The 132,682-nt window shown below is 41.7% G+C and overlaps 2 protein-coding genes across 3 annotated transcripts in view; one reads left to right on the top strand and one right to left on the bottom strand.

Annotated features, from left to right (window-relative positions):
- Positions 1–21,934: 21,934 nt before the first annotated feature.
- LOC311051780 (protein NLRC3-like) lies at positions 21,935–94,861 on the top strand. 2 transcript variants are annotated; one of them, XM_084066419.1, is made up of 10 exons: positions 21,935–22,052; positions 40,072–40,153; positions 70,266–70,359; positions 70,830–70,875; positions 83,502–83,747; positions 84,675–86,517; positions 87,252–87,419; positions 90,135–90,296; positions 92,229–92,278; positions 93,780–94,861. In XM_084066419.1, exons 3-10 carry the CDS (start codon positions 70,312–70,314, stop codon positions 94,331–94,333), a joined length of 3,117 nt encoding a protein of 1,038 aa, XP_083922545.1. In that variant the 5' UTR covers positions 21,935–22,052; positions 40,072–40,153; positions 70,266–70,311; the 3' UTR covers positions 94,334–94,861. The 2 variants fall into 2 exon arrangements, with proteins under 2 accessions (XP_083922545.1, XP_083922546.1); XM_084066420.1 differs by lacking the exons at positions 21,935–22,052; positions 40,072–40,153 and having other exon boundaries at positions 70,207–70,359.
- A 30,858-nt stretch (positions 94,862–125,719) lies between these two features.
- The window catches only part of dhcr24 (24-dehydrocholesterol reductase), an 18,396-nt gene continuing 11,433 nt past the window's right edge, over positions 125,720–132,682 (bottom strand). Inside the window, exons 6-9 of the mRNA XM_084067670.1 lie at positions 132,546–132,682; positions 130,784–130,981; positions 129,575–129,753; positions 125,720–128,091 (exon numbers count right to left, since the gene is read on the bottom strand). The exon at positions 132,546–132,682 is cut by the window's right edge and continues 7 nt beyond it. Of these exons, the coding sequence (XP_083923796.1) occupies positions 127,938–128,091; positions 129,575–129,753; positions 130,784–130,981; positions 132,546–132,682 (668 nt within the window). The 3' untranslated portion in view covers positions 125,720–127,937. The remainder of the gene's footprint in view (positions 128,092–129,574; positions 129,754–130,783; positions 130,982–132,545) is intronic.

The raw sequence follows: 132,682 nt of genomic DNA, 5'->3' as shown, positions 1-132,682 counted from the left end.
CACCGCTAATTGCAAAATGCAGCCAGTCCAGCAGAGGGCATTCATGCTCTCAGGGCCTAAAGGAGGGGAGCAATTCATGAGGGCACTCATGTCTTATCTGGGATCAAATTATGTTCCAGATCCCCAGATGTAATGCATTCTTATAAAAGCGGTTGTCAATTGATGTCATGTTGTGTGACAAACTTCAGGAGTAAAGTTATTGCTACCAGATAAATGGTGGGGCTCTTCAGTAGAGTCAAGATCAGTAATTTGTCCAGTTGTCGAGTGTCATTTCCTCAGAGAAGGTGTGGGGAAAGGGATTTAAAAAAAGGAGGCGTCATTGTGGCGATAGACTGTAATAGTAGTCAGATTGCATCAATTTATCAGCTGTCATCTCCGGCCAGGTAATGTGGCCGCTGGCCAATGTTTTAAAAAATATTAATAATAATTATTATTATTATAATTTAGTCAGTTAACCGAGTATCATGGTGATGGGCATTTCAAAGGTTCTTGGAATCCAAACTTAGTACCAGTATTATTGTTATGAAGTATTGGATAATGGATGTTTTGGTCGTTAATGAAATCTGCTCAGGAGGCAAACATTTAATGTTATGTTCTTTAAAGGGTGGCTTATCATTCTTAGTATTATGTCGGCTGTGGTTCTCCTTCAATCTCGTAAGCAAAGTTGCAATTTTACAAGCATGTTATTTAAAGGTAGTACTGCATTCAGATTAAATCATGTTGGTACTACTAACTACTATAAGTCAATAACCATTGCTTTCATCTATGTGGAGTCTAATCTAAGCGTATATCAAGAGTTAGTCATGCATCCATCATTTCTGATGTTGCATTTCTATGGAGGGTCATTTTATGAATATATCTTTAGTCTCTCATTGGAAGCTGCTTCAGTATTCTGTTAATTAGAAGTCAATCTATGGTTAGATGGGGCAGTCTTAGATCTTAGCTGTTAACACACAGATCTTAGTCTGTTCTCACACAAAGCAGCATTATGTTTATCTGTGGCTCATTTGTTCAACAGGTCATGTCCCATCTTCAGTTTAAGCTTTAATTCAACAGAACAAATCTCAACTGTCTGCATATTTTCAGTTGGCGCTCAGATCAACCGTTCTGATTAAAATGCTCCTTAGTGCCATGTTCGTCATGTGCGCTAAAATGAGGAGTTGGATCAGGATGTAATGAATACAAGTGTTGTAATTGCTAAATGTAAATGGTAGTTCTGTTATTACCATGCATATCTGGTGGTCGCTGGGTGAAGTTAAGGTGTAGCGTGACCTCAAAGTCATGAAGTTTAAAATGCTTCTTTAGTTGGCACTAGAGAGTTCAGCTGGTTGCTCAAACTCAAGGCATCATGGTTGATGCGGTTAATTGGCATCGTGGTTGAAAAAAAAAAAAAAAAAAAAAAAATCCTACTTGCGGTGCGGCACTGTCAGCGGTGGACATCGCTTTAGGACACCATTTAGGACTCCTGAAGTTCAGGAATCAACAGGTGCTCTGTTGAACTCACGGTTAGAAATAAATTAATAATAATAATAATTATATAAAAAAATAAAATAAAAAAAAAGCGTAGCATCATATGGCTGATGCGGTTGGGTAGCATCATACGGCTGATGCGGTTGGGTAGCCGTAGCATCATATGGCTGATGCGGTTGGGTAGCATCATACGGCTGATGCGGTTGGGTAGCATAAGAGTTGATGCGGTTGGGGGCATCCAATGTGATGTGATGCGGTTGGGGGCATCAACTCTGAGCTTGCATCACGGTGCATGAACACTTAGTCATGTTAAGTTTAAGTAGTATATTCCTCTATGTGGCATTAGAGGAATGGTTAAGGCTGCCATGCCATGGCAGCTAAGGCCTTTTAGTTCACATAAAGTTAGTATGTCCTAGCCGATCCCAGGCGCTTGTCTCGGTGTGTTGGGGGAAAAGATGGGATATCGGCTTGGTCAATTGGTTTGAGGTAATCACCACTCCATAATAATGGAGGTAATCACCACACACATAGTTTCTACCATCAGATAGGATATTCCTCTATGTGTTATTAGGGGAATGGTTAAGTGCTGCCATGCCATATGGCAGCTAAGGCCTTTAGTTCACATAAAGTTAGTATGTCCTCGCTGATCCCAGACGCTGGTCTGTGGTGGATGGGATATCAGCTTGGTCAATTGGTATGGGTTTGAGGTAATCACCACTCCATAATAATGGAGGTCACCCCACACATAGTTTTCCTCATCAGATAGAATAATTCCTCTGGACGGTTCCAGAGGGATTGCCAAACGGCGGTCTGTAGCCATGGCTCACATAGAAGTTCACATAATGTTAAAATATCCTAGCATGATCCAGAATTGCAAGCGGCAATTTCGTCACTGTCTCCATAAGGAGTCAAGTGGGATATCTGCTTGGATGAATCGGTGAGCGTTCACCGTAGGGCGTTCTTGGTTCCGCAGTGTTGGGGGTTGTTATGTATATCTATCTCCCTGCTCTTAATGGTTAATGATGGCTGTATGATTGTGCTGAGCAGGGAGAAAAAATATAGCAGAGCCTGAACGCCAAAATAAAATATTACATCCACACTTGTATTCTCATTCTATTATATTGCTTAAATATATTCGGTCTATAATATTGGTTCAATCTTTCGTGAGTTATCTGACAGAAATGATACGTAGCCTGCGAGTTAGTTCTGGCAGCATACACTCGAGATAGGTTACATGCATTGCTCATTCTATGAGGCTGGTTACAGCGTCATGCAGACCCATACAGTACGTCATACTCTGACGTGGCAGTCACGTCAGTCAGTTGTCCAATCGGGCGGGTTATTTAAGCTCACCTTCATCTGTGTTCTGTCTGCTTTGTGTTTCATAGGTGTTGTTGGCAGCGTTTGCTCCCACCACCACCCCAGCACCACCAGTGGGCTCTGCTATTGTTCTGTTCCCCATGGGGGGTTGTTATGTATATCTATCTCCCTGCTCTTAATGGTTAATGATGGCTGTATGATTGTGCTGAGCAGGGAGAAAAAATATAGCAGAGCCTGAACGCCAAAATAAAATATTACATCCACACTTGTATTCTCATTCTATTATATTGCTTAAATATATTCGGTCTATAATATTGGTTCAATCTTTCGTGAGTTATCTGACAGAACAGCAAGAGAGGCAGCTGAATGGGAACTATGTGAGTGAACCTCAAATCACTTAAACCTTCCGTTCTTAGTAATACAGACCTGAGTTGCAACTGTGCTTGGTGCACTACTTTTACCAAATGTCTTCCCCCAAAATAGTCGATCTACAAGCTCACAACGTGTCGCAACGCGACACGTTGTGCACTTGTAGATCTGCTATTTTTGGCGAACGTCCCCCCTCAGAATAGGGATGCTGGTGTTCCAGTGGTTAAAACCTGATGGATCGCTCACCTTTCAACCTTGATTGGCTTTTATTAAATAACATTTATATCTGCATTACAAGCAACAGAGCATCCGAGATGTAAAATACACATTTAGGTAAACATAAAAACGAATGGATCGTTGAGCCTTGCTACATTTACTGTCCACTTGAACTAAACAGGAGATCTTTCAGGATATATTTTTACAGTAGATGAGGAGAATGCCATTATCATACTGTAAGCTGTGTTATTTTAATAGCTAGCTTATCCTTCCCCCAGAACGTCATCGGCCCTGGTCGCTATAACATGGACGTGAAGGACGAGGAGAGGAGTCTCGGCGGTCCCACGGCCCCCTTCAAATCCCAAACACGCAGATGCCTGTCGCTCCCGCACCAAGACAGACACATGCAGTAAGAGAGTAGTTAATTAAGGGCATAGTATATAATATAACTTTGCCCTGTGTTTGCATAACAAAAAATATATACATTTTCATTTCTCTCGATACCAGCAGTCATCAGCCACTGCAGTAGTGTGACGGTGTTTACCTGCAGAAAATCACTGCCCTCTCGCTGTATTTTTGTGTTTTCACTGTTTGTTTTGATAGCCCAAAAAACGTCCCCGTCTACCAAAACAAAAACATATAGCAAGAGGGCAATGTGTTCCTGCAGGTAAACACCACCACACTACTCCAGTTGACTGCTGTGTGTGTGTGTGTGTGTGTGTGTGTGTGTGTGTGTGTGTGTGTGTGTGTGTGTGTGTGTGCGTGTGCGTGCGTGCGTGCGTGCGTGCGTGTGTTTCAGGGAGAGGCTGAGGGCGGTAAATGTTCCAGTGGACAGACGGAGTTTCCTGGTGTCTCGCTGAGGGGATTTCCTGGTTAAATCAGCTCATACCCAGTTGACACAGCAGCCACGATGCATGTGGGCATGATGTTATGTCAACACAATTAAAATATCCACATTCAAAACTAAATGCAAAGAGGATATTTATTGCATACGCATTTACATCTGTGTCAACAAAGACACTTCTGAAGGCGGTTTGTGTTTGCTGTCCACTCTTGTGACAAACGTGCAAACAGAAATTCTCTACAAAGTTGTAGATGCTGGAATATTTGTACGGTATCAAATAGAAAATGCTGTCAAAGACAAATGGCTCTTGGGAACCGATGGTTAAGTACAATTTGATACCGCCCATCAAAAGCTGGGAGGGTTTAAGGAGGGAGGAGAAAGTGTGAACTCCTTAAAATTAAAACCATTGAGAACCACTGCTAAGACCTGAAGCCCATTCTAAAAAATAAAAAAAAGCGTTACACAATGTTTGCTAAAATGATTCACTAATGATTTCTCAGCATCTGTAGCAGATACATTTCAAAAAACATGTTCGAGCTTAAACCTTTGCCTTTTCATCTTGTGTTTAATGTTTAATGTTCATTAAAATAGAAAGAAAAAAGAAAGCAAGAAAGAAAGAAAGAAAGGACATATTTGAGGTATTTATATTGATTTGTTTTCTTTGGTTATTGATTTTTTTATGTTTATTTTTTTCAATAAACATTAGGCCACATTAAATAATTGTTTGTGTAATAGCCAAAGGTTTAAGTTCTCATTTGTTTTGTATGTACATTTGTACACACTCAGAGTTATCAACTATGGACCCCTGGAACCCCCTCAAGTACCCCTGGGGGTCCCTGGCTGCACCCCACTTTGAGAACCACTGGTTTTAGATAGCTCACAGTTGTATAGCTGCCAGCTGCAAATGATATCAATGATGTCAATGACATCACCACCCTGCTGTGTAGATCAGTGGTTCCCAAACTTTTTAGCTCAGGATTATAGACATTTGCCCGGGATAGCAGTTCAAGCTCACAACACGGCGCTAAGCGACTATTTAAATAGTATACAAAAAAGCCTCAGATTTAAAATGTGTTTAAAGGTAGCACTAAAATGTGCAGTATATGTGCAGTAGGTCTAGAGGTCAACTCTGTACAGTTAGTGTGTGTGTGTGTGTGTGTGTGTGTGTGTGTGTGTGTGTGTGTGTGTGTGTGTGTGTGTGTGTGTGTGTGTGTGTGTGTGTGTGTGTGTGTGTGTGTGTGTGTGTGTGTGTGTGTGTGTGTGTGTGTGTGTGTGTGTGTGTGTGTGTGTGTGTGTGTGTGTGTGTGTGTGTGTGTGTGTGTGTGTGTTTGTGTGTGTGTGTGTGTCAAGCTGCCTCTTACCCATTCAGTCATTACGTCTCCTAAATGTCTCTGTGTCAACTTTTTGTGACCTGTTCACATTGTTACATCTGCAACACAACTTCCTCTCTTCCTCTTTGTCAACGAGGTGAGCTGTGTGGTCAGCATCATTCTGATACCTCTCATACAGGAAGTTATACAGTACGTCTACATTTGGTACAGGGGGGCTTAGTTGTTGTGGTTTCCTCAATTCAAAGGAAACTAAGACATTTTCCTCTGAACAGAAAGTAATTGACATCAAACGTCTTTTAAAGAGGAAGACGGTTAATCCACTATCATACCTCAACTGTATTTAGAGAGTTGCACAGTTGAGACGGTGCAGGAGAGACAGACAGTAGGACAACTGAGAGGAAGACAGTGTAGGAGAGACAGACAGTAGGAAAGATAGACAGTAGGACAGCTGAGAGGGAGACAGTGTAGGACAGACAGTAGGAGAGCTGAGAGGGAGAGTGTAGGAGAGACAGACAGTAGGAAAGATAGACAGTAGGACAGCTGAGAGGGAGACAGTGTAGGACAGACAGTAGGAGAGCTGAGAGGGAGACAGTGTAGGAGAGACAGACAGTAGGACAGCTGAGAGGGAGACAGTGTAGGAGAGAGACAGACGTAAGACAGACAGACAGACAGACAGAGAGACAGTAGGAGGGCTGAGAGGGAGACAGTGTGGGAGAGACAGACAGTAGGACAGGTGAGAGGGAGACAGTGTAGGAGAGAGACAGACGGTAAGACAGACAGACAGACAGACAGACAGACAGACAGACAGTAGGACAGCTGAGAGGGAGACAGTGTAGGAGAGCAACAACAATATGGTGAAACTCGTACAGATGCTGTTGTTTTTCGGTGGTGTTTTTCTGTCCCCTGTCCACACTCTGGGATGGACCGATGTCCAAGTGCAACTGGGACAAGATGCCATCCTCAACTGTTCCCTGGGCCAATAAGCTGTCGTCTGGCACATGCAGCAACTGGGAGCATGCCCCGTTCCCATCCTGAGGACGTTCAGTAAAAGTCAGTTTATCTTAAGTTTTTGCATTCTGCGATGTCTGCCAGAATGCAAAAACTGTGAATATTTCTGGTTTGGAAGTGACAGTAGTGTCGACCATAATATATCTGCCTATAGGTTACCTGCAGGTTATGTGAGGTAAAACAAATCCATTTCACGTTAATGACAGGAGCGCTCAGTCAAAGCAAAGCGGTCAGGAAACATCACGTTTCATCAGTACAAGCTTCTAAAACTCAGTTCAAACCATAAACTTCATCCTTAGTAAAAATGTAATGAAGAATCTAAAAGTAATTTTAGTTTAGTTTATTAGCACATTGTTATTAAAAAATATATAGAAATAATACATTAAATGACAAGTTGCTTTACAAGGAAAGGAAGAAGCCGGCTGGCTTATTTGGAATCCCTTCCTTCATGGGAGAAGTCATTAAACAACGGGATTAAAAGTTCAATAAGAACAATACAAAACTAGAAATCATTGTTCCTATAAAGAAACAAATGTGGGCTCACTTCAGATCAGATCAGATCGGGAGCACCTGTTATCATTCTCCTAATTGTCATCAGTTACACACCTGCTTGCATAGCTGATGGTAGTAAGAGGGGATGGAGGGGTATAGGGGGCAGGTTTGTTGGGTGTGGGGTGCTTCCCCCTGGCTCCAGTGAGCTTGTAGATGAGCTATTTCCTATGGTTTACAGCGTGTGTGTGTGTGTGTGTGTGTGTGTGTGTGTGTGTGTGGGGGTGAGGGTGTTATGTTGGCCAATACACACCATTAGTGTTAAATTGGAGCTTGAAATTTACAAAATTATTGCCATTAAGATTTCACCCATTTACACACACATTCATACACTGATGGCGGAGGAAACCATGCAAGGCATCTGCTCATCGGGAGCAATTAGGGGTTCAGCGTCTTGCTCAAGGACACTTTGACACTAACTCTGGGGGAGCCCGGGATCGAACTGGGAACCTCGCAGTTGCCATCCGGCCGCTGCCACCCCCTGTACTCACACTTTCCAAAAACTGTCAAGGTTTTCCCAAAATTGCAGATCTACAAGCTCACAACGCATCACATTGTAGATCGTTTTTTTTTTAATAGTTGAAGTATGACGGGGGGGGGGGGGGGGGGGGTCGGAGCTTGCAGTGTACAAATGTTTTAGCATCAAAATATACATTGAGTACCAAAGTAAAAGTACTCAGCAAAACCCATTTGAAATGCATTGGGTGCTTAAAGTTAATTATTTCAAAAACAACAAATTATTTCAAAAAGAAAAGTACAATCATCTATGTACACAGTAAGCTGAATTGTTTACAGTTTGAATGGGTATAAGTGGATATAAATAATGGATAATAAGTGAAAGTATGTGGAAGTAGTTAGGTGCCATACTTTGGGAGAAATATTGTAGAACATCAATAGTGCTGCTGCAGCGAGCCGAGCCCACAATAATACAAGTCTCCAAGGGGAGCAGTGGTGCAAATAAAGAAATAAAAACACAAAAACTGCTCAAAAGAAGAAAAATACTTTTTTTTTTTGGTAAAGATTACTAAATCAATGGACTACAGTAAGGAAGAAATTAGATATTGTTTTAAATGTTTCTTAAACATTGGGAAGGATAGTGAAGACTTCTGTGACATCATCAATTAACAAGCAATCATATATATGGCTCAAATGGCTCTTACAACGACCAAAAGGTAAATTAAAATCTCTTTGCCTTGTGGGGTAAGAGTGAAAAGAATAATAAACATGCAAAGAATTATGAAAAGAATAATTAACATTATTGATTGCAAAGCTTCTGAAAAGTGTTCCACAAATAAGTGTGGAGATGATTGTTATTTTTCAGTGCAACATTTATTAAATCTTTCTTTCTTTCTTTCTTTTAGCTGGCAAGCTGCACAAAAACGAGGCCAAAGACTCCCAGAGAGATCTGACTTTTTTGTGGTTGGTGTCTCTGGCTCTCAACCTCATTCTGATCACAGCGCTAGCAGGTCTGTACAACTTCTAGAAGGTCACATTGCTTTACCTGTACCTATACCTGTGTATGTATGTATGTATGTGTGTGTGTGTGTGTGTGTGTGTGTGTGTGTGTGTGTGTGTGTGTGTGTGTGTGTGTGTGTGTATGTGTGTGTGTGTGTGTGTGTGTGTGTGTGTGTGTGTGTGTGTACCGCTCAATACCTTTAGGTATTGAGCGGATCCTGCTCTATACCTGACTTTGTCCGTGTTCACCGTCAACGCTCTGATTGGTCAGACCCGTCAACGCTCTGATTGGTCAGACCCGTCAACGCTCTGATTGGTCAGACCCGTCAACGCTCTGATTGGTCAGACCCGGCGTCAACAAAGTGATTGGTCAAGCTTCACGTGACACGTGGCTATAAACACATTATAAACACATATCGATGACAAAATGTATCAAAGGCGCCGCTACCTTCACACAGGGTGTGATTTTTCCTTTACTGGAGGATTTCCAAATGTCAATAATTTTCACTCTACTCCACTACATCTCAGAAACAAATATTGTACTTTTTACTCCACTGCAATGAATTGAAAACTTTAGTTACTAGTAACTTTGTTTTGATTATTATTACCAAACATACATTAACCACTTAAGCGCCCTATTGGCTATTTGAAAATAGCTGATCTACAAGCACAACGCGTCGCAATGCATATGAGTACTTTTACTTTTGATAATTTAAGTATATTTCATGCGGATACTTTTGTACTTTTACTCAAGTAGGTTTTGAATACCGGACTTTTTACTTTACTGTATTTCTACATTTAGGTATTAATACATTTACTAAAACTTTAGTACTTTTTCCTTAATTACTGTACATAGAAATAACTAATGTGAATACCAGTGACATTCATATGATGATTGATGATGATTTCTAATAAATAATTATATTAATTATAGATAACTGTGCAGAATGTTCTTTTTGATCTAATTATCAACATCTGTCTGTTATGTGTTTAAAAGTTTTTATGCAGCAGTCCGATATCACAACAGACCCTGTCAACCTGCCAGTGACCTTTCACCTGTCACCCCTGTGTCACCTGGAAACCCCACCCCCGCTCAGGTCAGTACACACCAGGCCTGGAATTTCACCATTTTAGGGTCAAGGTCACTTGGCCTTTCTGTTCACTTTTCTTTGAGGGCTCAAAGGCCAAAAAAGACAGGGGCACGGTGGCGCTCGTCTGGTCCTATTTGGGCCAATCGCGGCGCTCCCCCGCGTCCACATGTCGCCAATAAAAATCCACCCGATCCACTTGTTGCCAGTGAAATCTCTCCCCCCCACGTCGATTTGTCTCCAATCAAAACCCTCCCGTCAGCTGTCCACTTGCTGCCAATAAAATCGGCTCGCTCCTGTCCATTCCCCCCCCCCCCATAACAAACCGTCGCGGTACCAGTGTTGCCATGTCGGTTTATTATAAGCGACTTTGGGCTTGCTTCTAAAGTGCAGCTGCTTATTTGGGCTTGTTTCCTAATGTTGTTGAAACCAGAGGTTCAAAAATATTTTCAAGTCAAAGACCCCCAAATTAATGTATTTGTCTGCGGACCCCCATCTGAAAACATTGTGTATGCCAGGGACCCCCATACAAGATTTATGTTGTTAAAATGTTTTTTAAATAATCCACATTTAAAAAAAAAAAAATGTTGTTGAGAATAGCAGACCTACAAGCTCACAACGCGTAGTGAGCTTGTAGATCGGCTATTTTAGTTAACTTTAAAGGGCAAAGGGCTCGCTTCTTTTGGCCTTTTCGTAGACCTGGTTGCTTGTTTCTCTCGCGAAACCTGGCAACGCTGACCGGCACTTTCTGATCCGGTCTGGGTCTAAAGCAGATACGGAAACGGTACTTGCATTAATGTGTGGGTACAAAAGACAGGATACGGTAGGCGGGCTTTAGACAGGATCAGAGCACAGAGCAGCAAATAGAAACCACGCAGTGTAAAACACCGCGGTGACCTGAGAATGAACCACCTTTATCTGGATGCGGCTTTCCGACGTGAAAAACAAACAATTGCCACTTATTTGAGATCTTTGATGAATGGATAGCCTACTTGCTGACACGGACATCATCCTCTGATGATGTTTTGTTGCACAAAAGTAGTGAAATAGCAGATCTACAAGCCACAACCGTGACATGCTGTCAGCTTGTAGATCTGCTATTTTCACTATTGTAGCAGATCTACAAGCCCACAACATTTTCACTGTTTTTAAATGGGCTTAGTAATAAAAAAGAAACGGTTTTGGACATCCACTCAACTTCCACCCAACAGTATGAATATATTTGTTGTCACAATGTTGTGTACATTTATAGATTAAAAGTATATTTACTTTTCATGCCGTTGAATACCTTTTTTTATATAGTGAATTTTATATTTTTACCTCAAGGATCCAGATTACTTCAATGCGTAACATAACATGCATTCTTCCCTGCTCCACTATTACTGTTCAATTAGTTATTTGCTGTAAATTATCCTCTGGAACAGTGTTCTGAGACTTCAGATAAATCTTGTTTGATCCCCATTGGAGGGGAGATAAGTTCAGGTGTCATAATATTCAAGATGTTTATTTATTACATCTCATACAGAGTAAGATAAAATATAAATAAGTAGTAAAAAGTGTGTAGATTTATCATAAATGGCAGCAGCATTAGTTAGAATGAAATACAAGGTAGGCCTACATTTAAAATTTGTTCCAAACCAAGATGAAATAATAGATTAGATATATCGAGATATCTAGATATTAGTAGGGCGGAATTTTGCCGTTTTCAATACACGATAGTGCACTTGGTGATACAAGCACGAAATTTGGCACAGATGTCCTTCATATGACTCTAATTGATAATCAACCTCTGGCCACGCAAAAATCCTAAGATTTCAAGATGGCCACCACCAGTTTTCAAAATGGCTGCAACTGGGCCAACATTTTGGACTATATCACTTTGCTGGGGCTGTAAATCTTTGATTTCCCTCTTATTTTAATATAGGAGAATATGTTCTGAAGGTATTTCTACCAAGTAAGATAAAAATATATAAGGTTCCAATATGGCGGCATATTTTCCAATATGGCTGCCGATAAATTGCATAAATGTACATTCACATGAGCTTGAAGCACATGTATTTGTATTAATTACCATACACAGAATCAATTTATAGCTAATTTTAAAGTGATTTGGTAGCTTTTTAATGACCTAGGGCAACTAAATACAAAAACCTATATATATATAGGGATATTTTCTCAAACAGGTGCTGACCTTTTTCTATTTCCGTGGAAGGACAAAACTGTATGGCATCTGCTGAACGCATGAAAGAAGCAAAGACCTGATGACTTTGATCCAATAGCTGATGCATTTTCATGAAGGGGGATCCATCTGAGGTCCTTCGACAGCTTTTTCAAGCCAAGTCTTTGTGTCTGGGCTGCTCAGTCGGTAGAGCTTTCACCTTCGGATCACATGGTCATGGGTTCGATCAGGATCAGTGTATGAGTAGGTACGGTGAGTGTGGCGCTCCACCTCAGCAATAGGGGGTCTATAAGACCCCTGCGTTCTCAGCTGATACTGACAATAAGTCTCAGACTTATTTAATTTGAACAAGTGCAACTGCTATGACAACAACGTCAGTATCTGAGCTGCGAATCATGATGTGTCAAATGCTATCCTCTGCAGCTCTGCCTCAGATACTGACATTGTTGACATAACAGTTTCACTTGTTCAAAGACTTGGCTTGAATTAGCTGTGGATTGCCTTTGGAAGGAGGGAAGGATCTCAGATGGATCCCGTTCATGAAATTGCATCAGCTATTCAATCAAAGTCATCAGGTCTTTGCTTCTTTCATGCATTCAGGGGATGCCACACAGTTTCGTCCTTCCATGGAAAGGGAAAAAGGTCAGCATGGCAGACACCTTCTCCAAATTAGGTTCAACACCTGTTGCAATAAATGATAAACATATGCAAGTCATTGAGGAGTTCATAGTACTCATGTACGATAGAACTTCATAGAAGTAGTTCCTACAAGGAAGTGAATGCAAGTGAAGTGCATTCCAAGTAGGACATATATGGGGCCAGTGACTCTTGTGCAGTCCTGTTTGCCAAATTATGCCAGAAGCTGACACGATGTGGATGTAAAAAAGCATGTTCTGGACACTGCAAATGCTTTAAGTTTGGACTTATCTGCACACCCCTCTGTGGTTGCAGTTGCTAGTACACTGGCCTGTCACCATTGTAAATGAAAATGTGTTTATAATGACTTGATAACAAAACAAAAAGTAAGCAATAAGCTTTACCAAGCTAATAAATCACTTTCAAATGTTCCATAAATGGATTCTGTGTATTAATACAAATACATGTACTACAAGCTCATGTGGATAAACCATAAGCAGATGCACATTTCTGCAATTTATCGGCAGCCATATTGGAATACATGCCGCCATATTGGAGCCTAATGTTATTTTTTATCTTACTTGGTAGGAATACCTCCAGAACATATTCTCTTATATTAAAATAAGCCCCAGCAAAGCGATATAGTCCAACACATTGGCCCAGTTGCAGATATTTTGAAAACTGGTGGTGGCCATCTTGAAATCTTAGGAATTCTGCGTGGCCAGAGGTTGATTATCAATTAGGGTCATACAGTATGAAGGTCATCTGTGCCAAATTTCGCGCTTGTATCACCAAGTGCACTATGGTATCAAAATTCCGCCTTACTATATATCTAGATATAGCTAATATATAATAAGAGGTGGATCTCTGAATAAGTGAAAATAATTATGTACAGTCTAACAATAAATATAAAATGTACAGGGAATATATACATGTATATATACTGTAGTGAGTACGTCACCAGTGCAGTGAATATATGAATAGATCTACAATATAATAAGTCATGAATGAAGTACATACTAGTCTCTGAAGGGTTATGCTTAACAGGCATCTGTCAAAGTTTGCCAATGTAGGCCTACATATTGTAATAATACAATTGTACAAATAGGTGATGGTGAGAAAGGCGATTTCTTGGTCTATTTAGATGGTTAAAACAATTAGGATTTTCTTTTTTTAAATCATTGCAGGTTTTTTTTTCACGGCGTTGGTGGGGATCGAACCCACGACCAGCCCCGACCTTTGGATCCTCACCAAGCATACCTAAAATTGACAAAGTCCCAATTTTCATTAATCTATCATGTATACTCATAAAGAACTTGGATGAATCACTGGGAAGAAGCACAAAAAGATGGGCCTGTTGCATTTTTCATCTTTTCCATGTTTGTTTTCTTTTTCTTTCTCTCTTTCTTCTCTTTTTTCTCCTTCCCCCTTCTCCCCTTCTCCCCTTCCATTTTTTCCCCTCTTCCCCCCCTTGGTAGGCGTATGTTCCCCAGCCCCAGCCTGGTAGAAAGTTGCTGCATGCACCTGAGAGCCGACACCGACAAAAAAATGCCTCTGGCTTGATGTCTTTTTCAACAACAAGCCCACTGCTTCCCTACAACTCGCGATCTGACGTGACAGCGCACCCGCCACCCATTCAACAGCAGATTTTTGGCAACAGACGCTTTCAAACACTTCAGCTACCTTAAGGCCTAGCAGGAAGACCATCTGTCTGTCTGTCTGTCTGTCTGTCTGTCTGTCTGTCTGTCTGTCTGTCTGTCTGTGACAGGGCGGATATTTGCACTAGGCATACCAAGCACTTGCTTGGAGCCCCAAGGCATGGGAGCCCCCACCTCCCCCCCCTTTTTTTTTTTTCTTAATTAAAAAAAAAATTCTTCGCATTTTCGCGCGCGCAAAATAGGCCCCGAACCAGAGCTTTGCTTGGAGCCCCTAACTTCTTAAATCCGCCCCTGTCTGTCTGTCTGTCTGTCTGTCTGTCTGTCTGTCTGTCTGTCTGTCTGTCTGCCAGCCTGCCTGCCTGCCTGCCTGTCTATCTATCTAAACAACATGTTGCTTTCTTCTCAGGTGGACTATGAAAACTGTCCTCCAGACTCCACCTACCAGACTCTCAATCCAGATACCATCGAGGACAACGCAACCTACTCTACTGTTACACCATAAACGCGCCACGCACACACACACACACACGTGCGCGCACACACACACACACACACACACACACACACACACACACACACACACACACACACACACACACACACACACACATGCGCGCACGCACGCACACACACACACACACACACACACACACACACACACACACACACACACACACACACACACAGTGTGTGTGTGTGTGTGTGTGTGTGTGTGTGTGTGTGTAGGTATCCAACTAGAATGAAGATGATATTTGTATTTACCATACAAAGCCAAAGTGCAGTAACTATGCAAAGAATTAACATGAAAATGGTTTTAAAGTGTATACTCAAAACCCTCAGTATACAAAAGTAATATACACTACTTGTATATCTGTTCACGAGGTACATATTTAACCCCCAGAATCATGTTGATTTGACCTTTGAGAATAATCTAGAATGTGTCCAAAAACATATAGGCTACTGCACTTTGGCCTTGAAGATGGGCTTGCTTCCTAATGTTGTTTAAACATCTGTGCTTCTCAAACATTTTCATGTCAAGGACCCCTTAAATTAATATGTATTTGTCCACAAACCCCTATCTGAAAATATTTTGTAGCAGGGACCCCATACATGGTTTGTGTTGTTGAAATGTTTAAACAATGAATCACAAATCTTGTAGAGCTTGTAAATCTGCTGTTATATTAACACATTTTGCTGTGGACCCCCTGGAAACCCCTGAAGGAAACCTGGGGTCACCGTTGAGAACCAATGCTTTAGCTCCCTGTAGCGATGTCTATATACAGTACATCAGAGCTTTCTTTCCAACATACAGCCTCCATTGTTAATTATTCCTTACATACTCAATACTTAGTTTTGAAAACATCATTTAAAACATTGTGAGATCAATGTGTCTGTCTTGTTTTGGTAAGTGTCTGTAAACTGTTAGCCTCGGAAACCCATGCCTTTTTAAGGTTTTTTTTTTGTTTCAAAGTAGAAACAAAAAAAACTGTAGACAGGCAGATGTGTCTAAAGTGTAGAACTCTACCCAGTGGACAAAGTTAGTACTGTCCATTTGTGATTGATCCGATAGCAGCTTCAGTATCAGGTCACCAGACACCCATCTAGTGCATTTACTGTTGCTTGTATCAATAAAACAAGTGAGGCAATAATAATATATGCCAAGTGCACAAATGTATTATTATCCTTTTTTTGTATAGGGTGCATTTTTTTTTGTGAAGTTCTTCCTTTGACTCCAAGTGATGTGATGCCCCTAGGGTTGCCAAATACTTGATATTCACTTCCAAGAAAAATAAGGGACGCCCAGGAAAAGAAAAGATCAAATATCACTGTAATGTACAGCTTGTTTTTTTATTATATTAACCACTTGAACCCCAGCATTCATATTCAGGGGTGATATTAGCAAAGAAAGTGGTCCAAGTACAGAGACAAGATGTGTGTCATTGTATTGATTGATTCCCCCAGAAAGTGTGTCCCATATCAGTTCAATGGACACGTATTTTAGTTTCCAAATAAGGAACAAAGTGTCCCTTCATTTGAAACCTTGGTTTCCCTCCCTGTTACTTGTCACGGCCAAGAGCTAGTCATGACAGTGATGGTATCCTTGCTGTACAGTACCCACTGAGCATTTTTCGGTCTATAGACGTCTAAATGACGTCTAAACGGTAAACGCCACCTAGCCGTCTAGTCTAAATCCGGTTTATGAGTGGTCTAGAATTGAAAGTTTTTTTCGACGTCTAAACCTAGCCTAGACGTTGTTTCAACGTCGTTTGAACGGCTAGATATAAATAACCGTTCAAATGGCGTTGAAACAACGTCTAAGCTTAGCCTAGATGTCAAAAAAACTTTCATTTTTAGACCCGTCATAAACCAATTTTAGCCTAGACGTTATTTAGACGTCTACTGCCCGAAAAATGCTCAGTGGGTTTAACCCAATTATAGAGATACTATAGACGTTGTTTAGACGTCATGTAAACGTCTATATAATGATATTAATATACTTAAATCATATGTTTAAATAACATCTAAACAATTTGTAGGCATTATATAGACCAATTATTTGTTTACTAACATTGAGACTGGACGCACAGGTGATTGTTTCACGCAATCAATTCCCAACCTGTTGTTTCGGGGTGCGCTGGTTTCAGCACACCCCCAACCCCCTCTTGTGTGTTGGCTAGTGAGGCGCGTCCTAGAGACCTGATAGAATGGGTTTCATTGCGCGCATACTGGTTGCACGCATACTGGTTCTTATCAGTGTGACGTCGTCTGTTAAGGGGTCTACTCTATACCTTTATTAAAGAGCTATCAGATTATTCACACGAAACCTATATTAATGCATTTAAATCCCTCAATTTTAATGCAGATCCTGGTTCTCTACCAAAAATACCTAATGGACCAAATTTAACCCGTTTTGCTTGTAGTACAGTAGTCCCATGATGTTCTGATAATTTGTTTACATTATGTGGTCATCCGATCGCCGGCCATTTTCTCCAAATCTTCTCCGATACTTTCAACCATGCGACACGAATGGTTGGGAGGTGTATTGCACTCTGATACATTACCAAAAAAAAAAAAGAAAGAAAATGGCCGGCGATGGGATTAAAATGCTTTTTATTGAACAATACGGAAGATACGGGTACTTATCGCGGTCCGGATCACCTTGTAACATCCGTGGCTCGGGGGTAAGCACTTTATATTTGGAATCTGAACGTTTATGTACATGTGAGAGTTGGCAATGTAAAAAAAAATCGAACACCGCTATAAACCAGGGGGACTCGGCACCATGACTGATATGACAATCATGTTTCAGCCAGGACTAGCTACTTTTCATACTCTGTATCTGTACTTTACTGTGCCGCCTCATGGTGACTGAAGTTCCACCGCGGGATCAATCTGTCTGTCTGTCTGTCATTTTACCTCACACATTCATGTAATTATTGGCGAAAGCTTACGTTTTACAAAAGTTAAATGACTGTCTAAAATACCGTATAAAAGTAGGCTGGCTACTACGAGAGGTACAGCTACAGCTCAATGGGTTTCTTTCATTTCTGTGAAATAATTTCTACTGGCCCTATGTTCATACACACCCGATGTCATACAGGAGTAGCCCTAGGCTGTGATATTACATTTCATGTATTACATACAAATACACAGCCATAGATTGCTCCTATGCCTGCCCGGGTAGCAGCCTGATCTTTGCAGCGTTTAAAGTTGTTGCACTCTGTGTGTAGTACTATTGTACCCAATAATTAATTCCTGAGACTTGGAGTCAGATATATTGTCCTCTAGTTTCATATCCATTTGAAAGTCATGACAGAAAACGTCCACGCCCTTCTGCAAATTCCTGTGCCGTTTAGTCTAGTTCTGGTTTTAGTCAGAACAATGAGTCACATGTGGCGCCCGATATGCGAGTCATTCTTCCTGTAATCTGAGTTCCCAGAAATTTTCGCCAGCTCTCGCGTACAAAGACACGGGAGTGGCGAGGAACACTCTTCCTCTAGCACAGAACAGCACCACCCCCACGAAAAGAAGTGAAATGTGACGGACCTTTGTCCTAACCTACTGGTGACGGACCTTTGTCCTAACCTACTGGTGACGCGAGGTTAGTCCTAACCTCTCCAATAGCACCCAGCTCACCGGCTTTCCCTGAATCTGTGTGTGTGGCTGTGGGCGCTCAGGTTACTATCAGCGTGATCAGCCTGTGTACTGTAGACAGACTCAGAGCAACCCGGAAAACATGCGGAGAAGAACGCACGTAAGTAAAGGAATATATTTTGACCAAAGGACTGTTTATGACAAAAATAAAAAAAATAAACTGCTGTAGCCTATTTTACTCTACCACACTTTGAATGTTAAACATTCGATTGCAGCTACTCATTATTGGAATTATGATTATTGTGTTTGTTTATTGCAGTTTAAATTTGTCACGGCAGTTTTACAGTTAGAAGACATTTACGGGAAATCATGAGAGAACATTTCAGATGCCTTGTTTTCAGGCATTTAAGGCCTAGTTGATTCCAGGAACACAATTAAAGGGGGGCGGGCGACATAAATTAGTACATATTTTACCAATCATACAAACTGCATTTGCCTAGTTCTTGGTATATTTTATTGTACTGCTTGGCTGTAAACAATTAATCGTCTGGGTGCCTTATTAGTGCGTGTACAAAGTTACAAAAATGGCCGGCCTGTGTGGATGGATGGCCATGGCGTTTGTTCTGTTAACGTCTCTTAACGCCCGTAGCCTTAGCCTACTGCTGCACTCTCGTACATGCACGGTGCACGGTATGACGGTATTCTGTTTTCGCTGCAGTCAACCCCTGCCATGGACTGACTCCACTGGCTGAATCACGCCTGCTTGAAATGTACATAGGTGGGCCTTTCTGTATGTTATGCCACGCAGTTAGTGACAGGACACTGTTACTAAAAAAAACACAATATAAAAGACAGCTTTTGTGCATTTGTGCAGGAGGAGAATCCGTGATTGAGGAGGAGCATAGAGTTGAAAGTAGGAGAGGCGTGTAAAACATTTCGGAACGGCGTATTTTCCTGTGCGGTGTCGGTACCCGATGTACTCGCAGGGGCTCTAGGGGGGTGCTTGGAGGTGCTAACTGCTAAAGCTCAGAGGTGCTAACTCGCAATGCTCTTGCATGGTAAAACTCGTGCATGGTACACCTCGCAATGCTCGCCTCTCACTAAATGATATTGTACTGTAGAGCAATATCTTGTGGAGTTTCAGCTACTTTGCATCCCAGAAATATATAGCTTATAAGGATTTGTAATGTAAGGACATGTAAATATGGCAACTCATTTAGATGTAGGCCTACGTAGGTTTATGGTTTCCCACGGACTATAGCCGTTTCAGTCATTCAGTCCGACTCCACTGTAGCCTTTTCATAAACGACATTTGTAGTTAGGCTGTCGTGAAAATGTATAATATTAAGAGAAATTTAAAGTTTCAAATACAAAAGTAGTAGTTGTGAATCAGCAAACTGGACATTTAGACCGAATGTTGCCTTTATCCTCATCTTGCGCTAATGCACGCAACTGTTTCGCCAGGTTTTATTTGTGTTGTTTCTCATAAGCGTGCATCCGTCAAACATTTTCGAACTAGAGATCCAGTTGCGAAAAGCGTGGACAGAAGAGAAAAGGGGCAGGCTGTATTTTTCTGTACAGCCATCTATTTAAAAAAGAAGTGTACAATGAACTCTGGGAGAAGGGATGACATTGTTATAACCAGGCTGAGACTGGGTCACTGTGGTCTAGCCAGTTGCATAAATATCATAGGCAAACATCCAGACGTACTCTGTCAGTGTGGACTGCTGCAGACAGTGCAACATGTCTTGTGAGAAGTACAGAAATGAGAGGCAGCAGATGTTTGAGGAATGGCAGACCAGGGTCTCAAAGTCTTCTCTTTTAAGGCTATTTTTCATACCAGAGGTGAATTGTCAGCATATGAAGAACAGTCTTGAGCTTTCTCCACGCCACTGATCTATATTCGAAAGTGTAGGGTAAAGCAGTATTACCCCTCGCCAATGGAGGGCAGCATTAGAGCATTACACTTGACAGTGTACAGCCCGCCGGAAACAAGAAGAAGAAGACCGTGGTAAAAATCAAGGAATTTAGAAATGAAGGAAGGGACAGCCTAGGGGGCGGGCCGACGCCATTGCTTGCATGGCAGACGCCATTGATGCTCATGGGAGGCAAAACTGGAACAGGAAGTTTGGTGAAATACTATGAAGTCTATGGCAGACAGCTGGACCAGCTTGTGAACAAACACTATTTCTGAACCATTATGTCCTTTGTCAGATAATCGGCTCAGGAATATAAAAGAAGACATATCACAGGTTTTTATCCAATCAATTCGGATTTTTTTAGCACGCTGTATAATTTTATTGAGGCATCTAAACAGTGGAATGTATCGTCCATAGACTGTACAAAAATCCTCTCTGGCAGTGTTGCCAGATTGTTAAGCAACTAGGTCTAGGAAAACAAGCCCAAAAGAAGCACCGGGGGCCAGGGGATGGGGAGATGGAGCAGGGACCCCCTACCCTACCTCGGGGGGGGGGGGGGGGGGGGGGGGATATATTGTATAATTATGTATACAATTGTGTTTCATAAACATACATGTTATTGTGCATCAATACCATTAAAAATAATAGACAGATTAATATATTCATGCTATATTCATACAGGCTACAGTGAGTAGGGTGGCCGCACTGCCATTTATAAACATACCTTATTAACCGAGAACAACAATCTGTCAATTGCACAATAATCATTTATAGACTACAAGCTATTCAAAATGGACAGAATCATTTATAGATATCATCATTTATTTAATACATAAATGTGGAAAATGTTTTAAAAAGATATATGAAGACAAATGGACATTTAAAAACATATATATATATATCAAATATTTGTATATATATATATATGTATATATAATTTATTTTTATTTTTATTGTCTAATCAAGAAACAATTTCGCGGACCCCCTGCAGTACCTCGTGGACCCCCTAGGCGTTGCGGACCCCTGTTGAAGACTTGCACTAGGCCATTATGAGCACTTTAAACCTTTACTGTATACATTGAAAATAGCAGATCTACAAGCTCACAACGCGTTGTGAGCTTGTAGATCTGCTATTTTTTTTTAAATCTTGAAGTAAAATGTGAAATATTGAGGATTTTTGAAACACTAACAACACAAATCTGGTACTTTCAGATGGGGGTTAGGGACAAATACATATTAATTTGAGGGTCCATGACCATGACATAAACATAACTGGTTAAAATAATTTTAAAATTGTGAAGCCCAAGTCCAAATAATCAACTACACTTTAGAAAAAAGCCCATAAAACCGCAACCCGCAACTACCAATATTTACAAGCAACTTCACAGACAAATAAGCCCAAAGTCGCTTATAATAAGTGGACATGGCAACACTGGTTTCTGTCTCGGCAGTATCACTTTGTGCTCTTTAAACAGCTCAATAAACTTATACAGTGGACACATCGAAAAGCAACACAGCAGAAAACAATGTGTGATATGTCTTCTTTTATTTGCCAGAAGCGATTACTTAACAAAGGTCTCAGTCATTCATAGATATTTTTTGTTCATAAGCTGGTCCACCGTCTCTCGTCCATTTCAATGCATTCCACTGAAGTCACGGCTGCAGTCTGCCTCCCATGGTGCGACGAATCTGCCGACTGGAATTGCGTGGTAGCGGAAATGACGTAGATGACCCTACCTTCTTTAAATATATCTTGGTAAAAATAAGGAAGTACTCTGAGGGAAAACAGACAGAAAGGTAGACACGGTGAAAGTTGAAACAGGGAAAGTTAGCTCGAATCAACAATGGCGTTTCTCATGTACAAACGGATTCAACGGAACGACGAACGGATCACTTGCGCGTCTCTGCTATCCCGGTAGGCTGTGTGTGTGATTGATTGATTGATTGATTGATTGATTGATTGAAGTACTTTATTTAGAAAGACATGGAAAAAGTACATAGAAGCACAGTTTACAATATAAGGTCCTCTAAACTGGATCGCCCATAAAAGTACAATGGCTTGTTTCATCCCCACGCACTCAAATCATGATGACATTTAAGAAAACTGACAGATATACACTATACAGAACGTCATACAATCAGCTTACCAAATGTATCATGTTATTTTAGCGGGCTGTCTGTCAGTCTTTTCAATGACTCACTCCCACTCCATGTTATCCATGTCGTGAGTGCAAATGTACCCGATAACACAGACCTGTATTAAGGGTCCATTTGGACCCTCTCAAGGGACTCTGAGGGTCTCTTGACCCCACTATTTTGAGAACTGGAGGTAGTAATTATGAAATGCTTCTGTTTGAACAGCGTTTCTGCCCTGTCATTGAGCGTGTAGATCAGCTATTTTATTTTGGTGAATGTCTTGGGATGCTGGGGTTCAAGTGGTTAAAACGTTCAAGTATAAAGTTATTGTCAATCTGTCCTATAATGGAAACTGATATTCTGTTAAGTTTTCCTCATGACATACTGTATCTTAGGGGGAAGGATTTACATATTTATGTACCGTACTAGAACAACCACAGGTTGCAACCCCTGAATTACATTGTTACTTTACAGCACCTTACATTTTATGTCATATTACACTACATAAATATGTACATTTTTAACAGGGCCCCCTGTTGAAGACCTCTGTCTTAGGGGGAAACCCTAAGACAGAGGTCTTCAACAGGGGGCCCGGGACCCCTAGGGGGTCCTTAGAGTTACTACAGGGGGTCCGCCGAATCTTTGTGTGATTTTTACATTAACCAGCAAGCATCACTATTCTGAGGAGAACTTTAGCCAAAAATAGCAGATCTACAAGCACACAACGCTGCGAGGCGTTGCACGCTTGTAGATCTGCTATTTTCGGCAAGTTCAGAGTGAAATATCAGGTTTACTAGCCCAGGTTTAAGTGCATGGTTAAATGTCTGGAAACACACATTAACATGAATCCAACATGATAGTGCTTTCAAACAAGTCTATGAAGCTGCCTATGAAATCTATGTAAAAACAATATGTTTATACAATGGGGGTCCCTGCTTTTTCTCTCCCTCAGTCAAGGGGTCCTTGGCCTGAAAACGTTGAAGACCCCTGCCCTAAGATACAGTTATGTCAAGAGGAAAACTCGAGAGAATATCAGTTTCCATTATAGGACAGGTTTTTTTTTAAGTCTTTTAGGGTTGGCCAAATGGAGACATTTTATCAACCGGTTACCGTTAGGCCTTACCGATTAATTAATCACTAACCGTTAAGGGAATGTGTTAGAAAAAAAAAAGCGCTATTTACCAATTAAAGAAAGAAAAATACTCCGCGTTTTTTTCCATAATAAAATGCACTATTTACACATTAGAAATACCAATACAAAGACGAGGAAGAAGAATACAACAAATTGTTTCCCATAAGAATTATGGTTTTATTTTACCACCAGTGAAACGGGAGGATTTTCTTATCACATTTCTAGAGCAGTGCTGTGAAATAAACGGGACGGAATATAGACTATAAATAAGCCTTAGCATAGCCACCATACACAAGATTCATTTAGCCTACCGTAACTGTACAAAATAAATTAAATCAGCAACATGAACATGTGCTTCAAAAAAACAAAAAAGGACATCATTGACAAGCCGCAGCAGCGCGAGCCGCGAGGCTTACAGATTTCAGAACAGAATCATTCAGATCAACTCCCATCATGTGGCATGTAAACAACTAACTACTAAACATGTATAATAGTAAAGTAAAATTAAACAATTGCACAACGTCATAGCAATTAAAAACAAAAACCATGGCGAAAACATGCTGGAAACTCGGAATTATTCAGCTGTGAGAGGAATAAGAACTTTTTTTTGTGGACAATAAAATAAACAGGCCTGGCCTTTTGGCGGTCTATAGCTTATTAAAAATAAATATGACATAGCCTATAGTTGCCCAACTTTCTAGTAATGAAAAACAAAATACTTAGGCGAAAACATAAACACATTCATCCAGCTCTGGGGATGAGCAGTAGCAGCAGATTAACAACATAAAATAAAGACCTGGCCTACCTCATCATCACAGCGTTCTGCTTTAATGTCTACTGGTTTTTGTTAAAAAAAATCAACATATCCACGTGCTCTGGGGTTAATCTGGTGCGCAGTCTGTTGACTACAAGACCCGCTGCAGAGAACACCCGTTCAGAGGGCACCGAGGTTCCAGGGATGCACAGGTAGCGCCTGGCTAATGTAGCCAGCCTCGGAAAGCACCCTTGATTATTTTTCCACCATTGAAGTGGGTTGGTCTCTAATGGGGGGGGGGGTTGTCTCATATAGTTCTCGACTTCTACCGCCGAGTCTTCATTAGCTTGTCCGGGGATGCTGTAGTCGTCTCCCAGGAGCATAAGCATGGCACTGCCCTTGCGGCGCTGCTGTCCGCCTGCAGCTGCAGCCCCCGTCCGACTAGTCTCGTCGTCCTCTTCCTCCTCTTCATCCGTTCCATCAGGGCCAGGGCCACCAGGCTCACCTTTGATTGATTCAGATTGAATACTGTATTAACAATTTGCAAATAGTACAGCGGTACGATTATACAATGGCGCTAACAAGGATAACACAAAAATTAAACTTTAAGACAATGATATACACAGTACACACCTTCATCATCGGTCACTTCCACATGGACAGTAGCACATTTCTTTGAGTTTTGCTGTTGCCTTTTCTCTCTGCCTTGGTGTGAAAAAACGGAGATGTTTATGGCGAGGGTCCAAGACGGAGGCGATCAGCGCTGGTTTTGCGAAGAACTCATCCGTGTCACTGTCAACCGACATGCGATCACTCAATGACTTTCTAACCTTGGCCTTGAACTCTGCCACTTTGCGGCTGTCATCCTCGGCGCTCTTAAGGTGTGTGTTAATGAGGCTTAATGTGATGGGGTAAATGCTAGAAATCGACACCTCCTGTTCTGTTGACATAGCAGTGGTCGCACATTTTAACTTCTCCAACACGGGTGCAACATCTTCCATGATCTGCCAGTATACATCAATGATCTCAAGGGTTCTGGCATCTTGCAGCTTTGTTACTGTGCGGTCGGACAGAACTGCTGTGACTGGCCACCGTTCCTCAAGGAGTCTTGTGAACATGTCGCACACCGAGTTCCATCTAGTTTTGCATGACTGGATGAGCTTGTGGTGGTCATTCTTGTTAGTAGTAGTACTAGTATTAGTAGTAGTATTAGTAGTAGTCAACCCCATTGACTCTTGTTTGGCCTCCAGTGCCTTGGATGCCACCGTGCTGTGGTTAAAGTGCCTGACTAGCCGACCTGCTGCAGCGATAACCCGATGGATGAACAGGTTAAATCCATCGTTAATCACCAATTGTAGTGTGTGTGCAAAACACAGAACGGAGTCCCAGTCAACCCGTTCGGGGCGATTAGCAGCCACAACGTTGGCTGCGTTGTCATGCACACATGCACACACTTTCCCACTGTCGCCCGCCATACTCTGTGTCAATAAGACGGCTGAATTCACGTTCCACTCCTCGTCAATATAGTGGCACGTAATTGTCAAATAGCTCTCTGTGGTGAGTGCCGTCCAACAGTCGGCCGTAAGAGCCACAGACCTAGCACTATCCAGTTGCGTTTTTAGCTCCTCTTTTTTTTCTTTGAAATGTTTTTCAATTCGACGGGTGACAGTCTGTTTTGATGGGATGTGGTAATTGGGCTCCATATAGCACAGCAGCTCCTGAAAGCCCTCGCCATCGACCACGCTGAGGGGCAGAATATCTTTTTCGACCATCACACAGATTTTCTGGGTTATATCCTCTGTCCTCCGTGCATCACACCGTTTCCCCGCTATGATGGAGGGCAAAGTTGGTTGAACTCCGGTTCCCGAACTTTGCGACGAAGCTCCATGTTTGTGACGCAGGTGATATTGCATCGCGGATGTACTAGAGGTATATTTCATCTTGGCGCTGCACAATTTACAAGTAACCTCATCATTATTTTGGGTGAAACTATCCCAAACACCACTTCTCTTTGCGCGCTTCATTTTGTTGTGTTTACTACTAGTACTGTTAGTGTAGTGGAAGACACGTGTGGCTGCAGGTGTAGACTTGGCCCTTCAAAATAAAATGTTTTTTTTTTTTTACGGTTCACCATTAGCCGTTAGTGTTAACCGGTTGCCAATTTCTTAACGGTTAGCGGTTAACGGTTACCGGTTGGCCAACCCTAGTAGGCAACAGTGTAGTCACCGTAGTTAATAATTATGGGATTCAATGGGTTTCCCACATGTAAGTTTAGAACACTGTCCATTCTGCTACTAAGGGTGTCACGATACTCGATACGTATCGAAATCGAATCGAAAATGATGTACGGTACAGCGTATCGAAATCAAAAGCCGTATCGCGATTCAAGGGTTAATAAAAACAAAAATACTCCGGCGCATGCACACATCCGATTGCACGTCCGGGTGAAGCCATGCTCGAGCCGTTGTTGTGTTTTTCCGTGCATCGCGCATGCGTGCTTACGTCGGGGGAGGAAAAAAAGATGACAGGACAAACACACACACCACAGAGGAGTTTGGAGGAGACAGAGAGAGAGACCGCTGTAGCGTTGTGTCTGTACTAGGCTACTACTTTACATTTCACCATGGACACTGCTGAAGCCAGCGATGGTAATGATAATAATACGCAAACGGAAGAATTGGAAAACCCTCCCGCTTCCTTTAAGTCAAAAGTCTGACAATATTTTGGCTTCCCAGTGAATTATGAGGGCACCCGACACGTTGTTGACAAAACGGCTACCGTTTGTCCATTATGCTCCACATTGATAGTTGCTCCGTCTTCTCTTTTTCCCCTCTACACCTATATACCTCTCGGCCAAAAATAGCCAATCTACAAGCTCACAACGCCTCGCAGCGTGAGGCGTTGTGAGCTTGTAGATCTGCTATTTTTGGCTAAAGTTCACCTCAGAAAAGGGATGGAGTTAAGGTAAAAAAAAAAAACCTGTTGAAGACCCCTGGCTTAGCTTATTATTCACATTTCTTGTTTGTTAAAGCTCTTACCTGTTCAAACAATGTGAATATACTTTAAGATGTTTAAGAACATGTAGCCAAATAACAGTTGTCTTTGGATCCTTTTTTCTTACATGTTCAACTTTGTATTTAGATTCTATTTAGATATAGAGCTTCACAAGAACGTTGTTGTTAACTCATCTTAAAGAAGAATCTGACAGTTGTTGTAAGGGCATAAAACCCTTTTTGTTATTCTCATTCTCATTTGATATTATTCAAATAAAAGGGACTTATTGAGAAACATGTGTTTTTCTTTACAAATCAAGACAATAGCCTAAATTAATAATCATATAGCCCTCAAAGCTGAAAAAAAGGAAGTTTTAAAAATATATATCGTATTGAAAATCGAATCGAATCGTGACCTTAAAATCGAAAGTCGAATCGAATGGTGGATTAGGCGTATCGTGACACCCCTATCTGCTACCACTACAGACACTACACTGTGCATTTAGCAAGACTGACTACAGTAATACAGTAATGTTCTAATCAATGTGGAAAGCAAAACATCGGACATATTATCAATTTTAAATGTCATGTTGTATTTAGGGGTGTCAAGATAACACTAATTTCACGATACATACATGATGTTGGGCATATGATATCGACATGATACATTATTAATGTTCTTTTCTCATGTATCATCAACATTGGCCATCTTTAGTTTAAAATAACAATTATAAAGCACTTACAAAAAACAATTACAAAGTGCTTTGTACACACAAATAAATATGCAAGCTTAAGGGAGAAGTGAAGTTCTCACTAACTATAAACCCATTGTTTCAGAGGACAGATAGACACTAATATAACAAATATAATTACTATAAATTCCACAAATATTTTTGTCATCTGGACTTTACGAACCAAGTGCATTCTAGTTATTTCCAACAGCTCAAAAACAATCTATAATACCAGATACAGTATAATACCATGTAAACAATCTTAGATTAGATGTAGGCCTATTTGAGAGTGCAGACTGGCATAACTGCTTTGACGCATGTCACATTAACAAGCGTCAACGAGCATCAGCTGACACACAACACCTCCCCTCTGCAGTTCTTTAAACTGAAAGTGACTGGAGTCTGAGTTTTATTTCTCTCCAAAATATCTTGAATATGATGGAAGACATGATTAATAATAACTGTGATTATTATATATTAAAAAGGCTATAGGCTATACACTAGCGTATGGTGGGTCCTAACGTGGACCGGGCCAGATTCTTAATTGTGTCTTAATTCTGAATTGATGAAGTTATCAAAGCGGGGTCCAGGGACCCCCAGCGTATGTTATGTCCGTCCGCCCGTATGAGCACGGGATTTTAAACAGCTATAACTCCAGTTTGCAGCATGCCACCAAGTCCACATTTGGTATGTGGACTTAGACCACCAATAGGGACCAGCATGAATTGCTGAAGCCCCGCCCCCTCTGTCTTCCCATTGGCTGGCCTTCAAACAGCCATAACTCAAGTTCGCAGCATGCTACGGAGTACAAATTTTGTACATGCACTAAAACCAGCAATAGGGACGAACTGTAATTACTTAAGCCCCGCCCCCTCTGTCTGCCCATTGGCTGGGCTTTAAACAGCCATCATTCCAGTTTGCAGCATGCTACCAAGTACAAATTTGGTAAGTGGACTCAGACCACCAATAGGGACGAACTGAAATGAGTTAAGCCCCGCCCCAAAGGCACCGCTTCCTTCACACAGGGTGTGATTTTTTTTATTCTCAAAAGTGTATTTACAACAGCAAAGTTAACAAATCAAATACAGTGCACTGCAGTGCAAACATATAGCAGCCTAGTATGTATCCCAGGTATCTTTGTAGTCCTTCTTTATGTAGGTCACTCTTCTCATGCGTCGTAAAAGCAACGCCTGTGCGTTTCCAGGCTGAAAAGCCACCATGCGTAAATGCGTTCTCTGAATGCTAAGGCGCAAAATGCCGACAGGTCTTGCAAAACACAGCATCAAAAATCACACATGATCACAGCATTTTGAAAAGCACCTGGAGCGTCCGTTGATCGTTGTAGTTGGGAAGCGGCTTATTTTGGGTTGAGTTGTTGGCTCGTCGATAGCAGAGAGGTCTGTAGGCGCAACTGCGCCGCTGGAATCCGGGGAGCAGGGGCGCACTGGTATGGTGCTGTTGGCCGCGGCGATGGTTGCTGGTGGTGGCGGCGGGTCTGGTGTTGTGGTGGGCGCTGCTGGTTGTGGCCCCACTGGCCCCCCAGCAGCCGCTGGTGGGGCAGTCGTCACCGCTGGCTCGGTGATGAGCGCTGGTGTCCTGGCACTGCTGCTGTCCTCCTGTGCTGGTGTCTTGCTGGAGCTGGCGGCGAAGTGTAGTAGCATGCTGCTCTGGACGAATCGTTTTTTTGGTTGGTGGCTTCTTCATGTTGTAGAGTAGTAGAGTAGTCACAAGTCACAACAATAATGAAATGTGGAGCTATTTCTGGCCCTGCTTTATACTGTTTACCTGGCAAGAGAACTGGTTTGACGGGGAAACCGGTTTTTAATGGCCACCCATTAACTATCCGGCCGAATGCAAATAAGCCCGATTTGAAAACAAAGGCGAATTCCGGTGGTTCGGCTACAACAGAATGGGTGAGGGGGTGCTAATGTTGTTATGTATATTTTTTGTTTTTTTTTCCCCTGGGGGCAGTGGGGGAGCAGAGTTTTCCAGACCGGGCCATGGCCCCACTGGCCTCTATGACGTTACGCCATTGAGGCTATATCTATATCGTGGGACAATATATCGTGACACTCCTATATGCGGGGAGGGTTAATCTTTTTTTTTTAATCACTTGGGGAGGGTCATTGATTTTTTTTTAGTCAAAGGGAGGGTCATGGCATTTTAGATCAGGGCACATACATTTTCTCCAGGGGTACCCTTCTTTAAAAATCGACCTGTACCTTAGTAATAATAATCAAAATCTACAAAATAACTAAAGTTTTCAAATAATTGTAGTGGAGTAAAAGTACAGTATTTGCCTCTGAGATGTAGTGGAGTAGAGTAAAAGTAAAAATACCTTAAAAGTGTACTTAAGTAGTACAGTAATTGAGTAAAAGTACTTTGTTACTTTACAGCACTATGTGACGTGTAGTGAGCTTGTAAGTGCGTCATATGAAGTATGAATCGGGCCGCCCGTGTTCTCTGCTCTCCTGTGAAACAGCTCCGGCCTAGGGTAACAGCTTTCTATGGGTCACAAAGCTCTCAGTAACGTAGGCTCGCTGGAATGTGTTTTTGTTCTGTTTTTAAAATTATTTCTAGTTATTGAGCTACAGAAAACCTTAGAGGACATGTGACACAGACTTCAGCACAACTTCTATTCTATGTGCTTAAATGTGCAGCTTTGTTTCTCGGCTGTTCAATAAGCCTGGTTCATTAGAGCCATGGTTCACATGACGCTCGTCATGGCTGAACTTCAACCTGGTGTTTGCACTTTCTCCATTTACAGTCCGTACATCTACATAAACGTTCATATTTCAAATATAAAGTGCTGACCTCATAGTCATGGATGTTACAATTATGTACGGGTCCTCAGAAGCACCCGTATCGTCCGTGTAGTTGAATGAAAGGCATTTTAATCCGATCAGTGGCTATTTTCTCATAGAGTTATAATGTAATCAGAGTGCAATACACCTCCCAAACAATAGGGTCGCGTAGTTGTAAGTATGGAGGAATATGGAGAAAACGGCCACCGATCGGATTAAAATGCTTTTTATTGAACAATACGGAACAAGCGGGTATTTATGAGGAACCGTACATAATTGTAACATCCTTGACCATAAGGTAAGCACTTTATTTTATGTGCACTTTACATTATGCGCTTGTGCATGTGTGTGCGCATTCAGGATGCAAAACCACATACAGAGAAAGAGACACAGCTGAGATGAATAAACTGTGTGTGATTAGAGTCTAGAGCACTGTTTCCCAAACAGTGGGTCGGGACCCATGTTTGGGACACATTTTTATGGGTCGCGAGTAAATACCCCCCTTTGTTTTTGTTTCCTACATTTAAAAAACATATCTATTATTTCAAAATATATTAAAAAAAAACTTCATCAATTAAAACAATTCCAATATGTTTTAATACATGAAATAAAAAAAAATAAAAAAATGTCCATATAGATAAATAAAAAAATGAAAAACGTTTAAGGGAATTAAAGTGTCGGGATGACTTGCTCATTAATATGTTGCAGGAGATTTGTTGTGTTGGTACCCGTACATGATTGCCTCAGGTGAGGATGCAAGACAAGACAGACAGCTAGAAGTAATACTTTGCTAATAGCTGCCTTAATCATTTCATTGTTACACTGGCATACCTTACATCATACCACCTACACATGGTCTGAGACTTTCTCATCAACATGAATACTTGTTCACCTTAACAGAAACCACAACTCTTGAAACTAACAAATGAGTGGGGCAGTGTGAATTAACACTGGATTGACCCTGGAAGCATATCATTGGTACACATGTGTTACCTGTTTATTAAGCTACTACTATTTTTTAACCACATCTAATGAGACAAGACATCAGTTGAATGAGTTTGGGAACAGACGTCATGAGACAAAAGACATAGTATACAACACATTATATTTGATGGGAAAAAGAATTGCAACAGCTATGCAGTAAGTGAAGAAAGGGAACTTGGAAAGACACTTTCATTCTGACAAACCATAAATCATTTGACTAGACCTTTCCACCAGACAGAGAAAAAGGAACTGAAATCTCGGGGGCGGCAGTGGCTCAGGGGTAGAGTGAACTGGAAACCGTTCGACCCCGGGCTGGAGAGCTCCCCCAGAGTTAGTGTTGAAGTTTGCTTGAGCAAGACGCTGAACCCCTAATTGCTCCTGATGAGCAGGTTGGTGCCTTGCATGGTTTCCTCTGCCATCGGTGTATGAATGTGTGTGTGAATGTGTGTGTGAATGGGTGAATGTAATGCACAATCTATGTAAAGCGCTTTGGATAAAAGCGCTATATAAATGCACCATTTACCATTTTACCATTTATCTCAGCCATATGTATTTGTATACCATACATGGAACTGGATAGAGCTCTCTCATCATTATTCTACTGTAAGTATTTGTCTCATCAGCGAAAACTGCACAGTGATGGTGAAAAAAGAGAACTTGCGGACAAACCACACGTCGTTTGACTAAACATTTCCAGCAGACAGAGAACTGAGAAAAATAAATAAACTAAGGAACTGAAATTTCAACCATTGCCATATAAAAATATCAAGTCAAGTGCAATCATCAGTATGTCGATCATAAATAATGTTTGTATTATTGCTTGGTGTGCATTACACTTTTTTCATAATTATACATATTAAACTATTGACTTATTATCTTTGTATTATTTGAATTAGGGGTCTATAATAAGATGAAAAGCCAGTGGCTAAATAGATCTCATGGCCACAATGAAACTGTTGGGGGGGGGGGGCTCAGTATTTGTGGCACTAGTGTTTATGCAGACATGCTAGTCTAATAGTTTTAAAATGTGTAGCACACTGGCATAGACACTATTGCACATTACGAGTCCATTAGTTTACATTTAGTTTGAGTTTCCGGTAAAATCATTGACCAGTTATTTTTTATTTCCGTGACAAAAATAAAATATTGATAAAAATGTCCGTCACATGGTGATGACCCCTGGTCTGTGGCTTAAAATTTTGGAGGAGTTTTAGTAGTGGTATTCCATAGATATAATTATTCACGTAGATACCCTGTACTGCACTGGCTGCTGCTGTTCATTGGAGTGATGCGTCAACGTGACCACTAGTCAACCCCCTTGCTTTGTTAGGACACTGACACAGCTCCTTAATTAATCCTTTGCCATATTACTGAGAAATGCTGTTTAAATTGGACCAGATCCAAGGGGAAGGCAGCTCTGGGGTGGTTAAGCTGGACATATACTTCGTCGTACAACATCCAGTTATCGAAGCAGAATCGAACATGGCTACTACATGGCACTCGACCCCCTTGTTAAGCCTTTCTTTTACACTTGTTAGTATGCAAAAGCAATATATTTGATGTTAATCTAGTAATCATACTAATTCAATGATTCTGTATTATTACATCTTGTATGGGTGTATAGGAGTACAAATATTTTGTTCTGGTTCCTCATTCTTTTCTATGTTTTTATAGGTGTTTCTGCAGGCTTTTGTATAACACAGTGATTCTACAAGCAAGCACATCAGTCCATGCAGTTACTTCTCTGAAACAAGAGTTACAAGCAGTGTTGTAGTGCTAATTTTGGAAGTGAGCGAGCGCACCCCGCCCCCATGATTAAAAAATGTATGAAAAATTAAAATTAAAACAGAAGAAAAAAAGAAGTGAGGGAGCGCCGCTCCCCCGCGTCCCCCCTCCACTACACCCCTGGTTACAAGGTCCTATGAAATCATTTTGAAAACATTACAGCAATTCATCAATATAAAAATTAAGAAATGTACTGCTACTTTTACTTGTACTTCAAGTATTTTTTAAAAGCATGTCATTTTGAATACTTAAGTATATTTAAAAGCAATTACTTGTTTACTCTTACTTGAGTAACAGTTTGACTGAGCTACTTCTACTTGTAGTGGAGTAAATTTGAGCATGGGTATCTCTACTCTTACTCATGTACTAGGGTCGAGTACTTTGTCCACCTCTGCATACGTGTCCCATACACACCCATGGGCAGAGGCGGAGGGGACGCATGCTGCACATGTCTGAGTGTGGCCTCGAATCCTGACACAGCACACACAGCAAGCTGCTGGCTGCATTACATGCACTCGTCACCGATGATGAACGCATCGTGATGTGGTGCAAAATATGCTGTGAACATCCCAATCTGGCGGATAAAAGCAGCGCCTTTTATACAGGGACAAAGAATTTCAGTCACCCAGCTTTTGATAAGCATGAGAAAAGCAAAGAGCACATCAACATAGTGCAAACAATTGATAACAGGAGCAGCCAGGATCGGATTCGCCCTCTTGATGAGGCTTCCTGCGAGACGTGTCGCTGTAAAATGTATGTATTTCTTTATTTGGTGCCAGTGTTGGGTAACGTGCGTTAGTAAAGCAAGAAATAATCCTTTTGCAAACAACATCCATGTTCTGTTCGTTTGTCAACAATGATCTAAATGGAAAGTTTATTTCAGCAGCTAGAATGTGACAGTTTGACATAGTTTGAGACGTTTTTGCTGCGCAGTCCAGTCCTTGTTTAAGTCCATTGCTTTCACCTGTTAGACAGGAGGGATTTCAGAAAAAAGGCCTTCTATAAGGAGGTTAGAGGCATTTGGGGGTAAAAGTTGGGAACAAGGCCATTTTACATAATTCAAGGGTGCTGAATCAGAAAAACACGGTTCCCAAGCAAAATTCTTAGTGCTTAACCTCCTAATTTGCATATAAAAATGGCTGCCGATTTTGAAGTATTTCTTAAATAACTCTATAACAAAGCAATCAAATCTGACAAATAAAGTGTATATATTTATATTCTGAGGGTCAGACAATGTGTGGAAGGTATTTATAATGTAATATATGTAAATAATGTAAATAAATATGCAAATTAGAGGCCACTATTACAGAAAACGGTTTCGTACTTAAAGTGATCCATCCGCATCCCCCTTATTTTATTTTATTTCTACTTATCTGTATTTTTACCATCCTTAAGACATCTAAAATACATATTTAGATCATGGAAAAATCCTGGTACATTTGGCCCCTGATGACCAAAAAATAAATTGCCCCCATGTATAACTCACCCCCAGAATGAGTTAGAGCCACAGAACTGGTACTGATAACTGAACACAAACTACTTTCAACACAACTATATAGAGTGGGATGGGGATGGCTATAGGTACACTTAGACGGCCAACAGGGACTAGCTGAAATGTATTAAGCCCCGCCCCTCTGTGTTCCTATTGGCTGGGCTTTAAACAGCCATAACTCCAATTCCCAGCATCGAAAACCTATGAAACTTCCTAGATGCGCTTAGACGGCCAACAGGGAAAGGCTGAAATTGTTTAAGCTATGTAGCCTAACTTTTCAGTTGATTGCCATACAGGCTTGTGTCCCCCCCCCCACCCCCGATGGGCCCTGCCTAGTACAGCCTAGTCCAGCCTATTACTGCCTAGTCCTAGGACTAGGCTAGACCTGGGTGTACTAGGCTTTACTGTACTAGACTCTGCTGGGCTCTAATAGTCTGTTTTCAGCTCTAACAGGCTTTGCTAGGCTGTACTTGGCTTTATTAGGCTATAGAAAGCAGTACTTTACTTTGGCCTACAAATGTTCATGCAAAACTATTGGTGGTGCACACACAAACTATTGCCCGTGTACACAGTGGTTAATCCCAATGGTCTGAGTATCTACAGGGCTGACAAGGGACTAGCACAGCCTAGTTCAACCTAATAGAGACTAGTACAACCTAGTCTTAACTAGTCCAGTCTGTTCCATGCTAGTATAGCCTATATCGCCGTCCCCTAGTCTGTTCCATCAAAAGGCTGGACTAGGCTAGACCTGGGTGTACTAGGCTTTGATGTTGTAGTCTCTACTGGTCTTTAATAGACTGTTTTAAATTCCAGTAGGCTGTGCTGGTCTGTACAATGCTATATTAGGCTGTACAAGGCAGATCTGTACTATGGTCTACAAAGGTTCATGCAAAACTATTGATCGTGCACACACAAGCTATTGCCCGTGTCCACAGTGGATAGTCCCAATGGTCTGAGTATCTACAGGGCTGACAAGAGCCTAGCACAGCCTAATAGAGCCTAGTATAGTCTAGTACAGCCTAGTACAGCCTAATCTATCCTAGTCCAGCCTTATCAGTCCTAGCATAGCCTTGTACCCCCTCCCCTATTCTGTTCTCCCAAAAGGCTGGACTAGTCATGGGTGTACTAGGTTGTACTATACTAGACTCTACTGGTCTATAATAGGCTGTTTTATGCTCTAGTAGGCTGTGCTAGGCTGTACTAGGCTCTATTATGCTGTGCAAGGCAGATCTGTACTATGGTCTACAAAGGTTCATGCAAAACTATTGCTCGTGCACACACAAGCTATTGCCCGTGTACACAGTGGTTAGTCCCTATGGGTTGAGGATCTACAGGGCTGACAAGAGCATAGTACAGCCTAATATAGCCCATTAGTACAGCCTAGTACAGCCTAGTACAGTCTCATCTATCCTAGTCCAGCCTTATCAGTCCTAGCATAGCCTGGTACCCCCTCCCCTATTATGTTCTCCCACCAGGCTGGACTAGGCTAGACCTGGGTGTACTAGGTTTTACTGTACTAGTCTCTGCTGGGCTCTAATGGTCTGCTTTCAGCTCTAGCAGCCTTTGCTAGGCTTTACTGGGCTCTATTAGGCTATAGAAGGCAGTACTTTACTTTGGCCTACAAATGTTCATGCAAAACTATTTCTTGTGCACACACAAGCTATTGCCCGTGTACACAGTGGTTAGTCCCTATGGGTTGAGGATCTACAGGGCGGACAAGAGCCTAGTACAGCCTAATAGAGCCTATTAGAGTCTAGTACAGCCTATTACAACCTAGTCTAGCCTAGTCCGGCCTGTTCCATGCTAGTATAGCCTATACCACCCTCCCCTAGTCTGTTCTCCCAAAAGGCTGGACTAGTCTTGGATGTACTAGGCTGTACAGTACTAGACTCTACTGGTCTCTAATAGGCTTTTTAGCGGCTTATCTGTTATGGGGGCCGCTATTTTGCATATTTCGGAGTAGGCTGATTATTATATTATATTATATTATCATATTATATTACTTACAAATTCTTTACTCACATTGTAGAAACTGTAGACACTTCATTTGTCAATTTTGCTTGCCTGGCCACAGAGTTATTGAAGATAAAGGTGCGAATTTGCCAATTTGGCAGCCATTCAGATATGCAGATTAGAAGGTCAAAAACTAAACATTTAGCATGGGGAAAAAGTATGTATTTTAGATGTCCTAAGGATGGCAAAAATACAGATAATTAGGAACAAAATAAGGGGGATGCACCTTTTGCACCGTTTGAGTACTACGGTACATCATTTTATGTAATGGTGGCCTCTAATTTGCATATTTATTTACATTTATTACATTACAAATATCTTCCACACATTGTATGACCCTCAGAACATAAATATATACACTTTATTTGTCAGATTTGCTTGCTTTGTTATAGAGTTCTTTAAGAAATACTTCAAAATCGGCAGCCATTTTGATATGCAAATTAGGAGGTTAAGCACTAAGAATTTTGCTTGGGAACCGTGTTTTTCTGATTCAGCACCCTTGAATTATGTAAAATGGCCTTGTTCCCGACTTTTACCCCCAAATGCCTCTAACAATCACATATTTCAGAAATCCCACTGGTCTATGTTGTTCTGCTGTGCACAACAGGGCATATCTCCGCCAGGCCAGGTTTACCTACCCAGGCCATGAAATTCATAGGCAGTCATATTAGCCAATTAGAATGAAATCTGCTAAAACTGACTCATATACTGATACAGAACCATATATAGGCTATATATTGTCACTGTCGGATGGAAACCTTGTATGTTCTTTTTTTATTATTATTTTAAAACAATTTTAAGTTGTGAAAATAGCCAATCTGCAAGCTATAATTATTAATAATTAAGAAATATATTTTAAATAGTGAAAAATCAACTAAAGTCATTATTAGTGCAAGTTCAATCACATTTCATTTGAATGAATATATCTTGTGGGGAAAATACATAAAATCTCTAATTTGTGAATCTAATGTGATTCATGTGACCCCTACTTCAGTCAGTGAAGACCAGGGCTGAAAGTGACATATATTGAGACGAGTATAACTTTGTACAAATATTGGTAATTTGCCAACACATTATTTTGTGAAATAAATGGGTTATATTTCACAGATAGTTATTATTGTACTACATTCAAATAAAAATCATTCTTAACCTTCAAGTTCAATTATTTCTGTGGACTTAATCTTTTTTTATTGCCTTCCTGCCCTGGCATTTGGCCTTTGTGCCCTAAAAAAATTGCAACACCAAAGGCCAAGTGGCCTTGCCCCTAAAATGACGAAATTCCAGGCCTGGTTACAAGTTAGTTTGTTGATTTGGATTATTATTACAGAACATACATTAACCAATTCAGCCCTACATTTCAGCCATTTGAAAATAGCAGATATACAAGCACTTTCATTTGCATTCTATGCTGCTCATGCAGGTATAGAAAGAGGCTTGTGTCTTGTCATGTCATTATAGGCTACATTATAGAAGGTATATATCTATTTATGAATTGATTAGTTTAAGTAAATAAATTGATTAATTCATATCATTTATAATCCTATCTTATAATTTAAAAGTTTGCCCATCTCTGTGTCCCAAAAATAATTTGTGGGCTAATAATATTAATACAAAATCTAGATTATTTAATTGTTCAATTTTACTTATTACTGTTGCTCAGGCAGTAATATGTAACAAAATGTATTACTTTAAAAGGAAGGTAATAAGTAATAGTAATATATTACTAAAATAAAGTAACTTGCCCAACACTGTTTGGTGCGCACCAAGTAACATATCCAGGCGCTCCCCTGAGAACTAGACCAAAAAGGTTATGTGCACCACTGATTATATTATATGTATTTGTTGTGTCTATCTGTCCTCTGAAACAATGGGGTTTATAGTTAGTAGTTAGAATATTCAGTTATAAATTGGTCATTGTAACCTACCAGGGGCCTATTACACGAAAGGAGAATTAAATAAGCCTGGATTTAAGTCAAATCCAGGTTTGACAAAAGTCTGGTCCATACAGCCTGGTTTATTCCGTTCCATGAACGCCAAGCCAGGCTGAGAAGGAGCGACTTTGTCGAGCTAGACCTTGTCAAGCCATGCTGTGTCGAGCCAGGATGGTAAAGCCAGGCTTCACGTATTCCTATAAAAGATCATGGAAGTCGATAGCAGAATCCTTGAACTTGACCAATCATGGAGGCCAAAACCAGAGCAGCGTTCTTCTCTGTGGCTGAACAGCATCACTGCAGCAGCTCATGGAATCATACGAGGAAGTAAAATGTATAAAGCAAGAAAGCAAACGCGACCGCAATAAATTGATCCAGGGAGAAAGCGTGGCAAAGTATTGCAGACAAATGAAATGCACAGAAAATGAGATTTTAGAACCTACAGTATGATTTGAGTTATAGGCCAAAACGTGTTGCAACATATTATAGCGCCACCATGAGACCCAGTTGAAAAATGTGGGGCAGAGGTTCTGCCTTGGCGTACAGGGATTGTGTGTGCAGTTTCACACTGATCGGTCTAACGCAGGCCCGGCGCCACGGGGGTGCCTGAGGGAAACTGGCACTCTCAGTTTCAAATTGTGCCCCCTCAGTTTATTTTGAAAAAAAAAGTATATCTTTTTATAATTAATCTTTTAATTAAAAAATCGGTAAAATCAGGTTAAATAAGAATTAAATAACATAAGCCTAACCTAACCCTAACCCTAAAACCGAAATAAAGTACCAAAAAAACACCCAAAACCGGCCACAATCCGTGCAGTAACCGTACATTTTAGCCTCGCAATTTTCAACTGCACCCTCAGTCATTTCATCCTGACGCCGTGCCTGGTCTAACGGAGATTAGCTGTTAACAGACGGACAGACAAACAGGGGCAAAAACATAATCTCTGGCCTTCGGCTGTCCGGCCTGGCAGAGATAATTAATAACTGACATAACTGTATATTAAACTCCAGGTATAGAGTTAATTCATTTTGGGTTATTTTGGAGTGAAGAATATTAGTACGTTCCTACTTACTCCAAGGCTTTATAAGGTCATGTTTACCTGAATGTATGGACACATCTGACCGCTGTTCTAAACCAATCAAACTCTCACCTGAGAATGTGTTTCCTTTTATGGTCAGGTCCTGTATCAAGTCCTGTGAGAGTTATGAAGACATCTAGAGCACTAGAGACGTCTTCTTAGTCTGAACCACAACAACACCGGTAAGACTTATGGAATAAAATCATAACTGGATTCATTTCTATTCAACGTGGGTTGTGTGTATGTGGAGTTGTTGAGTGACACACACACACACACACACACACACACACACACACACACACACACACACACACACACACACACACACACACACACACACACACACACACACACACACACACAGTGGCCCTCATTTATCAACGCGGTGTAGACCAAATAATGGGCGTACGGTGAGATCACCGCAACTTTCGGCATTTATCAATATATCCTGACTTTTACTTTAGCGTACGGCCCACTCAGATCTCAGATCAGAGCCAGTTGTTGACTTTGGCTGCACTCGTTTGTTCCATCCTAGACCTGCGGAGCAGCATTTCCTGGCCGTCTGACAGGCATCTGGATGCATGTATCCACTCCAAAATGTATATCTAACACACTAATAAATAATACCTGTGAAAAAATAACATTTTATAAACTCATTTAAACAAATAGCTTTAACAGATCTGCTGCATTGGCTATTTGAAAATAGCAGATCTACAATCTGCGCGACGCGTTGTGAGATTGTAGATCTGCTATTCTCAAAATATACGAGCGCTTAAGCGAGAGCATTTTCGGGAGTCGCGACTGGTGCGGCCGCGCCACGGGAGACATTTAACAGTCCCAGCACACACCAATCTTCATCCATTCATTCATTCAACATTCACTCCATAAACGTTCAGATTATGACTCTCCAGTCCAGGCTATCTCTCATTAAAGTGGCGGCACGGCCGGGACTCACTGCAGCGTCTCACGGACTGCTTATTTAGTGTGATTCGAACGCACACTGTTGCTCGGTATGGGTTAAATAATTTAATATACAAACGTATTCTATCGATGGCGATGTGATGGTGTCATGATCTGTCATTCATGTAGGCTACTACTAGCGTACTTGGCAAAGATTGTACCGTTAGGAATACATAAAGTGTAGGTAAGTGTGTGCGTGTGTGTGCGTGCGCGCGCACGTGCGTGTGACGTGTGTGACTTGACAGGCAGTGAGGCGGGCGAAGGATTTTATGCAGGATGGGGGAACTCTTCTATATGTTTTTTTTTGGACGTATTCCGGTTCTTTGTGTCGTAAAATCAGTTCGAGGATATTTAAGTGTTATTTAAATGACGCTAGGTTTCAGCCGTCAGATTTATCAAAGCTCCGACCAAATGTACGCTAGGATTGGCTGTATAGGATTGCTTGATAAATGTCACTTGGACGTTGGCCTACGGGCGAATTGAAGGCAAAAAATACGCTGTTTTTTACGCTCCATTGATAAATTAATTCCACCCCACACACATTTCTGTGTCATTGCTGTTGTATCCTACTGACTCACCTAACAGTGAGGAGCCCGACCGGGAGGATATAGAGCCTCATACTCCTCCTGCCAAACACGCAATGACAAATGTCCCCCCCCCCTCCCCCCCCCGGCTTCATATAGACGCTCCACAAAGCCGGATAGACCAGCCACGGTGGATTCAAACCCACAACCTCCACAGTGGTGGGCAGGATTTTTGTATGAGGTCTTACAGTCATCTGTGGCTTTAACAGAATGACTATACCACTATAGTAGACAGACAGACAGACAGACAGACAGACTGTATGACACAGACTGACAGACAGACAGACTGTATGACAGACAGACTGTCAGACAGACTGTATGACACAGACAGACAGACAGACAGACAGACTGTATGACACAGACTGACAGACAGACAGTCAGACAGACAGACTGTATGACACAGACTGACAGACAGACAGACAGACTGTCAGACAGACTGTATGACACAGACAGACAGACAGACAGACTGTATGACACAGGCTGACAGACAGACAGACTGTATGACACAGACTGACGGACAGACAGACAGTCAGACAGACAGACTGTATGACACAGACTGACAGACAGACAGACAGACAGACTGTATGACACAGACAGACAGACTGTATGACAGACAGACAGACAGACAGACAGACAGACAGACGAAGGATGGACGAAGACTGTGAGATACATATACACTTTAAAACAAGATCCGCTCGTGCACACACACACACACACACACACACACACACACACACACACACACACACACAGAAAGACGGAGTGACGGAGTAAAGTAAAGAAAACAAGTGTTCTTTCCTTCCCCGTCTGTCTGTCTGTCTGTGCTTCTATCATACAGTATAGTTGTAAACAGGGCTCAGATGACAGATACGTAGCAACTAAAACACTTTACTGGACATTAATCTGTATGTTTTAATCCTACGTATAAAACTAAATGGAGTTCAGGTCAGTTATGTGTTGTTGTCAACACTGAACACTCTGACATTTATATACTGTGTGTGTGTGTGTGTGTGTGTGTGTGTGTGTGTGTGTGTGTGTGTGTGTGTGTGTGTGTGTGTGTGTGTGTGTGTGTGTGTGTGTGTGTGTGTGTGTGTGTGTGTGTGTGTGTGTGTGTGTACTTGGATCTACACTCCTGTGTTTTTATCTCACATAACTTCAACCAGGTAGAGTCTTGTTTGAACAGGTCCTAAACAACACTGTCTGTCTGTCTGTCTGTCTGCCTGTCATACCAAGTTCTTCTAGTATATTAATCTCTCAAGAACAGATTCTGCTCTGCGTTTGAATCTGTCGGGGGGGTTCGTCATATCGCGTACGCACTGGCCTACAAGTGGGCGTGCCTTCAGATCAGGAAGCAGGCCGCGCTTTACCCAATCAAATGTAGTGGGCGGGATTTACGTGTCCGCCGATCCTTCCCCACTCGAAACAAACCGAAACTCATTTAACAATAGCGTCCTCGGAGCAGACAAAACCATGGAAAGATTTTAACTTGCTCTTTCATCATAGAAACAAGTGGGCTTATAACCAAAACCATCCATGTTCTCTGGGAGAAGTGGTGTTAGTGTTCCGTGTAGAAATATTGTTAGTGGGAATGAAAACATAGTCGCACCACCGGAAGTGAAAGGCTGAAGGCAGACCAAGACCCCGGTTTCCTTGCGTACGTGTGCTACGTCGACTTCCTCCCAGAGCCAACTGAGATAGTCAAAAACAGCAGAGGGCGCTGTTTTTCCTTTTCATTTGGCGATGGGATCCCAGATTGCTAGTATATAGACACACACACACACACACACACACACACACACACACACACACACACACACACACAGCGAGTTCAAGAATGAGTCTTCTTTCCCAATTGAGTCGGGTTATTTTGCTTATTAATTCCACCCCACACACATTTCTGTGTTGTCACTGCTGTTGTATCCTACTGACTCATCCTAACAGTGAGTAGCCCCGACCGGGAGGATCTAGAGCAGTGGTGTCAAGGTGGCTGACTAGTCTAACTGAGTTGATGGCTTATCATGTGTGTGCCTAACTGGCTATTGTTCTTGAGGTGATAATTAATGGCTACTGGCGAGTGGCGAAGGAATTCACACATTTCAACGACCTGCCATTCACTTCATTGAACGTAGGTCACTGAATTGAGTACTTCATTAGTATTCAAGTTGCGCGTCATAGCACAGCAAAATCTTGAATCTTCAATACAGTTTTTGTCTTCAATGCCAAGTTAATACTATTCTGTAATAGATACATGAATGCTCGCTGTTAACACTGCTATAATTATATCTGATCAGCCTAACCAGCATTTGTTTATAACAATTATTGCACTTCTATGGTAATAAAAAAAAATGAAAATGCATCTAAGGCTAAAAGCAGCTCCGAAGTGGTTGAGTTACAGGGTGATTAATGTTAGAAACAGTAGAAAATCAGATCCAAAGTATATTGTAAGTGTACTCAGTATTGCTGTGAAACTGGGCCTGAGTGGGCCTGGCCGAGTTTGTGCGTGGCAGAAACGCGCACGGAGTGCCCGCTATTATTTTTTTTTACATTCATTAATTATACGTGTGTGTGGGAGGGGGGATAGTTATAGTATACCCTATAACTAGTCTACTTTGGATCTGATGGATAGGGTTCTGTGCAGACTGCAGTCCATTTGGAAACACTTGGACCCCCTACCTGGTTGTAGTGCATGTCTGGTTGCTCCTGTCATTATCAGAATGGCAGCAACTAAATCCTTTGATCTCCGATGGCCGAAACATTCTCTGTGTCCTCCTCTTCAATAACTTCGGTTTTGGTCCAACTCCCCCCCCCCCCAACTTGGAAGCAACAAGAGGTTGTTTGTTTATCATTATTCACAACAAATCTTTGGATTTGATGATAACTCCTGTGATCGCGCTAGTTTGAGTCGTCTAAACACTTTCTGTTTCTTTTTCCTCTGCAGCTTTCACTGTTTTAAAATACTTGCTTAAATCTGCACACTTTGCAGTTTTTGCACAGATAGCTTTTCTATCCTCTCATTATGTTTTTGAGCTGCTGTCCTGATTATTGTGGTCTCCAGTCTCAGTCTCCACTCCACTCTCTTTTTGAATTCTGTGAGTGATGCTGACGCAGTGCACACACCACGCAGGTGATTTTACGCCGCTCTCTGCGTGAGGAACAAGGAGGGCGGGCCCTTCCCTCCATTCAGCCAATCAGACACTGGTAGAGCGGTTGCTAGGCAGAATTCCTAGAATTGTTTTAGTCATGCGTGAGAAATTGGAGGTGTGGCGTGAGTGCGTGTGAAATAGGTCAGATGCGTGACTCTCACGCTCATTGCGTGAGAGTTGGCAGCTCTGGTGCGTGCGTGCGTGTGTGTGTGCGTCTTTCTGAAATTAAACTGAAAGTAACTTAAAAGGGAAGGAATGGCAGGTCTAACATTATTAATGCATTTTGGCTGTGTGCAATAATGCAACTGCAGACATTATATTGCCTTTTGTTTGGCTATTCAATATTAGTTTTAATTTCTTGAAATCATATTTATTTAATTTGCAATAATTCAACTGTATGGCATGCTAATGTTGTGAGACATATTGTATTATATTACTACACAATAGTACATAAATAATTCTACTCAATAAATAAATATGTTTTAAATAACTGATCTAAATATGGATTATAGTTATGATAAGTGTTGCCATAATTATGTAACTCTACAACATAGATGACAGCATGGTACAAATAATAATATTTAATAAAATGTAGCCTATATAATAATTTTCAGCCATTCGGCCAAGTGTTTCCTATATTCGGTATTCGGTTTTGGCCAAGAATTTGATATACTGTAGTTATAGCAGTGACTGAGATGTAGGGGAGTCAGAGCATGTGAGCGGAGCGGAGCGACGCGATTTTGACGTGAGCGCGGAGCTGGTTATAAAAAGGTTGGAGCGCTACTCAGAGCGAGGACCGCCTCCCGCTCCAGGCCGCCCTTGCGGGGGCCGCGCACCGAATGTTTGAGCATGCCCGGTCGCACGGACTCAGAGACACACAGACAGCAGCAGTGCACAGCGCACCGAGATTTCATTAGAATTTCTACTTTCTTTTTCTTTTTTTTTTTTTTTACTGTTGAGCGACCCGGTTTGAGCGGAGCGTGTAGCGAGATTTGCGCAAATCAACTTGAGCGAGGAGCGACGGGGAGCGGAGCGCGGGCGGGTTTAACATGAGCGAATAGCGAGCGGCATTTCAGCCCCCTGGAGCGCGGAGCGGCATTTTCACCCGCTCCGCTCCGCTCACATGCTCTGAGGGGAGTAGAAGTAAAAGTACTGGAAATTGGAAATACTCTAGTAAAGTAAAAAAATACCTAAAGACTTTACTTAAGTACAGTAATTGAGTAAATGTAATCAGTTACTTTACACCACTGTTCTATAAACAGGGGTGCACATAACTGGTGCGCAGGTGCGCATGCGCACCCAAAATAAAAAATGCGCACCACATCAGGCGACGCGAGGCGCTTTTGCGCACCAACAGCTGGGACAGGAATTTCCAAGCTTTTATTTTTTAGCAAAACTAAAAAATAAAAGCCTAGAGATCGAGGCTAGGAATTTACTTCCTGAAGCCACACTCACACAATCACTCTAAAGCACCCGTCGGCCCCATGTACAGCCATTAGGCACAGGGGTAGAGATATGACTCGCGTCGCCTCGCATCGCCTCGCATTGCCTCGCTGCGTGCACGCAGCCAGCAGCGGCTGTTAGAGGCACTCGTCACCGATGATGAACGCACCGTAATGGTGCAAAATATGCCGTGAACGTCCCAATCTGGCGGATAAAATCAGCGCAGCAGCACAGGGCACCAACCTTGGGGGCTTTATGTAACAGCGTGAGAAAAAAAAACGGCGAAAATCGGCGGAATTTAGAAGCAGAGCGTCCTTTTTTTCTCGCCCCCCCCCCCCCCCCCCCGTTGACAAAACGGTGTCCGGTGGGCACTGTGCTGAACAACCCCCCCCCCCCCCCCCCCCCCGTTGACAAAACTGTCCGGGCTGAACACCCCCCCCCCCCGTTGACAAAACGGGACGGGCGCCATGCACACCAAGTCACATGTCCAGGTGCTCTTCTGCGTACCAGACCTAAAAAGTTATGTGCACCCCTGTCTATAAATCTAATTATTTTGCTGGAAAAATTCTGCCACTGTAGTGAAAACGTGGCTTAAAGGTTCTATGACATTCATTTTCACTTTTTTTATTTTTTATGTTTTTTGGGGGGGTTTATGACCTCAATTACACCCAAAAAATCAGAACTTTGAACATTCAGTGGATTCTCTGTGGTCTGGGGTTTTCTGAATAATTAGGCTGAAAAGTAATCTGAGCTTGGCCCTTCGACAGTGAGGTCACTGTCGATTAATCCCGCCCACTGTCCTCCTCGCCCCTCCCCTCCCCTATCCTTTCCTTTGGGGGGGGCGGAGCAGAGGCGATGATTGACAGGCAAAATCCCTCACCAGCGACACCCGCAGGCAAAGATTTCTTTTTTCATTGCAGTTGAAAAGGCTTTAGAAATGTGAGAGAAAAACACCTGCCATGGATCAATGGAGTGGATTTTTTTGTTAAAACTTTCTATACCCGTTTGAAGGACCATGACAAAGACTTTTAATGTGTGGTAAAACTGAACGTCATGAAACCTTTAAAACATGGTAATCGTTACCTAACCACACACAGAACCAGGTATTGTTTAACTTCATGATTCTACTTAAAATGGTTTATTGGGGCTCCTTACAAATTGCATTGTTTGTTTTTAATGTCAATAATTAAAGTAGCTATTCTATATTATTAAAAAAAGTGATATACGTAGTTAGTGGATGCTGTATAACTGAACTGAATGGGTGTGAGCGCGCATGCGCGTCCGCAACTGGTTTCGTCCCACATCAAGTCACCATTTGACCAATGTGGCCCGGACCCCAAAATGAGCTCGACACCCCTGATAGAGAGTCTCATACTCCTCCTGCCCAACACGCAATGACAAATCCCCCCCCAGGATTTTTGTATGAGGTCTTACAGTCATCTGTTGCTTTAACAGAATGACTATACCACTATAGTAGACAGACAGACAGACTGTATGACAGACAGACAGACTGTATGACAGACAGACTGTATGACAGACAGACAGACTGTATGACAGACAGACTGTATGTATGACAGACAGACAGACAGACAGACAGACAGACAGACTGTATGACAGACAGACTGTATGACAGACTGTATGACAGACAGACAGACAGACAGACAGACAGACTGTATGACAGTGATAGATTGCTTTATCATTTCACAAACACCTTAGGCTCAGATCACACATTCGAATAAACACACACGGACAACTTTGAGATCTCAGTATTTGACTTGCCGGACAAGGAGGTGTGCTGACAGTAGTCTAATCACAACTGGCGAGCACACCGACTCACACAAGCTTTTATTACAACACAAGACATGCGCTTAAGTCCTTTGGACCTCCCCACTCCTGTGCCTCCTGCACCAGGGCGCAGTCACAGGCTAGACCCCTTTCCACTTGAGGTCTACACCCAGGTCACCCTGGATAGAGAGTTCAAGCCTCCTGCTTCCCGGCGTCTTCTTTTCAAAGCCCACCGATCACAGGAGCATCACTCGCTTACATAACTGTTGCACAAGCGGCGGTCGCTTTGAGCTTGTGATGGCCTGACTGTACATTGAGCCGAGCACGACGGCCAAGCATACCTTTCAAAGGCATCGCATGGTCTTAATGTCACCTGTGACCCGACCGGCCGGTGACCCAGTCGATAGCGACCCCTTACCTGTCGGCGTGGTTGGCGCCCCAGGCAGGAAACCGACGGTCTTGTCCTGGCCCCGCTTGGCTACGGGAGCCAGAATTTTAACCGTTTTCACCAGCCTTGCCTTTTCACAGAGGTCGTCCCGCAAGACTGCACCCTCTGCTAGGTGTGGACTGTCGTCCACCTACCACGCAGTGCCTGACACATCACAACATTTACAAAACCCACAGGTGACACTTCAACGCTGTGACTTTCAAAATGTTGCCATGTGCGACACCCCCGCAGACTAGACGGTTCCACAGCAGGATGTTGATTCATCCTTGACAGAACACGGGGGCTCTTCAGTCTCTCCCCAGCACTATATGTGGTATTTAACGTGCTCTGGGAGCCTTGCGACCCCGCTGCCGCCTGTTGCCCCCAAGGGATCGGGGAGCCTACCCCCTAACCGCAGGGTCGGCCCACAAAGTACTCAAAGTATCACAGAAACAGGGTGGTACTTAGAAAGTACCCAAAGTATCACAGAAACAGGGTGGTACTTAGAAAGTACCCAAAGTAATAAGTACAAAAAGTAATCCATACCAGAGTAGTTGAGGCACTTGAACATTGAAATAGGCACACCTGATTGGTTCGCAGCTACACAGCAGTGTTTTGGTTTAGGCCCTTAAGAGACACAGAGAGGAGAGAGAAACAGGAGGAGATACAGCCCTGTTGTTCCTCTGAGGAATGTCAACACATAACTCAGTCAGAGACTTGCAGTCACAATATGTCTCTTAGTATCAGAGCTTCTACCCCTTCTGTTTCTCACCTCCAGTCCTGCATAGAAATGAATACTCATATATCAATTAAATGATTAATTAGTTGAACACATTAACAATATGAATAGAACTTATAAACCCACATTACATAAAACTGAGAATCGGATCCGTCAGACAGACAGACAGACAGACTGTATGACAGACAGACAGACAGACAGACAGACAGACGAAGGATGGACGAAGACTGTGAGATACATACACACTTTAAAACAAGATCTGCTCGCGCACACATGCGATGCGGTGCGGGTCACATGCGCGATTTTTATTAATAATTAATTAAACTACTATAAAACATCAGTAACAACAACACACTCCACCAGCCTCCAGTGGTGGAAAATAGCAGATCTACAAGCTCACAATGCCTTGCGCTTGTAGATCTGCTATTTTCACATGGTTACATGGTATGTTTTATAATAATAATCAAAATCTACAAAGTAACTTTTAGTGTGTATATTTTAGTCCATATTGGTACATATTGATCCCTGTAGATCATGTGTATAATCAATAATTGATAACAGTTTGACTCAGTTTGTATCTTAAATGTACAACCTATATTCTGTCTGTCTGTCTGTCAGTGAGTCTGTAACTTTGAGAGTGTACAAGTAGAACCAAATGGACCCTTACAGGTCTGTAACTCTGAGTGTACACATGGAACCAAATGGACCCTTACGGGTCTGTAACTGTGAGAGTGTACAAATGGAACCAAATGGACCCTTACAGGTCTGTAACTCTGAGAGTGTACAAATTGAACCAAATGGACCCTTACAGGTCTGTAACTGTGAGAGTGTACAAATGGAACCAAATGGACCCTTACAGGTCTGTAACTGTGAGAGTGTACAAATGGAACCAAATGGACCCTTACAGGTCTGTAACTGTGAGAGTGTACAAATGGAACTTGCTCAAGTGGGTGAATCAGAGGATGGCTACCCAGTGCCCACAACTTTGAAAGTCAATCATAGCCAATGGGAATTTAATATGCAGGATCCGACTGATACATGTTTTTTTTTTACTATAATTCTTTATCCCACAGTTTTTGTAACCCTTTTTTCACCCGGTGCCAATTGTCTCATTAAAGTGGCGGCACGGCCGGGACTCACTGCAGCCCGAGTCTCACGGACTGCTTATTTAGTGTGATTCGAACGCACACTGTTGCTCGGTATGGGTTAAATAATTTAATATACAAACGTATTCCGTTGATGGTGTCATAATCTGTCATTCATGTAGGCTACTACTAGCCTACTTGACAAAGATTGTACCGTTAGGAATACATAAAGTGTAGGTAAGTGTGTGGGTGTGTGTGCGCACGTGCGTGTGACGTGTGTGACTTGACAGGCAGTGAGGCGGGCGAAGGATTATATGGGGAAACACTCTTGTGTTATTTAAATGACGATAGGTTTCAGCTGTCAGATTTATCAAAGCTCCGACCAAATGTACGCTAGGATTGGCTGTATAGGATTGCTTGATAAATGTCACTTGGACGTTGGCCTACGGGCGAATTTAAGGCAAAAAATACGCTGTTTTTTACACTCCATTGATAAATGAGGGCCAGTGTGTGCGATTACCATGTATTCTGTGACAGTATAATCTTTGTCAAATAGTGCATGAATGACACCAATCACATCGTCATGAATGTAATACGTTTAGTATATGAATTAAACCCATTACTGAGCAGTGTGCGCTACTGCTGTTTTACAAAACAAAGCAGTCCTGTGTCCCCCGTGAGTCACTGGCCGCCATGATGCCACGTTAATGAGAGATAGCCTGGCAAGGCAGTCATAATCTGAACGTTTACGGAGTGATTGATGAATGCATACACATAATGGATGATGCCTGGTGTGTGTTGGGATGGTTATTCCTGATCTCACGCTGAGGTCCCGGTGGCCCAAACCCACAGCGTCAAGATCACCTGCTCTGGGCACAGGTTTGGAGCGTCAGGTTTCTATCCTTAACGCAGGTTGTACTCCAGAGGACGTAGCTACTGTATATGTTCGGAGACCTCATTGTCCATGAAAACATTACAGCAGTCCTGACTCCAGAAAATGTCTCCTACTGGAACCGCTGCCTACCAGTCCGCTGGTCATCAAATTATTCAAGTCTCCATTAAGCCCTATTGTCTAGGTCCTTTTCCTTCAGTTTCGTTCCCATCAAGTGGATCTAAATAATCTCTGCTTCTTAAAAAAAAATCTATTGGTAGTAAGTAGGAAACAAAAGTGTCGCCATCTGATTTTGTGCAGTATTTTTATAATCAGCGTTTAAAGTCGGTACTATTTTCTTACTAGGCGTAGTAATACTCAAAAGGGTGGTGCCTCTTTATTCCCACCATTTCCTGCAACAACAGCCATGGCAACGGTAACGTCCGAAGAAAAGAAATCAAAACATAGAAAATATCCTTCAAAAGTGAAAAGGACTCGAAACGATGCTATATGAATCTTATGTCTGTCCAGAAAGAAGACGTTCAGGAATTTACACGAGTAAATCAGAGTGCAATACACCTCCCAACCGATAGGGTCGCGTAGTTGAAAGGATATGGTGAAAATGGCCACCGATCGGATTAACATGCTTTTTATTGTACAATACGGAAGATACAGGTAATCGGCCATGGGTAAGCACTTTAAATCTGAAATATGAACGTTATGTAGATGTATGGGCCGTTAATGGAGAAAGTGCAAACACCAGGTTGAATGTTTCATGGCTACTACAGAACGTGCGTCAACGTTACTTATAAACGTCAACATTGTGTGGATATGGGTTTTTACAAGCCTCCTGAGGACGCTGGGTTTCACGCAACATTCTACCAGCGTTGTATTGACAAAAATACATTAATGTGATTAATTTGAGAGGAAGACCGCAGAAGGATAAACTCTCTCAAATAGAAACGTCAGCAGGTGAGCCACACACACACACGCACACGCACACGCACGCACGCACGCACGCACGCACGCACACACACACACACACACAGGGGCAGACACATTTTAACATGAGACTGAAATCATTTTTTATGTTATCACATGAAAAAAATCAATTGAAAATAGCAGATCTACAAGCTCACAACACGTTGCGTAATGAAAGCAAAATAACCTCAAAATTCTACTTAACACATCGGGTGCCGATCACGGTCTGAACCGCGTGTTTACATAGTAGCGCTCTGGTGCCGTCTAGTCTTTTTGTTTTTTTCGTTTTTCTCCGCACGGGCGGGGCTAGAGCAGCCCTGGGAGTACCCATTGTGATCTTGAGAAGGAAGGGCCAGATAGATCACCGAAAACAAAAACATGGCTTCCGTCCACTTCCTGTCTATTTCCTTCTTTAAAACGCCTATATCTCCGAATCCGTTTCCTGTGGTGAAAACCGGTCATGCGCGATCCCCCCCCCATTGTAACTCGCGACTGAAATTATATGGTTCCAGGCTGTACCCAGGGTCCTCGCTCAACATGAATGGATGCTTTTTTTTACGTGGGTTTGCTGGTCGTGGAGTCTAGTGCTTTAAACAGCAAAGCGCAGTCAATGGGGAGAATGCTGGCACCCAACGTAAGTTGTTATGAAAAAATGCTGGCACCCGATGTGTTAAGTACAGTAGCCTACTTGAGTAAATGTACTTTGTTGCCGTCCACCACTGCATCTCACCAGTGCTGATAACGCCCATAAGCTAATTGGCAATATGGCCAAGTAAGAGATTGTAAACAAAACATGCATGTCAATATTGGACTGTCAAATATTAATTTGTCATGTTATGATTGTATGGGTGCTATTACTGTATTTATCATCCTCATATATATATATATATATATATATATATATATATATATATATATATATATATATATATATATATATATATATATATATATACACACACACACACACACACACACACACACACACACACACACACACACACACACACACACACACACACACATATATATATTAGGCATGTAGCGATTCACTCAACTCACGATACGATTCGAATCACGATTCGAGGTTCACGATACGATTCTTCACGATTTTATTTGCACATTTATTTTCCAGACAAATTACTGAAAACCTTGATTTATTTTACAAAAATCATGTATTTTTAAAAAACTATTTTCTCTTATCCTCTTTTTGATACATGAAATTAAATAAAGCCTTTTTATTCACGAGGTACAGGCATTAACTGTCACATTAAGACTAATGAATAAACGAATATACCTTTTTATTTGTAAAATAATAACGTCTTATGAAAGAAATGAATTTTAAAACATATATCCCAGATGAAATAAATTATAAAGAAAACCTTCAAATAAACAAACTAAGGCTTAGCCTTGGGATTTACAAGTTATTTTTTATCTATGCTACATTCTCAGCATTCTGTATAAAACAACACATTTATGTACAGTAATAAGGGAAACTGTTTTAAACTGCTCCAAATGAGATTAGATAAGAATTAATTGATTAATATCAATGAAATAAGCTATATATCTGAAAGACAGTGTTGAAAGGAGTTTGGCGTTGTCAGCGGTCTGATACAATTGTTAAATTATTAAATTAGATTATTTTTCATTGTACTCTGCAGCCGCACCGAGGAGCTCCAGAATTAGCCGTTTTCATTAAGCCTTATCAGTTGTATGTTTCCTACAGAGTTTAAATCAGACAGCTAACAACGTTGTCAGACGGGGGAGGGGGTAAACGGTATAGTTTGGGCAATTCATCAATCAAATAAACATGTTTACATGCGACGCACATTTCCCTCTTTATGCAGTGCGATCGCCTAGTTGTTTAGATTTCATAGCCTGAGAGGACGTGAACCCCACTCTGCCGTTCATAGCCTGCTGTTCAGTGAGTGAAGAAGAGACAAACGCAGGCAGCTATGGTGGCCCTGAGGGGACAAAATAGTAGGCGGAGAACAAGGTAGGGAGTCTGACTCGATTGCGCCCTCTGCTGGTTGCATCGCGATGTCATATTTTATTGCATCGATTTAAATCGTCACCACTTTGAATCGATTTAAATCGATATACGATAAATCGTTACATGCCTAATATATATATATATATATATATATATATATATATATATATACACACACACACACACACACACACACACACACACACACACACACACACACACACACACACACACACACACATATAGTTGACCAAGAGGTGCCGAAAATAAACCAGCTACGAATGTCAAATACCATGTGTGTCTTTGACAGTTCTGTGAAACAAAAACCTTTATGCTGAAAAGTATTATAGATGTATTCCCTCACAAAAAAAGGCTTTGAGAGTATAACAAAACAAGGCATTAGTATAATCAGTATCATCAGTATAAACTAAATTGGCTATCATTGTGAATACTTTATTTATACATTTGTGCTCATCTTTCCCGAAAATTTTATGTTGCAGGCAGGATTAATTGAAGCGGAGGTTGACCCATGATTCCCCCCAGCTGTTTTTTCAGTGCAACATACATACTACATGTCCTTCCTAGGTATTTTAGGAAAAAGATTTGGTGATGCAGGGCTGCAAGACATACTCATGATGTACAAATGACACATGCTGTGACACACTGTGGTATTTTAATACATATTTTGTACAATATGTTGTAATACTCTGGAGCTTTAGTGTATTTATTTTAGTCTAGTCCATTTCTGCCATTATTCAAATCTAGGGGGCGTGGTAGCATTGTGATTGATTTTCAGCCATTTTGGGCCAAGGAGTGCTGCTTTTTTTTTCTCTACCTTTCATTACACAGTACTGTAGATTGTGACATTTTCTATGTATGAAATATAAGCTTTTAGCTAAATATACTATGTGTATGTTTCATTGTGCTGGGCGCCAATCACTTAAGTAGAAGCGTTTTCTTTCTACAATTCATGAACAAAATTCAAACATGAGTACACTAAGGCACCAATACTTGTTTCAGATGTTAGGTACATGTATTTATGACATTTAAGAAAGATTTGGTGTTGCCAGAATCAATATAACACATTTTACAAGGAAAATAGCAGCACAAGATTTTCGTTTTTTGGTTATTCACTTTTATATACATTTCTGGCTTGTGAAAAAAAATACTGCAGGATTTTGTGCGGAGACCTTTTAACCCAAAGTCCACAAGGGTATTGTCTATGCAAAAATGCATTGAAAAAGTAGATCCAAGACATGGGAACGAAATTCATTTTCTAGGCACTTTTTGGTGGGTCTCCACACGGTCTACATGGTGTGACTAATCGATAGAAAACTATATTTTTTGGGGTGAACTAACCCTGTCAAGCTATGTAGTATATTTGCAGTTCCCCCGCTTGAAAGGGATAGTACAGTCCATAGGAGGTTTTAACTGGGTTTCACTCATACAATGACCACAACTTTGGTTTTCCTTTTAGTTCTTCTTTACTTTAGTTTTTGTTGTTGCAGTACAGCTTATGCAGGTAGTGTATAGTTGTAAGGTACAGTTGTTGTAAGGTTGTACTGTAAGGTGAAAACCCTTAAATGAAAATAAAAAAGAATTACTGTAAATACAATGCACATGAAATAATACATGGAAATATGCATGCTTTACATTTATTTTTTAACACATGTGAATATTGTTTTTACTTTCTTATTGTCTTTTTATGAATTAGGTTTTTTTTTTTTTTTTTTTTACAAATGCAGTCTCATATGAAATGCAAATATGATAGACAGAATTGTACCAGCATTCCAATCAATCTATATATCACAAACAAACAAATCACATTTGTTTTTTAAATCAACAATCATGTTGCTTTAACTTGAGGACATCAAACAAACAATTTACATTGAACTACAACGCACGTTCTAACGTGCACCACAAACGGCAAGTTTTGTGACTCTTAAAGGAGAATTTTGGACTAAAATGTTATTACCTTTTCTATGATGTTATGATATTTTAGGATGAATGGTACAGTAGAAAAATGTCATAACTTCACCCCTGGTCCGCCACAGCTTAAAAGCACTCTAAGCTGCCTCATTCACTAGAATGGGGAATCTCACTTACAGTTGAAGCGGATAGGCCTTAGATTAGATCACACATTTTAATAGATTTTTTTTTTAATTTAAGATCTGATATTCATAGTGACAGAACACTATGCAACCCAAAAAACAAAAACAAAAAAAACAGAAGTCTCGCTAGACAAGATTGAAATCTCGAGATTGAAATCTCGTCTAGCGAGACTTCTGTTTTTTTTTCTTTTTCTGGACAGTGTTCTGTCACTATGAACGTCAGATCTCTCTAAAAAAAAAAAAAAAAAAAGCTATTAAAATATGTGATCTAACCTAAGGCCTATCCGCGCACCTTTTTAAGTTGTGGCGGACCAGGGGTGGAGTTATGAATTTTTTCTACTGTACCATTCATCCTAAGATATCATAACATCATAGAAAAGGTAATAAAACTTTAGTCCAAAATTCTCCTTTAAACAAACAAACAGTTTGTCTCTCACCGTTTTTTATGTTAGGGACATAACCGTATTTATGTTAGGGATACTTATGTAGTTCTTAAGATGTTGGGTTACATAATTTCAAATGAATAGTGTCTGCTGCATAATTTTTAAATGCCTGTCAGAATGCTAGACAATGCTTCACCACATGACTGCGGTGACGCTAGCCGCACTTCAGAGAGAGACAGTCGCACTAGCCGCGCTTCAAAATTTGCTGCGCAGCTACGTGGCCTTTTACGGTTAGGCGAACAGATGGTGCGTTCAATGACATCGTAAATCCCATTCACTTCAATATATACATGTAAAAATGTAATACAAAAATCTAAAAACATTGTTTGTGTCTAATGTTCTCGTCTGTGATTATTACCACTATGTTTTACTGCACCAATTATTAATAATGAAATATTGAAATATTAAAAAATCCCATACATTCAATGTACATTTTTGGAAAATCATTAAAAATTCTAAAAACAGAGTTATCACCCAGAAACTAAATGTTGTTGTGCCCAAGTGTCTCCTTTACAATATGTGATTATTACCAATATGTTTTACTGCACCGATTATTAATAATAAAATATTGAAATATTACAGAATCCCATCCATTTCAATGTAATTTTTCAGAAAATCATAAAAAAAAATCTAAAAACATTGTTGTCACCCAACAACTAAATATTAAATTGCCCTGTGGTCTCCTGCACACCAGGGATTATTATCAATATGTTTAACTGGACCAATTATTAATAATAACATATTGAAATATTACAGAATCCCATCCATTTCAATGTACATTTTTGGAAAATCATTAAAAATGAGAAAAACATAGTTATCACCCAACAACTAAATAGTAATGTGCCCAATGGTCTCCTGCACACCAGGGATTATTATCAATATGTTTTACTGGACCAATTATTAATAATACAATATTGAAATATTACAGAATCCCATCCATTTCAATGTAATCTTTCGAGAAATCATAAAAAAAACAAAAAACATAGTTATCACCCAACAACTAAATATTAATGTGCCCCATGGTCAGAACTTGCATGAGGATGACGGACTCATGGCCTCGGCCATCGCGCTAATACGCATGGCGAGGCTGCACATGAGGCCGTTTCAAATGTGGATGACGGCACTTGGGATTCCCAGTCACGTCCCTACAGCAGAGTGCTAGTCACGCGGGAAGGTGTAGCAGCACTCAACCAGTGGAGAGAACCGGGTTTTCTCTCCTCAGGCGTAATGATGGGCATGATCACCCACAGAGTAGTGATCACCACGGATGCCAGCCTGACAGGGTGGGGTGCCACCTACAACGGCATGATAGCCAGGGGTGTTTGGGACGGGTGCAATACGTTAGTCCGACAGACCATTCCTCCGACAGCGCATGCCTCCGACGTTTACTATACTAACCCTATACCTAACCCGAACCCTAACCGCACGCGGATGCCACGTAGTCGGAGAAATGGGATGTCGGACTTACGTATGCCTCCCGTTTGGGACAGCCGATGGCAGACCCAACACATAAACTACATAGACCTCCTGGCCGTGATCTTGGCCATACGCCACTTTCTGCCGTTCCTGGGCGCGCGCCATGTGTTGGTCAGGACAGAAAACATGTCGACGCTGTGCTATATCAACAGGCAGGGAGGCACGAAGTCTCGTATACTGCACGAGCCGGCACACAGACTGCTTATCTGGAGCAAACCACGACTGCTCTCTCTCAGAGTGTCACACGTGGCGGGACTCCTGAACAAGGGGGCAGGTCTGCTATCCAGGGGGAGTTGCCGTTACGCAGAATGGTCACTTCTCTCTCTCGCTCTCTCTCTCTACGTCGTCCTCAGACGAGCCCTCCATCGGAGTCTCCAGTCGTCTCGGTTCTCCATACATCTGGCCAGCTCCTTTGTGCTTTCTGCACCAACATCTTTCTTTAGTACATCCACATAGGTAGGTGTGGGACGTCCTCTTGATCGATGCCCATGTGTTGGTTCCCACAGTCCGAGCTTTTTGACCGGGAATTCTCGGTGCCGGTGGCAGTGGCCGGCTAGTCTCATCCTCCTGACTGCTATCTTTTCTGATACACTTGGTAGTGCCCCGTACAGACGCTTGTTGGTAATGTGCTCGTCCTGGTTGATGTTCTGTACCACACGTAACATTCTGGTGTAGCACCCGTCCAGGGACTTCTGTAGTGCTTGCTTTAGTGTCCAGCATTCACAGCCGTAGAGGAGAACGGACTCCACAGTCTCAGAGAAGAAACTGATCTTGATGCGTCGGTGGAGGTTGGATTTCCACACACTAGTCATGCCATTAAGAGCTCTCCAGCCTAGTGCTTTCCTCACCTTAAGGTCCTTTTCTGTGGAGCCGACCAATGCGCCCAGGTTGTAGAGTCGTATATTTCCTTCAAAGTAAAAAAAAAAAAAAGGTATACAGCAAGTGGTTCTTGTAGTGGTGTAGTGGTAAAAACAATGTGTGCTCTCAGCTTCAACTTTAGCTTCTTCTGACACAACTCAAAACAGCACAGCAAAAGACTAATGATCAAACAAAAGAGCACCAATCACAAACATTCAATCAACAGTACACTGCTGCACATAATCATTAAGGCATTACACACAGCTGCAATAACTTGGCACAATTAAGATCAATGCAAAATCAGGTCATCGTGACCTAAGCTCGTTATGGCTCTTACACAGGTATTTAAAGTCACTGACCTCCTTTAGCACAATGCCTTCTGTTGTTGTTAGGGGCGGATGGTCTTGGGGGATGTTAGGTCATGACCTCGGTTTTCTTTGTATTTAGCATGAGGCCAACCCTAGCACACTCTAAATCCACTCCTAAGCTCGTTATGGCTCTTACATTCCGGCCCCTATTTGCTTACGCAATACAATTTAAGCAATTATCAAATAACAAAAATACTAAGAGCCAGTTCAACTTAAATCTAAGATAAACATGTAATAAACAATTCTAATCTAATATGTATCAGTCTTTGTCTTCACATGTCTTCATGTGGTCCTCTTGGGTTCACAACGGCTTCTTGCAGCAAGCACAGCTTATGTATCGGTCGCTCCAGAGTGCTGGTTTTCGTTTGCAGCTTCACTCTGCGCACCGTTCCACTGGAGTCAGGTATTGTTTGGGTAATTCTTCACATTATCCAGGTGCTTCGTGGGGCTGAACTGTCAACCACCAGCACTACATCTCCAGTCATGAAATTTCTTTTCAGCTTTGTCCATTTCTTGTACTTTTCCATGCGCTGTTGGATAAGCACCTTCTGTTTCTCTGGATCTTTTTCCAACTGATTTATTGAGTTTTTTAACTCTTTCCTTTTGTCTTTCAGGTGGATCAACGTTTCTTTGACTCTCAAAATCCAAGCTTCCGCTCTTTTGAGTCGGTCCCAACTTGAATAGCACTGAAGCAAGCTGTTCACAGGGTCAGGCTTCTCTTCAGCTGTGATGGTATTCACTGTGATGTTCTTGACATCTGGATAATTTTGCAGACTTTGAGTCACATTGTCTGGTCTCTGTGGCCATTCACTTTCTGGCTGCAACAGAAACTGTGGCCCGTTCAGCCATGTTTCACTTTGTATCAAGCTCTTGGCGTTCATTCCTCTGGTGACCTGATCAGCAGGATTCTGTGATGTTCTGACATACCTCCATTGCGATGGTTTGGTAGCCTCTCGTATCAGAGCAACCCTGTTTGCCACAAAGGTTTTGTAGCGAGCTGTCTCACTGTCTATGTACTTGAGAACTGTTGTACTGTCAGTCCAGAAAGTAGACTGCTGAAGTGGGATTTGTATATCTTCTCGCAGCATCTTGTCCACTTTCACGGCAACAACAGCTGCGGTTAACTCAAGTCTTGGGATGCTTCTCATGAGGTCTTTGTAGTCATCAAGAAACACTTCATTTCTTCTCAGTTTTTTCCCCAAGCTAGCAGCTCGGTGTTCTGCCACACATCGGTTATTTGGCATTTTAGCTTCTTTATCTCTCAGCGGAAGCCCAACACAGTAATGCCCATCCACACATCTTGTGGTCTTTTGCACTGACATCATAAACTGTTTGTCTTCCTGAGACATCTCTTCCTTGTCATCATAATGACGCTCTTGAAAGTCTGTGTTATACTGCTGCACCAGCAACTGTTCTATCTCCAACACTGAGATTCGGTTGATGTTGTAGTGAGCTGTATCTTTGGAATGTTTGTTCTCGTTCTTCGCAGATCCACACACCATCCAGCCCACTACAGTCTTAACAGCATAAGGCCCTTCATCTTGACTATTAATTATGTGCCACAGCTCCATTGCCTTTGGATTGTCAGCTCCTATGAGAAGGCCCACATCAGCGTCAATGTGTGGTAACCATACTTCACTCAAGTAAGGCCATTTCTGCAGATGTTGTTGACTGGGTATGTTTTCTCTCTGAACTGGGATGCTATTGTGTGTGTAGACTTTAGGTAACTGAAGATACGTACTCTCCTCCAGGCCACAAACCTCCAGGTCGGAGATCTTGTAACTGTCAAACAGCTTCGGTCCATCTGGTTTATCTTGGCCCATTGTACTCAATGAGATCTGAGTCAGCTTCCCTTTTAAGTTCAGCTTGTTTCTGAGCTCCTCCGTGCAGAACGTGGCAGTACTGCCGGGGTCCATAAAAGCATATGTGTCTACAGACCTTCCACTGCTACGGGATTTCACTTTCACTGGCACAATTGATAACATACACTCGGTGTCTCCCCCCCCAGTGTAGCCAACTATTTCCTGTGGAACAGAGTTTTGAGTGCCTGTGACTTCTCCATTCAGAGTGCTGTTAGTACTTGTTGACACATTTGTGTTTTCAATGGTTTCTCTCTCTTGATGAAGAATGTCTGGGTGTTTACCTGAGCACTGTTTGCACTCCATCCTCTTCTTGCAGGTTTTGCTAAGATGGCCTTGTGTTAAACACCCAAAGCAAAGCCCCTTCGACTTTATGAATTCAACACGTTCATTGTGTACTAGCCCTTTAATTTTGCCACAAGATTCCAATGTATGACTCTTTTGACAGAAAAGACATGGGGTCTCGAAAGCGTTGGCCGCTTTAGATGCATTAGCTTGCTTTGCTGTTGCATCTGGCTGTTTTTGTTCCACAGACACATTGGTAGCAAAGCTGCTTCCTTTCACTCCACTTTTGTCAGGTTTTCCTTTGTCCTGGCTTTTCGTTGCTGTAGATGTATGACTATCTTGGAGGTCTCCAAAGAGCGGATCCATAACTACTTTTGCTTGACGCTCGATATACATGACAAGATCAGCAAATCTTGCTCTGTGTCCTCTTCGTTCCTTGATTTGGAAAGCTGCATCACGCCATCTTTCCCTCATTTTGTATGGCAATTTGGATACCACCATCCTCATATTTGTGGGATTATCCATTTCCTCCATAAACGCCACATCTTCCATTGTGTTACGACAGCCAGTCAAAAATAAAGCATAAGTGTTTAGTGCTTTTCCATCTTCGGATTTAATTTGTGGCCACTTCAAAGCCTTGTCAATGTAAGCGCTAGCAATCATCAACTCATCTCCATAATGTCTCTCAAGCAGTCGTTTTGCTTCCTTGAATCCTCTGTGCGGTGGCATGTGTTCGCAACTACGCACAAGTTCTTGTGGTTCTCCTGCAGTGTACTGTTGCAGGTAATATACATTTTCCTCATCATTATCAGTTCTCTGTTCAATGGCTTGTTCGAAAGCTCTGATAAACGATCTATAGGTAAGGGGATTACCTTTAAACACTGCAACCTCTTTAACTGGAAGCTGAGCCTGTGACTGCTGCTTAACTAGCAGTTCTGTGATTGCATTTTGCTTTTCCATTACTTGAAGAATGCCATCACTGTTTCTATCAAGCTGTTGCCTGTCATTGGTGTCTGTCTGCCTTGGCCTCACAACCTGTGGCCCTGTAACTTGTGGTGATTTGTATGTAACCTTGCTTTTAGTTACAGCCGTGTTAGCGGTTGGATGGCTTATTGGCTCATTTTTCATCACTCGAACTCCACCTGACAGATGTGAGCGGACATGACTTTTATTTTCTTCCTTTGTTTGGGCTCTCTCTGCCAAATGTGAGCGGACATAACTGTTCATGCCATTCCCTCCTTCATGCTCCCTTAGCACTCTTACTTGAGCTCTTTTTTCAGCAATTTCTGCCTCTAAGTTCAGCTGTTCTAGCTGGGCTTTTATACGTGTTACTTCCAACTCCAGCTTCTGTTTCTCCTGTAAAGCTGAGGCACGTTCAACTAATACAGCTAGATTTGCTTCTTCAACAGTGCGAACTGATGACCGAGTGGACAAGACAGAAGTGCGTTCAACAACTGAACCCTTTTTACGACCAGTTGTCATTTGTGATGCACTATCGTCAGGACCTATATCATCATCCTCCTCTTCTTCCTTTTCCACACATGCTAGATGTTCTTGATCTGACTCGCTTTCACACAGAGCATTCACCCATTGTTTAGCTTTGTCTTTAAACTGATCGATAGTCAGCATCCTAGGATCCAACCAGTTTCTTACATCTGCATCTTTTTCTTCTTCAGGCAAAAGATCTCCTATCCGCCTACTGAGCTCTCCAAACTCAGCAAGAAAAGTGTTTAAGTCATAGTTCACCAACCCTTGCACTGTGTGCAGATTGGCAGCATCACTCATCAAACTTTCAACTTCCTTTATTTTACCAGTTATCTGGGATAATTTTCCTCAAAAAGTATTACTTTAACACTTCTTCTCTTCAGACCAGATGCATAACAATTTCTGAACACGCAGAGTCTTCCATGGCTTTTAGTTTGCACACAGAGAAATCACTGAGTAGCTTGAATGGATTAACCTCAGAGGCTGGGCAGGTTATCAGAAATGTTCTTTTTTCTTTCTTTCTTTCTTTTTACCTTTTTTGAAGTTGCTCTTGTATTCCAAAAAAAGTCTTTCATTAGTTGTGTTGAAGAAATTGTCCAAAAAGATATAGTCCAAGAAATGTCCAATAATGAAATTGTCCAAAAAGAATGTCCAAAAGTATCCAACAATTGTCTGGTAGATTTCCTAGAATCCAATGATCTCCTTTAATCTTCCAGTCAATCCAATGAGCAATTGTTTTTACTAAATGTAGAGTCGTATATTTCCTTCAAATTATATCTTCATAAAAAGGTGAGCACATAGTAATTCGACGCACGACGCACTTTGTATCCGTTTCTTTAGAGACTTTACTGGTAATAAAGCAAAAAATATAAGGTATACAGCAAGTGGTTCTTGTAGTGGTGTAGTGGTAAAAACAATGTGTGCTCTCAGCTTCAACTTTAGCTTCTTCTGACACAACTCAAAACTGCACAGCAAAAGACTAATGATCAAACAAAAGAGCACCAATCACAAACATTCAATCAACAGTACACTGCTGCACATAATCATTAAGGCATTACACACAGCTGCAATAACTTGGCACAATTAAGATCAATGCAAAATCAGGTCATCGTGACCTAAGCTCGTTATGGCTCTTACACAGGTATTTAAAGTCACTGACCTCCTTTAGCACAATGCCTTCTGTTGTTGTTAGGGGCGGATGGTCTTGGGGGATGTTAGGTCATGACCTCGGTTTTCTTTGTATTTAACATGAGGCCAACCCTAGCACACTCTAAATCCACTCTGGACAAGAGCTCCTGTGCCTGCTTTACGTGGTCAGATAGCAGGAGGATGTTGTCAGCATAGTCCAGGTCTGTCAGGGTTTCTCGTTGACCTTCTGGGCGCGATAGTGAAGCCGAGCTTATGCTCCCTTCCTTTCATAGCTTGTCTCAGAGCATAGTCCAGTACTGTTATAAAAAGGAAGGGGGCTAGGGTGTCACCCTGCAGCCCTCCGGATGTTGAACTCCTCGCTGTTGCCGTCGGGCATTGTCACTTGGGCTCTCGTTCCTGTGTACATGGTTCCAATGGCTTGGAGTAGGCTGGGAGGAACATCGTAGTCCTTAAGTATTCTCAACATCATTCCTCTGTGGATAGTGTCGAAGGCCTTCCTGAAGTCGATGAAGCACAGCACCGCTGCCAGGTTGTTCCTCTTTACCTCCTCAATGATCCTCCGTAATGCAATGATCTGGGCTAAGGTGGAACAATTAAACGTCTTTCTGCACTGAGGTGGCCCTGCTGCTTTCACTGCTATTTTGTAATAGTTCTCTGAAGGCAACAAACTCAACCGTTGCGATGGGAAGCATGTCATCCTCTGTTTAGTTGAGTTTAGTTGAGGGTGACATGCTGTGGTGATTTTAAAACATTTTTTTTTTGGCTGTTTAGATCGATGGAGTAGCTCCATCTGGATCACTGCCGGTGGAGACGGAGGGGTCTTCTTTGGCGACTAGTTTTATAACCCCATGTACTTTGGTTAGGTGCTTCAGGAGATTAGCATTGCTGTTTCTCGATGTGGACAATGTTTTCTGTCACTGCAATGTTTTTAGCGCCCTTTATCCCCACAAATTCTAAATAATGGTTATATTTCCAAGCTGCAAACTAACGCTGCGCTGTCGCTCAGCTGAGACTGTGTGTGTGTGTGTGTGTGTGTGTGTGTGTGTGTGTGTGCGCGCGGTTGTGGTGGTGGGAGTGTTGTCGTGTGTGTCAGGGGTCGCGCTAGGATTTTAATCTGCCGGCCCCAATGTCCGGAAGGATTCAAATTTATCGGACATCTGACAAAAATAACGGTCATAATTATTTGTATGCATTAATGACAAGCAGGTGCGTAAATACAGCATAACAATTAGGCCTACAGCATTATATTTTGGATTGAGCTATTTGAACATGAACCATCATAATATACATATTTTATATAGCAGGGTCATCTTACACAAATACATTAACCTACATTACCATTTGTGCATGCTGCGTGCGTAATGGTTTCTCAATACTCAATTAATTTGTTCAATACTCGTTTGTATGCATTTTCTAATCAAAGGGCACTGCACAAAATTTGGGCATTTCAGATGAATCCTTCATAACGTGGCTCAGCTGACCTGTTAGGGCAATAAATGATAGACCACTACTCACTCACAGGAGGTTATTCTGTATAATTAGACAGTGGATGCGGTCCGTGCGTCTAGTTGGGACAGCCGTGGGAAAGTTGATGAGTTGTGAGAATCTTGTCGTCTCCTCATAGAGCTATTCAGTCCAAAGTGGTAACGTTTTAACGTGTCCACCTCATAGAGTTAAAAATAGGTCCACGATTATGATTAACGTCATGTTTCACCTCGAAGCCATAGTTGCAGTAGCCTATAGCTGTTGTGAAGAGTATTTACGCATCTGTGTTAGATTTCATCTTCAACCTGCACTGTTGTTAAACTGTAGGGCAACTTGCCAACTTTACTCACAAGTGCCATTGTATTAGCCTAGTATCTGTGACATATTCTAACTAGTAATGATACAACTTGTGTGTGACTGGCTGTTAAATACACAACTTTATATAATGTAACTTGTAACCGGACCGCGGACTGCCGAGACCGCTGGCTACGCAGCAGCAGCAACAACTAGCTCTCTTCTTTTTCCTGTTGTACCTTCACAATAAAGTGTCTCCTATTTACCGCCCAATGCAGCACATTTTACACTGGTTATTATTAACAGGAAATAGGTGTAACCTAACAGCGTGTGACAAACTCTTTTCTGTCTATGTCTAGTACGTCTCTCTCTCTCTCTCTCTCTCTCTCTCTCTCTCTCTCTCTCTCTCTCTCCCCCAGAAACACACGCACGCTGTTAAGAGAGAGAGAGAAAGAGAGAGAGCGAGCTTGCAAAGCAGAGGATTTGAAATGTGCCTAATTTTGCGGTGATAAATAATGAACAGCCGTGTCATTATCAACCGGTCAGGATGTCCGGAGAGATTTATTTTTTCCGGTCTTTGTCATAAAAAAACGGTCAAAACCGACAATTATCGGACTAACGCAACCTCTGGTGTGTGTGTGTGTGTGTGTGTGTGTGTGTGTGTGTGTGTGTGTGTGTGTGTGTGCGTGTGTGTGCGTGCGTGCACGCGCCGGTTGTGGTGGTGGGCGTGTTGCTGTGTGTGTGTGTGTGTGTGTGTGTGTGTGTGTTAGCAAGGGAGGGTTTGTGTGTCTGTGTATGGCAAGACCTGCCCAACTCTGTCTCTGATTGGCTTAGGCTGATATTTTACCCCCTGTTAACCTATCATCACTCCTCTCTGGCCACTTTCACTTTCTCAAGTTAGAGTGAGAGGGATGCTTGGATTTGCCTGTATCCATCCAAGCCTGCCTGTCCTGTTTAGAGAGAGTTCAGTTGGATCACATAATGTAACGCAGTAACGCACCTTTTTAAATCACAGTAACTATAACAGCGTTACTGAATTGGAAAAGGTAATTAGTTACGTTATTAGTTACCACAAAAAGTAGTTGTGTTACGTAACGTTAGTCCCAACACTGCCCCTAACACATACATACAGACTCATATTGTTTATGAAACTTTGCAGTATGGTAGAGGGTCATTCCAAATATCACTGAAACCAATCTTACTCCAATTGACCAAAGGGAGGCGCTATGGCAATCTTTTGAAAATGCAAAATTTAAACAGGCATAAGTCATGCCTCATTTGGCCGACAGCTATGCAACTTGCTTACACTTGTGCCTTGACTCATGAGGAACATATCTGTCTCTTAGAATTTCCGCCATTTTGAGCAGTTTGAAAACTTTTAAACCTGTGTTTCTGCTGGGATTTTTGGAACAGTTTGCGTGAAACGTTCTACGCTCAATCTATGGACCATTATCTAACATCCCAGTTGAAGAGAAGTTTGTACGTGAAAAAATTAAGCCTCCATGAGCCAATGGAATTTGTAGAGGCCTGGCTTCATTAAAGAAAATCGTCTCCGTGGGCTCCTTTCTCATGAAGTTGGGCCTGTGGGGATCGAATAGCTCAATCAGTAAAGTGTATGTCTCTTAGTCAGAAAATCGTTGGTTCAAGCCTCACCTCATAAAGGCTTTGTTTAAATTGCATTGCACAAAACATAACCCTGTTAATTAAAGCATGTGCAATTTTTAAAAATAACATGAAATGCTTTCTTGAGAGTAACTATTTTCAATGTATGACATATTTCCTTGTGGAAAATAGCTGATCTACACGCTTACAACTTTTTGGATAGCAACGCGTTGTCAGCTTGTAGATCGTCAATTTTCACTAGTTTCGATTCCGAGGAGACACACAATTTCTGCAAATAGAAATGTGTAGTTTTTTTAATATTTAATTATAAGCACCCAATGCATTGTCAATGGCCATTTACAGGGTAGCAACTAGAGTTGAGCGGATGGGGTTTTTCGTCACCCAAATCCATGTCTACATGTTCATTATCTATCCGTCATCCAACCGCATTAATTATGCCATCCTATTTATAGATCTGCACCAACCGCATCAAATAATTATTTTCCTTACGTTAGTTTTCTTATAAACCATGTTACTCAGCACAGTCGCGATGTAGTGACTGTATACAATCCATATCCAATAGTAACAACAAGCGCTCGTCTTCATTCAACCACTTTCACTTTCCCAATTTTGTTCCCATGTCTGCTTTTTTTTGTAAGTGACTTTTGGGCTTGTTTCTCTCGCAAAATCTGGCAACACTGGCTACCTGCAAAGCAACATGCAGTAGGCGGCTAATTTGTGCCTGATGTAAAATCACGTAATATCAAAATACTACAAACGCACGCACGGCAATATTTCGTGCTTTTTAACTCTCTTACTGGCAAGAACGACTTATAACGAGACATTGTCATAATGCCCTGGCTGGCACGACTTATGACATTTTTTTTTTTTTTTTAAACGTTCAGAACCCAAGATATCATGATCTGAAGATTTGCTGCTCCATTCACTTCTTGTTTAACATATTACTTAAAAAGGCTGTATCTCGGCTCCTGTGTACTTTTTTGTTACTATGTATTTTTGGCCCAGGTATGCTATTTTCAAAGGCAGACATTTGTGAAACCACACAGTGCAACCCTCAGTGATTAGCAACCATCAAGGGATCGATCATTCTGGAGATAAATATTTTGTGACTACTTCAAAAAGATAAGAAAATCAAAAAATCGCTGGCAGTGGGCAAACGCGGCCAGACATCTGGCGGTGAGAGAGTTAAAAGCTATAATAGGCATATAGATACATATCATTAATTTAATTCCCGCATTATTTCACCCACGGTTTATCCAATATTAATGAATAATTATATATGATTATATATGATTGATCCATCTGTGTTGTTAGTACAATCCATCTGTGTTGTCTAGAAAGATGACATAAAATAAATTGCAAACTTTTGTCATAACAGAATTTGTGACACAAGTTTGGAATCTGCATTATAAGCAACACAATACAGAGATACATTACAATATCCACAATCCCTCAGCACTCTGCTCAGCTCTTCAGAATGCTCATTTGTTAATTGCATGGGCTGCTTTGTCTCAAGTTCAATCTATTCTGTTTCTTATTGTGCTGTTATTGCATTTTGCCTTCATTCCTGGTGGTGGAACTCTTGATACTGCGGCAAGGGGACCTACCGCAGTATCAAGAGTTCCACCACCAGGTTCTGGAGTAGTTTTAACCCGGCTGCTGTCAGAATGCTGAATGAGGCATGAAGCCCTGTTCAGCAGCCTGACAACAGGCGGTACTGCCCAGCTGGTCGCAGACTTTTCTGGCTCTTCCTGAACACACCTGTGGATTGTACCAGGGACAAATGACTTGGACTTAGCTCCCCCTCGGACATACCTGTGGACTACACCAGGTACAATGACTTTTTTTTGCTGCTCTCCCTCATGGAGCTACTTGCGGATTATACCAGGGTCAGTCCACCTTTAGGTGGACACGCTCTGACCTTTTGCACCTTAATCCCATGTATAACACACTGACTTTGTCTTTTTTTAATGTGCTCTTTTTTTCTCTAAGCACCTTAACGTCCATAAGTATATCATGCACAGTATACATACATTGCTGCTATTCTCAGGCACCTTAGTTTGTTTCTTATCTCAGGTACTTTGTAAATATATAGATAACTTGTTTGGCCTTCTGTTGTTCTCTTGTTTGATCTCCTTCCCACTTACCCCCCACCCCTCTTCTTCTTCTTCTCCCTCCCCCCTCTTCTTTCTATGGAAATTAACGTTGCGATGGGAATGATGTACAAAAACAAATTTCACCCACTTTTTTACCTTGTAAACCTGTGATGTGACAATAAACCTGATTCTGATTCCTTGGCTTGCAGCTATATTCTCAATTGTGATTATGTAATTTATTTTTCTCTTTCTGAGAGTTTGTAACATTGCATAGAATAATAATGGTATTATTGTATTATATATAATAATGATAAAATCATATAATGTATGATTTTATCATAGTTTGTTCATTAACTCATTCACTGCCATTCACTAAATAGTCCAAAAAGCCCAGACTGTCAGGATTTTGCAATTTTCTTACCTTTTTAAGTAGTCACAGAATATTTATCTGCAGTATGATCGATCCCCTGATGGTTGCTAATTACGGAGGGTTTCACTGTGCTGCCGTGAAAAAAAGAAATGTCATCGCGATTCCCGTTCGCTTGTTATACCCAGTTGAAAATAGCATGTTTTGCTCAAAAATACATAGTAAAACACAGGAGCAGAGATTCAGAATATTTCCCTAATACTTTAACCAGAAAGTGAATGGAGCAGTAAATCTTTGGATCACGTTATCTCCTGGTTCTTTGTGATAAACAAAAACATTTTTTTGGCAGGGAATGAGTTAATAGGCTTTGATTTTATCATACAGGTTGTTTCGCTGCTGTTCCTCCAGTCCACCTCATTAATACAACACAATGGCTGACCATTCACCTTCACCATCAGTAGCTGCTCCACACATCCAGGTACATGTTGTTTACTAATGTCTCTTTAACTCATTCAGTGCCAAACCTATTTCTGGCTTTATCATCCCTGTCATCATATAATACAGAATAATACTGGAGAAGTGCACTCCTCTGGGCGCAAATCTCCACCAGGCTGCGTTGCCTATCCAGGGCTCATGGAGTGCAGCCTTCAAATATGCATATATCTTTTCAAATAATTATGATCAGCTTAATATGTAGTAGTTGGGTATTTGAGAGATATGTGACTTCACTTTTGCAAGGTGAATCCACTGGTTCCTACACTTCAAACAAGGCTTAAAGAAATGTTATATTGATAAGAAATGTGTGTACTACATACAATCTAACAGTGGCCACAGAACCTCTCAAGTGGTGGGATTCTGGTTGAAAAGCACTACTGTTGCAAATATAATTGTCTAATAGCGCTCAGTCATGATTGACATAACATGGCATAACGTGAATTTTTACAACAGGAAGCTGATGATGGCTCGACTTCAGAAAAAAGTGATGCAAAAAAAGGTTAGTTTTTTCTGTCCTTGTTACAGTTTAACACATCCACCGCCGAGGGCTAATCTCAGAACGTACAACGTAGTGCCAAGCTCTTTTTAGGTTTCGAGAGCCTGTAAGGCTTCGAACCCTATTACATCTCTACACTTTCATTATTATTAGGTTTCGAGAGCCTATCAGGCTTCGAACCCTATTACATCTCTACACTTTCATTATTATTATTATTATTATTCTTCCGCCGGTTTTGCCAGTTCTGGCCTAACCGCCTGGTCACTTCTTATGAAATTCGGCAATATGGTAGAGGGCTATGCCAAACGGCGAAAACCCGAAACTCACAACCATTGGCCAAAGGGTGGCGCTGTAGCACTCAATTGAACATGCCAACTTTGAACAGGTACAGCTCATGCCCTGTTCGACCTACAGCCATGAAACTTCGATACACACATGCGTCTCCTCATGCCTAACAACTTTCGCTGTTTGACTTTTGACCTCTGACCTTTAGATCTCCCACCATTTCGAATTCTATGAAAAGCAGTAAAAAAGACTCTTCCTTCGTACAGATTGAGCAATCTGTACGAAACTGTATACACATGAACTTTGGACCAATGCCGACAGACGTGAGCAAGCAGATTTTCCATAAGTGAAAACGTTAAGCTTTTATAAGCCAATGAAAATTGCAGTTTTATGACAATTATTCATCTGCCCCTAAAACATACATGCAGACTCGCATTTGTTTGACACTTTGCAATATTGTAGAAGGTCATTCCAAGTATCACTGAAACCAATCTTACTCCAATTGGTCAAAGGGGGGCGCTATAGCAATTTTTTGAAAATGCAAACTTTAAACAGGCAAAAGTCATGCCTCGTTTGGCCGACAGCCGTTAAACCTGCTTACACATGTGCCTTGACTCATGAGGAACACATGTATCACTTTGACCAGTAAGCTCTGCCCTTAGATTGTCTGCAATTTTGAGCAGTTTGAAAAACATTTAAATCCAGGATTTCTGAGCAATTTGCGTGAAAGTGTGTCATGTGTTTGAACTCCCTTTTCACTAGTTCAGGTGTGTAGGTTCAATAGCTTGATAGCTTAATCATCTGCCTTGAAACCACAGGGTTGCTGGTTCGAATCCCACCTCAGGTAGACTTCATTATAATTGCATTGCACACAACATGACTGTATCAATGAGGAACATATCTATCACTTTGACCAGTAAGCTCCGCCCTTAGATTGTCTGCAATTTTGAGCAGTTTGAAAAACATTTAAATCCAGCATTTCTGAGCAATTTGCGTGAAAGTGTGTCATGTGTGTGAACTCCTTTTTCATCAGTTCGGGTCTGTTGGCCCAATGGCTTAATCATCTGCCTTGATACCACAGGGTCGCTGGTTCAAATCTCACCTCATGCAGACCTCAACTCAATTGCATTGCACACAACATGACTGTATCAATGCATGTGCAATTGTTAAAGATAACGAGAAATGCATACTTGAAAGTAGTTATTTTCAATGTATGACGTAATTCATTTGCCCTTTTGTTTTGTGTTGTTGGATTCTCCTTTCTCACTATCTGATGCTGTCGATTCAATAGCTCCACCAGTAGAGTGTGAGCCTCATGTGCCGAAGGTCCCTGGTTCAAATCCCACTGATTACAGTTTACATTTATATTGCATTATACAAAACATGACCCTGTTAATTCAGACATGTGCAATTTTTAAACAATAACATGAAATGCTTTTTTGAGAGTAGTTGTTTTTTATGTATGACATACTTTCTTGTGAAAATAGCCGATCTACAATCTCACAACCTTTTAGATAGCAACGCGTTGTGAGCTTGTAGGTCGACTATTTTCACTAGTTTCCAGTCCGAGGAGACAAAAAAAAAAACTTTATTGGTAAATGTTTTGTGAACCAGAGATCTACAGTAGTTAGCGAAATAGAGGCTTGGTTCATAATGGACGGAAAAACCTATAGATATCAACAGACACCATCAGGGAGGCCATATCTCTAGCTCAATGAGAAGAGAGGCAGCCTGTGAATCCATAGGTCGCTGGTTCGATCCCTGTCCCCAACAATGCGTTGAGGTGATCATCATTTGGAATTCCCCCTATTCCCATGGATTGGATCCACCCCTCTCACTCATCACCAATCACACCTGCCACATGCGCAGTACAATTTTTAGGTACTTTTACTTTACTACTCTACTCTACTACAATTACAGCAGATGACAGCTTTAGTTACTTGTTACTTTGCAGATGTAATTATTAATACAACACCTACAGTAACCACATACAGCCGATCTACAATGTGACGCGTTATGAGCTTGTATGTATATAATAAGCAACCCATGCTGTATGATAACTTACCACATATGAAATCCAATTCTGTCTATCCAATGGCTCAGTCTGTACTGTGGCCATAGCTGAGTGGTTAGTGAGCCCACCTAGGGAGCCAGAGGCCCTGGTTGCCCCAGGTACGATTCCAGGCCAGGCCAGCAAATGTGTCGATGAAATGAAATTTGTCCCTGAGCAAGACTCTTAACCCCTAATTGCTCACAGGCCCTCATTGGAAACAAGACCGCAAGGACTTTCATGAACGGACCTGGAATTATCCTTATCCTTTACACTGTCTACCCACAAGTCTATAGGTCCCTGGTTCAAACCTCAATTTAACCGGTCCAAATATAATTTACTGAACAAAAATCATGACTTTGTTAATTAATGCATGTTCACTTCTTCTCTCTCGCTCTCTCTCTTACTGCCTCTCTTTCTCACTGCCTCTCTCTCTCTCTCTCTTTCTTTTCTCTCTCTCTCTCTCTCTCTCTCTTTCTTTTCTCTCTCTCTCTCTTTCTTTTCTCTCTCTCTCTCTCTCTCTCTCTCTCTCTCCCTCTCCCTCTCTCTCTCTCTCTCTCTCTCTCTCTCTCTCTCTCTCTCTCTCTCCCTCTCCCTCTCCCTCTCCCTCTCCCTCTCTCTCTCTCTCTCTCTCTCTCTGTCACTGTCTGTCTGTCTGCCAGTCTGCCACTCTGTCACTGTCTGTCTGTCTGCCAGTCTGCCACTCTGTCACTGTCTGTCTGTCTGCCAGTCTGCCAGTCTGCCACTCTGTCACTCTGTCACAGTCTGTCTGTCTGCCAGTCTGCCACTCTGTCACTGTCTGTCTGTCTGCCAGTCTGCCACTCTGTCACTGTCTGTCTGTCTGCCAATCTGCCACTCTGTCACTGTCTGTCTGTCTGCCAGTCTGCCAGTCTGCCACAGTCTGTCTGTCTGCCAGTCTGCCACTCTGTCACTGTCTGTCTGTCTGCCAGTCTGCCACTCTGCCACTCTGTCACAGTCTGTCTGTTTGTCTGTCTTCCACTCTGTCACAGTCTGCCAGTCTGCCAGTCTGTCACAGTCTGCGAGTCTGCCACTCTGTCACTGTCTGTCTGTCTGCCAGTCTGCCAGTCTGCCACAGTCTGTCTGTCTGCCAGTCTGCCACAGTCTGTCACAGTCTGCCAGTCTGCCAGTCTGCCACTCTGTCACAGTCTGCCAGTCTGCCACTCTGTCAAAGTATGCCAGTCTGCCAGTCTGCCACTCTGTCACAGTCTGCCAGTCTGCCATTATTCTCGAAACCGCTCATTGCTGCTTGCAGCTATATTTATTATTATTATTCTTCCGCCGTTTTTGCCAGTTCTGGCCTAACCGCCTGGTCACTTCTTATGAAATTCGGCAATATGGTAGAGGGCTATGCCAAACGGCGAAAACCCGAAACTCACAACCATTGGCCAAAGGGTGGCGCTGTAGCACTCAATTGAACATGCCAACTTTGAACAGGTACAGCTCATGCCCTGTTCGACCTACAGCCATGAAACTTCGATACACACATGCGTCTCCTCATGCCTAACAACTTTCGCTGTTTGACTTTTGACCTCTGACCTTTAGATCTCCCACCATTTCGAATTCTATGAAAAGCAGTAAAAAAGACTCTTCCTTCGTACAGATTGAGCAATCTGTACGAAACTGTATACACATGAACTTTGGACCAATGCCGACAGACGTGAGCAAGCGGATTTTCCATAAGTGAAAACGTTAAGCTTTTATAAGCCAATGAAAATTGCAGCTTTTTTTAAATTATTCATCTGCCCCTAACACATACATGCAGACTCACATTTGTTTGACACTTTGCAATATTGTAGAGGGTCCTTCCAAGTATCACTGAAACCAATCTTACTCCAATTGGTCAAAGGGGGGCGCTATAGCAATTTTTTGAAAATGCAAACTTTAAACAGGCAAAAGTCATGCCTCGTTTGGCCGACAGCCGTTAAACCTGCTTACACATGTGCCTTGACTCATGAGGAACACATGTATCACTTTGACCAGTAAGCTCTGCCCTTAGATTGTCTGCAATTTTGAGCAGTTTGAAAAACATTTAAATCCAGGATTTCTGAGCAATTTGCATGAAACTGTGTCAAATACATGTTTGAGGCCCTTTTTCACAGGTTCAGGTGTGTTGGTTCAATAGCTTGATCGCTTAATCATCTGCCTTGAAACCATAGGGTAGCCGGTTCGAATCCCACCTCAGGTAGACTTAATTATAATTGCATTGCACACAACATGACTATATCAATGAATACATGTGCAATTGTTAAAGATGACGAGAAATGAATACTTGAAAGTAGTTATTTTCAATGTATGACGTACTTCATTCGCGCTTTTGTTTTGTTTTGTTGGATTCTCCCTTTTCACTGTCTAAGGCTGTGTATTGGATAGCTCCACCAGTAGAGTGTGAGTCTCATGTGCCGAAGGTCCCTGGTTCGAATCCCACATATTACAGTTCACATTTAAATTGCATTGTACAAAACATGACCCTGTTAATTCAGACATGTGCAATGTTTAGACAATAACACAAAATGCTTTTGAGAGTAGTTGTTTTTTATGTATGACATACTTTCTTGTGAAAATAGCCGATCTACAATCTCACACCTTTTTAGATAGCAACGCGTTGTGAGCTTGTAGATCGACTATTTTCCACTAGTTTCCATTCCGAAATATATTGAGCAGTTTGAAAAACATTTAAACCAAGGATTTCTGAGCAATTTGCGTGAAAGTGTGTCATGTGTGTAAACTCCCTTTTCACTAGTACAGGTCTGTTGGCCCAATGGCTTAATCATCTGCCTTGAAACCACAGGGTTCCTGGTTCGAATCCCACGTCATGTAGAATTCATTATAATTGCATTGCACACAACATGACTGTATCAATGAATACATGTGCAATTGTTAACCAGTAAACTCCGCCCTTAGATTGTCTGCAATTTTGAGCAGTTTGAAAAACATTTAAATCCACTATTTCTGAGCAATTTGCGTGAAAGTGTGTCATGTGTGTGAACTCCCTTTTCATCAGTTCGGGTCTGTTGGCCCAATGGCTTAATCACTAGCGTATGGTGGGTCCTAATTTGGACCGGGCCAGATTCTTAACCTAACCCCCCCCCCCCCCCCCCCCGCCCCGCACCGCCCCGCCCCCTCGCGGCGGCGGGGGGGGGGGGGGGGGGCTCGCGCAACGACGGCTGATAAGTGACAGTCTATTGAGAATTACCATCAGCGTTAATGCAAGAGAGAGAAACGTGAATAAATAAAACAAAATGCAAGTATAATCAATGTATGTTTTTTTATTCTCAAAAGTGTATTTACAACAGCAAAGTTAACAAATCAAATACAGTGCACTGCAGTGCAAACATATAGCAGCCTAGTATGTTACAGCTTAATACGACGGGGCTTGCACTTGAACATGTCAATAACCTCATCTGGGTCCAAACGGTTAGTTAAATCTCTCTCAAAGGACAGGAGACATAGACTGTTTAGGCGAGAGGTTGTCATTGAACTTCTGCATGCATTTTTGATTCTGCCTACACTGGAAAATAGGCGTTCAACGGTGCATGTGGTCATTGGCAGTGTTATCAATGCGTTTAAGAAACAGCGGACACTGGAGAAGGTGCTAGCTGGGCACGCATCCAAAACCTGAATTAGTGTGTCAAATTTTTTGCCCTCCTGGTTTTCTTTTCTTGCAAGGTGGGCCCAAAATGAATGAAGCTGCTGTTCTTTAACTGTTACACCAAAAACACTGCCAGAGACATTGAGAGTTTTTACCATTTCAGTTGCATCAGCACGGGGAGTTGTTAGGAACACACTAGCAGATGTCATGAAACCATAAGAGTCTTTTTGGAACCTGGCATTCAACTCACCAAGTTGACAGTCTACAATCTGGTTTAAAATGATGCGTAAATCATTGTCACACCTGACTCTTGTTCGCTTTCCCAGCGAAGTAGTAATAACACTGTGCTCAAATCGAGTGGGAACAAAACGTTTTCGGGCTGACACAATTTGATTTACATCCAACTTATCAAGAGCATTCTCTGTCATTATAGCATTTGTTCTGGCCAGGATGGCCAGGTATCCGAGGCGGGATTCGTCCTTGGACCTTATATCAGACAGATTAGCTTTAAGATCCTCTATAAAACCTATACTTTCTTTCACAGTTATGTCGACAGATTGCAGGCCAATGGTTGCAGTATCCGAAACAGTAAACAGGTTTGCAAAGAGGTTGAGAAGGAAAACAAACTTCTTTGTTTGCATCTGAGACAACAATGTGTTAGCGTCTGTGCGTGTGTGTCCCTCTGCCATCTCGCTATATTCACTCAAAACGTCGAGTACAACGTCATATAGCTTAAGGACTTTACTGACAGAAGTAGACCTTGAACTCCACCTTGTGTCACAACCACGGTGAAGTTCAAGGGGTCTGCGGCCAGGGTACTTCTCTTTCTGCAGTTGCATGAAATTGGCATGTCGCTGGGTGCCTGACATAAAAGCATGCAGTGAATTTAGAGTAGCAAAAAAAGCTTCTGCATCTTCTGATGTGCGTGCTACAGCCCCCAGGACAAGATTAAGTCTATGTGAGTGGCAATGTGTGTATGTGGCATGTGGAAATGTGTGCTTGAGAATGGCCTGCACTCCACCCTTGTGTCCAGACATTACAGAGGCCCCGTCAAACCCCAGCCCCACACACAAGTTTCTGTCTAGGTTGAAAGGTTGCACAACTTCAAGGATTTTCTCAGCTATTGCTTTGGCCGTCATGTCCCCTGTGTCAACAAATCCTAGGGCTCTCTCTTTGATAGTCCCCTGGTACACATAACGTATGCAGACAGCAACCAATTCCTTCTTAGAAATGTCCTTGCATTCATCGGCTAGTAATGCGTAAAATGTTGGATCAGAATCATGCAACTCTTTCTTTATGTTACGTAGCAACAATGTAGATGCAGCATTAATCAAATCATTCTGAATAAGAGGACTGGTCATTTTAGCACACTGGTGGAGCGTGTCTAAATGGGCTTGGATACCTGGATTATGCTTGGCGACCAGTTTAAACAGCTCCTTAAAATTGCCTGTGTTCTTATCATCATCACCATCAGTCTCTCTGTGTCCACGTAATGCTATGCCTTGCTTTGCACAGACAAGGATGACGTCCAAAACAGCTTTGAGATGATCGCGGTTCTTCTCGAGTTTCTCAGCATAAATCCCATCAGTGTTTGTCAACTGATTTAGGACTGTGCCACGGCCACTTGCGGTTACTTCTTTGTATCCCAGGTATCTTTGTAGTCCTTCTTTATGTAGGTCACTTTTCTCATGCGTCGTAAAAGCAACGCCTGTGCGTTTCCAGGCTGAAAAGCCACAATGCGTAAATGCGTTCTCTGAATGCTCAGGCGCAAAATGCCGACAGGTCTTGCAAAACACAGCATCTCGACTAATGCTGTACTCGATGAATGAAAATTTCTCATACCAGTTTTTTGAAAAGCACCTGGAGCGTCCGTTGATCGTTGTAGTTGGGAAGCGGCTTAGTTTGGGTTGAGTTGCTGGCTCGTCGATAGCAGAGAGGTCTGTAGGCGCAACTGCGCCGCTGGAATCCGGGGAGCAGGGGCGCACTGGTATGGTGCTCTTGGCCGCGGCGATGGTTGCTGGTGGCGGCGGCGGGTCTGGCGTTGTGGTGGGCGCTGCTGGTTGTGGCCCCACTGGCCCCCCAGCAGCCGCTGGTGGGGCAGTCGTCACCGCTGGCCCGGTGATGAGCGCTGGTGGTGGCGGCGGGTCTGGCGTTTTGGTGGGCGCTGCTGGTTGTGGCCCCACTGGCCCCCCAGCAGCCGCTGGTGGGGCAGTCGTCACCGCTGGCCCGGTGATGAGCGCTGGTGTCCTGGCACTGCTGCTGTCCTCCTTTGCTGGCGTCTTGCTGGAGCTGGCGGCGAAGTGTAGCAGCATGCTGCTCTGGACGAATCGTTTTTTGGTTGGTGGCTTCTTCATGTTGTAGAGCAGTAGAGTAGTCACGGCTTGTAGTCACAAAAATAATGAAATGTGGAGCTATTTCTGGCCCTGCTTTATACTGTTTACCTGGCAAGAAAACCAGTTTGACGGGGAAACCGGTTTTTAATGGCCACCCATTAACTATCCGGCCGAATGCAAATAAGCCCGATTTGAAAACAAAGGCGAATTCCGGTGGTTGGCTACAACAGAATGGGTGAGGGGTGCTAATGTTGTTTTGTAGATTTTTTTATTTATTTTGAGAGTGGGGGAGCAGAGTTTTTCAGACCGGGCCATGGCCCCACTGGCCTCTATGACGATACGCCCTTGGGCTTAATCATCTGCTTTGATACCAGAGGGTCGCCGGTTCAAATCTCACCTCATGCAGACCTCAACTCAATTGCATTGCACACAACATGACTGTATCAATGAATTAGGTTTCGAGAGCCATCAGGCTTCGAAAGCTATTACATCTCTACACTTTCACTATTATTATTAAGGTTTCGAGAGCCTATCAGGCTTCGAAGCCTTATTGGGTTCCTTGGCTTTCACTATTATTAAGGTTTCGAGAGCCTATCAGGCTTCGAAGCCTTATTGGGTTCCTTGGCTTTCACTATTATTAGGTTTCGAGAGCCTATCAGGCTTCGAACCCTATTACATCTGTAAGAGTTCATTATTCTTCCGCCGGTTTTGCCAGTTCTGGCCTAACCGCGTGGTCACTTTTTATGAAATTCGGCAATATGGTAGAGGGCTATGCCAAACGGCGAAAACCCGAAACTCACAAACATTGGCCAAAGGGTGGCGCTGTAGCACTCAATTGAAATATGCCAACTTTGAACAGGTACAACTCATGCCCTGTTTGACCCACAGCCATGAAACTTCGATGCACACATGCGTCTCCTCATGCCTAACAACTTTCACACTCTGACTTTTGACCTCTGACCTTTAGATCTCCCACCATTTCGAATTCTATGAAAAGCAGTAAAAAAGACTCTTCCTTCGTACAGATTGAGCAATCTGTACGAAACTGTATACACATGAACTTTGGACCAATGCCGACAGACGTGAGCAAGCGGATTTTCCATAAGTGAAAACGTTAAGCTTTTATAAGCCAATGAAAATTGCAGTTTTATGACAATTATTCATCTGCCCCTAAAACATACATGCAGACTCGCATTTGTTTGACACTTTGCAATATTGTAGAAGGTCATTCCAAGTATCACTGAAACCAATCTTACTCCAATTGGTCAAAGGGGGGCGCTATAGCAATTTTTTGAAAATGCAAACTTTAAACAGGCAAAAGTCATGCCTCGTTTGGCCGACAGCCGTTAAACCTGCTTACACATGTGCCTTGACTCATGAGGAACACATGTATCACTTTGACCAGTAAGCTCTGCCCTTAGATTGTCTGCAATTTTGAGCAGTTTGAAAAACATTTAAATCCAGGATTTCTGAGCAATTTGCGTGAAAGTGTGTCATGTGTGTGAACTCCCTTTTCACTAGTTCAGGTGTGTAGGTTCAATAGCTTGATAGCTTAATCATCTGCCTTGAAACCACAGGGTTGCTGGTTCGAATCCCACCTCAGGTAGACTTCATTATAATTGCATTGCACACAACATGACTATATCAATGAATACATGTGCAATTGTTAAAGATGACGAGAAATGCATACTTGAAAGTAGTTATTTTCAATGTATGACGTACTTCATTCGCTCTTTTGTTTTGTTTTGTTGGATTGTCCCTTTTCACTGTCGAAGGCTGTGTATTGGATAGCTCCACCAGTAGAGTGTGAGTCTCATGTGCCGAAGGTCCCTGGTTCGAATCCCACTTATTACAGTTCACATTTAAATTGCATTGTACAAAACATGACCCCGTTAATTCAGACATGTGCAATGTTTAGACAATAACACGAAATGCTTTTGAGAGTAGTTGTTTTTTATGTATGACATACTTTCTTGTGAAAATAGCCGATCTACAATCTCACACCTTTTTAGATAGCAACGCGTTGTGAGCTTGTAGATCGACTATTTTCCACTAGTTTCCATTCCGAAATATATTGAGCAGTTTGAAAAACATTTAAACCAAGGATTTCTGAGCAATTTGCGTGAAAGTGTGTCATGTGTGTGTGAACTCCCTTTTCACTAGTACAGGTCTGTTGGCCCAATGGCTTAATCATCTGCCTTGAAACCACAGGGTTCCTGGTTCGAATCCCACGTCATGTAGAATTCATTATAATTGCATTGCACACAACATGACTGTATCAATGAATGCATGTGCAATTGTTAACCAGTAAACTCCGCCCTTAGATTGTCTGCAATTTTGAGCAGTTTGAAAAACATTTAAATCCAGTATTTCTGAGCAATTTGCGTGAAAGTGTGTCATGTGTGTGAACTCCCTTTTCATCAGTTCGGGTCTGTTGGCCCAATGGCTTAATCATCTGCCTTGATACCAGAGGGTCGCCGGTTCAAATCTCAGATGTAATTATTAATACAACACCTACAGTAACCACATACAGCCGATCTACAATGTGACGCGTTATGAGCTTGTATGTATATAATAAGCAACCCATGCTGTATGATAACTTACCACATATGAAATCCAATTCTGTCTATCCAATGGCTCAGTCTGTACTGTGGCCATAGCTGAGTGGTTAGTGAGCCCACCTAGGGAGCCAGAGGCCCTGGTTGCCCCAGGTACGATTCCAGGCCAGGCCAGCAAATGTGTCGATGAAATGAAATTTGTCCCTGAGCAAGACTCTTAACCCCTAATTGCTCACAGGCCCTCATTGGAAACAAGACCGCAAGGACTTTCATGAACGGACCTGGAATTATCCTTATCCTTTACACTGTCTACCCACAAGTCTATAGGTCCCTGGTTCAAACCCCAATTTAACCGGTCCAAATATAATTTACTGAACAAAAATCATGACTTTGTTAATTAATGCATGTTCACTTCTTCTCTCTCGCTCTCTCTCTTACTGCCTCTCTCTCTCTCTCTCTCTCTCTCTCTCTCTCTCTCTCTCTCTCTCTCTCTCTCTCTCTCTCTCTCTCTCTCTCTCTGCCACTCTGTCACTGTCTGTCTGCCAGTCTGCCACTCTGTCACTGTCTGTCTGTCTGCCAGTCTGCCACTCTGTCACTGTCTGTCTGCCAGTCTGCCACTCTGTCACTCTGTCACTCTGTCACAGTCTGTCTGTCTGCCAGTCTGCCACTCTGTCACTGTCTGTCTGTCTGTCTGCCAGTCTGCCACTCTGTCACTGTCTGTCTGTCTGCCAGTCTGCCAGTCTGCCACTCTGTCACAGTCTGTCTGTCTGTCTGCCAGTCTGCAACTCTGTCACTGTCTGTCTGTCTGCCAGTCTGCCAGTCTGCCACAGTCTGTCTGTCTGCCAGTCTGCCACTCTGTCACTGTCTGTCTGTCTGTCAGTCTGCCACTCTGCCACTCTGTCACAGTCTGTCTGTTTGTCTGTCTGCCACTCTGTCACAGTCTGCCAGTCTGCCAGTCTGTCACAGTCTGCCAGTCTGCCACTCTGTCACTGTCTGTCTGTCTGTCTGCCAGTCTGCCAGTCTGCCACAGTCTGTCTGTCTGCCAGTCTGCCAGTCTGCCACAGTCTGTCACAGTCTGCCAGTCTGCCAGTCTGCCACTCTGTCACAGTCTGCCAGTCTGCCATTATTCTCGAAACCGCTCATTGCTGCTTGCAGCTATATTTGTTTTTTTGTTGTTGTTTTGATTTCGCCATAGTCCCCGCTAAATCCGTTTAAAATCCGCGTTCATTTGGTTCGACACAAACACGGGACCCGACGGAACAAAACGCTGAAGACCGCTACCCGATCCGATCCTCCATTTTGAAGTTACAGGCGAGAACGTTAGAGTGGTGGATGCGGTGAGGAAAACTACAAGCTGAGATAAACGCTTCCAAAGTTGATCGCTAGACAGGAAACGGAGGCGGGACAAAAAACGGAACCAGTATTATTTCGTTTCCGGTCCGCCCCCTCCGAAACCGGAAGTGCACGGAAAAACCGGAATCGGCACCTGATCGATTCAACATGGGAAAACGCCCGCAACGTAGTGACTACGGTTTTGGCGCTTAACCGTTGGATTTAACGGACCGTAGGACTACGTTCTTGGCGGTGGATGTGTTAATGCTTCAGGTAACAAGTTGTTAGCTGGTGCAACGTGTTTTGCCTAGGTGTACATCCTCACTATAAATGTACCAGTTGTTACTACACTACTGTGTATGTAGGGATGTACAGATGAGAGCTTTATTTATCTGTCATTCATATAATTACATTATTTTCTGTAACATATTTATATCAACCACTCTTTTTCCTCTTGCAAGCTGCACATTTTGTGATGCAGAACAGGGCACAGTTTATTCAAGACGCATCCACAGTCATGGCTATAGTAGACAGTCTAGGAACCATGGTTCATTGTGAGAACTATCAGAAGATTCTAGCTGAGAAGACACCTATCGATCAAATGAGGATGCTGTATACAACGGTGCTAGATACAGGTGCAACGGTCGTCAGAGCAGCATTTTACGGTGCCCTGAAACACCACCAACCCCACCTGTTGGAGAGACTTGGTAAGATCAGATGTAGTATTACATTACACTCTGTTGTATGTTTATTTATCTATTCATTCATTAATTAATTCAGAACAGGTATTACTGTAATAGAAAAGAAAAATGGCCGGTACACACAACAACCTTATAATTTATAGCAGCAGTCCCATAGAGTGAATGTATGTCACAGCCCAATCACCAGAGGAAAAACGTTGCCATTGTACGTTTCTGTAAACCATGGATGCATTGCATCTGGATGCTGCAAAACAGGTGTGATGTCAGCAGCAGGTTTGTCGTCCAAGCGATAAGATACTGCTATAGACGAGTCAGTGCCTGTGAGCAGTGTGAAGTGTGAAAAGAAAAAAAAAATCATAATTTCAAAATAATCGGACGGCCAGAAATTATTTCTGAGGGGCCAATGTTGGCCCGCGGGCCACCAGTTGCCGACCCCTGCCATAGAACCTGTTAGGGTTAGAGCCTGTACACTAGGGATTGAGACCATAGAACCTGTACACTAGGGATTGAGACCATAGAACCTGTACACTAGGGATTGAAACCATAGAACCTGTACACTAGGGATTGAGACCATAGAACCTGTACACTAGGGATTGAGACCATAGAACCTGTACAATAGGATGAAGATACACTTCTGATGAAGATCTGATGAAAATCGGAAATGTCAGTCATCTTATATGACATAACTATGATGTATTACTCCAAATCTGGGCATAATTCATTCCCGATTAGAGCCTGATTGACTTTCATTATGGCATTAATTAAAGATTTCAAAGTCTAAAACATCTGAGAATAGAACATAGAATCATGAAGTGAAGTAATAACATGTTGTTATTCATCATGTTAAGAAATGCTGTTTTTTCCCATTATGTTAACACAAATGTTCTGCTAATTTCTCTCAACATCTAAAGGAATGTATTTTTTTCCTTACAGATGTCCTGGTGAAAACAGAAAAACATACACATCCTAATCCTATTACACAGTACCAAGACAAGTTCAAAACAAAAGTTAAGGATCCATTTACGTGTTTGCCTGAAGGGGCAGTCCAAAGGAAGGATAAGAAGGATTTTGAAGAATACTACACACGTCTCCTCGTTGTACATGTGGATGACACAGAGATCAGCAGTGCTCATGAGGTCACACAGATGAGGAAGAAAGCAGGGCAGGAGATACAACTCAGTGAAATCTTTAAACACCCTTCTCGACAAAACAAACGCTTAAGAACAGTGATGTCCATTGGCGAAGCAGGAGTTGGCAAAACCTTTCTCGTGCACAAGTTTGTCTCTGACTGGGCAAATAAAAAATATCAAGATCCCCATTTCACATTTGTGCTCCAATTCCGGCAACTCAATTTGCTGCAGGAACAAATGTTTAGTTTGGCTCAGCTAATCCATAAATGCATCGACGCAAGCAAATGCATCCCAGAAGAAGTTCTTCATCACTACTTCACTAAGCTGCAGAAGTCAGGAATCATCAACTACAAGGACGACGAGATTCTTTTCAAAGTTCTGTTTGTTCTGGAAGGTTTAGATGAATGCCACTTGAAGCTGGACTTCAACTCTAGGCATGACTGCTCTGATGATTTAACCATGGCTGCCCCTCTGGAGATTCTACTGGTCAACCTCATCAAAGGGAAACTGCTTCGCTCTGCTCACATCTGGATAACCACTCGCCCTGCAGCAGCCAAACAAATCCCTGATGTCTTAGTTGACATGATAACAGAAGTGAAAGGGTTCACTGATGACATGAAGGAGAAGTACATCAGGAAGAGACTCAGAGACGAGAAGCAAGCCGATAGAATCATCTCACATGTCAAAGCATCAAATAACCTTCACATCATGTGTGAAACCCCAGTCTTCTGTTCGATCATTGCCACCGTTCTGCAGGACATGTTGAAGACACATGAAAGAGGAGAGCTTCCCAAGACCCTGGCTGCAATGTATAGCCATTTCCTGTTTGTTCAGACAAAGAGGAAGTGGTTAAAGCAGGGTGAGAATCAACAGAAACTCACAGAGGCTGATAAAGCAGTTCTTCTGAAGCTGGGCAGGCTGGCGTTTGAACATCTGCAGGAAGGCAACCTCATTTTCTACGAAGAAGACCTGGAGAGATGTGATCTTGATAGTAAAGAGGGTGCACTGTACTCAGGACTATGCACAGAGATCTTCATACCAGAAAGTAATTTCTTCCAGGAAACCGTCTACTGTTTTGTTCATCTGAGCATCCAGGAGTTTCTAGCTGCAGTTTACCTGTTTGACTGTTTTACACAGAAGAATATGGAGGTACTGAAGGCATTCCTGAACAATGACATTTACAACAGCAACAGTTCCCTGTCTGACTTCCTGAAAGCTGCAATGGAAAAAACCCTGCAGAATGAAAATGGCCACCTGGACCTCTTTGTCCGCTTCCTTCATGGTCTCTCACTGAAGTCCAACCAGAGACTGTTGGGAGGCCTGCTGGGTCAGACAGAGAACAGTCTAGAGGAGATCCAGAGAGCCATCACCAACCTGAAGAAGATGGATCCCTGCAGTGGCTCTCCTGACAGATGTATCAACATCTTCCAATGCTTGATGGAGATGAAGGCCCTCTCAGTAAGTCAGGGGATCCAACAGTACCTGGAGTCAGGAAGGAAACTCTCTGAGACCCAGTGTTCAGCTCTGGTCAGAATGCTGCAGATGTCAGAGGAGGTTCTGGAGGAGTTAGACCTGCAGAAATGCAACACATCAGAGCAGGGGCGATGGCACCTGGTCCCTGCTGTGAGGAACTGCACAACAGCCAGGTTAGTAGTCACGTGAATGTCAACATGGTAGAGCACCATTCACTCATATACTCCTTTCATTCATTCATTCAAAAAAAAATATATATATAATAATAATAATAATAAATACATGCATGTGCACACAGAGAGAGAGAGAGAGAGAGAGGGAGAGAGGGAGAGAGAGAGAGAGAAATGAGAATCATTATAGTTAAAACGACCGTCATCAATTTAGTATAGTGAGACCCTCACTATACGTGTGCGTGCGTGCACATGCATGCTGTGTTTTTCTTGTGCCGTGCCGTAGCTTCTCTCATTCCTTTCTGCAACTCCACCCCCAAAATATATTTATCTATTTGTTTATTTGGTTAAGACAATGTCACAACTTCATGGCCCACGCTCCATCAGGACAGTTTCTTGTGTGATATTGTCGTCAGATCACTCACTGGCAGTTTGGCTGGAGTGTAAGGGTCCATTTGATTCCATTTGTACACTCTCAGAGTTACAGACCTGTGAGGGTGCATTTGGTTCCATGTGTACACTCTCAGAGTTACAGACCTGTAAGGGTCCATTTGGTTCCATGTGTACACTCTCAGAGATACATTAACACTGAGGATTTTACTGTGTGATTGGTGGAATATGTTTCTCATGCTGGTTTTACTTTGTGATTGGAGGAAAACAAATCTCCCTGCTTAAGGATTTTACACGCCTGATATGTTTTGTTCATCTCTGATATTACATTTAATCTGTAATTACAGACTTGTTGGCTGTGACCTCAGAAAGGAACACATTGAGGTTGTGGCCTTAGCTCTCAGCTCTAAACCTTCCCATTTGAGAGAACTAGACCTGAGTGAAAACATCTTGGACATTTCCAGAATGAAGCGCCTCTGTGCTGGACTCACACACTGTTGTCTGGACATTCTCAGGTCAGATAAATTCACAATGTTTATTTTGATCTGTATCAGTTCTGTTATAGTAAGTGATTATAATGTAGTTATGATGATGGTACTGTTTTTGAAGAGTGTGGTTAAAGTTGAAATCATGGTAATAATAATGACCGTAATATTGATAAGATACAGTGACTAAAGTATGTAGTCTATATGCTGGACACTTTCACACTGGGGGAGCCCGGGATCGAACTGGGAACCTTCTGGTTGTCAAGCGGCCACTCTACCCCTGAACCACTGCCGCCCCAAAGTACAAAAGTATTGGAATTACAATATACTTAACACATTGACTGCCTGAATTATTTTCACTGCCTATTGTTATTCATGCCAGAGATTTTTCAATGGAAAAAAAAAAAGTACTCAGGAGCCGAGATACAAAATTTTAAAGTTTTAAGTTAACAAGGAAGTGGATGAGAGTAAAGATCTTCGAAAATTCATATCTCCTTGGTCTTTGGGTCAAATTAAAAAAAAAAAAAGTAAAAAAAAAAAAAAAAAAAAATTTGAAAATTTTTGAAAAATTAATTTTTTACTAAAAACGAGTTAACTCGTTTTTAGCAGATCTTGGCACTCAAGTGATGAAAAGCTAAAAACGAGTTAATTCGTTTTAGGCATTCAATGTGTTAAAGTACCAAAGTAAAATAACTCACACGTTTTAAGGTTTCATAATTTGTCAAAATGTGTGTAGTCTGGCTATAATGCACACTCTGTGGTGCAGGAAGCTTTGGATTTGGAAAAAAGCTTTAAATACTAAGATTAAGTCTTATTTTGGCAACACTAACTGGTAGCTCTGAGTCCAACAGCGTGTGTCTATAGGGAATAAATGGCTGCAGGGTCCTAGTGCCCAAGTATATGTTGGAACGTAACAAAACGTCACTAAAAACAAGTGTCGGAGGCAGAGACACACAATTAAAATAGTATTTAATATTTTGTACCGAAGTTGTCAAAATAGTATTTCTGTGAAATTGTTAATTATGAAAAATATAGCAGTGAAATATTACATAATACATAAGTACATAATAGTTCAATTGGAAAAGTTACACAGTATTACTTTAGATCACAGGTCATTGCTTAAAGGGCAAGACCACTTTGGTAGAGGTTTGGGTTGTGTAGTTACCTTGCCATGATCTAACTCCAAAGGTGGACAAGAAATCAAAAATAATTGTTCCATTGATTAGAAATTGATAATAAAAAAAATGCTTCTCATTGACTTAAATTGTACGGTGAAACAGCTCTCAAAGTCAATCTTTTAGCACATAAGCGAACGCAAACAAAGTTGATTCAGACAATATCACCAAACCCAGTACTGCTTTTTTTATTATTGTTAAAAAAATTAAAATATATTATATGCAAATATGTTTTGCATGAGCTGTAATTCATGTTAGAGTTTAGGACCATGTGTTGACACATTATTATTTTTCGCCACTCAATTAATTCCAGAGTCATGCTAGCCGTGTGTGTGTGTGTGTGTGTGTGTGTGTGTGTGTGTGTGTGTGTGTGTGTGTGTGTGTGTGTGTGTGTGTGTGTGTGTGTGCGTGTGCGCAGCGAGAGTGTTGCACATTGTGACTCATTCAATTAAGGATTTCATTAGAATAATTTTTTTTAAGTTAAACTAAATATATCATGTAATGAACCATAGTTATTAATCTTAAAGCAGTTCATTGTAATGGACACTAGAGGCAGTATCTCACCTCAGAATAGAAAGGATGGGTCGAGGGGTGGGAGGATGTTAGGAAATGATTCCATACTGTGTCTGTTCATCTCATTTGTATTGACTTACACATCAGAATTCTGCCCAACAATATCTCTCATATTGACTCTGGAGGTCTTGTGTGTTCTGAAGCTGCATTTCTTAACCAAGTAAAATACAAAAGCAATTTACTGAGGTAGTGTAAGAGTACCAATTAATAGAGTAATAGTTTACTGAGGGACTGTAAGAGTACCAATTAATACAATAATAGTTTGCTGAGGGACCGTAATAGTACCAATTAATACAATAATAGTTTAAAGAGGGACTGTAAGAGTACCAATTAATACAATAATAGTTTAAAGAGGGACTGTAAGAGTACCAATTAATACAATAATAGTTTACTGAGGGACTGTAAGAGTACAAATTAATACAATAATAGTTTACTGAGGGAATGTAAGAGTACCAATTCATACAATAACAGTTTACTGAGGGACTGTAAGAGTACCAACTGATGCAATAACAGTTTACTGAGGGATTGTAAGAGTACCAATTAATACAACAGTTTACTGAGTCTACTTTGTAAAAATAGCGCTCACCATAAAATGCACAACTCAACTGATAGCCTTGTGTGTTCACACTATACATGTCTGGATAAACAGTGTTATTTAATCCAAAATTACTATATTAAGTGCTTCATGCTAAACAGAAGGTGAAGTGATAGCCATTAAAATATGTTATTTATTGATTGACTAAACAATATTTACATTAGATATTTTCTTTCCAACTCTTGGGTCTGAGTTCCCATTCTGATTCTGCTTTAACACGATCAAGACCAGCTCCTTTAATAAATGGTTCTCTATCCAGGAATACATATTTAATTTGTTTTTGATCACCCCTCCCCCAACCCCCCCCCCCACCCCCCCCCCCCCTCTCTTTCTCTCTCTCTCTCTCTCTCTCTCTCTCTCTCTCTCTCTCTCTCTCTCTCTCTCTCTCTCTCTCATATTTAGACTGAAGAACTGCTGGTGGTCAGAGAGATGCTGTGAAGTTCTGGCCTCAGCTCTAACTTCTAATCCCTCCCTCCATCTGAGAGAACTGGACGTGAGTCTCAACATGGTGAATGAGTCAGGAATGGAGACGCTGATCTCTCTCTCTGAGCTGAAGAATCTCCAGTAAGTAGAATTGGGGCCCTGTATTCCGGGAGAACCTGTTACCCGTGGGTAACGTTTGCATGTGGGGGCGTCACCCATTGCTTTTTTACTATTTTCTGTCATGTTCAACACACAGCGCTGCCCCTACACCTGCCCTACACGCTAGATTATTCAAAGGTGTGGTTTGGGCGTTACATTAATCAACCACTATGCACAGGAATGCTCCGCACATCAAAGTCATTGTAGCGGTGTCGGCCCACGGCATAAAGCGACATAAAGGTGGCCCACACACTTTGTGTCTTGAAGACTAGGTTTTTAGTTTAGTTTAGTCATGTTAATTTTGAAAATGTTCATAAAACAGAACATTTTCTTTGCACTTACGAAAACACAAAGAAAAACAATTAAAATTAATATCAGATTAAAATAAAGCAAAAAAACATACAAGAAAAGTTATTTCTTTACATTAATCAAACCAATCAGAGTATTGGTTGTCATTCCCTTTAAGACCAAGGTCGCGCTATGCACAAAACACAGTGCTATGCTCTGTGCATGTATTTAAGTGATGAGATGAAAAGAGCACATAAACATCATATTGAAAGGAGAGATGTTCAAGCGCCGTGCATAGCCGTCACAATCACTGTAACCTCTGTCTAATCATGTCTCATGTCCAACATCTCTATGATGTACATAAATGCCCCCCCCCCATCTCTATGTCTCTGCCTCAGGAAAATCCTAGGTTTACATTCCAAGCTGTAGCATTTGATTGCCTTGTAATAAAATCATATTTCATTCAAAGAGATAATTAACACCCACATTCTGCTGATTACATACATTTAAATTATATTAATTGGTTCAGAAAATCAATACAACAATTATAAATACTATATTGCAAGTAAAAGTCTGGTATTAAAAATTCTATTGAATAAAAGTACAAAGGTATTGGCATCAAAATATACTTAAACTAACAAAAGTACTTACATCGTCGAATTTAAAACGTTTTAAAAATGTACAAAAAGTATTTTGAAAATAGCTGATCTACAAGCTCATAATGTGTCCTATTGTAACGTGTTGTGAGATTGTAGATCAGCTATTTTCAAATAGCTTGAGTACATATAGGTCTGAAGTGGTTAATGTATGTTATATGTATGTAATAATACTCAAAACCTAGAAAGTAACTAGTTACTAAAGTTTTCAAATAAGTGTAGTGGGATAAAAGCACTATGTTTGCCTCTGAGGTGTAATTAAGTAGAAGTAAAAGTATTGCAAATTGAAAATACTCACAGTCAAGCGAAAATAAGTGAAAAATATTGACAATTCTACTTCTGCTAATTACAGGGAAATTTGAATCACAGGGATTTGTTGACAATTAGGTGTGAGGCAGACTTATCCATGTTGTGTGACTTGTGCGCGCATACCGGCAAAATATCTGGTACGGAAGGTCCTCAGTTATGAGCTACAAAGACATAACGGGAGGTCCTCAGTTATGAGCTACAAAGACATAACGGGAGGTGCTCAGTTATGAGCTACAAAGACATAACGGGAGGTCCTCAGTTATGAGCTACAAAGACATAACGGGAGGTCCTCAGCTATGAGCTACAAAGACATAACGGGAGGTCCTCAGTTATGAGCTACAAAGACATAACGGGAGGTCCTCAGCTATGAGCTACAAAGACATAACGGGAGGTCCTCAGTTATGAGCTACAAAGACATAACGGGAGGTCCTCAGTTCTGAGCTACAAAGACATAACGGGAGGTCCTCCGGGGGCGGCAGTGAGTTTTATCAGGATGAGCTGCCTGGTCAGGATAATGTTAGGAGAAACACTGTAGTGTACATAATAATAATAAGGGTAATAAGGGTAATAATAATAATAATAATAATAATAATAGTGTCAGGTAGTGGAGATGTTGTGTTAGACAGGCATTGATGTATTGTTGCTGTTCTACTTCCTTCAGAGTGAAACATGGTGGAGAAGATTGGCTCAATCCTCATCTCATTAAAGGATGTGAGTATCTGTCAATATTGACATTTTATACGTTATACGTTATATGTTATACATTTTTAGGTCAGATTCACACCTACTGTATAGTTTGGTAGACTCGGGGGTGTAGTTGCATGTAATTGTTCTATTTTTTATTTGGTTTGGTTTTCTGTCACATTATACTTTTAAAGCACTCCAAACATTGCTAACAAATTGCATGTAGTTCAAACGGGCGCTTGTTTATTGGACATCAAGAAACTCGCCGTCATTTTCTTGTCTTCCTTGGGACTGTTGCTATGAAGCTGGATTTAGGGGTTATTGAAGTAACTTCAGCTGAAGCCCTGTTTCAGTTAGTTATTCACTTTTTACCGGGTACATCACCATGGTAACATGCTGCATGCAACAGATAAACATATACTACCGTCTACTGACCAATCAATTCTCTTTGGATTACTGTGGAGCTCAGTGCGTGGTACAGTTAACAGCCGATAGAGGGAGGGAGTTATCTCTGTCAGCTTGCTGAGCTGTGGATCAAAGCCATGTCATTGTGCTTTTGTACGCATGTCGTCCTACAAGCAGAGATTGTTTGAAGGCTATTTGTTGTAGCCTAAGATGTGAAACAAATAATAAAAACGGGCTATAATTTCCTTCTCTCTCATGACAACTTCACTGCTCAACATTACATATACAACACTTAATCATTCATCTAATTGAGTTTAATAACAGGATTAATTTTTGTATATGGCAGTGGTGTTAAACACATTTCGGGGTCAGGGCCACATTGCACGAAAGGTGACTTGATGAGGGCCGCAACCAGTTCTGCGAACATGCATTTGTACGTTCACTTACACAGCTGTCACTTGGTTAGATTAGATAGATAGAACATTTGTTTATTATCAAGAAGAATAGATACTTTAATTATTGACTTATTATTGGTTATTAGACTACAGGAAATATTATATGAGAGGTGAAACATACAATACAATTCAAAATGAAATTGTCTACCTTTTTTACGTAGGCCTACTTTCAGGAATCAAACTCAAACACTTAGGCCTAACTCAGTTTTTTTTTTGTTTTATTGAAGTGACACACTATGCGTTCACAGTCACTTGATTTGATGTAGCAGGTCGGGCACGCAGTCTTGCGTGCACGCACGTGCACGTCAGACAATCTGTGGGTGCGTGCATGTCTGTCAAAAAGGTGATCAGACGCTGTAGTGACGTGTTGTAGACCACTACACCCCTGGCTGAGAGCTAAAGTCAGTCAATAGAATTTAGATATGTGGGAGTTTGGAATGTCAGAAACAAAATGATGGTACCAAGTACTGTATAAAACAACAACCCCACCATCAAAACAACACAGCAGCAACAATAATACTGTAGAAATCTCAACGCCACTCATCATCATCATCCGAGATGGCGCCACGTATGGCGTGCGTGCGTGCGTGCGTGCGTGCGTGCGTGTTCGCGTGTGTGTGCCAGTCAGTGAATGATGTTTTTAATGTTTACTGTGTTTTTCTCATTAGATTTCCATCGTCTCACACTGGACACAAACACAGCACACAGAACACTCTCTCTGTCTGAAAACAACAGGAAGGTGACACATGTGGACCAGGATGAGAAGTATCCTCGTCATCCTGACAGGTTTGATGGAGTGAGACAGGTTCTGTGTACAGAGGGTTTGACTGGACGCTGTTACTGGGAGGTAGAGTGGAGTGGACTTGTTTCTATAGCAGTGACTTCAGGAATAAGCAGGAAAGGAGAGGGAGATGACTGTTGGCTTGGAGACACTGACACGTCCTGGACTCTGGACTGTGATGTTAACAGCTACAGTGTCACTCACAATAGTAAGGAGACTCGCCTCCCTTTCCATCCCTATGACTCCAACAGAGTAGCAGTCTATCTAGACAGTTCTGCTGGGACTCTGTCATTCTATGATGTCTCAAAGGACACTCTAACACACTTGTACACCTTCCAGAACACATTCATTGAACCTCTCTATGCCGGGTTCTGGGTTATTGGTTCAGTGTTTCTGTGTGAGCAGAGTGAGTCCAGGTGTCTCCCAGTATCTGTTGCATAGAGGACAACAACCTCCTTCAGGTTGTTAAAGGTATGGTACCACTGTACCACCTGGAAACTATTTGGGATGACTGACTCATGGTGACCTCATCATGATGATGACAGACATACATCCTCTCTAACACCAGTTCACTATAGTCTCCTTTTCTTTGATTCATTCATCACCACAGGGAGCTTAGATCACATTAGATTAGACAGCGCTGCACAAACCTCCACTCCACAGATGTATCATACATACTGATGATGATGATGATGTAAATATCAGTGTCATACGTGTGCCTCTCATGTAGAAACACACTCATGTATTTTATGTCTATTTGTCACAACAGAGTGTATTTGATTCTGAATTCAAAGATCCACTAAATGCATTCATTCATCAATTAACTCAAATCATTCATTGTTTATCTATTGTTAGATCATTGTTTCATTCAGTCATTGTGTTGTTTTCATTCCATATTATTCTCGTTCTTCATAATGTTATTGTACGATAATGATTAATTTCATGTGTTTTTGTACGATCATTAAAGATGATCATCTTCTCAGAGAGAGAGATTAGTGTAAGTTCATTTGTAGAAGTATACTGTAATTGTTTAATAAATGTTTTCTTGAAAGTCTGTCGTTGTTCCTGTGTATTAATATTATTAGGACATTACTTCTGTTGCATGCAGTGGTGGAAAGTAAGTACATTTACTCAAGCACTGTATCTTTTTTTTTTTTTTTACTTAACTGGAGTATTTCCAATTTATTTTTTTACAATTCTACTTATTCTCCACTACACCTCAAAGGCAGATATTTTGAATCCACTACAATTACATGAAAACTCTAGTTACTAGTTACTTTGTAGATTTGTATTATTATAACACCACTTCAGACCTATATATATACTTTGGCAATTTGAAAGTAGCAGATCTACAAGCTCACAATGTGTCACTTTGTGGTTGTAAATCTGATTTTTATACATATGAACGCGACAATCTTCATATTGAGTACTTTTACCTTTGGTAATTTAAGTGCATTTTGATGCCAATACTTTTGTACCTTTACTCAAGTACATTTTGAATACCGAACTTGTACTTGTAACAGAGGGTATTGATACTTTTACTTGAGTAAAACATTTGAGTACTTCTTCCATCACTGGGCAAATATTGTACTTTTACTCCTTAAACCCTCTGGCTCTGTACTTGGTTCTGCTCTTTTTTCCTCTCTAAACCATTGCCAAAAATATCTGATCTACCAGCTCACAACACATTGTGATGCATTGTGAGCTTGTAGATCTGCTATTTTCAGCAAATGTTCAACCCAGAATATGGATGCTAGGGTTCAAGTGGTTCATGTAAAAGAAAATCACACATTGAATTGGCGGACCCCCTGTAGTAACTCTGAGGACTCCCTAGGGGTCATGGACCCCCTGTAGTAACTCTGAGGACCTCCTAAGGGTCCTGGACCCCATGTAGTAACTCTGAGGACCCCCTATGGGTCCCGGACCCCCTAGTTGAAGACCCATGCTATAGTGTGATTATGTGTTAAATAAACATCATAAACAGAAGTCTTTATCTATAGTTATGTATTCATCTAAAGTGTGCTTGATTAAAGGGATAGTTCACCCCCAAAATGACTTTTTTTCTATGTATTAGTCACCCCATGTAGACTTGAATACATGGATATTTTTAGTTTTTGTCTCACTCCTCATTCCAGTCTTCTACCGGAACCGCTGCCTACCGCTGGTCATCAAATTATTGTCTTAGGAATGAGACAAAAACTAAAACATATCCATTAATTCAAGTCTGCATGGTGAGACTAATCAATAGGAAAAAAATATTTTTTTGTGTGAACTATCCCTTTAATACCTGTGGGAACATCAAAAAGGTCAATATAGTCTTTAAATAAAAGGTGAAGCAGTGAATTGAGACGATGAATAATGTGTTATTGTCAGACGCCCCATCTCAAAATATTTTGTTCCAGGGACCCCCAGAACAGCAGATCTACAAGCTCATAGCGCGTCACTTCGTGCCGCGCTATGAGCTTGTAGTTCTGCCATTTTTTTAAAATCGTGTAGATTTGTGCAAATCTTTGAATATACATTTATTTTTAAAGCGAACATTTTTAACTAAAATCTTTGCTGCCGGGGGTCCCTGGAACAACATATGCTGAGATGGGGGGTCCCTGGAACAACATATTTTGAGATGGGGGTCCCTGGAAAAACATATTTGGAGATGGGGGGGTCCCTGGAACAACATATTTTGAGATGGGGATCCCTGGAACAACATATTTGGAGATGGGGGTCCCTGGAACAACATATTTGGAGATGAGGGGTCCCTGGAACAACATATTTGGAGATGGGGGGTCATATAATTTTGGGTGTCTTTGACATGAAAGAGTTTGAGAAGCATAAATATAGACCCTGTAGATATGCTATTTTTGAAAAATCTTGACCATTAAGTGCAAATATTTTAATGTATGTTTTAAAGGGAACATTTGTAACACAACATATTTTGAGATGGTGGTCCTCGGCCAAATTCATATCATTTTGAGTCATCCTTGACATGAACAATTTTGAGAACCACTGATATTAAGTGTTTCAGAAAACTGGATTTTGAAGACAGATCTGTAGAATCCCCAGAAGTAAAGATTTGAGTTACAAATGTTTGCTTTAAAAATTCAAAGATTTGCACATATTTTCACTTTTTTTCAAAAATAATAGCAGAAATTACTTTATAAAATGTTATATTTTCACAGGGATTATTTAATAGTGCAGATATACATTTAGGAGTGGATTATGTGTCCAGATGCCTGTCAGACAGTCTGACAATGCTACTAGAATGGAATAAACGGGCGCAGCCAAAGTCAACAACTGGTCCCGACCAGACGTGAGATTTCAGCGTACCGTAGGATGAAGCCCACGTCAGGATATATTGATAAATGCCGAAAGGTGCGGTGATCTCGCCGTACGCCCATTATTTGGGCTGCACCGCGTTGATAAATGAGGGCCTTCCTCTGGAGTGAGTGTAAATATAGTGTCCCTCTGGAGTGAGTGTGTAAATATAGTGTTCCTCTGGAGTGAGTGTGTAAATATAGTATTCCTCTCGAGTGAGTGTGTAAATATAGTGTCCCTCTGGAGTGAGTGTGTAAATATAGTGTTCCTCTGGAGTGAGTGTGTAAATATAGTGTCCCTCTGGAGTGAGTGTGTAAATATAGTGTCGCTCTGGAGTGAGTGTGTAAATATAATGTTCCTCTGGAGTGAGTGTGTAAATATAGTGTTCCTCTGGAGTATGTGTGTAAATATAGTGTTCCTCTGGAGTGAGTCTGTAAATACTGGCCCTCATTTATCAACGCGGTGCAGACCAAATAATGGGCGTATGGCGAGATCACCGCAACTTTCGGCATTTATCAATATATCCTGACGTTGGATTCATCCTATCGTATGCTGAGATCTCACGTCTGGTCGAGACCAGTTGTTGACGTTGGCTGCGCCCGTTTATTCCATTGTAGACCTGCGGAGCAACATTGTCTGGACACAGACATCTGGACATCTGGACACATAATCCATTCCAAAATGTGTATATCTACACTAATAAATCATCGATGTGAAAATCATTTTATAAACTAATTTAAACAAACTGCTTTAACAGTCATTCGGTTAAGCTTGCAGATCTGGCTGCATTGGCTATTTGAAAATAGCATATTGTGGAGTATCACTAGGACACCGCCCGACAGGTAAGCACCTCACCAGGGAGAAGCAGTGGGAGAGAGGCAGAGAGAGGCCATGTAGACAGCAGCGCAGCCTAGGACACGTCATAGAGGGGCGGTACCTACCTGTCCTCATCATGAATCAACCGCAACTCCGCACACCTGCGCTGGCCAGCTAGGTGCGGTCACCAAACATTAAAACACAGCCGCTCTGCCTCATTCTCCACTGGCTCTCCTGGTGACTGGACGGGTGCTTTCGGGCGGTGAGTGTGAACCTCCACTAAAATTCCCTACACCAAGTAATGACATTGTGTGTGAATTTGATTACTAAAAGAATGTCTCTTTTATATTTGTAGGCAACCTATGGAACGCATTAAAATGCATGGAATGTGAATGTGAATGGAAAATACCCCGACCCCGGGAAGAACCTGTGTTGGACCCTTTTCCTTATGATTTGTTGATTTGAGAATTATGATTTAAAAACAAGAAAAGTAATAACAAGACCTACTGGGCACCACAGCCTTTCAATAAATACCCTTTATTGGGCTTGTACCCTGCCTAACTGTCTCTTGACCTTGATCAGTGCCCCACAATATCTACAAGCTCACAACAGGTTGCAGCGTTGTGAGCTTGTAGATCTGCTATTTTCAAAATATACAAGCACTTCTGCGAGAGATTTTTCGGTCCCGAGCATCTTTTCATGGACAGTGAGTAGGGGTGTGCCGATATATCGTCCCGCGATATATCGCGATACGTTTTCGCGACGATATGTATCGTTTTGGGAAAAAAAAATATTGTTTAAAAAAAAAAAAAAAAATTTTTTTTTTTTTTTACACCAATCAAAATAATCAGGCATGCAAACAGCCCCGAGGTGAAAAGGGTGACAACATGTTGTTTTTTTTCGGGTCAGGTGTCACACTATTGCCCTATTTGGATTCAAAATGGCTGAAAAGCTACAAGTTTGCATGTCTGAATAATGCAAAAACAGAATTATTTGTTTGCATTTCCTTTTTTTCTCCCCCATTTATTTTCATAATAAAAAAAGTGCGTATCGTATCGTATCGAAATCGTATCGAAGTTGTGAGCCAAATATCGTATCGTATCGTTTCGTGAAATTAGTGTATCGGCACACCCCTAACAGTGAGGTCTACAAACGTACAGTAGCTTGTCCTATGTTATGGAGTTATGTCATAGAGAGTTATGTAGGCTACACAACCTGGCTGGGTTAAGGATATAAACCCGACGCTCCAATATTAACGTGGCGGCACGGCATCACTGCATTCCGCCCGAGTCTCATGACTGCTTTATTTAGTGTAACTCAAACACGCACTGCTCGGTATGGGTTAAATAAATGGGTATACAAACGTATTCCATTCATGGCGATGTGATTGGTATCATAATATGTCATTCCTGTAGGCTGCAAGCCTACTTATGTGACAACAAAGATTGCACCGATACTACGCTACGGATTACATGAAAGACAAAGTTGGGCGTGCGTGCGTGCGTGCGTGCGTGCGTGCGTGCGTGTGTGTGTGTGTGAGAGAGAGCGAGAGAGAGGGCGTGTGTGTGTGTGTGTGTGCGTGTGTGGCGAGGCGAGCGGGGGAAACTCTTTATCTCACTCCAGAGGGACACTATATTTACACACTCACTCCAGAGGGACACTATATTTACACACTCACTCCAGAGGAACACTATATTACACACTCACTCCAGAGGAACACTATATTTACATACTCACTCCAGAGGAACACTATATTTACACACTCACTCCAGAGGAACACTATTATTTACAATACTCCAGTAAAGTAAAAGTACCTCAAAATTGTACTTAAGTGCAGTACTTGAGTAGATGTACTTAGTTACTTTCCACCACTGGTAATCATTGCTATGTGTAACATAATGTATGCAGTGTAACCCTATGAGTCATAGGGTTACTACAGATGTGTGATTTAGAGGTGTTGCATGTTGTTGCCACTGGAGGGCGCAATACACTGATACACTCTCTATATATTCAGGAACTGCTTTCTGTTCTGTGGTTTTGTTTGGTTGTTGAGAAGAATAACTACCGGTATGCAAACACACAGAATCATCATTTATTGTACATTATTTACTGGTATGAAAACACACAATCATCATTTATTGCACGTTATTTACTCGTATGAAAACACACAGAATCATAATGTATTGTACATTATGTCCTTAATGCATCAGAGCTAATTAGACATTCTCTTATTAGAGTCCACAGACCAAAGAGAAGTCTGTTTAGTGTTGTTGTGAAACCACTAGGCGTTAGAATGTTGCTAATGCTAACATAACATGCTGTATTTGCTTGTTTGAGTTCAGATACTTGATTAAAAACCAACCAGTGGTTGTGTTAATGTTGTGTTAATGTTTTAAACATACTTTAGTGAAATACTGGTTTTAGTGATGTTTATGAAGAGGTTTAATGATGCTAAGCTCTAAGCTAGCTAGCTAGGTAGCTAGCCTTGGTTAGTGAGGCGGATGCACTACGTTAGTCCGACAGACCATTCCTCCGACAGCCCATTCCTCCGACAGCCCAAAACTCTGACTATAGAGCTAACTAATTTTTGACCCTTTACCCCGACTTCCCTTTACTCCGACAAAAGTTATCCCAATATCCCGACACCCATATGTCCGACAGCCCATTCCTCCGACAGCCCAAAAAACTCTGACTTTAGAGCAAACTAAGAAATGTGTATATTAGGCTACTGCGTGTATTATTAGCCATGCGTCTCTCTCTCTCTCTCTCTCTCTCTCTCTCTCTCTCTCTCTCTCTCTCTCTCTCTCTCTCTCTCTCTCTCTCTCGCTCTCTTTATAAGTAAATATATGAAAGCCTTTCCTTAGGAGTATAGTTTATATTATATGGTGAGTTTATCTATCTTTTTTTCTTTCTCTCTCTCTCTCTCTCTCTCTCTCTCTCTCTCCCTTTCTCTCTCTTTCCTTCTCTCTCTCTCTTTCTCTCTCTCTATCTCTCTCTCTCTCTCTCTCTCTCTCTCTCTCTCTCTCTCTGCATGCTGTTGGGAGCACGGTGGGAGCGTGTGTGTGAGTAGTGTTTGTATGAGTGAGAGCCTCGGGATTTGTTTCTTTTTTTTGGTTTCTACTTGTCATTTTCCCTGCTTTGTCGCATGATCAGGTAAGGTTATCTTTTTATTGTTTTTTTGCTGGATTGTGGAGTGGCACAAGTTGTTAGTAACTTCGGCTAAAAACACAAGGGGGGAGATGGCGTCTTTCGAGACGCCGTCTCTGTCCGTTCGTCATGGAGTTCGGTTGGTACCTGAGCCTAATGTGACGTTAGAACAGGTGCTGTTGGCTGTCGGAGAACAGATTGAACACGCTAATCTTGAATATGCATCGCGCATGAACAAGGGTGTCATTGTGTTTGTGAAGGAGGAGAGGCTTGTGAATCAACTCACTGCGAGTGGCGTCTTTATAGGTGACGTTTTTTCGCAGGTTTCCCCACTTTATGCACCTTCCACGCGAGTTATAGTCTCGGGTGTACCACCGTTTATTCCAAATGAGATGTTGGAACAAGAACTCAAGCGCTTCGGCAAGTTTGCAAGCCCACTTAAGGTGTTAAGCCTCGGGTTCAAAGATGAGAAGTTAAAACATGTTCAGTCACTTCGCAGACAGGCTTATATGTTCCTTGACTCTCCTACACAAGAGCTGGAGGTGTCATTCAAAGTGAAACATGGAAATAGTTATTATATGGTCTATGCAAATGGAGGTAGCATGAAATGTTTTGAGTGTGGGCGTGTTGGACACAAGCGCAACGCGTGTCCACAGAAAAAGAGAGATGATGGGACGGCCGCTGGACAGGCAGAGCCGAGGGCTGTTGTGGCCCCGCCCCCTGGTATTGTTAACGCAACAGATGAGCAGGTAGTGATAGAACAGAATGGTGAGACACAAGGATCAGCAGATGAGGTTGAAAATGTGAGTCAGTCTTCACAGATGATAGACTCACAAATAAGAGTAGAGGCCGCGGTTATTCCTGTGGATAACGAGGTTGCGTCTACAAGTGCTAAAGGGGAGGGGCTGCTTAGTGATGTAGTGACAGCAGGAGAGAGCACTCCATTGTCAAAACAATTCATTTTTGGTCCAAAGTATTCTGCAGTAAAAACAATTGCACATACACTGCCCAATTTTCCGTGGCCGAACAGTCAATTGGACAGTGAAATAGTGATAGGAGGAGAGAATACTCCGTTACCAAACAGCCAATTGGACAGTGAAAAAGTGACAGGAGGAGAGAATACTCCGTTACCAAACAGCCAATTGGACAGTGAAATAGTGACAGCAGGAGAGAATACTCCGTTACCAAACAGTCAGCTGGACAGTGACATGGAATTGGATGGTGGAGAATATGAAAGTGAGCAAGAGAGTGCAAATGAAGTTGAAATGAAGAGTATAGGTACTGATCTGTATTCTTTAGAGCAAATAAACAATTTTTTGGATGAGACATTTGGCCAAACTGTGAATGTAAAGGACCATTTTCCTGATGAGGAAAAGTTTATAAAGACTGTTAACATTTTACAGAAGGTGGTAGGTTATGACTTGTTAGATAAAAGAAAGAGGTATAGATTAAGGAAGTTAATAACTTCCTTGAGAAAAGTGAATCCCAATAAGAAGGGGAAACAAAGGAAGGCTGCTAAAGCCTCGTTACGCAAGTAGTTAAGATGATCATGTATCACAAGGTGTCTTGCTCTTTCTTGAGCTTATATCTACTGTTTTCTTTTTTCCTCTACTCTTGTTTTCTGATGGGGGGGCTTAAGATAGGCTCTTTGAACATGAATGGAGGGAGAGATAGGCAAAAGAGGGCATTAATAGCAGAGGTAGTGGAGCAGAAGAAAATTGATATACTTTTTTTGCAGGAAACTCATAGTGATGAGGAAAATGCAGCAGATTGGGGCCTGTTTTGGAAAGGGTCTTTTTTTCTAAGTCATGGTAGTAATGTCAGTGGAGGCGTTGCAGTTCTTTTTTCAGAAAAGTTGAATGTGAAAATTATATCTAAGGAAGAGCTTGTAAAGGGAAGGGTAGCAATAGTTAGAGCAGAGGTTGAAGGGTGTATTTTCTGTCTAGTTAATGTTTATGCACCAAACCAAGGCACAGAGAGGTTATGTCTGTTCAACAAATTGAAAGATGAGTTGGGCAAGAATCAAGACCTCAAAATTATTGGTGGAGATTGGAACTGCACGATTGACTTTACACAGGACAGAATGAGTGAGGAGCCACATTTACAGTCATCAATTAGTCTAAAAAGTACAATTAGTCATTTAGAATTAGTAGATGCATGGAGAATAAAAAATGAAACAGTAAGGCAGTACACATGGATCAGGATTGTGGATAACAGAGTGAGCGCAGCTAGACTGGACAGGATATACATGTCAGAAGGGCTCAGAGGTCAGCTGATTAGTAGCTGTATTAGTCCAGTGGGGTTCAGTGATCATCATATAACTACCATATGTTTGAGTTTTTCCTCTGGTGAAAAGGTAACAAATTATTGGCACTTTAACACAAAATTGCTTCAGGACACAACTTTTTGTGAGAATTTTAAAACTTTTTGGTCAATTTGGGCTCAGAAAAAGAGTGATTTTGAATCTTTGAGTATGTGGTGGGAAATAGGAAAAGCTCAGACACGTGTTTTCTGTCAACAGTACACATCTTACACAACACTTAATACTAGGGAAGCAATTAAAAAACTGGAAATGGAAATAAGGGACATTGAAAGTGAATTACACCCCAATACAAGATCTGATGATGAGACTTTGCTTCAAAAGAAAAGACTGGAGCTCAGCTCTTTCATGAGGGAGAGAGTGAAAGGAGCCCTCGTTAGAGCTCGTTTTGTATCAATTAAGGACATGGATGCCCCAAGCTCTTTCTTTTTCAACCTGGAGAAGCAGAAAGCAAAGGGGAAGCAGATGTCCTGTCTGAGAATGCCTGATGGTAGGATTACTACAGATTCTGGTGAGATGAGGAGACAGGCTGTAAACTTCTATACAACCCTGTTTGGAGCTGAGACCTGTGAGGAGCAGTGCCAGTTAGAACTACTGGAAGGACTACCTAAGCTCACTCCTAGGGAGAGAAAAGATCTGGATAAAGACCTGTCCTTTGAGGAGCTAACCACGGCCGTAGGACAGCTAGCTTCTGGGCGTGCACCAGGGATTGATGGGCTACCCACGGAGTTCTATAGGGCTTTTTGGGAATGTCTGGGACATGATTTTCATGTAGTAATGATGGACTCTTACAAAAAGGGTTTACTGCCATCTTCATGTAGGAGGGCAGTTCTATCGCTCCTCCCAAAAAAAGGGGACTTGGCCCTCTTAAAAAACTGGAGGCCTGTGGCATTATTATGCTCGGATTACAAGGTGCTTTCAAGGGCACTTTCTAATAGACTGAGAGACCATCTTGGAGTATTAATACAACCAGATCAAACGTACTGTGTACCTGAAAGAACTATAATGGATAATTTGTTTTTGATTAGAGATGTGTTGGATGTGTGTAAATCATATGATATAAATGTCGGGATCTTATCAATAGACCAAGAAAAAGCCTTCGATAAAGTAGATCATGGTTTTCTTTTCTCCACTTTGAATGCATTTGGTGTTGGGAAGAATTTTTCAAAATGGGTAGGTCTACTGTATGAGGAAGCAAGTTGCATGGTTAAGGTGGGAGGCGGTTTGAGCAGACCTATAACGGTTAGTAGGGGTATCAGACAGGGGTGTCCCATATCAGGTCAACTCTACAGTATTGTTATAGAACCACTCCTATGCCAACTTAGGAGAAGACTTAGTGGTTTATCCCTACCTGGACTAACCCAGAGTCCTCCTTATGTTGTCTCAGCTTATGCCGATGATGTAAGCATTTTCATTAAGAACCAGGGGGATGTAGAGGGAATAAAATACTGTCTAAACATGTACGAAAGAGCCTCATCGGCTAAGGTGAACTGGGAAAAGAGAGAGGCCCTACAGGTGGGGCGCTGGAGGGAGGAGGCACCCCCCAGTTTGCCTGGAGGTTTACAGTGGGGACAGCAGGGGATGAAGTTCCTGGGAGTTCATTTAGGATCAGAAGAATATCGGGAAAAGAATTGGGAGGGCTTAGTGGAGAAGGTGCGTGCTAGGCTGTCAAAGTGGAAATGGCTCCTACCTCAGCTATCCTATAGGGGGAGGGTCTTGGTTGCAAACAACCTAGTTGCCTCGATGCTCTGGCATAGATTAATTGTTCTACCTTCACCTAGGGGCTTAATAGAGGAAATACAAAGACAGATAATAGACTTCTTCTGGACTGGGCAGCATTGGATAAGGGCTGCAGCTCTGTATCTTCCAGTGGAAGAAGGAGGACAAGGCCTGATAGACATTTCCTCGCGAGTGATGGCCTTCAGGCTCGAAGCAGGCCAGAGATTCCTGTATGACTGTGGGGCACGGTGGCTGGGTACAGCCAGTTTAATACTAAGGAAGGCTGGTCGTTTGGGATATGACAAACAGCTGTTCCTACTGAACCTGAATGAGGCGGATATTACAGGACTTACACCGTTCTATGTTGCAGTTCTTCAGGCATGGCAGGTTCTTCAGGCCACCAGGGACCCTGGCGGTCTACCTGGAATGTGGATTTTTGAGGAACCACTGTTCTTCAATGACTATCTAAAGACAGAAACACTGTCGTCACCAAGCCTGAGGGCTGCTCTACGAGAAGCTGGCTGTGTTAAGCTGGGACACCTGTTAAAGGCCACACAAACATCTGTAGAGGTTCTGGGACAGATGGCCAACATCAGATCCTCCAGGGTCTTATCCAGGATCGTTCGAGAGGTCTGTGTTTCCTTGTCAGAGCCCCTAAGAGTGTTTGCCGAAAATCGTACCTATTCTGACCAATGGGATGATGAGTGTGAGTACAGTTTTCCATCTCTAACTGTCACTCCTGCTGTTGGGGAGTGGCAGGAGGGGGAAGACCAGTTTCTCTCTTTCAAAACCCCAAAGCTGGGGGAATTCAGAGAAATGGAAAAGAAAGAAGCCTATCGAATTTGTGTTAAGGTGTCGTATGTACGCTCTCTGACAGGAATTAGAGCATCGAGGTGGACTGGGGTTTTTGACCCGCACTCTTCCCCGAAGGGATGCTGGAGGTCTTTGTACAAACGGCCAATTGACAAGCGGGCAGGTGACCTTCAATGGAGGATTGTGCATGGGGCTATTGCCACTAATAGACACCTAGCATACCTGGATCCAAGTATAGGGGTGGGCTGTCCTTTCTGTCCACAACCAGAAACACTTGAACATTTATTTGTTGGGTGTTCAAGGCTGGGGGGTGTCTTTGATTTGGTAAAGTTGTGGTTTTCAGGATTAGGTGTGATTTTTTCGTTTGAACAATTCATTTTTGGTCCAAAGTATTCTGCAGCAAAAAAGATTGTACATACACTGCTCAATTTTATGTCTGGAATGGCTAAACTTGCAATCTGGATCACGAGGAGAAATAAGATAAAGGGCGAAGGGTCTACAGATCCAGTGCAGGTTTTAACAGGGATGGTGGCTGCCCGACTTAGGGTTGAGCATGCTTACTATAAATTAACAAATGATCTGGAAGGGTTCAATAACATCTGGGCTGTTGAGGGGGTGTTGTGCTTACCACAGGAAGAGGGAGAGCTGGTTCTTTGTTTCTAGTGGAAGGTTATATTTTTTATTTTTGTTGTTTTTGTTTTGTGTAACGATTTTGAGAGCTGAATTGGTTAACTTTTGTAATGCTATGAGCTGAACTGGAAAGGAGTGGTTTTAATAAAGAGCTTTTAAAAATCAAAAAAATCTCTCTCTCTCTCTCTCTCTCTCTCTCTCTCTCTCTCTCTCTCTCTCTCTCTCTTTCGTGTCTGTGCTCGCGGGTGCGCAACGCACGCGCGCAGACGGTTATGTGAGCGGACCGCTCCATCTGATAAAAATCAGATAGTTTATATTACGTGCATATTAGCCATGCATCTCTCTCTCTCTCTCTCTCTCTCTCTCTCTCTCTCTCTCTCTCTCTCTCTCTCTCTCTCTCTCTCTCTCGTTCTCTCTCTCTCTCTCTCTCTCTCTGTCTCTCGTGTCCGCGCTCGTGCGCAACGCACGCGCGCACAGACGGTTCTGTGAGTGGACCGCTCCATCTGATAAAACATATTCCATTTGGCCAGTTCCAACCCTGCACTCTGATACCTTATAACTCTATGAGAAAATGGCCACCAATCGGATTAAAATGCTTTTTATTGAACAATACGGAAGATACGGGTACTTTCTAACATCCATGGCCAGCCCTTTTGAAATATGAACGTTTATGTAAATGAATGAAGCAGTAAGGGAAAAGTGCAAACACCTGGTTGAAGTTCGTCCATGACGGTAACAGAGCTTGCGAAATGAGATTTCCGGAGGGAGTTGGGGTTTACAAGGCTAAGCAAAGACATGGCTAGCATGCAGAGTAAGACCGCTGGCTCATTTGCATACCACGCGTATGCAAATTAGCCATGTGGTCTCACAGCCATGGGGCTCACAATGAGCTTGTAGATTAGCTATTTTCAAAGGATTTGTTAACATTTGAAAACTTGAAATGGGACATTCTGCATAATGAGTGCTTTTACTTTTGGTACTTTAAGTACATTTTGATGCCGATACTTTTACTCAAGTATATTTTGAATTCCGGACATTTACTTGCAAAAGAGTATTTCTGTATTGCGGTATTGATACTTTTACTTAAGTAAAAACTTGTAAGCAATAACTTGGATAACAATGACACGATTGCAAAATGTCGGCTATTTATTATAACTAAACGAGTTTAATGAGTTATAGGGGAAACAAGAGTTCGTCATAGTGTCAACCTTATATTAAGCAAAACATAATGTAGGCTACCTATAGAGTCACTTAGACAGGCAAGACAGACGAAGTTAACAAAATAAATTGCCGTCTGCATGATGGGGGGGTAGCCTACATTCACCGAAAATAGCAGATCTACAAGCTGACAATGCGTCATGCTGCAACAGCTTGTAGATCTACTATTTTTGGTTAAGAAGTTTGGTGGTGTAAAAAAACAAGTACAGAGCCAAATGTCTAATGATAATGCTTTAATCTCAACGTCAATTTGAATGTTTTCCGAGTGAGAAATACAAATAGCTACTATAAGCACATCATGCTGCTATACGGCTGTAAGCATGAATATTATTTTATTGCTCAATGATGAGTTTGCCTATTTGTTACATAACTAACAGAGTTTGGGTAGAGTTGGGGAAAGCGTTCACAATCACACTCTACAATTTTATTACACTTCTTCTTCTTATCACGTATAGCCAAAATATAATGTAGGCTATACACTTAATAGAAAATTGGACAATGTTTAGCTGTTTGTCGGAAAGAAACCATGCAGGACCATTAAGTCAGCCAGTAAAAGCTCTCGTTCTGGTTTGATCAGGTTAATGTTAATGTTACATTATCGGCTGCCTACAAGCATCGTTTAACTCGTGGCTCTATGTGCCCTCGGTGGCTCGCGGTAATTATTAATGCTTTGATCATCTCATCAATTGTAAGTCTAGAATGACAGATGCAATGAATACAAGAGTATGTTACGTTATAAGTACAGTATATATGCTACAAGCAAGCAGAGCCACAGTTGAACAAAGTTGGCTCGGGCAGGAGTCGATCCCGTCCTCCCGGTGCGTGTGCTTTTCTGTGATTGGCCGAACGTTCATATTCTAGCGCTCCGACCTCGACAATCAGGCGATATCTTGCAGTCGGTAGCGCTGTCGCCTCACAGCTAGAAGGTCCTGGGTTCAATTCCCGCCGGGGACGCTGTGGGTGCTGGGGGCGTGTGTCCTCCTCCGCGTCATCAGCGCCCATACCCTAGGTGGGGTTGGCGAAAGGGCCCACTCTGTGTGGAGTTTGCATGTTCTCCCCGTGTCTCTCAGCGGGTAGTTGATACCCTCACAAAAACATGTAGTAATCCTGGTCACTACTCCTCCCCCATGACAGCCGGGGCGCTTGATGGAGGGGAAGGGAACTGGTTGGAATAACGTGTTCCTTCCACGCGCTATGTCCAACCAGGGAAACTCCCTCCTGTCAGGTGACAAGAAGGTCAGTTGGCTCTCATGCATTGAAGGAGGCATGAGCTCGGCCCTGGCCTCCCTAGGCTGGTGAGGGGAGTGTAGTGCCCAGGATCACTTAGAAAATTGGCACCGGGTGAAAAAATAAGGGTTACAAAATCGTGGGATAAAATTTTTAAAAATAAATAAAAATAAAAATTAAAAAAAGCGTGCCAGTTGCATGTCCGTTTGAAAAGTTTATCAATATTTGGAGTGAGAGGTTCGTAATGGGGCTAGTAACGTACGTTATAGCTCAATGTTTTGGATTTACATTGTGGCAAAGGGTAACTAACAACACAACCCACACTCTTTACCCAAGTGTAGACAGAGCTTGTTGACAGATAAGTGAAACTTATAAGTTGTAATTCTAGTGTGACACACACTAGAATACCCATACACACACTCTGTGCGCGCGCGTGTTCGTGTGTGTGTCATTCTGTCTGGACAGCTAATTTCCGGCAATGTTGACTTGATCGCAGCGAAACTGTGCACACACACTCCCTGGATGCCAATTCAGAACCTCTGCGCCAAATGTTTCCACCAGGAGCGCCACCAGGAGGCCAATTTTTGCAAAACAAATTTTTTTGAAAGTATTCCTACAGATGTTATCCAAACATCACGCAAATCGGTACACAGTAGCTCTATAGTCATTAAACCAAACGGTTCTTTCAGATTGTTCATATTCCATCCTGATCAGTGTTGGAAAGTAACTAAAGTAATATATAACTTAAAGTAATATTATTACTTTTTTCCATTAACTAGTAATATAACTAATTACTTTCACGTTTTGAGTAATGAATATTACTTTTACTATTTTCCAAAAGTAAGTTATTACTATTTTGAGCCTTGGCGGTACTCTGGGCTTGAGTGTGTTTATTTGATCCTGTGTTGTTTAACTGGTTGCTGCACTTTTGATTTCTTTGATATTTCGTCATACAGAATGATTGATTTCTTTTTAACTTGAATTTGCTCCTACAGAAACCCACGATAATATGTGTTGCTATGGAAGCCTTTTTGTATTTTATTAGAATACATTTTGTTTACAAAGAGATATAGCACTTTATGAAGAGGTTTTGTTGTTTAACTGGTTGCTGCTGTATGCACACACTTTGGATTTCTTTATTATTTTCAGTTTTAATGTGTTTTGTGTCCTGACTGAGTCCTCTTGACTGAGAATTTCAGTTTTGATGGCCAGTCAGTCATATAGAAATGTTAGCTAAATGTCTCTCCCCTTCTCTCTCCCTTTTTCCTGTTCAACTCCACTATAAGCTATAAATAACAACAAAAAAATGTGTGTGTGTGTGTGTGTGTGTGTGTGTGTGTGTGTGTGTGTGTGTGTGTGTGTGTGTGTGTGTGTGTGTGTGTGTGTGTGTGTGTATATATATATATATATATATATATATATATGTGTATATATATATATATATATATATATATACACATACAGAACGCACGCACACACACACACACAAAACAACAGGTTTTTCAGAAATGGGTTTAGAAGGCATTTTTTAGACTGGGCCTCAGGTCTAAGACTTAGTACCATGATCTATGGAGTCAACTACTCCTCTAGACCAGTGGTTCTCAGACGTTTTAATTTCAAAGACCCCCATAACTCTGAGAGTGTACAAATGGAATGGTCCATTGTGTTGTATTTGTACGCTAAGAGTTACAAACATGTAAGGGTCCATTTTAATTGTAGTCCCCTCAAGGAACCCTGAGGGTCCCTGGACCCCACTTTGTGAACCCCTGCTAGTTAACTTAAAATACATTTTCATTTAACTATGTTGAAGAAAATTTACGTAGCTTGTCAACTTTTAATAACTCCCCCATTTTCTCGCTCTCGCTCTCTCTCTCTCAGCTGCTCCAGTCGTCTCCAGGTGATGACTTCACAGCGGAGCCTGGCATACCGTCACATGGTTCTAGAACGGCGGATGGCTCCATCTTGCCCGCCCATCCCCCCCACCAGGCCCGGAGCAGAGTGTTCGCTGTCATCCTGTACGCCGAGTTCCTGAAGGAGCTGGCGGCCATCGCCCAGGAGCACAGCGTAGTACCGGACCACTCAGCGCTTGAACCCCAAATTTCACTGTTCTGGGGGAACGTTCACCAGAAAATGCGACACGTTGTGAGCTTGGAGATCAGCTATTTCTGACAAAGAGATTTGGTGTAAACGAGAGCAGACAAGTACAGTTGCAACTCAGGTCCGTTTCACTGTGTATATCGAGGGTTTAAGTGGTTAACCTGGTAATCTCCTGGTGTAATCACTGACAGGTTAGATCTGTCATCAAGGACATCTTTCTGACTTTTACCTGGTGCTTTTACCTTTATATAATCTTTCTGAAAATTGCACGCAAGTCAACAAAGCAGGTAAGGACCTCTGTGGTGTAGTGGTTTAGATACAGGACTCGTAACCAAAAGGTTCCCGGTTCAAATCTAACTGGTGCACTTTTTTTTCTTTCCCAAGACTCAAGACCCAAAAGAGTCTTGAGTCAAACCAATTACTCCCGCGAATACATCAAATTTCTCTTTTGGGCCTTGAGTCCCAAGACTCAAGGCCCAAAAGAGAAATTTGATGTCTCCGCGGGGGTAATTGGTTCGGGTGCAGTACGTTAGTCCGACAGCGCATTCCTCCGACAGCGCAGCGCTCCGACGTTTCCAATACTAAACCCGAACCAAACCCGCACCCTAACCCTAACCGCACGCGGATGCCACATAGTCGGAGAAAAGGTCTGTCGGATTAACGCATGCCTCCCAATTGGTTCGACTCAAGACCCATGTTACGTGTACTGCCATACACTTGTGTCTGTGTTTGCTGTTTTCTTCCTTTGCCCTCTTGTCTATCATTCATTCCCAGGTCCCATCCTTCAGCATTCAACTCCGCCTCTCACCATCGGTTGGTCATTCACTCATTTGGTCCACCAATCACCTCCAGCCAATCACCCTATATAAATCACCTGTGTGGCAGCCATCTTAACTTTTCCTCCTGCCATGCTGCCACCAGTCAATTGTTTGTTCTCCTCGTAACCAGTTCAGTTTTGTAACATGCCAACATATCAGGGAAGGGTAGTTTAGTTCTGGGGTACCCTGTACATTTCCGCACGTAGGTAACCTGTTATTCACACTAGTGTAGAGGTGAGTGCCACCCATTGTAATTTGTTTGTTGTTAGAGTAGGAAGTAATATTTTTGTCTCTTTGAATAGGTAAGATTTTATATTAGTTAGATAGTGAGTTTTATTGCTTTCTTTCCTTTGGCACCACCAGACCTTCCCTGCATTGTTACTTGGCTTATGTCATTTTTGTTAACCCTTAGTTTGTTAATAAACAACCTTTCAGTTCACCTCAACCTCTGTCTGTCTCAAGTTATGTAATTTTGGGTATATGTTACTGTCCTTTAATCCTAGACCAATCCTGGGACGTAACAACCCAAAAGAAGGTGAACTGACTGTAAAGATTCAAAATGTCATATATAGAATGGAAACCCCATTCAAACTTTAAAATGTTCATCCTAATATGGACATTTTTGCCTGAAAAGGGATCTTTGAAATGTTTAATTGTTTTAAAAGGTCAGAGATTTATAATGGAGGTCGATGGAAGATTTTGGGACCTCAAAAAAACACTTTCACCCAGACATAATGGTGATTTTTTTTTTACTAAGTTCAGAGCTTGATGAATTTTAGGGACCAAAGAAAAAGTCACTACAAAGTACTACCAATCAACTCTAAATTGCCTGAAACGTACTCCTAACAGGTTTTTGGGGGGACGATTTTGGCCTCCACACTTAGTGATTTTTTCGGATTTAACTTTCGTTTCGGTAGTGACAAACTTTCGTTTCGGTAGTGACACAATGCAATGGTGAATTTTTTTTTACTAAGTCCAGAGCTCGATGAATGTTAGGGACCAAAAAAAAAAGTCACTACAAAGTACTACCAATTAACTCTAAATTGCCTGAAACGTACTCCTAACAGGTTTTTGGGGGGACGATTTTGGCCTCCACACTTAGTGATTTGGATTTAACTTTCGTTTCGGTAGTGACAAACTTTCGTTTCAGTAGTGACACAATGGTGAAAAAAAAATGTACTAAGTCCAGAGCTCGATGAATTTTAGGGACAAAAAAAAAATGTCACTACAAAGTACTACCAATCAACTCTAAATTGCCTGAAACGTACTCCTAAGAGGTTTTTGGGGGAACGATTTTGGCCTCCACACTTTTTGATTTTTTCGGATTTAACTTTCGTTTCGGTAGTGACAAACTTTCGTTTCGGTAGTGACACAATGGTGATTTTTTTTTTACTAAGTCCAGAGCTTGATGAAGTTTAGGGACCAAAAAAAAAAGTCACTACAAAGTACTACCAATTAACTCTAAATTGCCTGAAACGTACTCCTAACAGGTTTTTGGGGGGACGATTTTGGCCTCCACACTTACTGATTTTTTCGGATTTAACTTTCGTTTCGGTAGTGACAAACTTTCGTTTCGGTAGTGACACAATGGTGAAAAAAAAATGTACTAAGTCCAGAGCTCGCTGAATGTTAGGGACCAAAAAAGTCACTACAAAGTACTACCAATCAACTCTAAATTGCCTGAAACGTACTCCTAACAGGTTTTTGGGGGGACGATTTTGGCCTCCACACTTGGTGATTTTTTCGGATTTAACTTTCGTTCCGGTAGTGACAAACTTTCGTTTCGGTAGTGAGGACCCCCAGACCCCCCACTAGCCACGACCCCAACCAATCTCCTGGATTCTGACAGTCCAATGTTGGCAGCCCTGCCTATAAACTCCATTCACATCATTTGTGCTCCACCTTACTGTGGGCATGCATGCTTGAGATTTTTTCTTTGAAATCATTTGTAGTTTGGGAGATATTTAACTTTAAGCTCCCAATGCATTGTCAATGCGGCAATGGACATTTAAAGGGAAACGAGTACAGGCTACTAATCCTACATACTTACTGCTAGTAACCCCATTCATACTTTAAAATGTTCATCTTACTGTGGATATGTTTGCCTGAAAATGAATCTTTGAAATGTTTAATAGTTTCAGAATTGTACTCCTTTAAAAGTTCAGAGATTTATAATGGAGGTTGATGGACGAATTTGGGACCTCAAAAAAACACTTTCACCTAGAAACTCCATTCACAGTTCAAAAATGTCACCCTACTGTGGACATGCATGCTTGAGATTTTTTTTTTTTTTTTGGAAATCATTTATACTTTGGGAGATATTTAACTTTAAGCGCCCCATGCATTGTTGATGCGGCAATGGACATTTAAAGGCAGGCTTACAACTACATACGTAGGCCTAGTAACCTCATTCATACTTTAAAATGTTCATCTTACTGTGGACATGTTTGCCTGAAAAGGAATCTTTGAAATGTTGCATAGTTTTAGAATTTTACTCCTTTAAAAGTTCAGAGATTTATAATGGAGGCGGATGGAAGGTTTTGGGACCTCAAAAAAACACTTTCACCTAGAAACTCCATTCACAGTTCAAACATTCCCCCTTACTGTGGACATGCATCCTTGAGATGTTTTACTTTGAAATGATTTGTAGTTTTTGAAATATTTAACTTTAAGCGACCAATGCATCAATGGATATTTAAAGGGAAAAGGGTACAAACTTTGCCAGGCTAAGTTAAAAGAACAAGTCAGAACCTCTGTGGTGCAGTGGTTTAGATACAGGACTTGTAACCAGAAGGTTACCGGTTCAAATCCAACCAGGAAAGGTTTCCAACCAATACCTGACTCTTGCACCTTTATCTGATCTTTCACTGAAGAGCGGGTAAGAGACCATAGAAAGCATGTACCATGGTGGAGCAGTGGTTAAGATTCAGGCCTTGCATACTGAAGGTCCTGAGTTCAAATCGCGCAAGGACATCTTTCTAACTTTTACCTAGGGCTTTTACCTTTATATAATCTTTCAGAAAATTCCACGCGAGTCAACAGAACAGGTAAGGACTTCTGTGGTGTAGTGGTTTAGATACAGGACTTGCAACCAGAAGCTTTCCGGTTCAAATTCAACTGGTGGACTTTTTTCTTCTTTCCCAAGACTCAAGACCCAAAAGAGGCTTGAGTCAAACCAATTACTCCCGCGGAGACATCAAATTTCTCTTTTGGGCCTTGAGTCCCAAGACTCAAGGCCCAAAAGAGAAATTTGATGTCTCCGCGGGAGTAATTGGTTCGACTCAAGACCCAAAAGAAGGTGAACTGACTGTAAAAATTCAAAATGTCAGATATATTCAGACTTTAAAATGTTCATCCTAATATGGACATTTTTGCCTGAAAAGAGATCTTTCAAATGTTTCATCGTTTTAAAAGTTGATGAATGTTAGGGACCAGAAAAAAAAGTCACTACAAAGTACTACCAATCAACTCTAAATTGCCTGAAACGTACTCCTAAGAGGTTTTTGGGGGGACGATTTTGGCCTCCACACTTAGTGATTTTTTCGGATTTAACTTTCGTTTCGGTAGTGACAAACTTTCGTTTCGGTAGTGGACATTTAAAGGCAGGCTTACAACTACATACTTACGCCTAGTAACCTCATTCATACTTTAAAATGTTCATCTTACTGTGGACATGTTTGCCTGAAAAGGAATCTTTGAAATGTTGCATAGTTTTAGAATTTTACTCCTTTAAAAGTTCAGATATTTATAATGGAGGCGGATGGAAGGTTTTGGGACCTCAAAAAAACACTTTCACCTAGAAACTCCATTCACAGTTCAAAAATCCCCCCTTACTGTGGACATGCATCCTTGAGATGTTTTACTTTGAAATGATTTGTAGTTTTTGAAATATTTAACTTTAAGCGCCCAATGCATTGTCAATGGCAATGGATATTTAAAGGGGAAAGGGTACAAACTTTGCCAGGCTAAGTTAACAGAACAAGTGCAGTGGTTTAGATACAGGACTTGCAACCAGAAGGTTACCAGTTCAAATCCAACCAGGACAGGTTTCCAACCAATACCTGACTCTTGCGCCTTTATCTGATCTTTCAGTGAAGAGCGTGTAAGAAACCATAGAAAGTATGTACCATGGTGGAGCAGTGGTTAAGATTCAGGCCTTGCATACTGAAGGTCCTGAGTTCAAATCCCGCAAGGTCATCTTTCTAACTTTTACCTGGGGCTTTTACCTTTATATAATCTTTCAGAAAATTCCATGCAAGTCAACAGAACAGGTAAGGACCTCTGTGGTGCAGTGGTTTAGATACAGGACTTGCAACCAGAAGGTTCCCGGCTCAAATCCAACTGGCGGACTTCTTTTTTCTTTCCCAGGACTCAAGACCCAAAAGAGTCTTGAGTCAAACCAATTACTCCCACGGAGACATCAAATTTCTTGGGACTCAAGGCCCAAAAGAGAAATTTGATGTCTCCGCGGGAGTAATTGGTTCGACTCAAGACCCAAAAGAAGGTGAACTGACTGTAAAAATTCAAAATGTCAGATATATTCAGACTTTAAAATGTTCATCCTAATATGGACATTTTTGCCTGAAAAGGGATCTTTCAAATGTTTCATCGTTTTAAAAGTTGATGAATGTTAGGGACCAGAAAAAAAAGTCACTACAAAGTACTACCAATCAACTCTAAATTGCCTGAAACGTACTCCTAAGAGGTTTTTGGGGGGACGATTTTGGCCTCCACACTTAGTGATTTTTTCGGATTTAACTTTCGTTTCGGTAGTGACAAACTTTCGTTTCGGTAGTGAACATTTAAAGGCAGGCTTACAACTACATACTTACGCCTAGTAACCTCATTCATACTTTAAAATGTTCATCTTACTGTGGACATGTTTGCCTGAAAAGGAATCTTTGAAATGTTGCATCGTTTTAGAATTTTACTCATTTAAAAGTTCAGATATTTATAATGGAGGTCCATGGACGAATTTGGGACCTCAAAAAAACACTTTCACTTAGAAACTCCATTCACAGTTCAAAGATTTCACCTTACTGTGGACATGCATGCTTGAGATTTTTTTTTTTGGGGAAATCATTTATACTTTGGGAGATATTTAACTTTAAGCGCCCCATGCATTGTCGATGCGGCAATGGATATTTAAAGGGAAACGAGTACAGGCTACTAATCCTACATACTTACTGCTAGTAACCCCATTCATACTTTAAAATGTTCATCTTACTGTGGATATGTTTGCCTGAAAAGGAATCTTTGAAATGTTTAATAGTTTTAGAATTGTACTCCTTTAAAAGTTCAGAGATTTAGAATGGAGGCGGATGGAAGGTTAGGGTTAGGGTATAGGGACCTCAAAAGAACACGTTCACCTAGAAACTCCATTCACAGTTCAACAAATCCACCTTACTGTGGACATGCATGCTTGAGATTTTTTTTTTTTTTAATCATTTGTAGTTTTGGAGATATTTAACTTTAAGCGCCCCATGCATTGTCGATGCGGCAATGGACATTTAAAGGCAGGCTTACAACTACATACTTACGCCTAGTAACCTCATTCATACTTTAAAATGTTCATCTTACTGTGGACATGTTTGCCTGAAAAGGAATCTTTGAAATGTTGCATAGTTTTAGAATTTTACTCCTTTAAAAGTTCAGAGATTTATAATGGAGGCGGATGGAAGGTTTTGGGACCTCAAAAAAACACTTTCACCTAGAAACTCCATTCACAGTTCAAAAATTCCCCCTTACTGTGGACATGCATCCTTGAGATGTTTTACTTTGAAACGATTTGTAGTCCAACTGGCGCACTTCTTTTTTCTTTCCCAGGACTCAAGACCCAAAAGAGTCTTGAGTCAAACCAATTACTCCCGCGGAGACATCAAATTTCTCTTTTGGGCCTTGAGTCCCAAGACTCAAGGCCCAAAAGAGAAATTTGATGTCTCCGCGGGAGTAATTGGTTCGACTCAAGACCCAAAAGAAGGTGAACTGACTGTAAAGATTCAAAATGTCATATATAGAATAGAAACCCCATTCAAACTTTAAAATGTTCATCCTAATATGGACATTTTTGCCTGAAAAGGGATCTTTGAAATGTTTCATTGTATTAGAATAGTACTCCTTTAAAAGTTCCGAGATTTATAATGGAGGTCGATGGAAGATTTTGGGACCTCAAAAAAACACTTTCACCGAGAAACTCCATTCACATCATTTGTGCTCCACCTTACTGTGGACATGCATGCTTGAGATTTTTTCTTTGAAATCATCTGTAGTTTGGGAGATATTTAACTTTAAGCGCCCAATGCATTGTCTATGCGGCAATGGACATTTAAAGGGAAACGAGTACAGGCTACTAAGGTCAGGGGATCTTAGTATAATCTCACATTCTATTCCAATTCACTTTTTAAACAATTATTTTACTGATTTTCCTTTCAGACCCCAAATTAGATATTGCTCAATTTTTCAAATATTCACTTCCAATTTGAAGCTCAGATTATACTAAGATCCCCCGGGTCTGTGAAGGTATCTTAGTATAATCTGAGATTCAATTCGAATTCACTTCTCAAGTCTATCTTACTGATTTTCTTTTCAGAACCTAAATAAAACATTGCTTGTTTCTGTCTGCTTCTGTGATGTAGGCCTATGTCCTGTAATGTACTTTGTGTAATGTATTGTGTATGTCCTGCCTGTATCTTGAACGGTGACGTCATGGACACAAAGCAAATTTCGGTGAAAGCTGACAATAAAGTTGTATCGTATCGTATCGTATCGTATTGCTTCATTTTTTCAATTTTCTATCCCACCAAAAAATCAGGAAAATGCTCCATTTTTCTGATATTCTGCTTAGTATATTGGCTTCTTTTGATTTGGGACTGACACTGCTCAAAATATTTTTTTTTCCAAATCTTTCATCCCAGAATAAAAATCAAAGAATGTCTTTGCCATTTTTCCAATTTTCTAGCCTACCCAAAAAAATCAGGAAAATGTTTCGTTTCGGTAAAATTTATTTTACCGAAACGAAAGTTAAATCCGAAAAAATCACTAAGTCTGGAGGCCAAAATCGTCCCCCCAAAAACCTGTTAGGAGTACGTTTCAGGCAATTTAGAGTTGATTGGTAATTTTCGTTTCGGTAAAATTTATTTTACCGAAACGGAAGTTAAATCCGAAAAAATCACTAAGTGTGGAGGCCAAAATCGTCCCCCCAAAAACCTGTTAGGAGTACGTTTCAGGCAATTTAGAGTTGATTGGTAATTTTCGTTTCGGTAAAATTTATTTTACCGAAACGAAAGTTAAATCCGAAAAAATCACTAAGTGTGGAGGCCAAAATCGTCCCCCCAAAAACCTGTTAGGAGTACGTTTCAGGCAATTTAGAGTTGATTGGTAGTACTTTGTAGTGACTTTTTTTGGTCCCTAACATTCATCGAGCTCTGGACTTAGTAAATTTATTTTTTCACCATTGTGTCACTACCGAAACGAAAGTTTGTCACTACCGAAACGAAAGTTAAATCCGAAAAAATCACTAATTGTGGAGGCCAAAATCGTCCCCCCAAAAACCTGTTAGGAGTACGTTTCAGGCAATTTAGAGTTGATTGGTAATTTTCGTTTCGGTAAAATTTATTTTACCGAAACGAAAGTTAAATCCGAAAAAATCACTAAGTGTGGAGGCCAAAATCGTCCCCCCAAAAACCTGTTAGGAGTACGTTTCAGGCAATTTAGAGTTGATTGGTAATTTTCGTTTTGGTAAAATTTATTTTACCGAAACGAAAGTTAAATGCGAAAAAATCACTAAGTGTGGAGGCCAAAATCGTCCCCCCAAAAACCTGTTAGGAGTACGTTTCAGGCAATTTAGAGTTGATTGGTAGTACTTTGTAGTGACTTTTTTTGGTCCCTAACATTCATCGAGCTCTGGACTTAGTAAATTTATTTTTTCACCATTGTGTCACTACCGAAACGAAAGTTTGTCACTACCGAAACGAAAGTTAAATCCGAAAAAATCACTAATTGTGGAGGCCAAAATCGTCCCCACAAAAACCTGTTAGGAGTACGTTTCAGGCAATTTAGAGTTGATTGGTAATTTTCGTTTCGGTAAAATTTACTTTACCGAAACGAAAATTACCAATCAATTTTGTGTTCCCGAAAATTACCAATCAACTCTAAATTGCCTGAAACGTACTCCTAACAGGTTTTTGGGGGGACGATTTTGGCCTCCACACTTAGTGATTTCTTCGGATTTAACTTTCGTTTCGGTAAAATACATTTTACCGAAACGAAAATTACCAATCAACTCTAAATTGTCTGAAACGTACTCCTAACAGGTTTTTGGGGGGACGATTTTGGCCTCCACACTTAGTGATTTTTTCGGATTTAACTTTCGTTTCGGTAGTGACAAACTTTCGTTTCGGTAGTGACACGATGGTGAAAAAATAAATGTATTTGTCTTGTTTGTTGTTCAAGTCAAAGCACCAGGAAGGCTGTATTTCTTGGCCAACAGTTAGCTCAATGGGTTGAGACGCAGTATTCATGATCCAGAGGCCATGAGTTCAAATCCCACTGGTGTCTTTACTGTGATGCTTCCCTTTGCAGACTAACTTCTAGAAAAACAAGTTAAAATCACCAGGAAACCTTTAACTCTCAGCCAACAGCTTAGCTCAACTGGTAGAGCGCCTGTCCAATAACATGACTTAACTTGAGTGGGTTCGATTCCCACTCGAGTCAAGTGTCCCCGGTAACTTGGGGCAACGGATAAATTGACTGATATCCTTAGTGATGCTTCCCTTTGCAGACTAACTTCTAGAAAAAAAAGTTAAAACCACCAGGAAACCTATTACTCTCAGCCAACAGCTTAGCTCAACTGGTAGAGTGTCTGTCCAATAATAAGACTTGACTTGACTTGAGTGGGTTCGATTCCCACTCGAGTCAAGTGTCCCCGGTAACTTAGGGCAACGGATAAATTGACTGATATCCTTAGTGATGCTTTCTTTGCAGACTAACTTCTAGAAAAACAAGTTAAAACCACCAGGAAACCTGTAACTCTCAGCTTCTTAGCTCAACTGGTAGAGCGTCTGTCCAATAACATGACTTGACTTGACTTGAGTGGGTTAGATTCCCACTCGAGTCAAGTGTCCCCGGTAACTTGGGGCAACGGATAAATTGACTGATATACTTAGTGATGCATTCGTTGCAGACTTACTTCTAGAAAAACAAGTTAAAACCACCAGGAAACCTGTAACTCTCAGCCAACAGCATAGCTCAACTGGTAGAGCGTCTGTCCAATAACATGACTTGACTTGACTTGAGTGGGTTCGATTCCCACTCGAGTCAAGTGTCCCCGGTAACTTGGGGCAACGGATAAATTGACTGATATCCGTAGAAAAACTTGTAGGAGTGTGCTGGTTCAAATCCAGTCACCACCTTAGTACCGACCGAGCGGTCCTGGGTTCGATTCCCACTAACGCCAAGTCCCTGGTAAATTGGGGCAGTGGATAAATTGACTGATATCCGTAGAATAACTTGTAGGAGTGTCCTGGTTCAAATCCAGTCACCACCTTAGTAACTGAAACCGAATCTGGCCAATTCGGTCTCAGTTACTGAGATAGATAGAGGGTAGGCGGAGTAGAGTAGGGGTAGAGTAAAGAGGGAATATAGTCGGGGAGTAGTGGGAGGACTAGGACTAGGGGGAGGAGTAGGGCCCGGAGTAGGGGGAGGAGTAGGGCCCAGAGTAGGGGGAGGAGTAGGGCCCAGAGTAGGGGGAGGAGTAGGAATAGGGCCCAGAGTAGAGGGAGGAGTAGGAATAGGGCCCAGAGTAGGGGGAGGAATAGGGCCCAGAGTAGGGGGAGGAGTAGAACCCGGAGTAGGGCCCAAAGTAGGGGGAGGAGTAGGAATAGGGGAGTAAGGGGAGGAGTAGGGCCCAGAGTAGGGGGAAGAGTAGGGCCCAGGGGAGGAGTAGGAATAGGGCCCAGAGTAGAGGGTGGAGTAGGAATAGGGCCCAGAGTAGGGGGAGGAGTAGGGCCTGGAGTAGGAGTAGAAGGGTTATGGTTATTTTGGTTTCTGTATGTGAGTGGTGGCGGTGAAGAGGACTGAATTGAAAATTATAGTTAGGGCCAACATTCCTATTTCCCTCTAGTTGTCCTCTTATTGCAAATCTCTAATAAGATTTCAGCTCCTTCTACTCCTCCCCCTACTCTTACTCCTCCCACTACTGTGGGCCCTATTCCTCCCCCTACTCTTGGCCCTATTCCTACTCCTCCCTCTACTCTGGGCCCTAATCCTACTCCTCCCCCTACTCCTCCCCCTACTCTGGGCCCTACTCCTCCCCCTACTCTGGGCCCTACTCTTACTCCTCCCTCTACTCTGGGCCGTATTCCTACTCCTCCCCCTACTCTGGGCCCTATTCCTACATCTCCCCCTACTCCTACTCTGGCCCCCTACTATTCCTACTCCTCTCCCTACTCTTGCCCCTACTCCTCCCCCTAGTCCTAGTCCTCCCACTACTCCCCGACTATATTCCCTCTTTACTCTACCCCTGCTCTACTCCGCCTACTCTACACACCCTCTATCTATCTCAGTAACTGAGACCGAATTGGCCAGATTCGGTTTCAGTTACTAAGGTGGTGACTGGATTTAAACCAGGACACTCCTACGAGTTATTCTACGGATATCAGTCAATTTATCCGCTGCCCCAATTTACCAGGGGCTTGGCGTTAGTGGGAATCGAACCCAGGACCGCTCGGTCCTGGGTTGAACTGGATTTGAACCAGCACACTCCTACAAGTTTTTCTACGGATATCAGTCATTTTATCCGTTGCCCCAAGTTACCGGGGACACTTAACTCGAGTGGGAATCGAACCCACTCAAGTCAAGTCAAGTCATGTTATTGGACAGACGCTCTACCAGTTGAGCTATGCTGTTGGCTGAGAGTTACAGGTTTCCTGGTGGTTTTAACTTGTTTTTCTAGAAGTTAGTCTGCAAAGAAAGCATCACTAAGGGTATCAGTCAATTTATCCGTTGCCCTAAGTTACCGGGGACACTTGACTCGAGTGGGAATCTAACCCACTCAAGTCAAGTCAAGTCATGTTATTGGACAGACGCTCTACCAGTTGAGCTAAGCTGTTGGCTGAGAGTTACAGGTTTCCTGGTGGTTTTATTTTGTTTTTCTAGAAGTTAGTCTGCAAAGGGAAGCATCACTAAGGATATCAGTCAATTTATCCGTTGCCCCAAGTTACCGGGGACACTTGACTCGAGTGGGACTCGAACCCACTCAAGTCAAGTCATGTTATTGGACAGACGCTCTACCAGTTGAGCTAAGCTGTTGGCTGAGAGTTACAGGTTTCCTGGTGGTTTTAACTTGTTTTTCTAGAAGTTAGTCTGCAAAGGGAAGCATCACAGTAAAGACACCAGTGGGATTTGAACTCATGGCCTCTGGATCATGAATACTGCGTCTCAACCCATTGAGCTAACTGTTGGCCAAGAAATACAGCCTTCCTGGTGCTTTGACTTGAACAACAAACAAGACAAATACATTTATTTTTTCACCATCGTGTCACTACCGAAACGAAAGTTTGTCACTACCGAAACGAAAGTTAAATCCGAAAAAATCACTAAGTGTGGAGGCCAAAATCGTCCCCCCAAAAACCTGTTAGCAGTACGTTTCAGACAATTTAGAGTTGATTGGTAATTTTCGTTTCGGTAAAATGTATTTTACCGAAACGAAAGTTAAATTTCCGAAAAAATCACTAAGTGTGGAGGCCAAAATCGTCCCCCCAAAAACCTGTTAGGAGTACGTTTCAGGCAATTTAGAGTTGATTGGTAATTTTCGGGGACACAAAATTGATTGGTAATTTTCGTTTCGGTAAAATAAATTTTACCGAAACGAAAATTACCAATCAACTCTAAATTGCCTGAAACGTACTCCTAACAGGTTTTTTGGGGGACGATTTTGGCCTCCACACTTAGTGATTTTTTCGGATTTAACTTTCGTTTCGGTAATTATTTTTTTACCGAAACGAAAATTACCAATCAACTCTAAATTGCCTGAAACGTACTCCTAACAGGTTTTTGGGGGGACGATTTTGGCCTCCACACTTAGTGATTTTTTCGCATTTAACTTTCGTTTCGGTAAAATAAATTTACCAATCAACTCTAAATTGCCTGAAACATACTCCTAACAGGTTTTTGGGGGGACGATTTTGGCCTCCACACTTAGTGATTTTTTCGGATTTAACTTTCGTTTCGGTAAAATAAATTTTACCGAAACGAAAATTACCAATCAACTCTAAATTGCCTGAAACGTACTCCTAACAGGTTTTTGGGGGGACGATTTTGGCCTCCACAATTAGTGATTTTTTCGGATTTAACTTTCGTTTCGGTAGTGACAAACTTTCGTTTCGGTAGTGACACAATGGTGAAAAAAATAAATGTACTAAGTCCAGAGCTCGATGAATGTTAGGGACCAAAAAAAGTCACTACAAAGTACTACCAATCAACTCTAAATTGCCTGAAACGTACTCCTAAGAGGTTTTTGGGTGAACAGATCTACAAGCTCACCGTGTTGTGAGCTTGGGCTGTTCGTTCTATTTTTGAAATATTTATTTAGAAATATATGTCATAGGATAAGCCCCTTGAGATGCATCATCTAGTTTTCAAGGGGGTCATCAACCCAAGAAATAGGGTTTAAGTGGTTAGCTGGAGATGGAATGTCTTACCAAATTTAGCAGTTAATTCAAATCTAACCTTGTGCACACATGCTATTCAACAAATACTTTTTGTCTGTGTGTGTGTGTGTGTGTGTGTGTGTGTGTGTGTGTGTGTGTGTGTGTGTGTGTGTGTGTGTGTGTGTGTGTGTGTGTGTGTGTGTGTGTGTAGAGCTGTACACCAGGCCCTGGCAGCTATGGCAGAGGAGGGGTGCCCTGGGCCGCACTGGAAGAGAGGAGGGCTGAGTCAGCAGGATGCCTTCAAATGGACCTCTGTAGTGCAGTCAAACGCTTCTCTGAAAACACTCAAGTACATACTGTAGTATTTAAATATTACAGTATACATACTATGTTATGTTATATTACATATTGTTGCTATCACACAGAAACCATAGGTCCATATTTCAACTGTTTCAAATGTTTTTTTATGTTCTTACGTAAATATATGCCCTAATACCCTACTTTGTCATACTACACTACAGTGTCACACGAAAGTAGCAAAAAACATCAGATCTACAAGTTCACAGAGCTTCTAGATCTATTTAACAATTTTTGTAACTTTCCTGTTCTACCCGGATTTGAACCCGGTTTCCTGCCCAAGTGCTGAATTTGTTTTACCAATGAGCTAATAGAGCCTGCCTGCCTGCTCAGGGGATAAATTGAATCTTGACCATCAGGTCAAAATTCGTGTCAGATCCTGATTCTAGGTGAGACATGACCTTTGACCCGATCGAAACGTCTCCATAGAACACACAGGGCAAAGTTACATACTATGCCTTTAATGAAGTTTACTGTACATTTCAGGTCAACGGAGCACTAACTCTGACTGTGTGTGTGTGCGTGTGCGTGTGTGTGTCAGGGAGAGGCTGAGGGTGGTGAATGTTCCAGTGGACAGACAGAATTTCCTGGTGTCTCGTTGAAGGGATTTCCTGGTGAAATCGTCTCGTACCCAGTTGACACAGCAGCCACGGTGCATGAGGGCACGATGTTATGTCAACACAATTAAAACATCCACATTCAAAACTAAATGCAAAGAGGATATTTATTGCATACACATTTACATCTGTGTCAACAAAGACAGTTCTGAAGACGGTTTGTGTTTGCCGTCCACTCTTGTGACAAACGTGCAAACAGAAATTCTCTACAACGTTGTAGATGCTGGAATATTTGTGCGGTATTAAATATAAAATGCTGTCAAAGACAAATGGCACTTGGGAACCAATGGTTAAGTACAATTTGTAAATAAAAGGGGCATTAAAAAGGTTCACAAATGGTAAACATAGGGTTTACATTTGGTGGCTTATTGTGGTCTTATTAAAGTCAAAGCTCTGCATACATTTGTTGTGTAATGATAACATTCTTGTCATTAATAGTGGCCAGCCAGTAAAGAAAAGAAAAAAAGATGATACATTCACACATTCTCAAATATGTCATTATAAGCTTAAATTAGAAAGATTTAGCTTAAACAAGTGCTCCACAGACACCAAAGATAAACCAACGAATGCAGAGGACATTGTGTTGGGCTGGTGAGTTTAAGTTGCTGTTTCCGAGCTGTGCTGAAGGATTGTTGTGAGACGTACCATAACCCACAGCCTTCTGACACGATGCTGTAGTTCAGTCACACACACAAGACAATCTGATTATCAAAAATAACGTATTTGCTGCATGTGCACAGTTTAATTGCAGTCTATTAAGTGCTGCCTAGGTAAAAAACTATATTTAACGATCCATTTTATTTTATACCTAAGCACTTTTTAAACAAGCTTATGGGAGCCTACTTTTTATCACCACAAAGAGGACAGACTGCAACGGCATAGAAATAGTTTTTGTTTGTTTGGTGCTTTTAGAAAATGTACACATAAACACCAGCTACCAACAGAAGTGGAGTACTTCACAAAAACAACATTTTACACCTGTAAACCTGTGTCACAATATAAGTTGATTCTGATTGGGACTTCACAGGCACACTGTGCCTCAGTCCATCTCTGGCAGAGAAACAGGGGCTGAGGTCATGGTTAACCACTTGACCCCCACCATCCATAATCCGGGGGGGAACATAAGCCAAAAGATCAGAATGTGTCGCGTTTAGACGCGGTGCAAGCTTGTAGATCGGCTACTTTTGGCGAAGAGATTTGGTGTAGACAACATCGATCCAAGTACGGAGATAACTCAGGTCCAGTTGTTTACTAAAGGCCAATACATGCTCCTTCCGGCGTCGGGGTTCGGACAGGCTTTCCCGAACTATAGTTTGGAGAATCAGGACATCTTGGAGGAGGAAAAAAGTTCTGAGGAAAAAAGTTCTGAGACCGCCCATCAGAAGTTCGGAATGACGTCGATTGGTAGTTACATCACCTCCCTTTACGAAGAAAAGTTCAGACGTCGGAAGGAGATATGGACCGCGCTGAAGTCTAGAGGGTTTAACCACTTAAACCTAATACTTGGTTGACCGGAGGGCTCTACAGTAGTAACTGTTGTGTTTTTCGCTCTACACTAAATATCTTCGATGAAAATAGCAGATGTACAAGCTCACAACACGTTGTACATCTGCTATTTTCTGCGAATGTTTTTTCCCCAGAATATACGGATGCTGGGACTTAAGTGGTTAAAGGAGTACTGTAGTTCACACAAAAAATGACTTATTTTCAATCAATTACACACCCCATGAAGCATTGAATTCATGGAGATTTTATTGTTTTTGTCGCATTCCTAAGCCTGATGGCCGCCGGTCTCTCTGGTAGGAGACTCAAAGTAGACTCTTTAGCATCTTTCCGCCGGTCATCAAATTATTAGACTGCCCTAGCGTGTCTGATATCGGGTCTAGAGGGGCGGGTTCAAAATCTCAGGTGAAAAATTCCGTGAGATCCCATTGGTTCACCGATCTGTCCGTCAGCCTCCGTCCCGCCTCCTCCCTCAAAGTGCAGCATATGAGAGCCCTGACGTCACAACATTTGGAGCGACGCCCACTGCACTCTGGTTGGTTGGGGAAATGAAACACTTCCTATTCCAGGAACGTCAAAACACGCTGGTCCAGGCTTTTATTTTTGAGCAAAACTAAAAAATAAAAGCCTGGAGATCGAGGCAAATTATTGACTTAGGAATGCGACAAAAACTAAAAGATCTCCGTGAACTCAAGGCTTCATGGGGCGTGTAATTGATAGAAAATAAGTAATTATTTTGGGTGAACTACTCCTTTTAAGTGGTTAAGACTGGTGGGTGCATCAGCCAGGGGAGCGGTCAGAGGGTCAGTGTCGTGCCGATTTGCAGATTTTGTCGTAAACCTCGGGGAAGGCGTCCTTGCAGCCCAGCTCCTCCCTCAGCCGGTGATACAGCGTTCCGTCGAACATCTCCCAGAACTCCTCTCGGTCCATGTACACATCTGCATACAACATCTGGTACCTGCGGGGGAAGCAGTCCGGTCCGCATCAGCAACAGGAGAATCGTCAGCATGAAAAACAATATCAAATAATCCTTATTATTTCTTAAAACAGAGACTATTTTAACCCATTAAGACCTGGAACGCATCTGTGTCATTTTTTTATTTGAGCTAAAAAGCATTATTTTTCACTTTGGCTATTCAAAAATATACAGATCTACAAGCTCATAGCGCGGCACCGAGTGCCGTGCTATGAGCTTGTAGATCTGCTATTTTTGAAAAATCGAGAAAATGTGTGCGAATTAATATATTTATATTATTTTAAAGCAACATTTTTAACTCAAATCTTTGCTTCCTGGGGTCACTGGAACAACATATTTTGAGATGGAGGGTCGGCGGCCAAATACATATAATTTTGGGGGTCCTTGACATGAAAAAGTTTGAGCACCACTGATATAGAAACATAGGTTTTTCAGAAAACTGTTAGGATTTAGAAGACATTAGTAAGAATCGGCCTCAGGTCTTAATGGTTTATTGGCATTTCTGCTGTACTGACAGGACAGAATCGTGGAATAACGGGGAATAACAGGAGAGACATGAATCCTGAGCAGCATGCATATCCTAGACCAGTGGTTCTAAAACCTTTTCATGACAAGGATCCTCAAATTGATATGCATTTGGCCGCGGACCCCCATCAGAAAATATGTTGTCCCAGGGGACCCCCAGACAAGATTTGCGTTTCAAAAATATTCCAAATCGCTCACATTATTTCAAAAGTATTTGAAAATAGCAGATCTACAGGCTCACAACGCATCATGATGAGCTTGTAGATCGGCTATTTTCAAAAAACTGATGTATATAGGGTTGAAGTGGTTTAAATGATTTTGACTCTTTATCAACTAATTTTGCTGGGGACCCCCTGGCACCCCTCAAGGTCACCTGGGGGTCCCCCCAGACCACACTGTGAGAACAACTCCACTGCCCTAGACATCAGTTGTTTAGTCAGTGCAGTGAGTCGTTGAGCCACCGGGGAGCGCCACTGATTTGGAAATAGGCTCTATGCACAGCAACCATAGTGCAAAAAGACCTTCACAGTGAAAGTTCTGTTCCATTCTGGTCAAACAGAGTCAGGGTGCTGATATTGTGCATGTTGGCTCACTGGAAACACTCTGCTACACCAGTGGGTCTCAAAGTGTGGTCCAGGGACCCTCATGGTTCCTTGAGGGGGTTCCGAAAGGACCCTTACGGGTGCGTAACTCTGAGAGTGTACAAATGGAACCAAATGGACCCGTAAGGGTCCATTTGGTTCCATTTGTACACTCTCAGAGTTATGGGGGTCCTTGAGATGAAAAAGTTTGAGAACCACTGCTACACAAAATGGAACAGAGCCTTCATTAGTATCAGTGCTAACACCTGTGAAGGAAGTAAGGAAGAGGCCCAATTTTCTTCCAATATGGCTGCTGTTCATAGAGCTTATTTCTGAGCATGGAGGCGAGGCTTTATTACCCGTGCACATCTCGGACAAACTTCTCCAGCTGACGCGTTGTAGCCTTGGCCTCAAAGTGTTTGACTCTTGGCTCTCCGTACGCTCCAATGTCCACATACAGCTCCTCCTCCTGCCCTTTGGGCTGAACCATGCCCCTGCCTGGGAACAGCATGAAGGGACACAACCACAGGGGATACACCTGGACACAGATAAGGATAGGAATAATAATGTATTCATTATTAACTATTAATGTAACATTTTATTACATTTTTTTCATGTGAAATTGTATGTTTTATTTTGTTTTATTAATGTAAAAATATTTATGTAACTATTATTAATGTAAAATGTATATTGTAGGATTAACATGACATATATAATTGAATATGTCGCTGTCGAGCAGAACAGCATCATATTTCAACTTTTAATGTTTTTTTCATAAATGAATGCCCTAAAGAAGGGAAACTAGCCGTTGTGAGCTTACAGATAGGCTATTTTCGTTATTATTATTATTTTTTTTAAATACAGTGACTACACTGTCTCTCTGCATTCTATGTGTGTGTTTACCTTGCTTATTGCAAGTCACTCTGGATAAAAGCAATGCCTAAAAATGTAAATTGTAAATATGGAATAAGATAAAAAACATAATGATCCTGATGGGGGTAAATTAGCAACTAAAAGGTGCTAAATTCAATTCAATTACTGCCAGAACACAACAAGTTGTCTAAAGACACTTTACATAATACATGAATAAATAAAGCTACAATACAAATTGATTTTGAGGATAAGAGGAAGTGCATCTATGTTGGTGTGCGTGCGTGCGTGCGTGTGCAGAGGTGTAAAGTAACTAAGTACATTTACTCAAGTACTGTACTTAAGTACAATTTTGAGGAACTTTTACTTTACTGGAGTATTTCCAATTGGCTACACTTTTACTTTTACTCCACTACATGTCAGAGGCAAATATTGTACTTTTACTCCACTACAATTATTTGAAAACTTTAGTTACTTTGCAGATATAAAGTATTGCATTATAAAAAATACATTAACCACTTTAGCCTTATGTTATACCTAGGCTATTTGAAAATAGCCGATCTACAAGCTTGTAGATCGGCTATTTTCAAATATCTTAGTACTTGTACTTTTGGTACTTTAAGCACATGTTGTGTGTGTGTGTGTGTGTGTGTGTGTGTGTGTGTGTGTGTGTGTGTGTGTGTGTGTGTGTGTCTTACATTGATGTCCTCGTGGAAGCGTGTGATGGCAGCCTCCAGGTGCTTCATGGGTACCAGCATGTCTTGGACCACGTGGTGCTGCTCATAGAGGCGTCTGATGGTCTCTCCCTGGGTCAGCTTCAGCAGGGAGATCTTCGGCGGAACCATCCAGCCAAACACATACCGGAACACGGGGTTGTTGCCAAACGGAATGATGTCCTAAGAGGGATTAAACACATTAAGTACTGTAGTTAATGTGCTCACCTGAATTACGCACATTCTGCTTGATCAAGCATATACATTATGATTATTATTATTATACACAGAAGCAATCGATATATTTGTGCCAAGCGAAGACCTGGCAATTTACCCTTAAAGGAGCATGCTCACTATAAGATGGCACAATTTGCATCTACTCACTCTGCATGGTAATGTCACTACTAGGCATGTTTCTGAACTGTCCACAGCCCTCCTCTGAGACACAGAGTCAGTAGACAAAATGACGGTGGTCTCATGGTCTCATTTCTATTAAAGGTCTGAAATTCTAGAGCGCCTTTAGCTGAAGCACTTCACCCATTCACCACCAACCATGCAAAGGCACCACCGGGAGCAGTTGGTGTTTTGGCTTTGAGACACAGATACAACCTTAATGGTTCTTCAACAACAAAGTTTGTAAATTAACTGATTTCCTGAGGGTGAACAGCTGAAGAGGAAAGAACGGATCTACCTATAAATTCCAGGAATCTGTGTGTCCAATTTACTTCAAACTTGCAGTGTGTATTGCTGATTTATCTATTAATTAGCTGAATCTCTGCGTATGTGTCGGTCCTTAGCGTATCTCAAGAACCGTCCCACCAATCTACTTCAAACTTGGTGTGTGCATTGCTTTATTGCTGGAAAAGACTACATTTGGGAGAAAATGAAAAAACAACAAACGACAACAAAAAAGCAAATAAACAAAAGCGAGAGGATGTATCGTCCAATCAATAGTGTGCATAATTCATCGCACAGTGTTTATGGTTATGGAAAGCAATGGCCCCCAAAACTCATTCAGTGTACTAATGGCTAATGGTACAGTGTGTGTGTGTGTGTGTGTGTGTGTGTGTGTGTGTGTGTGTGTGTGTGTGTGTGTGTGTGTGTGTGTGTGTGTGTGTGTGTGTGTGTGTGTCTGAGAATGAGTGTAATGCAGAGAAATGTGCAGAGAAGAGGAATGGGAAGTTGATGACTAACAGGCAGATAAAAGGTTTTTCTTCATAATCTTCTAATGCACATGGAAACCTCTTCTACATTACATTTGTGTGCATGTGTATGTGTGTGTGTGTGTGTGTGTGTGTGTGTGTGTGTGTGTGTGTGTGTGTGTGTGTGTGTGTGTGTGTGTGTGTGTGTGTGTGTGCGCGCGCGCGCGCGCGCGCGTGTGTGCGTGCGCGTGCGTGGAGAGAGTGAGGAAGATCGCTTAATCGCAATAATTTGAGATAATCACCATTTAAAAATAACTAAATAATCATTATCGTCATAATCGTGTGTCCATGTTGAAAAATGTTCATACATTTTCAAACATTCTCCAAAAATAGCAGAAATAGCAGATCTACAAGCTCACAACGTGTTGGATGTGAAGTGCTGTGAGCTTGCAGATTTGTAAAATATTTACAAATCTTACCAAGTTTACCAAGCCTAAACGGCTGTCCAATGTTCAAAGTCAAAAACGCAATTAAATCATTAATCGCAAATATTTGTGTGACAATTAATCATCAAGTTAAAAATGTGATGATGGTGACGGCCCTACCTGGAGTTCCCAGAAGATGCTGGGTGTGTGTCTGTGGTAGTACTGCCTGAGGGGGACGTACTCCACCGCACTGCAGTCCTTCTTCAGGTAGCTCTCCACATGCTTGAAGAACCACGGCTTAAAGTGGAGGCCAATCC

This window comes from Gymnoscopelus microlampas, assembly GCF_963454915.1.
Source record: "Gymnoscopelus microlampas genome assembly, chromosome: 9".
NCBI lineage: Eukaryota > Metazoa > Chordata > Actinopteri > Myctophiformes > Myctophidae > Gymnoscopelus > Gymnoscopelus microlampas.
The sequence above is the reverse complement of the archived record's forward strand: the minus strand, read 5'-3'. Positions and strand labels throughout refer to the sequence as shown.

What these genes read in the sequence shown, in the direction of transcription:
- LOC311051780 (XM_084066419.1), top strand. Translation starts at nt 70,312, where the DNA reads ATGGCTGACCATTCACCTTCACCATCAGTAGCTGCTCCACACATCCAG. An exon ending in AAAAAGTGATGCAAAAAAAG is followed by an intron (nt 70,876 to 83,501) that starts GTTAGTTTTTTC and finishes TCCTCTTGCAAG; the next exon opens with CTGCACATTTTGTGATGCAG. An exon ending in TCTGAGCTGAAGAATCTCCA is followed by an intron (nt 90,297 to 92,228) that starts GTAAGTAGAATT and finishes TACTTCCTTCAG; the next exon opens with AGTGAAACATGGTGGAGAAG.